The sequence below is a fragment of the Siphateles boraxobius genome, unplaced genomic scaffold, assembly GCF_051911475.1.
Source record: "Siphateles boraxobius isolate OS27281-9 unplaced genomic scaffold, OSU_SipBor_1 2, whole genome shotgun sequence".
Taxonomy (NCBI): Eukaryota; Metazoa; Chordata; class Actinopteri; order Cypriniformes; family Leuciscidae; genus Siphateles; species Siphateles boraxobius.
In genome coordinates this window covers 16,331,346-16,447,310 of record NW_027508810.1, presented here as the reverse complement: position 1 = coordinate 16,447,310, position 115,965 = coordinate 16,331,346, and the positions used below count along the sequence as shown (strand labels likewise).

The following is a 115,965-nucleotide window of genomic DNA, read 5'->3' as shown; positions in this document are numbered from 1 at the left end:
TTTTTTAAATTATCTGGTAAACTGTAAATTATCTGGTAATGCTGGTAAGATTTTTGTGATAAATGAAAGAATAGCAACATATTTGGTTGGATACTTGTAATAACTGGCATTGGGGAGTGCCCTTAATTTCTTAGTGTCCAGAACTTCAACATACGTAAATAGTTTGCATCAGTACCAAGCCTTGGGTAATAGCACATCCTATCACACTGGGCAAGAAGCACCTTGACTACATGTCGAGACATGTGGCAGAGAGTTGCAAAAGGGGTGTGTCATCGCAGCATTCCGTTCAGCTTATGTCATAATTCACTTAATGGAGACACTAACACTCTGGATACGACCAGATTTTGCCAGAACAAATCTGAAACATGTACCTAAAAAAAATACCATTTAAATAGTTTGGGTGGGGGGAGGGAGAAACAAGAGGAACAGTGACATCATACCAAGGGAAGTCAATTATTCCTCAAACACAGATAAAGCATATTTAGATACGATATCTCCTGCAGCCTTGTGGTTTCATTTTTACAAACATTTCCTTTGGCACAATCAGATCAGTTTACTGAGTATATTGTAATACTGAACAGTCCAAATGAGTCATAATGATGCTGAATATTTTGCTCATATGCTTTGGAAAGTGGTCATAAACAACAATGGCTGTATTTGAATGGTAAATAAAATAAAAGGTAAAATAAAAAAACATGTTTATTTTTTGTGTTTTCATGTTATGAATTCTATTTGACCTTCACACAAGAAAACATATTTACACATAGGAATTGGCACTGTAAATTCAGGAAGTAAGTATGACGTCAGAGGGACCAGGATAAGAACTTAACTAGGTCAAAATTGCCACCAAATGTATAAAAATGACCCAAGCAAATATTAAAATGCCCCTTGTAATATTTTTTTAAATAATTTTACATGGTGATGATAGTCTTAATTGTTTGGATTTAGAATTATTTCAGATTATTGACACGTTTTTATAGGGTGAGGAAAAGCTACTCGCATAAGATGCCAAAATATTTTTCTAACACTGATGTGAACACTGTGACAGAAATTTGGCTGAGAGCAACTTACATAAAAAGCACAGGCTTGGTTCAAGTATCTTCTATGATTGTATTTTTTATTTTATTTATTTATTGCGGTCAAAATACACCAGATTGCAGGTCTAAGGTGAACTGCCCAATTATTTGTGGTTTTCAAAAGAGAGAACTAAGGAAAGGTCATGAATCCAGATTTCACTCCCTGACACCATGAATCATTTTCCCATTCACTGCTGTAAGGATGATTCAGCTAAATGGTAAAAGCAGTGAAAATTGTTTCATGACCGTTCATTCATTCATAGCATCATTCAGTGTATAATGCTTTAAAGTGGTCTCTCCACAGGAACGTGCTGAAACCTCAATGTACACACACGATTTCCCTTGTGGAAGATCAAACCACTCTTTTAACATTTACTCATCGGAACTGCTACGTGAACTGCTTTGTGTGACCAATTAAATGTAGACCACACACTGCTTACTAAGTGTTAACATAAATCGGCATTCTCGTTCAGGAACACAAATCTGAATAGATGTATAAACTAAAAACTAAATTATTAATAACGAAAGTTGCTGTAAAAAGCTCAAGTTTCGATTTAGAGATGAGAGCAGCGATCACTAGCTCAAGCAGAAGGAGTTCCCGGAAAATCCAAATATGGTCATATACGTAATCTTCCATGTGACCATACGTCATTCAAAAGACCGGCAGCACCATTTCCCGTAAGTTGGGAGGGGCGAAAACTGTACGGCTCTTGATCACATATTTATTCTCGTGAACACTTGGAACCACCAGTCTGTTAGAAAAACAGAACTGTATTATATATATTCTAAAAACTTATTTTTTTTACATTTTATCCTATCGCTGTATGCAATATGAACATTTTGAACGTTGACAGAAACTTCTAGACTCCCCCAAGTGTATCGTGGTGGATTCTACCGCTTTCCCGCAATAAGGTGGATTTTTAACTTGCTTTTGAATTTCGCGTGAACTGTCAGTGATATAAGTAGGAGGAACCTTTTGGGGAAGCAGACCTAGAAAAGAAAGCAGCAACACAGAGTTTCACAGACTTAGACAACAGTTTTCCTTGGATTACTAAAAAATAAACGGCATACATGTACAACTACGGAAACTTGGGCAGAGGAATCGACCGGACCTTCCCAGATAGCAGCTCTGGATCAGGCTCGAGCTCTGCATCTCTCACTACAACCACTGTTACAACTCAACAACAACACCACCGCCACCATCAACAACAACAGCAACAACAGGTAAGCGTATTTTATATCATATCTAACAAGATAATATGTTATACCTTTTTCGGAATTTAAGATTTCAAAACAGTTTCAATTAACATTTCACCAAGTATAACTAATTGACAGTTACAGTGCCATTTTCATTGTTTATTAAAGCTATATTACCTCAGTGATATTTTAAAACTAACATATCATTATACTTAAAATGCTTAACATATTATTTATTTTAATTAGAAATTAAGTTAGTTGTAATTCATATTCATGAAGTAAGTTAGTCTGGCATGTTTGAATTGTCATGAAAAATTAAATTCCATACGTTTTAAATATCTTTGTGGACCGACTGGAGTACAATTTAGGAACCCCTGGTTTAAATTGTATTGACCAAATAAGAGCAGGCAGTAGTGAAGTAATGATATAATCAAAAATGTTATTATCTGTATAAGTGTGATTGCCTATTCAGGTTGGTGTTTATATCTGGGTGTTTCTTCAATTACAACAACAATGGGTTTTTGCGTCATAATGAGATATAATAAAGTCTCCTCCTTAAATCTCGGATGCCAATGCCTTCGTAACTGATAATATATTATCTGTGTCTCCTGTACTTTAAAGCAGAAGTATTCTGTGGCAGGATCCAGTCAGTTTGTGCCCAGTCTTAATGCTATAACTTCAAACCAGGACCTTCAATGGATGCTTCAGCCCTCGCTACTGGGCACCCCGGGGCCATCCAGGGCACTTCGACCATCTTACCCACTGCCACCAAGAGTCCCATCTATGAATCCTCAACTTACTATATCACATCTATCCCGGCCAGATGTTATTAGAGCAGCTACAGCTGTCGGCAGCTCAACAAGAAGCAGAAATAATGAACATGTAAGTTTAATTGTCAGTCTGTCTACAATGAGTCATGACGGGAGACTGTGACAGCATGGTTTGTCACCATGTTCACCTGTTATCCTCTCCATTTTTATCGGTGGTCTTGGTCAAAACCAAACCCAGTCATGCGTCTATCTAAATCAAAGCGTAGAAGACACATAATGTGTAATATCCTGTTGTGAGTCTGTAGTGTGTATGTGTGATCTGTGAACGTGTTTGTTGTTACATACAGGGTGTGAATCTCATTTGGACTTCTTGAAGAGTGTGAACTATGTATTGAGCTGTAAAAGTATGATTGAATAAGACTCTTATATACTTGTGATTTTATAATATGCTATATACAAGACAGAGTCTTCCGAGGATGAAGCGCAGAGATGCTTGTTCAATATTAACTCATGAAATCCTTCTTGACTCATGCATCCAAGTCTTGAGTATGGCTGGGTGAGACTGAAATATTGAGACAGGAAATGGGATGTCATGTGATTCACTAGAGTAAAGTAATATGACTCATTCCTGAGTCACTAGGGTGTTTGCAGGTGATTCATCAATTCATGGACAGGAAACTGCAATTGATGCTCACAACAGAAAGAGAGCGAGAAATTAATTAACGGAATATGAATAGATTCAAAATAGAGCATTTACAGAGATGAAAATTGACATATTGCTTCAGAATGAAAGGTAGTTGATGTTTTTTGATCTATAATTAAAAATCTCAACCCCTAGATGGCAGTATTTCCAACTATAAAAATTGAGTTGACCATGGTTCCAATTAGACAAAAAGTATTATAATTATATTTCTTTTTTTCATGGTTTATATATATATATATTTCTTTTCTATATATTACCATTATCAATTATGATTTGTTTTAAAAAAAATGTTTTTACATTTCCTATCTATGTACAATGTCAAACTACCTCATGAATATGAATTTATTTATATGTTTCTTACATTTGCGTTACTTTCATACTCCAGCTATCCGCAGAGGAACTTGAGCGGCGTAGAGTTAGAAGGGAACGTAACAAAATGGCTGCGGCTAAGTGCAGGAATCGTCGACGCGAACTGACTGACACATTGCAAAATGTAAGTTAATTTAGCTTCATTCGACATTTCCTTTCAATTGAAATGTCTTTGTATTTTCTTGGACCCAAACACTGAACGTTTAAACTTTTCACAGCAAACTGACCAGTTAGAGGGTGAAAAATCACGTCTGCAGAAGGAGATTGCAGAGCTTCAGAAGCAAAAAGAAAAGCTTGAGTTGGTCTTCGAGGCCCATAAACCCATCTGCAAAGTCCAGGACTCTGACTCGGACTCGGACTCTGACTCCAACAATGACCTCCCATCACTGAGTGGAATCAAGATTGAGCCTGTGGACCCTGATCTTCCTGGACCCTCTGGAGAATCAAAGAGTTACACCAAGCCTAATAAACCCAAACCCAAAATTACCATCCCACCTCCAGCTTCAGCCTCCACGGAGTCTCTTCATACTCCTGTCCTCATCTCCACTCCATCTCTGACTCCCTTTTCTGCCAGCCTGGTCTTCAGCTACCCCTCTTCCTCAATGGATACCAGCTCAGCGACTTCATCCCAAGCCCTCAGCCTCGCACACTCTCAATACGGTACCAGCCAGCCTTCTCGTAACCCTCAGCCGTGTGGTGTCGCTCATCGCCGCAGCAGCAGCAGCGGGGATCAGTCCGATCATTCTCTCAACTCGCCGACCATCCTCACCCTTTGATTTCTCAACGTGTTTATGACTTCCAAAAGTGTCCTTACTACTACACGCAAGCATGTGTAACTGCAAGTACTGCATGTGTTATGCTTTTACCAGTGTATTCTGTTTACCTTTATTAATGGCTATTATCAAGTCACTTAAATGCATTATAAGAATATAGAAGCACAAGTTAAAGGCGATGTGTGTAATGGTTTTGATGTTGGAACACTTTCCTCTGTCCCAGCTTAATAAGGAGACGCAACTATGCCATTCGTTGGCTGATCAGTAATACTGGCTAAACCAGGGGCATGAACTATGACCACCTGTTTGTCCAACCTATGACAGTGTGATTTGTTTCGGTAAACGGTTTGAAAATGGACTTTATTTTTGCCATTTCATTTGGTGACGCTAGTGGCACAGAAATGACACACTTCACCTTTATGCATGTGCAGTGCGAAATGAGAGGTAAAAGCATCTTTCATATGAAGTAGACTGAAATCATCACAGCACGTACTGTATTTATATATATATATATATATATATATAACACTGAAAAGAAAACTGACTGACATTAAAGCCCATAACGTTTGTAGTTTGTAGACTGTAGTGGCATTAATAATAATATTATTGATATATATTAATTTATTTTAACTACAGATTTAATATATCATTGACGGTACTGTCACAGTTAAATATCTGGCCTAGTAGCAAGTTTCTGTGAGAGTTAGAGTTAGTGAGAGCACAACCATTATGCCTTTCAGGAAGGGAAGTTTAAAGCAATTTTTAACGAGTGTCTATTAAGTTATTTATTAGCATGTTCATTTTAGAAATGTTATGGTATCAATTGATGGAATTTGAATTTGTTTTGCGTATACTGTCTACTGGATTTACACAGTTAGCGTAATGCTATTTCTTTGTCATGTCATTTTATGTTTTTAACCTTGGTTTTAAGAAACATATGTTATAATAACAGTGTGTGCTGAATAAGCTAGTTTTAAAGAAACTGAAGGGTTGCAGCCTACCTGGTTCTTTACATACAATGTCTGCAACACTGAGAATGTACACTTCAATGACCGGTTCACTGTTACACTGGTTAAATTCTATTTTAACTTCACTGAACACTTCAGTGGCTACACTACAGTGGGTTTTCCCTAAAAGTACAAAAATGAATGATTCACAGGCCAGTAAAAGTAAATTATTAAGATAGACTCTTTATACTGTATTGGATAAACTTGGTTAGATTCTACTATTGCTTGTCCACATATAGATATGTATTTATTTTTGAAAACAAGATATTTTTTTAAATACTTTTTACTGGAAACATGTTGCATCCTGTTTAAAATCAAATAAACAATTACTGAAAATATGTGCTGCTATTGGGAATACTACACAATATTATGACTTCTGACATGTTTTGTAAAATAATAATGCCTTGAAATTAGGAATTCCATTTATTTCTATTCTGTATGAAAAAAACAGTTTAAGTTCATATATGGACTATTTGTAGTTGTAATATTTCAGGGGGCACACGGATATAAGCAAATAAGTAAATGCTAGTAAGTTACATAATGGAATGTGAGCAGGGGTATGAGGAGGGCTAAGTGCGCAGTTTCCTCATAGGATGTCAAAAAAAGTTCAGTCACAAACACATTTGCGTCTGAACTGGAACCAATTGTTAAACACTCCTCTAACAGTGTTGACCTTAATGTGATTTCTGAAAAAATAAACAAAAATCAGATTTCTACTCAGGACAAACTTTCTGTGTTTTCTTTTTTCGTGTCATCATGCTTGTGGTTATGGGAAAAATTCATGTGCTCTTTATTACAAGTGTGCGAGGATATACAGTCATGCAAAAAAAGTATTATCACACTTAAAAAGGGGGTTTTCACATCCATAGAAGAATAATTTTTGTTCTCTCTTCTAAGCGTGAAAAATGTAAAAAGAAATCTGAGGAACCTTTTTCCACTATAAAACGACCTTTAGTGCAATGGAAAGATTCAATTTATGTTCAAGTTTCTTCATGGAACAATTAAGAATCTTTATTTTTAAGTCCAATTAATAGCCTATGGTGACAAAAAGATTTAAGGGCCCTTTCACACCTACCTTGTTTGGTCCGGACTTTCGGACTTTTCAGTTTGGTCCGAATCAAAATTACAGGTGTGAAACCTCCCACGGAACAAACAGATGAAATTTGGTCCGACGAAAAGAGGTAGTCTCGGTCCGGATCAAACTGAACAAAGGTTTGGTTCGTTTCTAGTGTGAAAGCATTTCTGTATGGTTCGGATTTTCAGACCTTTTACAGAAAGTTCCGGTGGTTCCCGCATAGCCGAAAAAACAAGGTGGCAGGAAAAATGAGCCGTACGCACATGGGGAGAGGAGGAGACGAGGTTTTTAATTGAAGTATGGTCTGATGACATAATTAGAAGTCAACTGGAAAACATGCACACAAAAAAAGAGCTCGCATGATTGCTTGCAGTCTTCTCCTCATTTCCTGCCGGTGACGATAAAATGTTCAAACGACGAGGAAGTTCATTTGGCGAATTTGAACTAGCCTTGTGTATAGTTGGTGCTGCAGGTAATAGTGCCATAAAAATAACGGTACAGTTGCAACGATATGCATCTGTTCATTCATGTTGTCAAAGTTTTTATTTATTTATTTTTTTTATTGAGAAAACGTTAAAGGGAAATACAGAGACATTTGAATCTTTGAATCAAACAAACAAACAACACACAAAAATAATAATAATAATTCTGCATCTTATTTCACATATCAATCATCTTTCTAACACATTGAGTATCCTTTTCAACAGTTTTGATGTCTTTAGAGCTTTGCGATTGTTTTGTATTGAAGTTAGAGAGTCATAAAACATCTTCAAATCAGTGGAAAATAGTCTAACATTTGGTATAGTGGATATACATTTTGCTTTATGTATATGATATTTTCCAAATAGAATGAGAAGTTTAATTATATTATTCATTTCCAATAAATCAGAGTTACAATCCATAAACAAGACCATTACCTCAGTTATTGTGACAAATTTATAAAATAACTCAAAAAGAAACCAAGAAACTTGGGACCAAAATAAATTAGTATAATTACAACTAAAAAATAAGTGTATTATAGTTTCATTTTCTTCATTACAGAAACTGCATAGCGGTGAAAACCCTTCTTTAAATTTACTAATAAAGTCATTACAAGGATAGTATCTGTTTATTATTTTAAAGTGAGTTTCTTTAACTTTATTAGGGAGTACATATTTATTTATATCAGACCACAAATTTTTAAAAACAAGAAAGTGGTAATCCTGCTTCCACTTCACCATTGCCTTAGGTGAAGAGCTTTTATCTTTGGTTAAAATTCTTCTGATATATATATTATTAAATGTTTTATCTCGAATAGAAAGGCCCCCAACAGTCAGTCAGACTAGGAAGAAAACTTGGAGTTACAGGATTATAGATCTTTTCTTTTTTTATAAGATAAAGTATTTGTCCCAATATAATTAATAAATTCATTATAATTAAGTAGGTCATGTTGTCAAAGTTACCCGCCGCATTGACAACACGCTGACGTCAGACGCACGTCCATTTACAAACCAATCAATGTCGAGATGCAGCCCAGATAGATGATGACGACAGGACGCAAGTATGTCACGTAAAGTTCTTTAGTGCGCTCGCATAATTGCAGTGTGAAACCAAACCAAAACTTTCTGAAAGTATAAAATGTATCAAAATGTGAACTTTGGTTCGGACCTTGGTGCGGACTTTCAGGTGTGAAAACGCCCTTAAGATACATTAAAACAATTAAAGATGAATAGTCTGGTAAACAAAAGTGACAAAGTAAAAGAGCGCGTATAGGGTAAAAGAGGCCACAACATCATAAATATACAGAGAGCATATTAAATAAACATGGCGACCCTATTTCCTCCGCACTGCGTCCTCTGTTATCGCTCTGATTTCAACTGAGTCACATAGAGGGGACATGAGAACTTATGATTGAGATAATGAAGAGTTTGTACTGAATGAACCCGGCGAGCACATGTTCTGCTGAAAGGACCTCTGTATGCCAGTCACAGTGAAAGTATTTCTGGCTCCGGTGCTGCTGTGCAAACAGCATGCCAAAAATAAAACAGTGAAACATCAATAAATTAAGGCCTGGGCTACAGCATGACTAAGGCCTCACTAAGCCATGACTGGAAAAATTGCATCCATGCTATTCAGAATTTCTTTGTGGGCTATAATACAATGTATATGTATATTTATTTTTTTATTTTTTTCATGGACAGTGAAAGTATGAGGGAAAAAAGACCAGAACAGAACATGGTGTGTCAGTCAAGTGTATTTAAAGCTATCTCAATCACTATGAGCATAGCCTGAAACAAAGCAAATGCTAATCAATCAGAGAGCTGGGTCTTCTTGTAGCTATAAAACCAAAGTCATTGAAATAATACTGATCATATATTTGGAATAAAAACGTGTACAACAGAACAATCCTATGTAGGAGGGGTATTGTAGAATGCAGCAAATACAACAAAAATGACTATAATAATAACAATATATAGTAACTACATTTCTGTCAATGTTTTCCCCTCCAAACATCAGTGTCAATTCAGCATGTATTAATTAAAGTCGTGTCAAAGCAACAAATGAACACAAAAAGCTTTGTACAGTACAGCTATGTAGTTAAAGTGGGGTTAATGCAAAAGAAAGTTCATTTTGGATTCAGTGCAGAGCACAGCAACACTGTTTAGTGGAGCACACATCATTACATCTAGTGAAATTATACTGTCCAGTTCAAAATAAACAAGAAATAACAATCTCATACTTGTAGAAAAGTGGTCTGGTAACATGTGCATTTCCAGTGAATCATTTTTGGGCCTCCGCAATAGCGATACAGCCATACTATTTCACAAAAAATCTGATCTGCTTACAATGGAGGCTTTGCTTTGCACAATCATTTTATACTACCAGTTCCTCTCCGTAGTTGAAAATGATTCAGTGCTTTTTGTAAATGATCTCAAACAGATCATTATAGTATATGGCTCTAATCAGTAAAAATGTGAATCTCTAAAGGATGAAGATTCATTGCAGCCCTGTCATAGTGCATCGTAGGAGAAACATCAGCCCGTAAACAGATCAGTGCACAGTAAAACCTGGTAAAAGTTAGCAGTTTCTCCCAATGTTGTTTAAAATGTCAACCCCAAAACTAAACCCTAATTTGCCCCTATCTACAACCCCTGTAAGAGATGAGAGGAAACATTCCAGCAACACTTGGAAAAACATACATTCAAATAATGCTACTAATATGATAAATAGGCCTGCAGGAAAATTTTAAGATTTTGAAACATGGTGGATGGTTTCTAGAAAGTTCAAGCCGGTAGGCCGTCGTAGGCCAGAATTAGACCAATTTGTAATATAATTTTAAGGTGGTCCAGATGGTTTTCGACTAGCTTAGACCAGCAAGAAACCGGCCACCATGTTCCAAAACACAGCTACCAGAGAAAGTGATGATTTACTCTCATTCATTCCATACCTGTATGACTTTCTTTCTTCTGCAGAAAACAAAAGAAGATATTATGAAAATGCTTATGCTTCTGTTCATACATAGGGATTCCCAAACATTTTTTTCAGCTGAAAAACTTTGCCCTAAAATATATATTTATTTTATTATTATTTATTTTAATTTCACATTTTTATAATTTAATCATTAGCTTTTCACCCACTCATGAACCCCTTGCAGTTCCCTCACAAACCCCCAGTTTGTGAAGCCTTTACAATAAAAGTCAATGGGGGCCAATTCTGTTTTGGAAACCTAGCTATGAGTTTTTTTTTATGGATAAAAACAGTTCTTCAAAAAAAAATTCTTCACAATATCTTCATTTGTTTTCTGCAGAAGAAAGAAAGTCTACAAGTTTGGAATAACATGAGATTGAGTTAATGAACATTTTGCATTTTTGTGTAAACTATTTCTTAAAGATGGATTTTCCAGCAGGACAGGTTTGGAAAGAAAAAGCTGTCACTTTAAAGCTTAAAAATAATTCTATTTTGACTGGCACCCAATAATTTCCCTCAAGTTTAAAGGTCTGCCAACTATAAAATGTTAATCAATGAAATATAGAGAAACTGTACTTATGGCATCAAAAGGCCATGAGTAAACTAGCCTACTGAAGTCCTGGTCTATTTTTCCCCACCGAAATCTGAGATGTCATTGTCAGAAAATGTAAACTACTTTTGTAGACAAAAAGTCTGTCTCAGCATCAAGAGAGAAGGTTAAGTAATATGGCTCTGCTCCTCTCCTTCAGTCATCTGGTGAACACACCAAGTGCAGCTGGTCTGGACTGCCAACACTCCCGGTGCTGGAGCTCCCGTCACCCACATCCCGGGCCACCATACACGGTATGTTGAGATCCGTGGAGCCACCCGGGCTGGAATCACTTCTGCTCACGCACTCTTCCTCAAGCACCAAACAAAGTTCCTTCAGATCCAGATTCTCCTTCACCAGACCGTCCTGCATCCGCTCCAGGTCGGCGAGTTTCTTGAGGTATCCGCCGAGGTCCTCGCGCATCACTTTGGCCGCGTGATTACCGAATAGTTGCCACTCACGCGCGAGCTTCTTCACTTTCAGACGGTCGTCGTCCAGAAAGCAGCATAAATCCCGAAGTTCCTGGTTCTCCTCTTGCAGCCGCTGGTTGATGACTTTGAGTTCCCTGATTTCAAGCAGATGTCCCTGCAGTTGTTTATTGACCTCCTTTATTAATCGACCGCGCTGAATGAGAGCGGTCATCTTATCCGATTCTTCTTTGCGGAGTCGATTCACCAGCTCTTCCTTAGAGCAAGTCAGCAAGTCTTCATCGGACATCTTTGACAGCTCTCTGTTCAATATTTCACTGTCGCTCCCCATATTGTACACAAATTCACCATCAATGGATATTACAGCGGTTAAACTATAAAATAGGTCTGACGAGGCACATGAGATGTCTGTCACTGTAAATGAATCGCAACATTCCTCACCCAGGCACGAAGAAAACGGCCATTTCCTTTTCTGTCCGATATTTATAACCTACAATAAGGGAAAATCACAATTCTTATATTATACAGTCTTATACAGGCTGGTTTTTGGTCATGTTTAACGATTAAAACAACAAGCTCATCCCGTAACACACTGAACAGGCCTAACGTTACCTCTCTCTCGGTGTTTTAAATCGTAATTGGCAGCATTAATTTCTCAGTATTTGGCTTCTGGGTAGCACTGAAGCACAATTCCGTTTGTTCCTGCTCCTCGGGATGGGATGAGAGGTCAACAGATAGGTTTAAAATAATCCCCGTGGAGCATCTCTTCTCTTCTGTATTATCAGGGATCACAATGTCCGTCCGCATCCGTCTCTCTCTCTCTCTTTCTCTCTCCGCCCTAAAGCTTCCACTCATGCAGTGCAATCCAGGGTAGGCTATAACCACGTTATTATTTACTGTCTAAATAGGCAAAAAATCCAATCGCTAGTGTTCCTAAAACGCGTTATAAATATAAAAAATAATTAAATAAATAAATCAGAGTAAAAAATGTAGGACAGGCTGCTGCATGCGAGTGGTCAGTTTTTTTGTTTGTTTTTTTTAACCTAAAAACTATGTCGGATAATCCGAATCAACGAGGTTGAAATGGATAGCGGCAGCCTGCGGGTTTACTTCGTGGTGATTCCTGAGGAATTCGCTGAGATGTTCCTTTAGATTACAGTGTTTCCTTTGGCGGTGGTGGTGGCTGGAGGCAGTGATGTCTTCCCCCATCTCCTCCTCCCCTCTTCTCTTCACTCCCTCCCCTCTTCCCTTACCGTAAAATCTGCACTGTATCCTGGCTAGTGTGAGTTTCCCTCTCACAGCTGTTTCTAATGTCTAAAGGTTCATGATACTACCACTGAAGATAGGCTATAGCCTACTGTATTTCAAAGGCTATACAAGTTTATGTGGAAATATCTCTGGATGAGGTCTTCCCACTGCTGCGATGAGACTGCATACACACGGGACACACACAAACCCAACGGAAAGGGTGACAAAAGCTTTTTCTCTACTTTAAGCCACGGTATTTAGCCACATCCTTCCTCCCTGCTTTCCAGCACAATTGCTCGCACGAGGACATAACAATGTGGGTGTTAACCAGGGACAGGGGTGAGAGGGGGGTTGCTGGAGTGAGAATGGAAACAGGCCACAGTTTAGAAATACACGAGCGGGAGGGGTGAAAGGCATGCAAGACAATAGGGGAGAGGTGCAGAATAATAAGGACATGTCAAAAACACACTTGCGCTCCTTTGGTGGATTCAGTTAATTAATTGCAGTTTGGGTGCAAGAAAAACATTTCTATTTTTGTTGCCTGAACTGCTTTACAGGGGATTAATAAGTATACTTATTTACTATTATTGTAAAGAAATATCCAATAATAAGCTGTCAATGATGGTATGCTTATGTAGCCTACTTGAAACATATTGAAAGCATAGGCTATGTCTTTGTCAGTCTAGTCTTCTTCTTGGAAATAAGAAACTATTTGAAACGTGTAAGTACTCCTGTTTTAAAAATTTGTGTTTTTACTATTTATTTTTCCAACCCCAACCATTCACGAAGTGTGTGCTCTTCGGTCTCCTCCACTCACCGGTTATAGTCTCCTCCCAAGCTAAAAGGAAATTACTTTGTTATTCACTGTTATCAATCATCAATAACTCTTTATTGGCTTTACTATTCACCTGCTTCATCTGTGCGTTCCATCTGTTCAATATACCTGTTTGGGTTTGATGACAATCCTGTCTCTGAGTCTGGTATTTCATAATAATAAATCAGATCAGATCATCATATAAAATCATCTTATAATGTTATTTCCCTGCACCGCATCAATTTACGATTCTAAAAATACATTTTAAAATGTTGAGGGATTTTGGTGAACTAGGGAATGTGAACGTTTTAATTTGGTTACTTTGTTTACCACACAGATGCTTTGCATCCTAATTGCCTACAGTAATGCTAGGACAGGGTCGTTTTCCCTTATAAATGGCTCAAGGGCATCATAGACCAGAATTGTGATGTCAGTAACTTTTTCTTGGTTATAGGTTACCTGAAATTAAAGCTCTTGTTATTAGCAGGCTACCTACCACTATCACCATGATGGATTCTTTTTTTTTAAAACCATGCATTCCATTTTAACAATCAAATTGTAGGATATTGAGTCCTTTAAAATAGTCTATTCAATGAAGCAAAATATTTTTACTTCTCCTGACATCTATATTTTTTTACTTCAAAGTTCAGTATTCCTATTCAAACCTATTAACGTCACAAATAGCACTATTAGACTATAAGACATGTTCAGTTGATGGTGGCTCATATTTTAATATAGCCTACAGTTGTGATACCGGAACACTAACTACCCGAAACTACGTCACGTGAATGTGACGTAAAATGAATGCGGCGCACACCCGGAAGTAATCATAACGGTGTTCTGTTGCTATGGATGAAGCGTAGTCGCTCGATTTGACAGTTTGTGTTTGGTAAACATAACTGTGATGGTTACCAATGCATAATCGACTCGAGATAATTATTTCTACGTACGCATCCGATAAGTTTTCGAGCGAGTAAATGTTGAAAGGAACTAAGTTAAGTTAGACATTCAAAAACAAAAGCTAATGTTGTGACATCTGAATGCGATTAAAAACCTGCCGTCGCGTTAATACGCTTGTGTCTCTGGTAAGTCCACTTAGGATATTTGGAAAATACGTCATGTAGCATGTCTGAGATGTGTGGTGTTTTTAAATTCTGTGAGGGATTCGTTTGATGGTTAATGCCTGGTTAGTTAACGACCGTAGCTTCAGTTACTACCAGATTAATTAATACCAGATTATCCTTGCAACTCAAAGTCATTGGATGTTAAAAAGAATCTGTTTGGTATTTACTCACCATGACCATGTGCCTCTGTAACAGCTTAAACATACATTGCCGATGTCAAGATGTCTGTGGAGCTGGATGTATTTGTTGGAAACACCACCATTATGGACAAAGAGGTGTATCAACTGTGGTTGAATGGATATACAGGTAAAGTATAGTGCATGAGACTATCAACTACTGTAATACCTGCTTTGAAATGCATGTTATATTTACAACAATGTGACTGCCTTCATAGTGAATGACGCAGTGACGGTGCGGATAGAAGGAGGTGTAATGGAGGAGTGTGAGGTGAGTGCAGAAGTGCTGCTCAGTGACACCATGGACCAGTACAGAACTTTCCAGATGTGTGAGAGACTTTTACACCACCCAGCTAAACTAGCCAATCAGCTTCTGTTTCAGATACCGCCAGACCGACAAGCCATGCTCATTGAACGGTATGCGCTGATTTGTGTCTTGCCAATTGAAATAGTTTATTTATTGAATAGTTTTGTATTATTGAGTATAAACTACATTTATTCACATTTTCTTCTAGGTATTATGCTTTTGATGATTTGTTTGTTCGAGAGGTCCTGGGAAAAAAACTCTCCAAAGGAACAAAAAAAGACCTTGATGATGTTAGCACAAAGACAGGCATTACGCTGAAGAGCTGCAGAAGACAGGTGGCCTGAACTACATTGATATGATAACTAAGATTTATGCTTGGATGCTTTTCCAAGACCCTTTTGGGAATTAAATGATTATATCTATCTCCTCAAATATAGTTTGACAACTTCAAGCGAGTGTTCAAAGTGGTGGAAGAACTCAAGGGCCCCCTTGTGGAAAACATACGGCAGCACTTTCTGTTACCTGATCAATTAGCGAGGTGAGAAAGAAATTAATATTTGCTTAAATTACTCTGCTTAGATCTATTCCTTGAAGTTTCAGTAATGCATTACAATAAGGTTTCATTTGTTAACATTAGTTAATGCATTAACTAACATGAACTGACAATGAGCAATATATTCTTAGAGCATTGATTAACCTTTGTTAATATTAGTGTTCATGTAAATAATGTTAACAGATACACTTGATCTTAAAAATGTATTGGTAAATGTCGAGTGATATAGTCATCCCATGAGCAGTTGCTTCAGTGCTGATTTGGTGCTTTTTCACCTTCTCTTGCTAAACGATCTTGCCAATTCCTCCTCCAGAGACTATGCTGCAATAGTGTTCTTTGCCAATAATCGTTTTGAGACGGGGAAGAAAAAGTTGCTGTATCTAACCTTTCAGGACTTTGCCTTCTGTGCTGGGCAGCTCATCAACAACTGGACTCTAGGAGCTGTTGGTAAGACCAGTTACACAGTTCTTACACAGGCAACTACAATACTTGAAATCAGTGGTGGAATATTCTTGTATAATGGCTATTAAACTAAATGGCTGACCGTTATCCTTGGCAGCCGATATCCTACACAGGTGTGCTAGATTATGTCTTTTGTACCACTCAGGTTATTTTTAAAGTATTTTATTATCACATGATGAAATACTTTTAAAACGCTATTTATAATATTTCTGTATTATTATAATAATATATAAAATGTATAATAGTCATAATTATATCATTGTAATAATAATTATATAACAGGTCTCAACGCTAAGGTTTTTTTCTACTTGCCTGGTCGGGTCAGTGGTTAAAATTTTTACTTGTCCTTCCAAAATTTCCACTGGTCCTGCCACAAAATAAATGAATTAATGAATGAATGAATGAATGAATAAGTTAGTTTTTGTTTTCAATCCATGTAACTTTTTATTCTACTAAATAAGCTTATTATGACAATTTCATTATGCATTTTCACAATCTCATTTCCAATTTCGATACCACTGCAAAAACTACTAGTGTAACTAATATAAAGTTCAAACATTTTTAAAAATCTTAAAACTCATCTTTGATCCCCAAAATTACATATTTAAAGGTTTTTTTTTGGTTACAAGGTAGTTTGTGACGTCATTAACGCCAGCGGTTTTGAGACTGTCTTTGGTTCACTGCAGTTTCAAAGAGAAAATACTCAGCGATGGTGTTGACTTATGAATTTGCACATGGTTTGTCTTAAAGCATATTAAAACACATCATAGACATATAAACAACATTAAAAGCTTGATTTTCACCACAGGGGGATTTTAAAGAAAAGTGACCAGTCAGTAATACAATAAGAACAAATAAACAAATTACAATAGGCTGACACAAATTAAATAAACAGTGCTTTAATTCTTTTCAAGTAGGTCTAACAGAAGTACTCTGGTACAGAAATAGAATAATCAAATGCAAAGCAACACTGCATAGTCTTCACTGTATGAATTGGATATAGATTAATATATGTTAAATAATTGAATATAGATGAATCTATGTTATAGCTACCAAAGTTATTCAGTCAAGAGAAGTGAGTAATTTTCTTTTTGTCTTTTGTTGTCTGATTAACATTAATGACACAGACGGCACTAGGTTGATTAGGCTGCTGTCACTTTAATAATAATAATGATACACATCCGATTTCTTTTTCAACTGTTTGCATTCACTTACGAGGACACTGACTTCTCTTTTACATCTTACACTTGAATGGTTTAAAATCACTTGAAAGTTTAAATTGGCAAGACTTAAAAACAATTTATAATCTTTTGTGACAACGCAGCACTGGCCTGAATGATCCATTGACAATTACATCAACTGTCCTGAGCATCTTTCACATCTTTCGTGCTGGTCAGTGTTGTAAAATAAACCCCATCAGGGTGGTACTAAACCCCTCCCGGTCACGTCAGGGTTCTGATCACCCTGTCAGGTTTTTTTTGCGATGAAGCCTGGCTGACTGCACATTTTCCCTTACATAAATGTCCTAATGTTCAATTTGACATCTGTATGTTCTTGAGCATCTAGTCTTGAGGTTATTAATGGACAACTTCAGTCTGACCACTTGTGTAGTTTGGAAAAAACACATCGATTAAAAGATCTCCTGTACTTTCAAAATCCACCATTTCTCTCCATTAGATAACATGATGGAGGACATGGATGTAGATCTGGATAAGGAATTCCTTCAAGACCTCAAAGACCTCAAAATTCTAATCACAGACAAGGATCTCTTAGACCAACACAAAAGGTGTGTTTTCAGCACTGTGTGTGATTGAGTGATTTGGATGGGGAGAATAGAGATTAGAATAGATTCTTGAGGAGGGCTGTTGTAAATGTCCAAATGGGTGCTACTCCCTCTGTCTCAGCCATCTGAATAATGAAACCTCTCATCCACTCAGTTTAGTGTGCACTGCTCTGCGGGGTAAAACTAATGTCTTCAACGAGATGGAAGCCAATTTTAAGGTAAGAGAAGTTGGTCATGTGTTTCTTGTGAAATAAATACTTTACTACATGATTTTTGATTTCAAAATGTCTTCTGTTGTAGAATCTCTCAAGAGGCCTTGTGAATATCGCTGCCAAATTAATCAACGCCAAAGATGTGCGCGATTTCTTCATTGACCTTGTTGAAAAGGTACTTTTTAAAATGTAATAAAAGCATCTATCAGGTCTGAAGCACTCCCATTTTTCACAAAGCATTTTTCTTTGTTCTCTTCAGTTTATTGAACCTTGCCGATCAGACAAATGGTCATCAATAGATGTGAACCTCTACCTTACTCATTATACTAACTCTGCACATATCCTTGACACCTTCAAGTAAGTGTCACTACGGCTTGTATATTTTCTTTTGGTATTTTTCTGGACAATGGCTTTATATGGAGGTCTTAGTTCAGGGTAAATTCTCTTTGCAACCAGTCGGGGTCACTGTCTCATATGCACATTGCTTTATCTGTAGTCACCTTTGTTTCCTGTCCAGTCATTTATGTGGTTTACCACTGTGGAATGTGTTTTTATGTTTATTCAAACCAAATCACGACCCCTCAAATCACTAGGAAAATATGTATTTATCCTGACCTACACTACCGTTCAAATGTTTTTTTATGCTCACCAAGGCCGCATTACAGTAATATTGTGAAATATTATTACAATTTAAAATAATTTTTTTCTTATGTTTTCATATATTTTAATATATCTTTTTCTTGTGATGGCAAATCTGAATTTTCAGCATCGTTACTCCAGTCTGCAGTGACGCACGATCCTTTAGAAATCATTCTATTATGATGATTTGCTGCTCAAGAAACATTTCTTATTATTATCAATGTTGAAAACAGTTGTGCTGCTTAATTTTTTTTATAGAAACTGTGATTAAAAAAGAAAAAGTGTATGTTGTGACACATTTTTAAATCTCTCCGATTTTTTTCTCAGGCATCATTCTGTCTGGACCAGGTACATGGGAGTTATCAAAAGTTGCATCCTTAAAATGTACCATGAGTAAAGAATCTTCATTTACACCTTCTCTCTCTCTTCATAATAACTCATCTGAAAGCAGTCTAGCATCTGACGAATTTATGGCCTGATGTTTAATATCTCCTGTCTATCATCATCTTTCTTTAATCTTATCCAAATATGCACCCCCCACCAACCATCTGTCCATGTCTTCACCTCCCTCTCCCTCTCCCTCTATCCCTGTTTCATTCTTTCACCCCTCGGCCTCCAGAACTGTATGACTTGTAAATAAACACACCATGATTTCCACAGACACTGTCTGCATTGTGTTTTCATTAACTCTGCTTTGTGGGTTTCCCTTTTAGCAAACCCCCTGAAATAAAATTGTGTATTTGGTAATGATGGATGGAACAAAATTATGCCCTGATCATACTTGATTTGACTGACATAATTTGGGGGTCCTAATGATAATTAACATGCAAATGGTCCAAAGGATGTTGTGGCTTGAGCCCTTATGGTCCTTAACCTCCCGACCCCTCTGGCTTGACCAGAATATGTGGGCGCATGGCGCACTGATGGGTGTGAATCTGTGTGTGGGCTCATTGGGGGCTGGGAAAGCAGTAGGGGGCCACAATTTGTCAGGTGGCACAGTGTACATGTGTGTTTTTACAATAATGGTATGTAATGACAGCTGTCAGCCCTACCACATTACTCTAGAGCTTTTTTTGGTACAAGAGTAATGGCAAACAGATTTGTTTGCCCTTTTGTCATTTGCAGAGCAAAACAATGTTTATTTCTTTGTATAATTTGATGAAGCTTGAATGTAATGCCTCCAGCATCAACTGATTTTGTGACTTGACAACTGAGTTTGGTCAATGCATAATCGTTTCTTTAATTACATGTATGTAAAGCCTCAACCAAACCAAATCATGTAATTCTACATGCTTGTATAAATACAAATATATTGTATATCTACTAACATACTATTCTTACTATTTCTGCCAAATTAAGTATGCTTTTCTGAATCCAGCCATATTTATTCTTATCGAAATGGGAATTATTAGTATTATAAATGGCTTATTCTGCCAATACATTTGTGAAGGCAACTAGGTTTATGTATTCACCTTATAAACCAAAGATATCTAAGTTTTAAAAGGTTGTATACTATATACAAAGACCTCAACACTTGACACATAAACCTAAAGAACGGTGACAATGAATAAATGTAAAAAGAGGAGCTCTTAACATCACAACCCAATTCATAATGACAAAACAACAAAATAGAAGTCGCCAAGCAGCAAATCAATAATCCTTTAACAGCAACAGCAATATTTCAAAGAAAAACATTACAATTCTTGGTTCAGGCAAGTGTGTTTGAATACATTTGGGAATTCTGTTTATGTAGTTACAAATAACTTAGATTTCTTTGGTATTTGTTACTTTGTTTTCAGTGAGCATTTGATTAAACAAAAATGTGTGTAGTGCAGGATGAATCATCAATATTTTTGTTGGTTTTCCCAGAAGAGAAATGATGTTGAAGTATGCAATAACATAGATCTGGTCTTCAAGCCACAATCTCGAATGTTTTAATCATGCTATGTTGTTTGAGTTTGTGAAGTAAAAGTAAAAGTCTTTCCATTGCCTCTCATTTCTAGTAATATCAGCCTGCGAGCACCTCCAGTTTCAATATTTAGACTGCAAAAAAATGAACCAACTTTTCCAAGTAAGACGTGCGTCCTATCCTCCCTTCTTTCACTCTACCCTTGCCTCCTCTGTCTCTCTCTCTTTCTAGTTTGCTCTCCAGTTTTTGTCTACATTCCACTAGCTTCTCCCAAGCTATAAATATTCAGCCGAATGAAAGGAATAGAGAGAGCGAGAGACCGAAAAAGATGGGAGAGATGAAGGGTGACTTGAGGTGGAGGGGAAAAGAGAGAAAGAAAGTTGTAGGCTGTGGGGGGCCAGTTTAAATGAAACCAGGTGGGGTCTTTGCCTTCGTGTGTGTGTGCGCGGCGGCTGGTTCATGTGTGTATGGAGGGGGGTTGTGAATCTGTATGCTGTTTTTTCTGTCGTTGAGCTGGACACATTTGGAATTTTGGAATTTGGGCCGCAGACCAGGAATTTTCCTCCTGGGGGGGCAGACGAGGGGGGGGGGGATGGGGGGGCAGACGAGGGGGGGGTGGGGAGGGATGGGGGGGGGTGGGGAGGGATGGGGGGGCAGAGGGTGGAGGATGGCCGTGCAGGGGGGCTGTATGGGGGTCGGAATGGGCTGTCCCTCTCTCCTCTCTTCCGTCTTTCCCTCCCTTGCATACATTCACAGTCCAGCTGTCCGTCTCCACACTCACTCTATCAGGCCGAGGAGTGAGGATAGAAGAGAAGACGTGCCACCACTGCACAGAGACAAGCAAGAGAGGGATCCACTGGAACAAAAGAAGATAAACCACTGAATACAAGAACATAGCAGAAAGAAAGAAAGAAAGAAAGCCCGGCCTGTGAGTATAGCATGTTTACGAAAGAAAATCTAATATTGCACTGCAATATAATGTCATCTTGTACTCCAATAGCTGTTGTTTGCATGGGGTCTTTGGGCATTGTGGATCTGCTCATCTAAAATCAGAAATGTCAGGCTGAATTGAAGTTATGCCACAGACAGTGGGGCACAGGGAGAAAGCGATTAAGGGCAGACTAAGGAAAACTTAACTAGCCGGGTTGCTCCAGGCTGTTTGAAGGGCTGCACACGTCACGCTCACTCTCCACGACTACAGACACCACACTGCGCTCTATAGAAAGAACAATCAATCAAATTATTCAGCAGATTCCTCATCTCCTACCATATTGTATCATCTCATATCTTCCAACTTTCCATGCTCATACATAGTGTAGTATTTTCCTCAGCATTTATAACTCAACCGTCATGAGGGTTTTACACATCTCTACATCATAGTCTGAAGTGTTGCAAAACTTTCCAATCTCTTTTCCAAGCACTGTTTCACAACCAGACTAATGTCATTGACTGTATGTTGTTACTTGAGCTCTGTGAACGTAAAATGGGGGACGTTGTTTAGATAATGTTTCTATTTTTAAAGACAAAAAGCTGATTCATACTAACTCCCGTCTGTTTATATGAGCTGGTTTGATGTGAAAGACACAGCAGAATGGGACTTTTACGCACAGACTCTCAAAGGTTTCTGAGGACACACAAAGGTTGGAGAATTTGTGGTAACACTTGTGTTTATCTGAAAGCGTTCTAAACTTCTCTGGAAGCACAGGTGTTGTTATAAGAAGGAAGGCTCAATAAAATGCCTATGTGAAATCAGAACAGGGAACACTGCTTTACTGTACTTACATAGGCCACTGCTGTTACATAATTTTTGTTTATGTGTTCTGCTAATTACTTATGTTAGATGTTTTATTTTATATGGCTGGATACTGACTTGAGCGTTCATTTAAAAGCAGAGAGTGTGACAGAGAGCCGGGATATGCCAGACTGGGGGCCTCTAGCCACATTAGTTCTCTATTTTTGGTAATATTCATTTGTCATCTCAGGGCAGAACTGCTAAAGTAAGCAACATGAAACTAGTGAGCATCACTGATGATGGTCAGAAAGAGTCTAGAAGTTGTATAATGTACACAATAACATTCAAAAGTTTGGGGTCAGTAAGATTTTTTTTTAAAGAAACTAATACTTTTATTCAACAAGGATGTATTAAATTGATCAAAAGGGACAGTAATACGATTTACAATGTTACAAAAGTCTAAAATTAATTAATCTTACTAATTAAAGAAAGTTTTCTATTTATCAAAATGTAAAAAAAAAATCATATATATATATATATAATATATAATATATATATATCATGGTTTCCACAAAAATATTAAGCAGCGCACCTGTTGAGAACATTGATAATAATTTTTTTCCCAGCATATCAGCATATTAGAATGATTTCCGAAGGATCTTAAAACAATTGTTTAAATTGTTATAATATTTCACAATATTACGGTTTTTACTGTATTTTGTTCTTCAAATAAATGCAGCCTTGGTAAGCATAACAAACTTTTTAAAAACAACAGTACTTGGCTGGTTTCAAGTTGTCGTAAAACCTAAGACAATCTTTGGTCTATCGTCTCCGTATAAAGTAACACTGTAGCAATAAACAAACTATTGAGTCACTTCAAAAAAATGATTGCAGTTTAATTATGTAAATTAATGAGATAAACTGCATATGGTTCCTCTGATAGAAGACCAGAATGACACCTGTGAGAACTGACCCTAAAGGACAATTAGCTAAGAAACAATTAATAAATGTGTCTCTGTCTTTGTTGACAGTCTGCATGTTGTTGGGGCCATGGGGGCCTGGCATAAAAAACCCACTTAAGTTTACACAGGTGGGAGGTAAGGAGTTAGTATTCATAAAATTATAAGTGCACCAACTAGCAAGGTTTCAAATAGGAGCCCCCTGCATGAGTGCTTTGGCCACCATGTCAGATTTTGAGTTTAATGCTCAGCTGAGCACACCGAGTTAACCGTAGACATGACACTGGACTAGTGTGAGCGTGTTTATAAGGTTGAGAGAGAGGTAGGAGGAGAGCGTTTGTCATTACATGTGTGTGGTCTGCCCATGAAGTCCGTTCTTTATTGCTTGTGTTATTGGCGGTCATTTAATCACTGCACACTTACAGAAGTCACGGCACTACCAGCCAAGCAAATGTTAAGCAAATAGACGAGCTGCTTCCCATCTAAAAGCACATGGTGCATCTGGAGTGCTCCACATTTAATTTGTAGCCATACAATGACCTACTGACTTGTCTGCCAAAGATAATGATTAAATACATTTAATAAAACAATAGAACAGAGACTGGGACTTATACAAGGGCATTCTGGGTAATCACTTGACCTTACCAGTGAACCTTGGGGGGTTCCCGGCAATGTGATACAGTGGGAAAAACAGCGAGTGTCCGGCTGACCGTTATTCAGAGTGGTGCCCACATCCTCTCCGCTGGCATTCCAGAAGGTCAAGTGCCACTCAGACAACATGGCAGACGATGTACCCACGCATCCACACTGCCCACACTCCGGCCAAGCGACTGAACCTGGCTCTCGCTGGCCTCAAGTTTGTTTATGATGGTTGATTTCAGGTTTTTCCCAGTCTGATGCAACACCACAGGGACAGCCTGCTTCCAGATTTTTGCAGGATGCCACTTAACTATAATAGCACATAGGTCAGTATAGGAGCGGGTAATTCACAGATGAGAGATTTGTGAGAGTGTTTGGATTTCAGTGTGTTTGCATGTGAAGTCGCAAGTGTTTCTTGTACGGTGACTACTGTAAATCGCTTGAATCCTTTCTTGTGGTTTGGGAGGAAAAGCACAACAATTCTATCTGGAGGCTGATTCAGCTGAGATAGAATGTGCAGATTTGCACGTCAACCAGTGGTTTGAGGTTTGTCACACTGAGTCAAAATGACAAATACTTTTTGATTGGATTCTCTGAAAAAAACCCGACAACACACACATCGACTCAAAGAGCTACTGTTGGGCTCTGTGTCATGTTGAAGCAGCTTTTGCGTTTCCATACAGCGCCTGCAAACAATGTCAATGTATATGCGTCTATAGAAAACAAGGCCATGAAAATAGTGCTGCATTTAATATGTATGTGTGATATTTTGCTCAGTGTAAACTGAATAACTTTTCACTCCCCTCAAATATTTTATAAGAATTACAGTAAATATTTTGATTTTTTCTTGTGCAGTGTGAATAACGAAATTTATTTGGTAACATTTTACAATAAGGGGTGAACATTAACATTATCAACATTCAGTGCATTGGTATAAATCATCTAATACAATCATTGTACCACAGTATTGCAACATTACTTATGTGAACAGGTAAAGAGTCTAGGTCTTAATCTTTCTGTCTACCTCACATTGTCCACAGCGAAACAGACTAGGAACAAGTCTGTTTGATTTTCGATCACAATGTTACCAAAATTGTTGCATTTTTAATACAACCACTAGGGGGAGTCTGGTAATCAAGCAATTTCAGCAGCACCACTTGGATAAATGAGAGGTCCTGACATTAGGCTACATTAGAGTCTGATATGCTAAATAAAGCCGAAATAAATCACATACATCCGTCTGACTTTTTGTTATGATTAATAAAGCGGTATCACTTACATGTTCAAACTTGAAAGTTTGTTTCTGAAGTTTTCTCAAGCTGTTGTTTCTCATCCACAGGTTCCTCAGTGAACTTTATCACAGCATCATCACTGTACCAGAGTGCGCGCGTGCACGTCTGTCAGATCCCAGCACTCTTGGGAAGGTGTTTTTGTGTCTGTGCTCATCAGAGCCCGTTGAAGGTGTGGTGTGCGAGGATGCGGCCCGGGTGTGTTTTGGTCTTTTGTATGTGCATCTCTGTGTTTCTCCGTCGCGCTATTTCACAGCCACCCACAGAAACTGACACCTACACGGTAAGGAGGAACGAACACTTCCCTGTCTCTCTCCCTTCTTTTTCTCCCTCTAAATAAATATTCATATCATAACCTATGTCACATCATTTAATATCATCTTCATATCTTATATTACTACGGACCCCCTAAAGGGATGTGGTGGTGGAAAAAAATTGTGATGGGTGAATTTATTTTTTCCCCCATCAAAATCTGTTGTGAGCTCGGACAGACACTTCCTGTTTAATGTCCCGCTGGTATAAAGTATTGCTTCAGAGAGCTGTAGCCTACGTTAATGGAGTGTACGTTTCATAGTGTTTGAACTTGGTTCGTCTCAAATATAAAGAAATGCGGTCAGTGCTTGACCTAAAGTGGAGTTATAGGCCTAACGTTATTCACAGATTCGAACTTCTCGGATCAATAACTCGTGAGCTAAACGTTGTTAAAACACGAATTGAGTCATTCCACGAAACCGGTACGATTTGGATTTACACATTTTTGGATTTTTTAACATGTATTTCTTTTCTGAACACCCCACAACATTGACATATTTAACTTCCAGAAAAACATATTTTCCCACCTCAGGCATTAAATACTTTTTATTATTGGTAATTATTTTAAGATACGGGCGCTATTAGTCTTCAACCCCGTTATGGACAATATGGGAGCTCTCTGAATATAATTATAAAATATATTTGTAATGAAATCAACATTTTCCTATTAGTCAGATGTCCCTCACACTAATTCAGTAATTACAAATGTAAAATGTACATATTATTTCACACTTATGCTATAGGCCTACTAAAGCCTGAAATGGACACTTTTTGTGACAGCAACCTCATCATTTTTGATCAAAGATGTGGCTTAACTTCAGAATTTGAATTAAAATCAGTATTCTTATGATTGCTCTGAACATTTTAGACTGAGTTCAACAAACAATAATTTACTTTTTCATAAACGTAAAAAAAAAATCATAAAAATGTAGGTGTGACGCGGTTGAGACCAGGTTGAGACTAGGGTAACAGGGTTGAAGATGGTAACGGGGTTGAAGAGACAAATACAGGTTAACATGAGTAGTTGTTTTTTTTACTCAAATTCACTGTAAGATTTTCTATAAGCACTTTATTTTATTATGTTACCTAGAAAAACAACAGATATAAATTGCAATTGCAACTCAGTTTTATTAACCCGACTGCAGGAAAAACAACAATAACGTAGTATACATTAGAACATCATAAAATGACTGAATAGGTCATCAAAATAAAACCTATAACTTGTTTGCTTTTTTGATGTATGTGTGGGTGTGTGAGTGTGAGTGAGCGTGTTTGTGTGTTTTTTTTTTACATGTGCGCATGGTTCGTGGCAAAGAAGTAATGGGTTGAGTGTGACGGGGTTGTGATTTTTTGCTAAAAATTGCCACTGCTCTGTATGTAGTGAATAACAGGAGAGCACATGGAATGCACGATATTAAGAAATCATGTATGCTTTTAAAATAACAAAGATCATTTTCACAAGTATTAGAATTCTATCTTTATTTGATGTAACAGGGTTGAGTCGTTGAGCTTGACAACCACAATATCACAATTCTAAATAAGTTATAGTTATAAAAGTAGTTGGTAACTTGCCTGTGTCTGCACACAATGTTGTTAAGAAGACTTCTATGATGTCACTTCCTGTTGTTGAGGTCACATAAGGATCTGTTCATTATTTTTATGGGGGGAGAATGATGTGTGTAACGGGGTTGAGGGATTACTGAGGTATGGAACTAAATAATGTGATTTTAATGATTAATCATGAATTTTTTTTTTGTAAAAACATTACCAGTAAAAAAGCACAGATAGATATTCATGGGAAGGGCAAAATGTATGGACTTTTTTTTCTAATTTTATTATTCATATTCCAAGTACACTTCCATAGAAGGCCATGAGGGACATGACAAAATAGGTGGTGTCAACTGAAAAAAACAAGATAATTTCTAATATAAAGATAAAATGTTTGTCATTATTTTTAAACTCTATTAAAGGAGACATTTCAATTGATACAAAAAGCTTTTAATAATAGATTTTGGTGACCCAATAGGTAAAATACACTTAAAAAGGTCAGAGGGACTCAAATCATACCGGTTTCGTGGAATGACTCAATTATACTTATTTACAATCACAGTAACGTAGAGCTACAACCAAATTTCCCTCAAAACGAGCTTTATAATAGGCTAAATGGATCTCTATGAGCAGGTGACTGACAGACAAGTCCGAAGGGACCGTCAGCAAAATGCAATATAACCCAAAAAAACGTGATTACAAAAATAGTCATTAACTTAAATGTTACAAACTGTAGTGTTGCCCAATTCAGTTTACACATCAATGGTGTCCCACTGGTCATACTAACCTGCTTTTGCACATTTTATATTATGATAAATATTCAATAACTTCAATGTAACACACCAAATTTAGTTCACACATCACTGCTCTAATGTTGGTTATACACTTAGTTTGGGAAGTAATTGCACATAAAAAAATAAGTAGACCTATTCTTTACGAATTATATTGGTACAGTACGCAGCTAATAGTTACAACCATAGCTTTTGCATTATATTTTCTTACTGAATTTGATGGCATTACACTGTATAATAGTGTAAAGTTATTGAATATAATAAATAATAGTAAAAATTATGCATTTTTATCAAACTAAGTATTGTAGTATAACCAGCAGGAGAGCAGTGATGCGTGAACCTAATTTGGTGACAGTACAGTGTGTCACAGTGAAGCTATTGAATATGTTTAATAATATTAAATGTGCAGAAGGCTTTTGGGATTTGCACTTTGCAGATGGACCCTTATTCGGACTTGTCTCTCAATCGGCTGTTTAGAGACACATTTATATTATAAAGCTTGTTTTGAGGAAAATTGGGTTGTAGCCAAGGGGGTAATCCATCAGCCGGAAACTGAAGCCTCCTGGGGGCCGCCATTGTAGCAGACCATCACCTGCTGTTAGCATTCCATTGACTCCCATTCATTTTGGCGTCACTTTGACAGCGAATAACTTTACATCTGAGGCATCCAAAGACTTCATTTGTCCATTATTTATTTCTAAAGAAACACAACAATGTATAAAAGGCTCCATTACTTTGTATCTTACGTGATGGCCCCGTTGAAGCCGTTTTTGTTAAAATAGGCTAACGATTGCGTCATAACCACGCGACTTTCTGTCGCACTGTAGAGAAATTACTGTATAGACAAGAGGAGAAGCTCGCAGGCAATCTTTTACTGTCTATGAGGCAATCGGGGGGACATAGAGGCATAAAGTCAAGGAGAAGCCCATAGATAGAGAGTCTATAAAAGCAACGGATCAAAATATTTCAACAACGTTTTTTGAGGAATTAGGTGATTCAGATTTGTCTTGGCACAGCAACTAGAAGATGTACAACTGTCAGACTGTCGTCAACATAGACATCATGGTTTTCAAGCTTAGTTTGAGCCTGCGCAGTATGCTCAGCCATCAGGAAGTGAGTGCTTCTAATGGGCTTCAGTTTTCTCTGTTGAAATCAAGGGGGTCGCTGTGTCCATTTCTTTTACTGTCTACGGTTGTAGCTCGTTAGTTACTGTGATTGTAAATAGGTGTCGTTTGTGTTTTAACAACGTTTTGCTCACGGATATCCGGGAACTTCGAATAGCCGATGTGAATATTGCTAACTTCACTGAACTCCTTGAGTTAAGCACTGACCGCATTTATTTATATTTGAGTCCAACCAAGTTCAAACACAATGAAACGCTCTATTAACGTACGGATCTCTGAAGCACTGCCAGCGGGACATTAAACAGGAAGTGTCTGTCCGAGCTCACAACATGTTTTGCGTGGGAACGCAAATATCTTTGCGAGGGAACGCAAAAGTTTTGCGAGGGAACGCAAAAGTTTTGCGAGGGAAAGCAAAGTTTCTCGAGGAAAAAAAAAATTTCTCCCATCCTAATTTTTTTCCACCATCACGTCCCTTTAGGGCTCTTTATATTACACATGGGCTACAGTATGGGGTGAGAATTGTTGCATTATTCCAAATAAATAGATTATGATCCACAAATAAATGTAAAGAGTTTCACAAAAAATTATAAAACTCAAATAAATAATATGAGATTTGCAAATAAAAAAATATATTAACAAATGTGTTTTATGCCACAAACACAACTCTGCTTGCCATTTATTTGTGAACTGCTTTCTGTGCATTTGTAAATCCCCTCATGCATTTGTGGATTTTCAAACACTTCCAGCGTCGACGTGCAGACAAATCCACAAATAAGTGGACTCCACCCACCGTTTACCTAAGCCAATCAGATAACGGCCACATTGAGCTGACCAATCGTAGCACGTTCTCGCTACAACCAATCACGTTAGGCTTTACAATCAGAGTGGTCTTGCCCTGAAATAACTTTGCTCATTCATCTGCATTGGCTCAAATAGGAAGGGTAAGGCTAAGGCCCATAATATTGCTTCAGTAAAATATGTTAGAGTAAGACCATTAGACTGTGTATCAAGCCAAGACACATTTGTATGAGCCTTTGAAAATGCCTGAGAAACAGCGCTTACGTTATGGGAACAACGCGTTATGGAAGCGTCACATTATTCATGATAAAACAGAAAAGTATCAATACGTTGCTGACTTATGAATAACTGGATTCAACCTTGTGATAAATACGGAAGTTTGTGTAATATAGGGGAAATTACTGTCACAACAGCTTTTCACACTTCTTCAGTCAAGTTTTAAAGGGCAGGTCCGTGGATCTAATGATTAAATATCATGCATTTAAAAGTGAAATGCCCAGCAGACAAGGGATTTGAATTTATCCGTTAAAACACTTGATCACACAAATAATATTTCATATGAATCAGACTAAATAATATTGTATTGTAAAAGTTACGTACAGCATCCAAAATAAATGCAAACATTTATTTTTTTCAGCATTGTATTATCCGATCGAAACCCCATTAGCCTACACGCTGTTACATCTTCAGTGATGGTCATTTGGGCTGATATTTTGTCTTCTACATATTTATGTCCTATAGCAAGCTATTTGTCACAACGATTGTGCTTTAAAAGACAAAATCATCCATTTTGTAATTTCTTACATTGTGTCTACCCTGTGCGAGGCTTTCTACATTGGACAAAGCAAATGTGCAAATGATGTGTCCTCCTTAGGCCTAGTTGCGTGTAGTAGCCGCTTCAGAAGAAGTACGGGCATTCGTTTACTATCAATGAATCATCGTATTGCATTATAGACATGTAATCTTCAGGTAAGAAAACAGACGTCATGGGCAAAATGTGTTAACATTGCAAACATGTTAGTTTTACATGATTTGAAACTGCTACGGCAGCAGGGAAGAATGGGCTATTTGCTTTTGACGCGCCGCTTAAGTCCGGTGTAGAAAGGGTGTTATATGATGCTCGGGATCTGTGACGATCATAATTTGTGTGTAATCCTGAGTTAATAATAAAGAATAATAAATATAAAGAAGCCTTAAACTCCAACAATCTTTTGGAAACGGGGTGTTTTAACTACACAAACAGCTCATTTGAATGAAGTGCCCATTACAGCTCCTTTCAGGGGTGCAAATATCTGCAAAATTAATCAGATCCAGATCTCACCCCGAGTGTAAAGCCTAACGTGATTGGTTGTAGCGAGAACGTGCTACAATTGGTCAGCTCAATGTGGCCATTATTTGATTGGCTTAGGTAAACGGTGGGTGGAGTCCACTTATTTGATTAGTCTGCATTTTGTGTTTCAAAATCCACAAATGCATGAGGGGATTTACAAATGCACAGAAAGCAGTTCACAAATAAATTCCAGGCAGAGTTGTGTTTTATGTGGCATAAAACACATTTGTAAATATATATTTTTATTTGCAAATCTCATTTTATTTATTTGTGAGTTTTATAATTTTTTGTGAAACTCTTTACATTTATTTGTGGATCTTAATCTATTTATTTGTGAAGTTGATATATTTTTGTGAATCTCTTTACATTTATTTGTGGATCTCAATCTATTTATTTGGAATAATGCAACAATCCACACCCCATACTACTGTAACTGTACTGTGTAATTATTCGATTTACAGATCACCTATATAACGTTTAATGAACTAATTCATGTGTTTTTCTATAGGAATGTACAGATGGATATCACTGGGATTCACAGACTCAGCACTGCAAAGGTAAAACATCTTCAATTTCACGCTGTGTTCAATGCTGATTACGGATATTTGTAGAAGTTCACTTCACTTTAATAAAAAAGCATTCATTTGGGACACCCTGGAAAATCATCAAACACAGACAACATTTAGCTAAATCACACAGATTAAGAGTTTGGATATGAAAAATACATGTAATATACCTCATATATAGGCCTACTTATTACACATATAATGTGTATTTATATAAAATATACTCTACCATTCAAAAGTTTGGGGTCAGTAATATATATATTTAAATAAATTATTACTTTTATTCAGCAAGAACACATTAAATGAATCACGTGTGACAGTAAAGACTTTTATAATGGTACAAAAGATTTATTTTTAACTTTCTATTCATCAAATATTATTAAGCCATATTAAGTTTCTTAAAAATAGAAAACATATTTTAAATTGCAATTATATTTCACAATATTACTGTTTTTACAGTATCAAATAAATGCAAAAACTTGATGATTATAAAAGACTTTTGAACTGTAGTGTATATTATTATATATCTTTAAATTAATATAATTTGACATTCTGAAAAATGACTGTTCCAATAGTAGTTTATGTCTTCTTAACAATTTTGTGACCCATGGTCATGGCATTCAAACAGACTGTATATCCTGCTTACCCTGTCTGCAGATATAAATGAATGTGAGACAATCCCAGAGGCCTGTAAGGGAGAGATGAAGTGCTTCAACCACTATGGCGGGTACCTGTGCCTGCCTCGCTCTGCCTCGTTCATCCCCGCCCCTGATCCGCCCAACCAGGTCCATCCCAGCCTAGAGAACATGGCCAGCGAGTCATTCAACCTGTGCCCTTCAGGTTTTGAGCCCCAGGGAGACAACTGCGTGGGTGAGTGTGTGAAAACGAGTGTGTGTTTTCAGAACAGATGTCAGACGGCCTGTGAGTGTGCGGGGATCAGCTCTTGTAATCAGTAGCATGCCTTTGTAGAGAGTCATGTGTGTCCAGATCAAAATCAGTTATATGAATGGGATGGTGGTGGTGGGGGTTATTGCATGCGGTGTTTTAGTTTTGACTGTTAGCGCTTGAATGACTCAGGCAGAAACAGGTGGCCAGGGGAAATGGTCAGCTAGTTGTCTTGGCTGAAGTCTTGGCAGGTGGCTGATCTGCAGGGGGCGAAGAATTTACTAAGACTGAGGCATCCCAGCTGTCGTCTATCGTCAAGAGGAAGCAAATACAGATAACGTTACTCAAGACTGCAATGTAGTTTTCACTTCCCATGAGCAATACATGCTGCAATAACTACATTCCGGAGTTATGCTAGCTCCAATGCCATAAACTGAGAGGACAAAGAAAAGATAAAAACTGAACCAGAGATCTGTTCACAATAAATTTCCATTATTGTCTCACAAAAACAGATGTGGATGAGTGTGAACGGGACAGTCACGACTGCCAGCCCAGTCAGCAGTGTTTCAATACAGAAGGCTCCTTCTCCTGCCAGTGTCCAGATGGGTATCGCAAAGTGGGGACAGAATGCATCGGTGAGAAATGAAACGCCAATACAACCAAAAAAAGCAAATCACAAAGATCTGTCTTTATTTATTCATACTCATGTCATTCCAAGCCTTCCATTCTGGAAAATAAGTTTGCTTCATTGTCCTGAATGTGCACTTGTATAGTACTTCAAATAAGTGTAATTAAAAAATAATTATTACTTTTTTGTTGTGTCGACTACCGTATTAAAGCAAACGTGAAGTACTTTATTAATTTTCTAATAATGCCTATAGTTAAAGTTATAGTTATTATACTTTAAATGTACTAAATTGTACCTTCATAATTCCAAATGTGTAATTATAAACATATGTAAATGCATTACATACAAGTTTCAATAAAAATTACATTTAATTATATTTTGGACATACATTCGACTGTACACAAGCATATTCTTTTAAAGTTCTGTTTCGAGAAGTATGCTAAGGTGTACTTTATCCACAAGGGTTTCTTTCAAAAACGCTTCAGAAATTACACAAATCACCATAAACATTTTTTTTAAGAGTATTACATATGGCCTGTGTAGATTGCAAGTCTTCTGAAGCTACACACAAATATTTATGTGAGGAACAGACCAAAATGTAAACCATTTGGTCTTCCCTTTAGGTTCCAGCACCTCAAAAGTTATGACTAGCTTGACAAGAGTTATTATGATCTTTTATCTCATTTTAATTTATATATGATCTTAATTTGGTATCTATTATTATCTTGATATTAAATATTTAAAAATATCTATAAATATTAACTTTAAAATACTTATCTGTAAAATTTTGTATCCACACATATTAATATAATTGGTTCAATTTACTAAGTTGTTCTCATGGTTAAGAGTGGATAACACTGTTTGAGTGAAGTGTGCCTTAACTCACATAAAATGGTGAGGTGATCTGTCATTGTCTGTCCAATCATACCAATGAGGAATATATAAAAAAAATATTTGTTATCTAATTGAATGTTTTCGTACTTTTCAGACATTGACGAGTGCCGGTACCGCTACTGTCAACATCGCTGTGTTAATGTCCCTGGCTCATTCTCCTGCCAGTGTGAGCCTGGTTTCCAGCTGGCTGGCAACAATCGCTCCTGTATTGGTAAGCCAACCCACACGCTTACTCCCACGCCCCGGTTTGCCATACCCTGAGTCATAGGCCAACCCACCCCACACACACACACACACACACACAATCCAAACCCACGTACTTACACAACTCCATCCTACACCTCATTTTCTTTAAGTAAGAGCCAAAATATAAACCAGTAAAAGAGCACTTTGTGCATGGAGGAAAACGAGGAATTGAGTCATTAAAGTCAGTGTGAACAGCTGTTTGCAGCACTTTTATAATTGGATGCATTTCCAAGTGAAACAAGATATTCAACATGAAAAAAAAAGAAAAAAAAAAGTAGAACGTTACTTGAGAATAGGGCGTGGAACAAAGCCTTTCACCTTTTTTTTCTCCTCCCGGGTGATGGGAATGTACAGTTTGCTAATAGCATGTGCCTCGAGCCTCACGTGTGTGCGGCAATCGGATGATATATTTTATTTTTGTTGCTAATGAATTACTTTTGTTTAAGTAACACTTGACAGCAGAACTCTTATAGAAGACAGTTTGTAGGAGTTTTCCTGGTGAATTAGTGAATAAAATACAAACGGTGAAATGCCAACCTCCTAAGTTTATACTATACTTTCTTCTGCTGCAACTCACGTTGGCAAACTATTTCCCTGTTACCAACGCAAGACGTGTTACACTGTGTTTTAAGCATCAGTAAATAGGGGCAATTTTGACTTAATAAAATCTCATTGCATGCATCAAAATTAAACAGAACATTTCCTTCCCTTAGGGTATCCCTAAAACAAACGATTATGAACTGAGATTTGATTTGCTTAGCCACTTAAAATGATTACACAAAAATGGCCAGTTCATCTCAGAAAGTATTTATTTTCTTTATTATCCGATTTCCTTTTTTAGTGACTGCAATCCTTCACTGCTTGCCTTGCCCCGAATGTTTTCATATATGATCCCGTCTGACTTGTCATTCTGTTGCACTCAGATGTTGATGAGTGTGGCATGGGGGCCCCCTGCAGTCAGAGGTGTTATAACACGTACGGGACGTTCCTGTGTCGATGTGAGCAGGGTTATGAGCTGGGGCCAGATGGCTTTGCCTGCAATGGTAAGCTGGGAGCAAACACAAACCAAAATAAATACACATATTTGTAAAAAATATTTATGCTTTAACTTACAATTGATCAAATTCCTTCTCGGTCTACAGACATAGACGAGTGCAGCTACTCCAGTTACCTGTGCCAGTATCAGTGTGTTAACGAGCACGGCAAATTCTCCTGTGTCTGTCCTGATGGCTATCAGCTCTTGGGCACACGCCTCTGCCAAGGTTTGCCTCAATCTCACGCTCTCTTGTTAAACATTTTGCTTCCCAATTCACTTTTAGGAGAAAAGAGACATTCTTTTCCCCCTCTTTTTCTTTCAATCTAGACATAAACGAATGTGAGACGGGAGCTCATCAGTGCTCTGATGGACAGACTTGTGTGAACATTCACGGAGGTCACAAATGTGTTGACACCAAAAGCTGTCAGGAACCCTATGTGCAAGTGTCTGAAAAGTAAGTTAACAATTTGGAAATACCACAATCACTTGCAGGCTGTTGAGTTCACGCATCGGAACTTTGGAGACATTTTCCTCTTCAGTAATTGTCTATTGTTCTTCATTACTGTCTATTTGAGACATACCTGACATGGTTTCTCAAATCGCCCGGTTTATTTTCCATATATCAGGCCAGTTCTTGGGTCTCAACGTAATCTGCAAAGTTCCACAAGCTTTTAATGAAAAACAGGTGGTCAGGCATTTCTGAAGAAATATCCGATTTGATGGATGGCTTTTAAAAAATGTTAAGCCAATTTACTGGACATATGGTACACATTCTTCTATAATTTGGTACAGTTGTGGCTAACACAGTCATGAGTCATACCAAACCCTGACCTAGTGAGTAAAAACAATACTATTTAGTATATTCAGTCTAAATCAGTCCAGTCCTGTACAATTTTGTTGATTCACTTGAGTGCAGATCAGTTCAAATCTATTCAATTCACTTTCGTTTAGTGCTGAAACCTTTTCTGACTGATATAATTGTCTCTCTTCATTGCAGTCGCTGTATGTGTCCTGTCACAAAGCCCAGCTGTCGAGACATGCCCTACTCCATTGTGCATCGCTACATGAGCATCACATCCGAGCGCTCCGTCCCGTCAGATATCTTTCAGATCCAGGCCACAAGCGTATATCCTGGAGCCTATAACACCTTCCGTGTCCGTTCTGGAGATGACAATGGAGATTTTTACATCAGGGTATGGTCAGATTTTAATTAATGCAAATTCTGAAAGAATACCTTAAATTGGTGGTGAGGTGTATAATATCATTGTTTTTTGGTTGTTTTTGCAATTAATTTGTCTTGTTTTCCAGTACAATGATCTAAACACCCTCAAAACAAGCTAGATTCATATCTTGAATAAAATAAAAGGATTTGGGACCTTTTGGAGTTTCAAAAAAAATGTTTTAGAAGTCTCTTATGCTCGCCAAGGCTGCATTTATTTAATACAAAAATACAGCAAAAACAGTAATATTGTAAAATATTATTACAATTTAAAGTAACTTTTCTACTTTGATGTATTTTAAAATGTAATTTATTCCTGTGGGGTTTAAGCTGGATTTTCAGCATCATTACTCGAGTCTTCAGTCTCACATGATCCTTCAGAAATCATTCTAATATGCTGATTTGGTGATCAAAAAAACATGTATTATCAGTGTTGAAAACACTTGTGCTGCTTAATATTCTTGTGGGAACTGAGGATTATTTGATGAAAAGAAAGTTCAAAAGAAAATTATCAAATTATTTAAAATAGAAATCTTTTGTAACATTATAAATGTATTTACTGTGACTTTTGATCAATTTAATGCATCCTTGCTGAATAAATTAAAAGGAAAACATTATATATAGTTAAATTATTTTAACAGCAGTATTTATATATAAAAATATTACAAGTCACAGTGTTCTGTCCATGAAAGAAAGAAGACCCCTTTGATTAGTGCCATCAAGACTAATACATATCTCACACTGCCAAGTTTTGGAATGATCTTGTGCCTGTCATGTGCCTTTCCTCAGCAAATCAACAACATCAGTGCCATGCTTGTTCTCGCCCGCGCCGTGAACGGCCCCAAAGAGTATGTGCTGGATTTGGAGATGGTTTCTGTCAACCCGCTCATGAGCTACCACACCAGTTCTGCCCTGCGCTTAACCATCTATGTTGGGCCTTATGCTTTTTAACTGAAAGAGATGCAGAGATGCCTAGAAAGGGAAACGGGGTGGAAGAGTGGAAGCACTGATTGATTCATCCAACAAGGAGGGCTTATGAGCTGGATATGTCTGCCAAATGACAGACATCATTTCCAAGATTGTACAGAAGTCATGTACCAACCTCTTCAACTTCTACATCGTAAATAATAAAAAAGGCTGGCACTATATTTTAAGGACAATATGTCTACAAGATAACAACTCACTATATTGTGTCATATGGACAATGGCGAAGTTACCAGCTGCACTATGATTCCAAACCTGCTGTACAACCTATGTAAACTGTCTTTTGTCATTTTTAAATGCCTGTTCAGAAGTCAGCAATAATATAGTCAGCAATAAATCCCTCCTATTCAAATAGATGTAGCAATAACAATATCAAGGCTGTAAAAAGTATCTCTGTATGTTCTTAGTGTCAAAAGCCTCTATTAATGTTCCACTATGTATAATCCATCTCTTGAGTTCAGAATTGTTTTTATTCATTGTTGTTATTCAGTAACCACTCAGTCATTCCAAACCTCTACTCCACCACCACCACCGTCAATAATGCTCACATTTCCTTGTGCTGTATTTTTTTATACCACATTGCCATTGTTGTATTTTCGATCCTGGATTTATTACTGTAATAAATTTGATGAGACCATAAAGATCTGGCTTCAGACCCACATATGTTTGCATTCCCGCTGGGATGTTTTCTTGGCATTTCTCAGCTATGCATCTTCTTCCGCCAAATGGAAAATGCTCACGTGCCCCGCTTAACCCTTCCACCCACCTTTCCGATCTCTTGAGTCATCTAACTACTGGATAGACTGGAACCCCATCGAGGAGCTGTCTGCCTCTCTGTAGCCTTATTAGCATAAGCCTGACAGAGAAAGAGATCTGATTTAGAGGTGAGAAACGTTTTCCCTATAGTTTAGGCAAGACGCTGTTGATTATACTGAATATATAAAAATGTTAAGGTGGAAAACAATGGCAATTTATTTAGTAAAGTCAAAGTCCATAACTCAAACTTTTATAATCAATACTACGTTGTTTCCTCAGTCACAGATCCAGGTTAATAGAACTTTCTGGATCAGATCCGGATCCAACACTAGCAGCAGGTGGGCTCTTTCTCAGAATGGCAATGAGAACTTCTCTGAATGGATTTACAGTGTCTTGAATCATAAATGGAGTTACTGTATTTGATGCTAATGGGTTAATGATGTCACAAGATTTAGATTTTGTGTAGGAGCTGTTCTTGTTAGGTTGTGCAAAATATTTAAATAGCAAAAAAATAATAATAATTAACAAGCTAAAATGCATACTTTTTGGAATAAATGTTAAGTACTAATATGTATATGAATATAATATAATTAATATAATATAATACAGAATTAAAATAGTCCCTTGACTGAAATTTCCATTTTATTTTAAAATGTAAACTATTATTATTATTTATAATAATAATAATAGCAACAGCAACAATAATATATGGTATATTACATATTGTACTTAAATATAAATATTCTGCACAACCTAATATGAACAAGAACTTCCATCCATTCTCCAAACTGCTTATCATCAAGAGTCTTAGGATACACTATATTGTTTCATGTTAACATTATGCTATATAATAATAATAATGTTAATAATTATTATTAGCCTATATATTGTATATTATAGTAAATCCGCATTTAAAATTGTCTTATTTTTACTGACATTGCCATTTTATTTCAAAAGTAGACAAATATATTGTTATATTATATTATTTTTTATTATTATCAATGGTCTAATTCGCTTATCCTCTGCAGGGCCATGACATTATTATGTCAATAATATACAACAGATTTTTCTTCTTTGGATTATGCCTTTATTTAAAAAAATGTACTTTAAATATGCATAATGTACGTTACACAAGTATAGACTGATCTGGACAGCACAATCAAGATCTTTCCAGCATCAAAGATACATTCAGACTATTTGCAGTAACACGAATGCAGTTCCAAAACCTTCCACCTGCCATCAACAGCATCACTGCTTATGTTTGTTCTTAAGGAGCTTTTCCGGAGTGACCACTTGCACTGATCAATCACAGCCGAAAAAAGCAATGGGAAAATACCCACTTTTGCGTTTCATCGTCCCTGGCGCTGCTCGCCCATCCCTCTACTGTCTTCAGTTATCTGTGCCAACAGACACACACACACACAGAGTTCTACTCTCTCTGATACAACCCAGTGATGACTCATTCCCTGCAAAGTCTTACATAATCGCAGGTCTGAAAACTAACTCTAGTCTGCCACTTGGGGGCAGTGCAGCACACAGAGTCCAAGGCCCAAAATAGACATAACTTGAAGTGATGGAATCTTGCAGCTGGTTTTGTAACCTAATTGTCCAGTGAACCAGATTCTTTACCTCCTTCCTGTAAACTGACTGGCTACATGTTCCCGAGCAAGACTGTTCAACTGTGAATTAATGGCACCTCTTACACGCATGTAGTCGGTCACACACAAACACACATACCTGAGAATCTAGGTGAGTAACAACAACAGGCACATTCATTCGTAAACCTAGATGGACACAGATGGCACCAGCAGGTTGCTTCAATCATTACCTCACAGCAGAGATCACAATATAGAGACGTGTTCTTTAGGAAGTGGTTGATGGGTATATATGTGGGTGAGAACATGGCATTCTCACGCCGTTTCCTGTTGGATGGCAGACAAACGGTAAACCCAACTGTGAGACAAACGGAGGAGCGAGATGTGCTGTACCCACCCAGCAGGCACAGAGAGCGAGGAGGGCTGATTAGCTCTGCCAATATGCCTCCGCATGTGGAGGTGTCCTTCAGAAAAGGTGTGTGTGTGTGTGTGTGTTTGCATGGGTGTGTGAAAATGTTACATGCAGACTTATGTGTCATGGTGTCCTATGGAGTGGAGGAACACACCACAGTTCATGCCAAATGTGACCTCATTTATGGGTCAGGAACAGGTGAGTGGGTGGAGTGGGAATGGACCAGATGTCCTGGGATTGAACTGTTCTCTTGCTCAAGTGCCCTTTTTATATTGAATCATGTAAACTTTGATTCTTTTCCGCTCTTTTGAAACGACTGCTGGCTATGAACGAAGGCCAAATGTGTTTGTTATTCGACTTTAATTAATACTGCCCGTTTTACCACTTTCTCGCTGTGAACGTGATTCCTAATGCGGTGTCTGCAATCTCTCATTTTGTCCTCACCATGGTGAAACTGTGTGGCAAAAAATGTAGGCAACTCCAAAAAACAAAAACTGCTGATCAGATTATTTGTTGCACAGCCAGAAACGAATACATTTTTATAGCCAGGAACGAGAGCGTTTTTCCTTCATGCTTGAGTGCGCACATTAATATTCCCCACAAACTATCCTGCTGTCAGTCATTGAGATAGAACCACTATATTTACCTGGATATCCATGGTTATTTTTGAATGAAAAGCGGAAACACTATTGCCCTCCACCAGCTTTTTCAAACACATTAAGCCATTACAAAACAAACCCTCACAGTTCGTGACATCCACTCCATTAATTGCATTACAAACAACAGATCAGTATTCTTGATATCTAAATTCGCTAAGCATGTGTGGGGAGGCAGTGGGCAAAGCAAACAGGAATTTTACATTTAGTCCTAAATATAAACTCCAAATAAACATGCCAACCTCCCGGATAACAATCCAGTTTAAACTAGTTCAAAGTGGTTTATATTATAGCTGGATTTTAATTTCTATGGAACATAAAATAAGATTTTTTGCCCAAACACGAACACAGGACCTCATTGACTTTCATTGTATGGACAAAAAAATATCAGGCATATTCAGAATATAATTTTATGACAGATTTTTCATTTTTGCCTGAACTACACCCTTGAAAATAAAGGTTCATTATTGACAACAATGTTCCATAAAGAACCTTTAACTTTATGGAACAATTACATTGTACAAAATGGCCTTTAGATTATATTATGTTTTATTAACAAAGTTCAGTTGGAACATGCTCAAATGATCTATCCAATCAGCACGAGAGGAGGCCTAATATATATATAATACATATGGCCGACTTACCTATGTTCCTAGTCCTAAGGCACATCAACACAGATTGAACTGGATTTCCCAGCAGAGTTGTCTAATAAAGCTAATATAAGATTAGAAATAGCCTTTATAGTCAAAGGTGTCAATTGTGATGTTTTGCGACCCTAGATGGACAGTTAGCAGGGTTGGCGTGGAGAACAACATGCTCAAATGGGTGATTGGGGTTTACACAGTAGCTCTATTAGCATGTCACATTAGCTTCAGTCCACTGCGTCCTGATTAAAGAAGGATCTCCATAAAAGAGCAGACAGGGAGCTCTTTCACAGATGGAGAGCAAAAAAGGACACATGTTGGGCACTGATAATTGGTCCATTTGTTTAAGGGAATTAAACTGACCTCTGAATATTACCAACACGCCTTGATTAGAGCCTCGTCTGAGCTGGGGTGACTTTCATAACAAGAGTCATCTACTCAACATCTCACTGATTGGCTATTCAGATGAGCCTAACGAGGATGGCTAATTACATTATATGGCTCACAACCTGGGAACCAGAATCAGGATTGAAAGGTCATTTCATAGAAGAAGTTATAGCGAATATCTGATTAAGCGTGCTAGACTTTTTCTTTATATGGTTTCATAATCTCACCCTTGAATACAAGGAGCCATCATCAAGCTTCAAGCTCATTGTGGTCAGTGAAAGTTACCTCTACAACCCACCCTCATTTTTTTTTCTCCCTGCGCAAATGTGGTTACTATGATACGACAACGTGTTGCTATGGGTGCGTGGGCGTGCAAGCAGAGGGGTTGGCAATAAAGAGACAGTTCCTTAAAAGAAGGGAGCATACGTTTTTAAATCAGTAAAAATATATGAAACGCTAAGCATCCAGAATCATCACTGCACTCTCATAATGAGCAAAACCCTTTATTGCTTAATGTATTACATGCACATATGGCCTAAGGATGCACATATAGCCTATTTTGATTTGAGGCCTATTGCTTCAAATTAAATGTCAAGAGAGGTGAACAACGTCTTTTCGGACTAACGCTGCTCATCTCTGTCAGAGATGGAGAGAGAGACAGTAAAGCGACTCTATCCTCATGATGAGTGAATGAGTAATGTGTGAGAGACTGTCACCATGAATGAGCCTGCGGGTGAGAGTCTGAATGCTGAGTGTTAACATAGGGTGTTAAAAAACAGCTTCTGTGGCAAAACTACATAACGCTCAGGCAGATTTAACACCATATTGCAAAAATGCAAATCACACTCACATTCCACTGATCCTCCAGATGACTTCATTCTGTTCATGGAGCATTAAGGCAAATATAAATGTACAACTCTATTCATGGTCCTGCTCTTCATCAAACCCCGTCAGAAAAAAAAATGCAAAAATTTGACATCAGCCTGTCACTGGGCAAGTACCCTCAATGGCACACCTTGGTACCTTATACCCACAAAGGGCACATATACCTTAAGGCACTAATGTGCCCCTTTGCAGAACCTGATTTCACCAAGTGCAACATGTTCCTGGATCAACACCTTTGTTGATCCTGCATCAGCATTCTAATCAACCAATCAGATTTGAGGGAAAAGTTTACTGATAATGTAAAGCTTTCAACCAAGCTTGTACATCATTGTTATTCACCCATCATTTCCCTCTGATTTTAAGGATGATTTATGGGTAGGGTTAGTGTTACTCATTTTGTGGATAATTAAGCCAGGTGCACACTGTGTGTCCTTTACGACTGTTGCTTGCTATAAACATGATCCCAGCTGTAAGCATTGTCATTAATCAGCTCTCGGTGAACGTCACAGACTAGGATGAGGATTGGTCTCAGATGGCCAAATCGTGGCCAAAATCATACAGTTTGAACTCGGCTTTATGTAGTTCCAGGATTAACAAAATATGTTGACCCAGCGAAGCAACTGGCTTTTAAACGAATTGGAATGGTAATGGATAACTCTCTCTGTATATAAAACATCCTGGGTTTGTCCAACACAATATAGCATGAATTACCCATAGCAGATATATACAGATGGAGCTACGGGAAGGGTTCCTGAAAGCGCGCTGCACTGCTGTAGCAAATGTTGATCAGCGAGCTGATTGACTACTGATCCAGCAGGAACCAATCAGCTGTGTCCTATAGATAATGATGTAATTGAAAGCAGATTGATTTAAGGACCTTTCCGCCTGCGCCTTCTAGAGTTTCATTACAGAACTGTGTATTTCAGTATTTCTACATCCAAATTTCACATTTAATTCAGTGAATTAGTTGCCTGTTCTTTGTAATTATTTGGGAAACTTACTAGCAATTTCTGAGTGAACATTTTTCAAAGTAAACCTTCAACCTTCAAAAACTTTTTTATTACAATAGTTTGGAACAATGTTGCAGCTTACTTTCAATAGATTGTCTTTGTTTTAGTATACTGTGGAGGAAATTTTGGGTTCTGAAAGTTTCTGTGCATTTCTTACAGACGCACTAACCTCTTTTATTTCAGAAGATGAAGGAAAATATGATTCCTTATCACATGACCCTTATAAGCAGCCTGTATTTGATGTTCATTCGGCACAAGTGACTCAGAGCGGGAGTTGAGAAATTGTCAGGTAATGGACTCCCCATTCATAAATTCATAGCAATGATTCAGTGATTCCAAAAAAAACCTTTCTATTGTTCAAATCCAGCCATGGTGAATGACACAGGTCATTCTGCTTCTCTACTGCCAACTGTGCGGAAGCATTCACGCTGCTGAGATGATCACTAATCATGGGGAAAATAGCGGTTCCTAGGGGGAAATACATATTTGCTTGCAAAGAGAGGGAGGCGAGGGGAAATTGAGGATGGATAAAAGCAATAATCGTAACTTTAGCCTGGAGCTTAAAAAAAGGCACTGAAGTGCCTTACTTTCTCCCTCCCTCCCTGCTTGCACCTCATTCTCTTCCTCTTTCTAACCATCTCTGCCCACTCTCGTCTCTTCTAATAGTTATGCAATGCTTTATCAAACTTCATGTTCTCTCGGTTTTCCATTGATTTGTTGACCTTGCATTTTTTTGTAATTAACACTTTAATAATTAATGTAATTCTTATTTAATAATATATTTAAATATATTCTTATGCATTTTTGTAACTTTTCTTTAACTTAAAAGGATTTTTAAATCCTAGAAACACACTAGGCAAACACACTACAATGAGAGGGAAGAAGAGCAACCCTGGGAACTACAAATATCGTTTTAAAGACAGCTGCACTACACATTGAGAACATTAGAGTCAGATCAAAATGCACAGAGATGGGCAAGGAGAAAGAAGAAGCAGACGGTGAATCATTGATCATTTTCTTGCTACTATCAAAGGCGGACCTGAATGGCGGAGAAAATGGATCTCTTATGGTCACTAAGAGCATTATTCTGAATCTTTCTTACTTTTGTGAGGTTTAGATCAGAAGCTCATGGAGGTGTTTTGTAATGCAATGCCTTTGGCTTAATATGAAATGGGAGAACAGAGAGCGAGCGACAGACTGAAAAGGGAAAAAAAATCTGCTGCTAGAGGTCTGTTTTGATGTCATATCTACATCACATCACCATGGCAACCTTGCATCAGCAAAGAGAGAGAGAGAGAGAGAGCGAGAGAGAGCACACAATGTGCTGGCATGTAGCGCTAGAACTGAGTAGTGAGCTTAAACAGTAAGAGGGAGAAAATAGACCTTATGGAATTAAAGAACGCTTTTTCTAGACTATTTATAGACTGGGGGAAATGATTCTTAAAAAAAAAAAAGGGAGAATGTGATTTAAAGGGAAAGATATGCAAAAACTAAAGCATGTACTGACGTTTGTCAATGAAAATGTACAAAAGAGTCCATTACCATTCACAGACACTAAAAAGCACAAGAGAGATAGAAATACTTCAACAAAAGTCTACATTTTCCCACTGTTCTGAACCCTGGGTCTAAAAATACACTGCACAAAAAAAAAAACCCCTCACCCGGCTGCAGGCTGGGGAAGTATCTCTGACAGAGATGGGGAAGGGAGGGAGGGAGTGTGTTGGTGTCTGAGTGTTACATCTGCTCACTCACAGTAGTTTATATGAATCAACCAGCGCTGAACCACGGCTGAACAATGCATTAGATCATTTATTATACTTAAATCTAGATTATTTAAATACCACGACAGGTGCAACCTTGCTGGCCTCTCAGTATGGCTACAAATATCGGAAACATACCGGCACATGATGTGCTGGACTCTCTCGCCTTTAAAGTCAACCCCACTCCCTACTCTTTACCTCTATCTCACTCCTCAGTTTCATACAGTTTCAATCCTTCCTCTTCCTCTCTTCTCTTACTCTGGCTTCAGCAGGAGTGGGAGTTGTTGCTAGGCGACAGGTTAGCTCCTTTCTTTCAAGAGGCAGAGTGAAGACCTTGATTCTCTCTGTGTAAAAATAAACAGCAGTGTAGAGAGAAAGAATCTTGACATAGAGGACAAACGTACTTCAACTGCACAAGAGGCCAATGACATTTTGTTTCTCATTAAAGCATTTTTTCCCTCAACTCTGTTCTTTAGCGCAGTTTGATTGAACTCACAAAACTCTTTGACGGAAAAGCAGGATTAAACTTGCACAGGTGACTTTAGAATTATCTCAGCTGGGTCCAAACATAATGCATATGTATTTTAATGCATGACAAGATGGGTAATATAAATTTGCAATAAAATCGCATTATTTTTTTACCCTAATTTTTCATCTTTAACGTGCCTGCACACAAGTCTTGAAATTAATTCAAAAGTAACCATTCATATGTTTGGTTGAAAAGACTAGAATACTTCATTGTTATTTTTGTCCACTGTGTAAAATCATAGGAGGCTTCAAGTAGGCTTCTTCCTGTTCCCTGGGATTTACTGCTAACAGTGGGATACTGTATCATGCTGGCCATTATCCATTTACTCACATCCCGCAGTCAAACATTTACTGAACATTTACCTTCTGCCTTCAAAGGTTCACAAAACCCAGATTGCAACATAACGGCTTTACAAAAAAATGAACACTTTGAAAAGGCCTCACCTTTAACTTCCCTTAATTTTGTGTGAATGATTCTGAATTATGAAGAAAATGCATTATATTGGTATTCTTTTGAGCAAATCTTCTCAGTAAGGTCCGTAAAGAAAGCAGAAGGATTATTAAACTTTATGCACTGGAACCTCACAATAGGTAACCACCCATCTTCCTTATAAGAATTTGCACTCAGTGGTGTTCTTGGACTGCATTCAGTTGAACATAAATTGGTGATGAAGGATGGACACTGGTGTTCCATATTGTACTCACTGTCCCTCTTTTGAAGATGCCAAAGAGCATAGGCTATTCATACAAGCTATACCTTGAGAAAGTCACACAGAAAGCCAAGCACGCTTCAGTGTTTCTGAATCACTCTGTGGGCCGGCTGAACAGAAGAACCTGCCAACTATTTTAAGAGGTGAAATTTGTTAAAGGGTGACAACGGCCAGGGTTTTATCATGGATGGTTCAATTAAGGATGGATCATTAGGATATTGGGTTGATTTATCTTCAGCATTAGCTAATGCATGATTCTACCACTGAATTTGAGAGCATCTTAATTAGTCTTAGCAAGTACAAGATGCATTAGGAACTAAATCAAAACTAAGTCAATAGACTATAGGGCGTACAAACAAGACATTAAGTTTGATAATGAGATCCTAAAGGCAAATTAGGAGTCCTGTATAGCAACACTCTCTGGATTATTTTGCTTTTCATGTATCCTCCTGTGCACATTTGCACAAGTGATTGTTTTTCATGCTGTAGCTATACAATTTCTGTATTAAACGTGATTCGAGCTTGTTGAAAACTTCTCTTATGCTGAAAATAATTTCTTAAACCAATGTAAACCGGTTAGCTGATCTCCCATCCTGCTCAAGCTGGTCTGTTTAAAATGTGTTTAAAATGGAATTTGGTCTGGGAGAATTTCTAGCCGAAACCAACAAAAACAGAAATCCGATTCTCGCATATATCACAAATAAAACACAAATGTATTAAAAAGACTAAATCTGTCGCCGAGTACGGTGATTCTCTTTGACTGCGTTTGTCAGGCACTATCCAAAGGCTATTTTTAGAAAAAGCGAAACGGTCAGCTCACGCGCGCAACAGGTTTCAGAGATGTGCGCGTGCCTCTGAGAAGGACTGTTCTAAAATAGCTTTGTATTGATAAATGATATAGATAATATTCCTATCCAGATGTAGGCTATCTTTTTTAATGATTGCGATTGGTTATTTATCATGAATGAAAATGAAACTAATGATTTATTTCATCGTTGAACCTCGCCAAGCCACATGGATAACACTGTAACTTTCCTGAAAGCACAGGAGTTTCTGCATGTTGCTAAAAATAGCTCACCTCTTCAGTGAACAGGCTACCTCGCTTCCTCTTCTGAAAACGAATCGACTCGAATTGCAGAACCGCAGCGAGCGCACGAGACTTTTGTTTACGACACTCGTCTTTTCCACATTGCGGATGGAACAAACTGTCCAAAGAGGATGCAAATAGGCGTCGAGCTTGTGATATAAACGAGCCATTGTTTGACTGGTGTTTTAAGTTAATTAGTGGAGACCGGGGAGTGGTGCAATATAGAGTGTGCAACCAATTAAAATGAGCCACAAAGGTGAAATCATACATGACCACCACACTGAGGTGCAGTAGTACTTAAAAAATGAATTAAAAACGTATTATAATAGGCCTATGATTTGTGACCATAATGGTTATTAGATGACAGAAAATATGAAAGTGTAGCCTATATATAGAGCACATATGAGCGATTAAGAGTCGTTAATCTGTTTTCTATTTGCTTCTAAAATTAGAAGCCTGTACTTTAGCCTAATACGACAAATATGGGCATATATTTAGTCAGTTATGATGGATAAACCTGATGTCCATTTAATTCTTTAAACTTACTGTCTCACTCAGAATGCGCTCGTCGGGAGCATCTCAAGTTCATAATGAAGCAAACAATTTTGTGTCCCATATTACTTAGTCTGTGACTATTTTGCGTTGATAGATTCTGAGTGAGCCATTGGCTCTTCCCCACAATGTTGCCTTACGCACACAAACTCATAAGACATAACTCAATACAGCTGCTGTCCTTGTCTATGATTGCCCCATGTCTCTCTTATAAGGACAGAGAGAAAGCATTTATGTAACAATAAAGTAGATATTTCAGTGTTCTCGTTTACACCGTCTGGTTCACTAGGCAAATGCATTGCTGAATTTAAAGCCATCACAAGCACTGCAGTGTGCTTGTACATGCTGCCAGAGCTATAATCTGCCTTTTTTAAATGGAAATCGGTTTAAGGCTTCATTCTGTGGTCACAGAGCTTGCAAAATGTGGAAAAAGATTCAAATAACGCATTGAGGCATGAGTTAGCAGCAAAAATGTCAGAGATTGCATCCGTGCTTCAATGTAAACCCTTTCTGCATCCATGAACATGCAGTGCAAGACATTGTAATACAATGTAGGAATCAGTTTCTGAATCATATCTGAATTCGGTCAGTTGGAGGCAATCAGCAAGAGAATTCGGGCAGAGTGGTCTCGTTCGTATGCAGCTCAGAAACAGCCCCACCCACCTCCACACACGTCTATACACTGGAGTGCGGTGACTCCGTCTACGTTTCACTCTCTGTCCCCGCCCATTGCTCGGTTTTGTCCAAATCGGGCTTTTTGCGTCGCCGGAGCTCCCGATTTCAAGCCAACGTCATCAATAGAGAGAGGGGATGCTGACGTCGGAGCAGAGTCAGAGCGCAACGTTTGGGAGGGGTGAGATGAGTGAGTTTCAGCATTGCTTACACTGATATGAGACCTATAAATCCCTGTCCCCCCCCCACCCTCCCCGTTTACTCCACCCCCCTCCCCTCGCTCTCTTTTATTTTACGTCGGTGTTGGCGCGTTGGGAGCCCCCCTACACCGGTGGAGTCCCAGCCTATATAAGTTACTGGCTTGCAATGTTACTCCACCAGATTTACGGACTCCTGATATCTGGGCGAGATACGGCTTCAGCAGCAGCCGACTGACTCAATCTCCGACCCGGAGGAAAGATCCATCCATCCTCCGGTCCGCAACCTGAGCCAGGCGCTGTGGCGGAACCGCAGGGGGAAACCCGGGAGAGGCAGGTGAAAGGAGAAGAGAAGTACTCTGGACATGTGCTGAGATGACACACCTGTGAACACGGCTGAACTCTTTTGGAAAGGAGCATCACACTTTTCTCAACTTGCACCATAGTAAACACGTTCAGCGAACCTCAGAAATAGTCCTCTTCCGTTAGTAACCACAATGTATCGGTCCACTAAAGGAGCTTCTAAAGCCCGAAGGGACCAAATAAACGCGGAGATTAGGAACCTGAAGGACTTGTTGCCCATCTCCGATGCGGACAAGTCTCGGCTGTCCTATCTTCACATCATGTCGCTGGCTTGCATGTACACGAGGAAGTCCGTCTTCTTCAGCCAAGGTAAATATCGTTTGTTTTGCAAATATATTCGAATAAAAGACTGCAATGAAATTAGAATAAAAAAAATAAAAATAAAATTTTAAATTTGAGTTTGTGTTGAGACATTACTGTATATTACTCTTTTATTGCCGCGAGTTGATGCAACAGGTGCATCTTATTTTTTTTTTTATATCTAAGCTGCTATCTTAAAAAGATACAAAATAACATGTAGTGAAAACAGCGCTTTAGAACGCAATTTCTCTCCATGGTACTGAAACATAAACACTGTCCATGGTACTGAAATGAAAATAGTGCTAACTAACTTTTCTTTCGTACTAGATGTTTTATATATGGATGAAGTTTGATAGTTTATTCAGACTTGAAATTACTTCTTTCAGATACAGCTGGCAGTGCTGAAGCAACCACGGGATTCCTCTCATTTAATGAACTGAACGAGTTGGTTCAATTTATGCCAGGTTTTCTCATGCTATTGACTGGTGAAGGGAAGTTACTGTACCTGTCAGACAGCGTCTCAGAGCACCTCGGACACTCAATGGTAAGTAAAGCAGACATAACAGTTATACTCATTAAATCTTTATAGCCTTCCTCTCTCTTTCATCTCATGTTATTTCAGTCTATTTATAAGCAAAATTAATTAAAGAGGACATTCACCTACAGTATATTCTCTTTTGAATATTTAGGTAGATTTGGTCGCTCAAGGGGACAGTGTGTACGACATAATAGACACTGCAGACCACTTTATTATGAGGAGTAACCTGGTGCCTCCAACTTCACCTGACACAGGTAAGATCTTTAACATTTGACACACATATAGATAGCACATGTCAGATATTCAAGTAGTCTTTATCTTGTGCCTTTCCCCCGTAGATCGTCTGTTCCGCTGCAGATTCAACACCTCCAAATCAGTGCGTAGGCAGAGTGCAGGCAATAAGCTTGTTTTAATCCGAGCCCACTGCCTGTCAGAAGCTACCGATGAGTCTTCCCCAGGATCTTATTGGACTTCCAACCCAGTGTGGGTATGTTTCTGTGCTCCTCTGGAGCCTCACACTTCCCAAGGGGTAATTGCCCCGGACAGAGAACAATCTTCAGCTCCAACACTAGAGAGCAACTTCTTCCTGCCATGTTTCCGTTCTCAGCATAGCCGTGACATGAGACTTCAGGAAGCTCAAGACAGGTAAGGTTAAATGACTGGTAATTTTATATAAGTTTTATAAAAAAAATTATAAATGAAAAGTAATTTTATAATAATGTGTTTTTAAAAGATAACATTTTCCTTACCATTTATCTTTTTCCAACTTTCAGTGTGAATGTTTATTTGGGACTAAACATGGAGATTCTGCGGTCCCAATCTTGGTACAGATTCCTGCATCCTCAGGATCTTTCACACGCCTCAGCTCAGCACTGCAGCCTATGTGAGTCTCACTCCTGAATGAATAAACAAAAAAATATTCTCAGCTTCATTTGCTTGGTTAGGCCTATCATGAGCACTCTCATACCTCACAGTTCCCTATCAACATTTGACACTCACGGCGAGCAATACAGAGCAATACGCATCTACAGTGAAAAAGCATTTCTGACCACCCACCAAGACATGACATTATATCTCACAAGGAGTTGAATATGTTTTGACTTACCCATCTTTTCTTTTCACTACACAGTGAGAGAGGGAGGAGAGGGCAGAGCTGAGATGGTGGTTCGTGTGGAGACTGCAGATCACTCATGGGTCTGGCTTTATATGGTCTTGCAGCTGGAAACTGGGGAAAACCCCATTGTCAGTAACAATTACATCATCAGGTAAGGCTCAGTCTACATCTATCAAGTCAAGTATATAACCCAAGTTGAAGTAGCAATATCACTAATATCACTCTTTTTCTTTGCCACAGTGAGACAGAGGCTTGGTCAATCAGGCAACAGCTGAGCTCTGAACAGACACAGCTCTCTTTGGTGCTGGGTTCAAGTACTTCCCAACAAGAAAGCCTGAGCTTACAGAGTCCAGAAACACTCTCAAGCCCTGACCAAGTGTTCACGCCAGGAAGTAGTGGCCTTTCTGGGCAGTCATTTGACTTCAGCACGGCCGCATGCAGTGCAGGATCTACCGAGGAACAAGGTGGCAGCTCCTCAATGGAGCCTATACAACTGGAGAGTGGCCCACGTTCCAGTCTCTCCTCTATGGAAGAAGAGAGTTTCTTCCAGCATGAGCCAAGTGAACCTGTGGCCAGTCCATCTTCTGCGTCATCTCCCATTCCAGTCACAGTTGCAACAGTGTCTGACTTGGACTTCCTCACTCAGAATATTCTGCTGCCACCGGCATTCCAGATAGATCCTCCTCTACCAGCCTTGCCCCTTCCTCTTCCACCTGTACCTACCTCCCAGACCCAACAGACCAAGGAGTTTGTGTGCACACCCCCATACACACCTCAACTAGGTGGAAGCAATTTTCCCTTCGGGGAGCCTCATTTCAGCTTCGATCCTACCGGTGCCACCTCACCATCTCCTCTTGCTCCAACTGCAACAGTAACAACAACGACAGCTCCATCTCTTTCTCCATCTGAGCCATCAAATCCACAAGGCAGCACACCACCTCCAACGACAACACTCTCGACTCTTTTGCCACTCACTATAACATCTCCAACCACAGATATCCTCTTCCCAGTGGAGCCTTGCAGTGGGTCCCTCTATGAAAAACTCCCTCCTACACCAGACAGTCCAGGTGATGGCGACTGCACGGTCATGACTTTACCAGAAGTCCGTGGTCCACTGTATGTTGACGTACCCCATGGGCCACTCACTTACCCACCAGAAGGTCTCCTCACACCTGAAGCCTCACCTGGAAAACAGCCCAGCCTGCCCTTCTTCTCCTCACTGCGTGAGAGAGAAAAAGAGAGAACTGAGATCTCGCTTTTAGCCCAGCACATCAGCACACTAGCAGAGGGCTTCTACTTAGATCCATTCTTGGCCAAGTTGGTTCCTTCCACCATTTCTGAACACTCTCAGTCTCAGTCTCTGAATTCTGCAGGACTTGATACAGTCCCACTGTTGGGTGAATTCTACACACTCAAGTCCTGGAAAGGCCTGGACCTGCCCATCTTCTCTGATGACGAGTCTCTGTTTGAAGAGAGTATATTAGAGACCCTTCTCCAGGACCTCACATCCTCCCCTCCCCTCTCACCGACTCACTCTTACTCCTCTCAATCCAGCCCCCCCTCCTCTCCTGAGTGTTGGTGCCCACCCTTGCACTTTGACGGGATCTCTGCTGTGAGTGCCGGTCACTTCTGTAGCGTCCAATCGGCGCACTGTAACAATGAGGCCGGGCGAGGGGCTATGATGTCGCCAGTCAACGCAGACAACATGGCAGATGGGAAGGCGGCAGGCGAAGTTGCGATGGAGACAGAGGTAGCATCATCGCCACTATTCATGGGCATACCGACATCTCCACCACTGCAGCTGACCGCCTCCCCCGCTTCGGTGCCTGTCTCGTCACCTGTCAGCCCTGCGCCGCCCGGCCTGCCCTGCGCCCAGTCCCTCCTCGAGGAACTGGCCGCCCTGGAACCCATATTTGGGGCAGGTGCCTCGATCGCCCCCGGCCTGGGGCAACAACCTGAGTTGTATCAACTCCAATGTCATGCACCGCAACAGTGCTTCCACAAAGGTGAGAGTTGGTCTTTTTGCTGATCACTCTGATGTGTTGCCACTTTTGCCAAACCAACATTATTATTATTGTTAATAACATTATGTCCCCTGTTTCTTCTTTTTGTCTTACAGATGGGAGTGGAAGTGATCCTCCGTTCTAAAATAAGTCTGTGACTTACTTCATTAAGTATGGCATATTGTCATATTTCATGGAGCTACTTTTGCTGAAAAGTGAATATTAATTAATTGTATAAATATATACATAATGTATATAATGCCAAAAAAGACTTGAACTTCCTGAAATCCAATGAGAGTAAACAGACATGTTCACAATTGTTCATCTAATTATCCATTAATTTATGTTAATGATAGTGCAACCCTTTGGTAGCAATGCAATATACTAGTCTGTGACAAGTCCTAAGAGGACTAAGAAATCAATTTATGTCTTTCTGCTATAATGTAACATGAGCTTATATGAGTGAGAGTTACAGCTCTGACTATGTAAGTGTAAACCAACTTACAGACTTGCATTTGTATTCACTTGTAGTGAAAACTCAGTTGTGAACTTTGAGGACATGAAAAAAAGATGATTTAACATTCCATTGAGAAACAACATATAGCTTATATGGCTCAGTGCTTGTCATCCAGCATCACACATACACAAAGTCCAATGTGTGGAAAGTATTCACATTATAGATCAATATTTGGTCATTTCAAAAAGTGAACAGTTTGTAAAAGTAATATCAGCATGTTTACCACAGCTGATTGACTTTCCAGTCTAATCTTTCAGCTCAGTAACTAATGCTAATATAAATGACAGAATTCAGACTACATTGGGCTTCGAGTTTGTGAATGCAATTCTTGGACATATAATTTCAGATGTGTTTCAATGTGATGTACAAATGTGAACAAATTCCACTTTGTGTGCAAGACAAGTCAAGTTTTCACATTGTTCTCCTACTGGCTGGTGGACAAAAGCTGCAGCGGAAGCCGCCAGGGAGAGGGAGAAAATATTGTGCATGGCTTTGCATGCACGGACATTACTGGACTTATTTCTAGCTACAACTGAGTGAAGGAGTAACGAATCCATTCAGCCAGCTACTCTGATGGGCATGGCTAGAAGGAATTGCACTGGACTTTTGCAGCATCAATATTTGTAATGCTTGCAATTTGCAGAAGCTCTTGTGTGCCTGGCACATCAAGAGGTTGCAGACCTAAGAGAAACAGCACCTTTATTTAATGAATACCACAGTGACATCGTAACTTTGCTGTCTGCGGTGTGGAGTGGTGACAAGACTGTGTGAATGATTGATTCTTCTTTTTTGAGAGGGGTTATAAAAACGAAGCAAAGTTTTGTTTTAAAAAATGAGCAGGAAAATAGGGATGAAGTTCTATTTCTATTCAATTACTAATCGACCCGGGTTGAGAATGGTTCTATTCCCATGGTGTCGACATGCTAACGTAGAGTTGTCTACGGTCAAGTAAAGGATTGATTCCTATGTTCTAGCTATTTACATGCTACGTTTAAAAATAAAAAGTATTTTATTGTATATATGCTGATTTACTGAGTGCTTGGTGCACATGCCTCTAGCTAGGCATGATGCGGAACGGTTAAAGATTGTAATCATTTGTACATTTGTACAAACAACAGAGACATTTCAGAGACATTTGTATCATAGGATATGAAAAGATACTTGACATATGCTATTTATGAAGAATGGACATTGTGGATCAGTGTTCTTTTGTGTCGCTGATAAGTGTATTTGGTTGTCAAAACAGAGGCATTTATATTAAAGTGCACTTAAAAGTACTCGTGTGTCAGTTTCTAGTTCCTCCTTTCCTTCCCTTTTGCTAACCACTGTCGTTTCCTCGTTCCCATTCCTCCATCATCCTTTTCCCCATATCCCTTCTTTTCAGAGCGATCTCGTCACTCTTTCCCTGGAGTGCAGACTGCTCAGCAACACCACTGACGCACGCTTGCGATGAGACGCTATCTGACTCAGACTGACGTACGCACTTGACACAGAGGCGCTCGCACAGACCGCCAGCTTCCCACTTTGACGCATTCACGCACTGAATCCCACACGCACGTAGCCCCCCCCCCCCCCCTCTCCTCTCGTTCTCTAAGCCCACACTCAATGTACCTGCTATTTTGACGTCGCATGACAGCGTTATCAGACTCCATATATGGGCTTTCCTGCTCAGGGGCACCAATTTTAGTCCCCTCCTCCCTTTCCTCACAGCATCCCTCCCAATAAGGAGAGAGAGAGAGAGAGAGAGAGAGAGAGAGAGAGAGAGAGAGGAGAGCTGTGTTGCTATGCTAATGAATTTAACGTACAAGAGCCAGTCAGCCAATTAAAGCAACCCATGTTAAGTCACCAAAAGCTGTGATTCAAAGCCTCCTCCCAATTCTGGATCTTTTATGTAAAGCACAATCTCCTCTAACCCTTTTATTTCTATCCCTCTTACCTTCTATTTTTAGGCACAATGCACCTTGGGGAGCTTAGAAATAATCAAGCATCATAAGTATAGTAACCATTTGCCATAAAAGAGTAGAACCAAGCTGTGCGTCAGCATGGGGACATTTTGTTCCAGCCTCTCTTCGCTTCTCCATTGCAGCTTATTGAGACAAAACAGTGTCACAGAAACCCTGATTGGCTCTCTTACACCATCTGGTGTCAAATAAAATGCATCTCTGTAGTAATCCTAAAAATGTATCATTGAAAACTACAGTTTGTATGCATGGATTAATCTTGACCACTGATACATAGTTTGTTGGTGGTCCAAGAAGGTTTACCAGCTTGCACCAGCTGAGAAACAGCAATGAATTTTATTAATAAAAATTATAATATGTTACCTAGAAAATTTTACTTCTTCATTCTGGGGTTTCTGGGTCGGCGGTCCCTGGGTCCATAGCACTCCTGTAGAAAAATGATGGAATAGAAAGCATTCAGGAGTCTGAGTGTTTATACATATATCACACAGACAAAATCAAGTTTTTAGTCTCTAAACATATATTGTTATCAGTGCTGTTAAGAGATTAGTAAGGATACTTATAATAAATTGTGAAAGATATAAAATATAATATAAAACAAATTAAAAAGGATTCCCCCTTGTGGAAACATACAAATACACATACATTAGGAAGTGGAAGCCTGGGGCCTATACAATTGGTGCTCCTCATTCTCCTTCTTTCGCTTCCTTTCCTTGCGTCTCAGCTCCACCCCCATAGGATGCGAGGGAAGGAAACACCTGTGTATCCTCGCTCATGACTCCTCAGGAAGATTCCTCGCCTCCTCACGGTGCAATTAGAGAATTGAGATGTCCTTCAAGACGGCGGAGTTTGATCGGTTTCCGGGTCACTGGCTTAAGGATGTAGGAGTGAAAAAACAAGGAAACATCAATTTGAGTATTGAGAAGCACCCATGAAGCCGGTTAAGGTGGATAAACATAGCCAGGTATGTTTCAGTTTAGTTTGTGCCAATCCTGTGTTTTAGGCACAATGAAAGTGGCTTGGCTTTTCATCGCCATAATATCTTGCCACTCCATGGCAAACCTGTTCCAGGGCAGGTTATGTTCTAGGTAAGAGATCTCAAACTGAAAATAGACCTGGGCCCAGTTTTTCAAAAGTAATCCAGTGGGATTTCGGATCACGGATTGGATCAAATCTTGGAAATGGGGTTTTCAAAGGCAAAAGAGGGATCTTACATTTGATCTGGATCAAACCTGCCCTTTGGGGTTTTTTGGGAAAAAACTCATTTTGGGATCTATCTGATCAAAAAAAAAAAAAAAAAGGATTATCCTGATCCCATCAGAAGGGTGGATTCAGTAGTGATTTTTTTTGTGACCAAATAAAACCAGAGTTTTTTTTTTAAGTGAATGATCACAAATTCAATGTTTACTGATGATATATACATTTATTCATATTTGAAGCATAAGCATGTCACATCTAATGAGATATGGTAAACAAACAAAAAAATCTATCAGCTGTCAAATAAACATTGTTGCTCACAGCTCTATAATTTCAAACTATATTAATGGCAATGACAACAACAAATATACTCAGTCATTCAGTAGCCTAGTTAAAAGTAATTTCTCACAATTGCCTCTCTAATTGCATGTCCAGTGTGTCCTTCATTAGGTAAGAACATTGGCTGCTGTTCTGGTTCTACATCAGGCTCAGGTCCATCAAAATGGTCATCAAGAGGGACATGACGCCTGGTGGCGATGTTATACAAAACAATACAAGCAAGGATTATGTTGCATGCCACCTTGGGTTGTACCCGCAAGTAATTAAGACACGCAAACCATCTCTTCAGGACTCCATTTAAGCACTCAATGGCACATCTTGTTTTGCAATGTGAGGAGTTGAAGCATGCCTGCTCAGGTGTGTTTGCAACTGGAAAAGGGGTCATTAGCCATGGTAGGAGTGGATACGCGCTGTCTCCCAATACTATGCCTTTTGGTCGGTGGGATTGAAGCTCTCTGTATAGTGCACTCTCTCTTAGAATATGTGCATCATGAACAGACCCTGGCCATTTCACAACACAGTTGGTTATTATGAGATTGCCGTTAGTTGGATGTTGATACTCCCTTTCACAAAGTGCTTGAATATGCACATGAGTACAATTAATAGCACCAATAGTGCTAGGCATGTTCCCCATTTGAAAAAACTTGTGCTTAGTCTGAGCTGTCTGGCCATCCTTGAGAAAGGAAACAAATTTATTGATCAGACTGCCCAGTGCTACTGACAAAGCCTTCACCACATTACTCACGGTTGCTTTTCTCACTCCCATATTGTCACCAATTACTTGGTAGAAAGTCCCATATGCGTAAAAGCACAGAGCGATTAAGCACTGTTCCTCCACAGATAAAGCATGACTCCTTTGGGTTTGGTGTTGGAGTGTTGGCCTGACAAGATCTGCAATGTACTTAATGTCATCTCTCCCAAAGCGAAAACGTGCATACAGTTCTTCTGATGTGTATTGCTCGAGTGATTTGGCACACTCAGCGTGCACCCTTTGTCGGTACCTTCTCCTACGGTAACGATGAATAATACCTGCCATGTGGATGCCTCTGTAGGTTAAGAGAAATTGGTGCAAAGTAGAGATGCGTGGTTGGCGGTTATAGCCGCGGACTCCGCGGATAAACCGCGCATCTGGCGGAACACGTGACGAGATTTTTTTTTTTAAATTCAATTCGGGCGGGTGGCGGGCGGTTTCTAGTCTCGCGGCTGTCATCAGCAGCGCCTTGTATCGCCCAATCAGCGGATGCTGGGCGGGTGCGGTTTTGAAAATTGGTCGTTGGAGATTTCAAAAACGTTGGTGCGGATGGATGGCGGACAGATGATGAGTTTTGTGATGCAGTTGCGGATGAAATAATAGCCCATCCGCGCATCCCTAGTGCAAAGACATGATGTGTTTAAATGGTGTCACCCATTAACCAGCAATGAGCTGATTGGTGTAAGCCTAATTGAGCACAAGCTAAAGCAATCATGCTCAAGGCTTTTAAGATCAGTGTTGGCGACACCACAGAGTTGGAACCATGGAATCAAAAGGGCCTATCACTGTGGCAGAAACCTGTGCAATGCTGGAGGGTGTTCGGGCCAATTTTACCTCGATAGTAGGAGGTTTCAGCTCTGCAAAGGGTGGAGAACTGACCAAAAAAGGAAAACACAACATTTGAGAGGACATAACTAATCATGTCAATTGCATGGGGTCTGGCTAAAAGAGGACCATAAAACAGGTTATGTTGCGATGGAAGAACCTCAGGGCTAAGGCAACGAAAGACCTTACTGAAGCCAAGAACCCCCAAACAGGTAAGCTATAAAAGGGGTGATTTCACTGATATGGTCCTTGATATCATAGGAGGAGAAAATCAGAGGCTCTGCATGGCATTGAAGGCATAGAAGCAGATGGAGAGGCCACAATTACAGAGATTAGGACTTCAGAAGAATGTGAGCAAAATTATCCTGCAGAGGAAATGTTTGTCCTGGACTTGACTTCAGTGAATGAGGAGGAAGATAAATCCCCAGTGGAAGTAACGAAGACAGTCCAAGACGTTCCTTCAAGAAAACGCAAACATTCCTCAGCTACAAACCAGGATGGTGACAGCTATGAGTTGCTTCTGAAACGGGAAACCGAAAGAGCAGAAATACAAATTGAACTGTGTAAAGAACAAATCTTGCTTGCCCAACTGCAGCAGAAAAAAAGTGCAGATGGAGATACATCTCCTAAAGGCAGAGATGGAAACAGCTGCTATCTGTCCTGTAAATGATGTTTGACTATTGATAGTATTGTTTTTGTTTTGTTATTTAACATTATAACAAAATAAGCAAAGAAAAATGTTTCTGTTCCTTAAAATTAAAATAAACATTGTCTATTTGTGGCCACCGGTATTTTGCCTACCTGTAGTTCTTTGCTAAGCCAGTAAGCTACACTGTTGGTTCGATTTAAGGCTCTGATGAACAGGATTTGGTAATCCTGAAATTTGGTATTTGGATCACAATGATCCAATCCAATGCTCCTTTAAAAAACTAGCATAAAAATAAAATGGATCAGGTGATCCTGGATAGCAAAACATGGGATTTCCAAATCCGGATCAATTTGATCCAGATTACATTTTTTGAAAAACTGGGCCCTGGTGTGAGCAAAGATACATATTTCTGATTCAATAAGCCACTCCCCCAGTTTCTACTCTAAATTAAAGTTACTACACAAAAAGAGATTTTTAAAGACAAAATTGTCTTTTAGCGATGACTATTCATAATTTTTTGAGTGATTTGGATATTAATGTAATTATTACCCTTAATCCATTACACATGGATCATATATTTTCCATTATCTATGTCATGGTACCAACAATTCTGATTGGATTGGTTTGGTCAACTTGAAACTAATCCTGTAACACTTGAGTTAATTCTACTACCTCATGGTACAGACCTTTGGACTTGGATAGTTCATCCAAAAATTTAAATTCAGTAATAATTTACTCACCTCATGTCGTTCCAAACCTGTATGCGTTTCTTTCTTCTGTTAAACAAAATAGAATATATTTTGAAGAATGTTGGTAATCAAACCGTTTTTGGGCACCATTGACTACCATAGTATTTTCCCCCACCACTATGGAAGTCAATGGGTGCCATCTTTTGTGTTCAACAGAGCAAAGCAACTCATACAGGTTTGAAACAACGCGAGGTGAGTAAATGATTACAGCATTTTTTTTTAACAGACCAGACAGATTAGTATTCTACCTGCTTTCTTTCAAAATTAGACCATTCTAAACGTATTGGCGAGTGGATTTGGACTTTGACATCGACGTCACATGAAAACATGAATTAGCCAGTCGCGGGGTGATTTCATTTATTAAACAGATATGTAGCATGAAACTCCATTTTGTCTCTTTAAAAGCAAAATAACGTTTGCATTCGTTATGCAGAAAGAGACTTTAGAAGTTGGTAGAGGCAGCTGACAAAGGTTAGTTCAAAGTAAAATCACTCACTGGGGCTCGAAGACGATCAGTCAGAAGCCAAGATCAGAAGAGAAGCGTCTGAGAAACTTCAGACTTTAGACAAAAGCATCTAGTTACGCATGGCGTGATTATAAATTATATGCACAAAGGGACACAGATCTGACTGGTTTCTCGGGCTTTACAGTAATATGTGGATCGTACTCTCCAGGATGTAGAAGTGTAGGGAAACTCACCAAAGGATGATCGAGTCTGAGGAACCCGCAACAGTCTTTAAACATGCAGTGCCATCGTGTGGACATTCAAAGAGCCGTGTGAACCCGCAATTTTAGAAAAAAATTAGACTTTTCAATAAAATTGGCGTTCAGAAGCATGTAACATTGATTTTACAATAAAGATCCATTTATTAATACACATTAACTAACAGTTAAACATTCATATAAAGAATGTATTAATAGTTTATATTAATTTCAACATTTGCTAATAGTCTACATCATTAAATTAAACTGTTATATCTGTAAATAATTTAATGGACCTGAGCTAACATGAACAAACAATGAACAACTGTATTTTTTTATTACTAACGACGCTAATTAAAGGAATCTTCTTGTAAAGTGTTACCAGAAAGCATAATTTATTCTCCAGTGAGAACTCAGTGGAACACTGTACTTGATGTTATATTTGTTCAATAAAAAAAAAAAAAGAGAACTCAGTGGAAAGCATAGGCTAACTAAAATGAGAAACAATGTGGAAATACAGGAAAGGAAACCGTTTCCAAGATTCATATTCATGCAGAGATTACAAAGGGGACTAATGAAAAATGCTGAGAGAAATGCAATACAGTAGCTGCAGTAGGGATGAGGTAACACATTATTTAAGCGTTTCTAGCATGACTGTTCTGCCATATCAACACTCCCGTTTATTTAACCATACTCTAGCAAAAGTACATTTTTGACTTAGGTTAGTTTGTTTTCAATTATTAAAACACCATTATTTTAAATGGAAAAGTTAATTTGTATTTTATTGACAGAATATTTTAGTTTGCATATTTTTTTATTAAACCAGATAACATTTTAAAATATGGTATTGAATTTGTCACATTACACTTCCATTTAAGGTAAATAAACAAAAAAATATACACTGTAATAATTAAACAAGACCATATATTTGTACTAGATAAAAGTAAAAATGTGTTAGGTTGTGGCCTGCTCTCCTCTACACAAAATAGGTATCAGAACAGATTCGGATGAGGAAACTTAATCAAATTACTAATTAAAACTATTTAATTAAAGAAGCAGATAATTTTATTGTCTCCTGTTTGTTTGTTGTTGTTGTATTGGAACAAGCCAAATTAATTATGTATGAGTGATGTACATAGATTGACATATTGACAAAATCTTTTTTGTCGTTTTTATTTAAAAAAAAATATTTTTTTTTCTCTAATTTTTATTTTTTAGATTCTTTCCTCAAAACAGACTGACAGACAGACAGATATATATATAAACAGACAGATAGACAGATATATAGATATATAGATCAAGAAAGAATGTAATGCATTAAGAATAATCACAAGATACTTATTCCAAATTTTGCCTCGGTCTTTGTCAGAAGGATGTTTGTTAATTGAGGTTTCATTTTAGCATTCAGCTAACCTGAAAAGCTTTTTCTATGAAGTCTCCACTGCACTGATGTGTATATATCTTCAAATTGCTGCCTATTTGGAAACACTCCCCCTCTTCTGTAGTTCTTTGAAGTGGAGGAGACATTATCTTTTAGCCCAAATGGGATATCAGCTGATGTTGAGAGAGTTTTTCTGATGTTTGGTATTTCTATGAAAATTGCTGAATTCAGATTCAACAGGCAAATATTTTTATAGGAGCATGTACTCTCACTTTTGTACTTGCTGTGGCATTCACTGTCACTTTTGCATGGACACGGCTACTGTTAATATGCACAAGAGTTTCTCTTTTTTTTAGCTTTGTATTAATGTACAAAATGATGAGGGCAAAATTTTAATTTTTGATTCGTAAGTGGGGTTCTTCGGTCTACTTTCTGCATTATTCAGGAGGTAGTGTAAGTGTGGGGTTCACTACAGGTGTATAATAATGAAGAAGGGTTGGATTACGTAACAGCAAATCTCATTTGTAAAGCAAAAACGCACTGCGGATCTCATATGACCACAAGACCGTGTCTGAGAAAGACTTTTGCCTCTAAATCCCTTCAGGGCTCTTTTGAGATTCTGCACTTTGACAAGCTTCATCTAATGCATAAGATATAGATTTTGATCCCTTCTGCCCTTTATAAACACCAAATATAACAGCCATCATTCTAAATGAATCTCAATGAGGGTGACCATGATGGCATGTGAAATCACATCATCTTCATGTTATTGTCTCTTGTGCTTCCGTCTTGTGAAATTGCAGTCAGCGATATGGAGAGCACTCTGTCACTGAAGCCTAGATAGAGTGCAGACACCGCAATCTCGTTCAAATCAAAGAGAGAGCCAAATGGTCTATTGTGATATTCGCAAGGGGGGGGATATCTGCCCTTCACTCACTTTAGACAAACGTTTTGGAAAACAATCACAAATGCGCTTGACTTTGAGGAAAGTGATTTGACGGTGCTTGTTAAGTCTTTCACTGTTCAATGGGTCAGTGCTGGGATAGGCCATTATGGACCAAATTACCATCCATCACACATTTTCTATTTGCCTGCACAGTCTGGCACATGAAGATTTCTTTCCCAAGCTCTATCCCAATAGTCAAATTGAATTATATAATGCTTTTTTTCTTATGATCAATGTTAATAACAGTAGTGCTGGTTAATATTTTTGTGGAATGATTTCTGAAGGATCATGTGACACTGAAGACTGGAGTAATGATGCTGAAAAATCAGTTTTGCCATCACAGGAATAAATTACATTTTAATATTTATTAATAATATATTAATATTAATGGAAAACATGCATTTTTTATAATATTTTACAATATTACTGTCTTTCCTGTATTAAAACAGATTTTTTAAATTTTAATTTGTACTAATATTTCACAATATTGCTGTTTTTACTGTTTTTTGATGACATAAATGCAGCCTTGGTGAGCCATAAGACAATTCTTTCAAAATCATTAAGCATTTTTAATGTTTCCAAACTTTTCACAGGTGCTGTATAAGTATTAGGCTTTTAAAAAATGAAAAATAATAAGAGAATCAATTAATCATAAATTGTTTGCTGCCATTTTGTGAATATATTAAGTAAAAAAAGTAACAGTAGTCTGAGAATTTTGAAACGTAATATAATCTAAATTACAAGTATTTAATTTTTGGAATCTGATTACATAACCCAGGTAAAATATGATCAGTTATACAAGATAAACATAAGAAACTATAGCAAAGGCATTGAGACAAACTTTTCTACCAGTTTGGGTGCATACAATTGCTTAAAATAAGTATTAAACATGTCCTGCTTTGACATTTGCATATCAACCCACATTTTTTTGTCGTTTGTTTGTCACCGTGTTGCCAAAGAGCAATCTACTTCAACATAGGCGTCAAAGACACAGCAGTTATAATAAACCCTGAATTATTACCCAGAGATGGCTAAAAGAGATGGATGCGAGAGAAAGAGTAGGTGAAAGTGGCTCAGAGGCCTAAAAAAAGGTTGTAGGAGGCAGAGAAAAGTGCGAGTGGGGGAGGCAGAGAAAAGACAGGAGACCGAAGAGTCGACAACAAGAGATACTGAGAAAAAAAAAATACACTTCAATATATTTGGATGCGAAACAGCAGCATTTTATTAGAAAAACATCCGGAACAGTGAGACGAATCCGTGTGAATTGGGGTTTCGTAATGATAACTAGCACACAGCAGCTCTTCATTTCTTCTTTACTGCTGCAGCCTCAGCAGCGGCTGCCTCCGCTTCTGCCTTCAGTCTCTCCTCACGCTCTCGGAGGAACTCCCCGTACTCCAGCGGTGACAGGCTGACGGAGGGATGACAGGAGAGGAGGACAGAGAAGATGCAGATTAGAGGCATAAACAGATACATTACATTAGGATTTCAAACATTTCTAGCGATCGATTGAAATGCAAGGCGAGCTTTGCTCTTCCTTCAAGTATAATGATGGGCCTGAGCATTTGCACCTAGGTGACATGGCTCATTTATTAAAGAGCTTTGGTTTAAGAAAAAGACCAGACTCTGCTAACAGAACAGGCTGTCAAAATGTTGCCAGATTTCAATGGTGCGATCACTTTTGACGTCGCAGAGACTCAGGATAGAAAAAGCTCTGGTAGGTGTCAAGCAAACACATCTCAAATGAATAGTGTCAATAATTAAGCTAACAGCATCCCTCACAATTTCTCAGTGTTATTAAAGCATGAATTATACATAACATGAATTTTATAATTCATTTTTAAAAGCCTGCAAATCAAGCTCAATTCTCAACCATGAGGCATGGCATAAATGAGCACAAGAACTGAAGTCATTGGCGAGAGTGTGAAGAAAGACTTGATTTATTCAGCCATTATTTATTCACATCTCTTATTAAGGTCTTTACTAGGTGGTGGGATGTCTGAAATATTTATACAAGGAAAAGATGGATGTTTAAACCTCACAGTAGAGACCAGACATGAAGAAAACATTGCTTTGAATATAAATTATATAGGTTACTAAATATAAATGTATTCATAAAACTAAAATTTTAATTAGATTTTTTTAAGAGATACACTACCATTCAATAGTCTGGGTATTGGTGAGATTTGCAGAAAGTCTCTTATGCTTAGCAAGGCTTGCAATTATTTGATCAAAATACAGTAAAGACAGTAATATTGTAAAATATTATTAAAATGTTAAATACATGTTTAAAATGTAATTTATTCCCGTGATCAAAGCTGAATTTTCAGTATCATCACTCCAGTCTTCAGTGTCACATGATCTTTCAGAAATCTGATTTGCTGCTCAAGAAACATTTCTCATTATCATCTACGTTAAAAACAGTTGTGCTGCTTAATATTCTTGAGGAAACTATAATAATAAAACGATTCGAAATTCTTTTTCTTTTAGTCAATTTAATGCATAATTGATGAATAAAAGTATTAATTAAAAAAACAAAACATTACCGTCCCCAAACATTTGAATAGTAGTATATAGAGTATTTGTTTTAATGTCTTTGGTCATTACATAACGTCCACTTCTGCTATTCTCTGGCTTTGAAGACATTACTTTTGTTATAAAATGTGGAAAATGGCAAGAATGAGTTAGTGTATTCAAACATTTCACTGGTATTGTATGTTTTGAATAATGTGGTAGAATGAAGTTTGAAGGACTCTCACTCATTGACGATTTTGATGCCGAGGGATCTGGCGGAACCGATGATGCTCTTGACAACGTTCTGCATGGAGGTGTCCTGCAGCTTAAAACTGTCATCCTGCGATTTGACCTGTGCAATCTCATATACGGCCCTCACAGTCACCATACCTGCGATCTCATGCCCTGATAGATATGGGAAAGTGAAGGGACAAGGCGGGAGGAGAAAGAGAGAGGTGATGAAACACAGCAGCACAGAAAGAGAAATCAGCAGGAGGTTTGGTTGGTCATGATTGAGCAAAATCGGAAGTGGTAAAGCCAGAGGTAACAGAGAGAGGGGGAGGGAAAGAGCGGGTGCATAAGAAAGAATAATTGAGGTGGAGTGGAATGTATGAAAATGAAGCAAATCCATAATTCTCCTTTTTTTAAATGCCACCTTCACCACAGTGTTCCCCTTAGTAATTGCAAGGCTCCCTACCAGTGCTGCTCATCATCAATATATCATCAGTCAAAAAATTCAATCTGAACCAAAACACCCCGCAGGGGGGAGTCTGTCCATTACTGAAACATAAGGCAGTGGCAAGATATACAAATAGACTGCTGAGAGATGGAAGGATGGATGTATGACCACAGCTGCCCTGCTCATAATAGGGTTCGCTTACCAGTCTTTCCGGCTCCTTTTTCAATACCGGCGGCATGTTTCAAGAAGTAAGATACAGTGGGCTGCCCAATTTTCAGGTCATACGTCCTATCCGACTGAGGGGAAAAAAAAGAGGGGTAAGCTCAGAAATTTCAAGCCCATTCAAATTGACCCAATTTCCTCAATTTCAGAGCCAGGTGAAAAGTTAAAAAAAAATTTAAAAAGTTAAAAATAAACATAAAAAAATAAATAAAATATAAATATAAAGTATAAATAAAATAATTAATTACTCCAGTGTCACATCATCCTTCAGAAATCATTAATCTATAACGATTTGATAACATTTAAACAGTTGAAAAGAGTTTTGCTGTTTAATGTTTTTGTGGAAATCACAATAGTTTTTTTTGATTTTTTGAGGAATAGGAAGTTAAAAAGAACAGCAGTTAAAATAGAAATAGAAATATTTTCTAATATGAATATCTTTATTGTCACTATTTGATCAGTTTAATGTGCTTTTGCTAAATAAAAGCAAATAAATCTTACTGACCCCAAACTATTGAAGGGATGTGTGTGTATATATATATATATATATGTATATGTATATATATATATATATATATATATATATATATATATATATATATTTGTATCTTTGCTAATTAAGTTTGTCTAAAACGTTGTGACCGAAATTTCTCATTCTATTCCAAAACAGTCAGTCCTATTGAGTTGTATCATTAAACTTTGCTTAAATTCCCTACCTTCACTCATGTCACTTGTACAAAAATGTACACGCATATATGCAAGGAGATACAATAAAATTCACAGAGCAGGAAGAAAATAAGACAATACATACAAATAAATTAAAATAAATAAGGAACAATATGATAATGAAAAAATTATCTGATGTCTGTAAATAATATAAATAAGGCAAACCAATCAATTTAATTGCCTGAGAAAAAAAGTGTCCTCACTGCAAGTGCATACATTTTAAAAGAAAAATAATCCTTGATTTCCATCAAAAGACGAAAATGTGAATTAAACCCATGTTGTCTGAATAGAATCGAAATGAAGTAAAATGTCAGTATCATAAAATCACATTAAAACACCCTTAACTACTGCAGTTATTCTGAAACATTATGGATTGTGTGTTGAGTTGATGTTTTTTGACGATTATCTGTTGAGACCATGGGAACGAAATGTTCTGTTTGTTTTTGGGTTTGTGGGCGTCAAGCTATCGGTCTCAGTCTCATCGCACATAGCAGGTGGTATCACAAACACCATTCTCTTCGAGTGTGAGAAGAGCTAAAATCCTATAGCATCCAATAGAGTCTCTGGAGCCTGACAGAATCTCATTGTCATCCATAGACTCTGACAGCCTCTCATAAACTCAAAGTCGAGTCGAGTGAAGCCAGGCGCATGCATCCACACCCTCCATTCCCCCGGCACACACCCTCGACTGTCAGGCCTGCCGAAACCAAAGCTTTAAGGCAGGGATTAGTCTGCATAGAGAGGCTCAAAAACAATGAGTGTGCAGCAGACAGCTTAATGGGACAACTGGGACTTCACAGGCAGTCTGACTTGGGGAGACAGCCTGGCTAAAATGCATTGCAGCCATCCGGCTCAAGCCTAAAGCAAGCATTGTGCTGCAAACTCATCCAGAATTTCCCCCACACCCCCTGCAGCTAAAGATCACGTAGCTCAGGCTAATCTTCAATCCCTGTCGAATGCTCATCAGTAGAGTGAGAGGACACAAGCTTTAGGGCCTAATCTGGGACTCGAAGAATGAATCATAAAAATAAATGTTCCCTTTGTTTGCCAATGGAGTTAAAGAGATGTCTTAAAGGGATAGGTCACCCAATATAAAAGCAATCAAACATTGTCATCATTTACTCAACCTCATGTCTTTAGAAACCAGAATTTGAATTTTGCTTTTGTGGCATACCAAAGATGTTATTTTTAGTAATATGTCCAAACTACTCTTTTCTATACAATGGAAGCTGTTGGCTTGCAATATAGCACATGAGTCATATTGACTAATCTTGGATTTCTTTCTTCCTTTTTGGAGCTTGCCAGACCTTGGTCATTATTTATTTACACTGTACGAAAAACAAAAACAAAACAAAAAACAGATGAACTTATCAAAAGGCCTCAAAAGAAGAAAGAGTCAAACACGTTTGGAACCACACGAGGGGGAGTAAATTATGACAATTTTATAAATACTGCAATTAAAAGAGTATATGAAGTTTTTCATTTGTGCAATTTTTTCTTTATGTTTGACTTTTTTCTTGATTACTATTGTATTTCTTTATGCACATTTTCTATTTGTTAGAGTCTAAGAGTTGGGTAAAGGCACCAAAAAGAGAGAGAGAGAGAGAGAGAGAGATATTCAACACCGGCTCAGGTGTTTGAATAAATCACTCACCCTAAAAGTTTTACAATTGGGTTTGTATCTCATCCAGTATAAATGTAACGATACAACTGGTTAAGTAGTATTACATTTCTAAGCAATCGGACTTAAAAATCGCCCGATTTGGATTGAAAGAGCTGCTTTGAACCAGCAGTGTTGGTAATTTTAATTAAAACTATTAAAATGCATTTTCATTAACTGAAATAAAGCAGAACTAAACTAAAATATGAATATTAGATCAAAAACTTACAGTAAATGAAAATGGGAAATCTTCCCATAGCAACTAACTGAAAAAAGAAGAAAAAAAAAGGTCATTCAAAATATTAATAAATGCTATAATAGAAAATAAATAATACTAAAAAGGATTTTTTTTGTTGCATTTTGGCCATTCATTTACACGACAAGTGTTTTGGGGGCCTGACGATGCAAATAGTTGAAAACGGGTTTCGAAGTGTAAGTTTTTGAAAACAATGCCATTATTGTCTCAGTGTAAACTACAAAAATGTGAATTTCTGCAAATGGTGACGTCATGTGCATGCATATTAAGTGTTTAGTCATAGGCGCATCGTTTTTTTTTTTTACAAAGTAACATCGCCAACTACTGGCCTGGCATGAATATTAAGGCGTTTTTAGATTTTAGATGTCAAGGAGACTGGGGACGGCCTCTTATGACTTAGTAAGCAACCCCCTAGAAACCACCCTGAACACCCAAGTGTCACACCTGGCTCAGAGATGCGACATTAGGAGAGATGACAGTAAAATTAACACCAAAAGGAATTTATTACATCAAAAACGAACAGAAACAGCAATCAAAATATCAGTAATCAATAATGTTGGTCAGTCGTGACTGCAAGTGAATGAGTGAATAACTGTGAGTGTTGTCAGAACGAATGCATGGATGTGAAACAAAACAAATATTCTCACAACTGGAGCGCAGGTCTGGCAAACTGCCTAAGCAGCGGCTTAGGAGCAGCCCCGACTAACAACTGCATGTTATTTAAATAAGGTGCCATGACAAGATTCAGGTGTGCTCAAGTCATGCCCCAGTCACCAATCAGACCTTCAAAAATGAAACAAAAACAAACCACCAGAACCGCAACACACCTAAACGGGTCCTAACACGAGCAACCACCTAACAATGTGCTAAATCTGCTGAGAGCACCTTAGCAACCACACACCACACCCAATAGTAGTTAAGTTTAGGTTTTAGGTAGGATTAAGGGATGTAGAATATGGTCATGCAGAATTAGGCATTAATATGAGCTTTATAGGTACTAATAAACAGCAATATCCTAGTAATATGCATGCTAATAAGCAATTACTTAATAGTAAGAATTGGACCCAAAACAAAAGTGTGTTACCTTATTTATTATTACTGCAAAAAAGATGAGAAACGATCATGTCAGCAAGTCAAATCATAGTGAGCTGTTGCATGTATATTCAAAGAACGAATGATGAATGGCAACAGCACTGAGGTGCACATTTTCCTCTCTCTCCCTCTGAAAATGTCTTGCAGCTGGTCCTGGAACAAGAGCTGATGTACCTGCAGAGGAGCGCCAACAACAAAGCCTGACAATTCCCACCCTCGGGCAAGCACAACTGACAGGACAACACAAAGGGATGAGCTAGATGAAGGTGACATTGTTGCCGAAGATGTCTAGTTCTACTTTATGCAACAGAAGCCTCTAGATTCAAACTGTGGCAGAACTGGACCACGGACACACACTTAATCATCTCAGAAGAAAAGATTATGTGTTTGGATTCTGACTGAGACAGCGCATTAGACATGAGACATTAAAACACCCCAGACTGGATTGGGTGGCAGTGCCGGAGCATAATGTGGTCATATAATTCTCACAATGTCTGCACCCCCATCTGGACTGCAACAGCATCTCCCATTTCGCTTCGACACAGAGGGTTATCGAGACTGGGACTTCCAATTGAAAACCACACAAGAGCTTTTCAACAGTTCTTTAATGTAAAAGAGATAGAAACCTGTAATGAGAACTCATTTCACGCAGTCGTGCCACTTTAAAAGTTATGATCAATGACCCCTCCATAATAAAAAGCCATTTCTCACAACCTTTATAATGGCCCTTTGCTCAAATGCCCCTGCGCCCTGTTGCCGACTCGGCAAGCATTACTAACAGCCTTCAATCCATCTTTATTTAAGAGACTGAGAATATGAGGAGAAAGTGCTAGACCTCTCATTTTGTTACAGAGGGCGGGTGAAAAACAGGAGAGAATAGATTAGAAGAGACAGAACGAGAGAAACAAAGACTAAAATGTGTCAGGGAAAAAAAGCTGCTAACGCACACAAGTGAGGGATCCATCACACAGCCCTATTTCTCCAAGAAACTTTGAGTTGGAGTACATTTACGGTTTTGACTTCAATGATGGAAAGTGTGTCCTTGACAAAACATTATAATAAACGTGCTGAAGCTCCCTGAGAAGGTGAGAGGGGAGATAAACCTAGGCCAGACCAACATTGCATACGCCGCATCAGTGACTATTCCTCGTTTACGAGTCACGCTCAGATTGGGAAAGCTCTGTTCATCTGTTTAATCCACTTCGCTCAATACCTTCATTTGATCATAATGTCAGTAGAAGGCTTAATCCGTGCTTTGGCATTCGAGAAGCATCTAATGCTGTTTGCTAATGCGTCTGAGATGCGAATGTAAACGAGCACCCTCTGGGACTCATAAACTGAGAAAACAAGCGGCAAAACAAACGAGAGCAAGATTGATCGAAAGCAATAAGGTGTATTATGAGGCCCCCAAGACGACACATCTGTGACTGATTGGTAAAGTGGTGTTGACATTGAGAAAACGACAACAGTATTCCTAATTAGTGGTTACATTACCTTCACATTGATCTTGATGGGAAGAGGGATGCCTTCTTTGAGGTCTTTGGTTTTCTCATTGAAGTCTTTGCAGAAGGCCCCTATAGGAATCCCTTTCTGGAAAAGGAAGCATAGGAAAAACATTGAGAAAGGTTTAGACCAACACGCATTTTAGCCTGTTATTCATTGTGGCAGTCTTTTGATGAATACCAATATCCATTTAGAGTGGCTGCATGGTGTCAATCATTCGATAACTCATTGGTGCACTGTGAATGCCTCGGCATGCTTGGATGCCTGCGTGAGTGAATGAGAAAGCGAACGAGAGAGGCTGGTGGAAGCCTATTTACCCAAGGGTGTGAGTATGTGTGTGTGTGTGTGTGTGTGTGTGTGTGTGTGTGTGTGTGTGTGTAATGTCAGAGTATGGCAGTCATCATGCCTCTGAGACTCCAGATAAATTAGATTCTCTTTTCTGGCCCTTGCCAGGCAGAAAGCTAAATGTATAGCTGACATTAAGTCAACACTGGCTGCCATTTCTCCTGAGCGGCTTCACCAGAGCATGAGTGTTTTCTGTGGGTTGACTGCAGAGGCGGCTGCTAATCTGTAATCTTATTACAGTTGTGAAAGTTTTCCTAGCACTTGAACTTTTCAAAGGATCCAAAGTGACTGGCACACTTGTTTCATCTTTAGGTAGATGTTACAGAGCTTTATTTAACGGTCCGACTCTGATCTATTAGGAAAGGGCTGCTATTGCAGTTAGCAGTCTGGTTAGAGACACAAAACCCATGGATCACCCTCAGTTCATCCACGGACCGTTTGATGCATATTGCCCAAAAAATGGCAAGAACTGGTAAGTTAGTCGCATCAGTTCTTTTGTTTGAAGCACCTACTACCAAGTAAAAAATATATATTAATGAGCAGAATTGTATTATTGGATGTTTTAGATGTCTGTGAAAAAATCTGTACCTATTATTTTTGGATAGACATAAATTATGTCATATTAACATACAGTACACAATTCCAGTGTTTGTGGTTAAGATTTTTGAAAAGTTTTTTTTAATGTCCCTTATGCTCTCCATTGCTGCATTTATATGATCAAAAATATAGAAGAAAAAAATAATAGTGAAACATTACAATTCAAAATAACTAACTATTTTCAAAATGTAATTTATTCCTGTGATCAAAGCTGAATTTTCAGCATCATTACTCGAGTCTTGCAACCATTCTAATATGCTGATTTGCTGCTCAAACATTTGTTATTAGCATCACTGCTGGATAATAATTTTGTGGTGACCTTTTCTTTTAGGATTCTTTGATGAATAGAAAGTAAATTTAAATCTTTTGTAACTTTATAAATGCCTTTACTGTCAAGTATAAATTAACTTACTGACCTCAAACATTTTCTGTATATTTTTTGCAGTGTTCTACTGGGGTGTCAACCAGGGCTGTGTGGCATTCAGAATTAAAATGAATTGAAATTCAAATACATTCATATAACTGGAATTTTTAACTTTAGAAAAGTTTGTATAAATAGATCAAGTAAAATGGACTTCTAAATTTTGCACAACCATGGCAATAATTTCATTTAAACAAAACTGCCTCAAACAGCATGTTAAAAGAAATTTGAGTTTAGTGACATTAAATGTCAGTCAGACCTTTCCTGTTTAAGTAGGTCGTTCTTGGCCAAAATGACCTGCAAGACATAACAGACTTTTTAGACAAAGTCAAAGTTACCTCCCATATGTGATATACGGGGCAAGATAAACAGCACTTTTTGGCATAAAGTATATTTGCAAAGAACTTCCTTTAGTAGCCATTGGTGTTCGATCCTAACTTATAAATACTAATGCAATCTTTTCAGATTAGTTAAAGCAAACACTGCCATTTCCCCACCAATTCCAGAGGTATTACTGTTCAGCAATTTCATTTTTAACACGAATGAAATGAAAAACAAACGCCCTGGATGGCAGGCAGCCTATCTCCCTCCTGACTTGCTTATTAATAGTAATCCAATGTCAACCCCACTAGCATCTCCTCAAGCCCCCCCGACTTCAGCGAGAACAACACATCTAAGTAAACAAGAAAGGCGGTGGGTGACTCCTAATTAAATATGGATTAATATTAAACCGAGGTTGTTAGGATAGCCTCAAAAACCCTTGGGCGAACACACTGAGATTCTACACCACTTCCACTTCGATTTTTGCACCCGCTGCTTTATAACTCCCTTTAAAGTTGTTTTTTTTCTGAAAAGGAGTTCAAATTAGCAGAGACATGCAGAGGATAGCAGACAGTTCTCAGAGGAAGAGGTCGTCCGACAATGGGTGGGGTGGGTGGTGGGGAGATAGCAGGCAGGCAACAAGGGTGAAATGTGATGGAAGTGTACTGACAGTGTACTGATCAGACACACAAGACATTCAAACTGTGCCAAACAAAGACTGTACAATGGAAGAAACCATAGCAATTGCATTTTACGTAACGCTTTTAATATCATAAGTGAGGCCATTATAAAAATGGAAATCTGTTGTTGGTTGAAAGGACAAGGCTCGAAGATGAAGATTGCTCTGGCAATCTTTACGGAATAAAGCTCCGGATGACCAAGACACTTCACGTTTAATGGCAGATACATTCACTTTTAAGTGCTGGCCAAATTGCAAGTCTAGCTCTCTAAAATCCAAGATCTAATCATCCAGAAGTGAAGCGGTCCAATTAAACCTCCTCTTTCTTCAACAGTGTCTGAAAAAAAGCAGGACTGCGAAGAACAAAATGGCTGCAGTACATCACCTTGATGGAGGCGTGCAACCAACCTTGGACACTGCACTATATTTATTATATCAGATGAATATTAAAAGTGTTTATCATATCAATATTATCTAGGATAAAGCAGCCATTCACAGTGATGGAATACCTGCCTGAAATTGTGTAAGAAGGGAACTCTAAAAGACTGAATAACTAAACCAGACTAAAAACCCCATCTAATATGTTGTGCATGGTATCTGCATCCGGACTGTAATATGATTCACATTTTCAAAACCATTCTTTTCATCAGCTATCCCACTTTGCATTTGTTTCATTATTATAAAGTAAGCTTTCAGCTTCAGCAATTCTTTTTAACGAGATGGATGAATGACAAAAAGAGTGAGAACAGACCGGGAAAGTACCCGTTGTTTCAGAAAGCTGAAGTAAGAGGCCACATATATAAGTGCTTCTAATAATACAGCACACATATGTGTATATTTCTAGTGCAGGACAGAGAAGAACAGTGTTATGTTCAAGTCTGTTCCCTTTGAGAACAATAATGAAGATCAATACTAACATTCAGGAGGTCCATTTCACAAAAGAGGGTGAAAGGCTTCAGAGCGCTGATGTATGGAGAAGCCATAGGGGACCGGCATGAATAAAGAATGTATGTGTGAGGGCTGTGAGCTCATTCCATTAAAAAAAATGGAAAAGAAGCACAGTGGTGGGTTCAAGTGGTTCAATCACTTTACAGCAAAGCCTCTGAGGAGAAGGAATTAGAGGACAGTGTGACTTCCAACTAAGTGAAAACCTGTGTAATTAAATGCATGAATAAGAAATTAAGCAAATTAAAATAGTTAACACTTCATATAAGGAACAAAACATTGTATGGGTCAGTTAAGAGGATAGAAGCTGTTGGATAAAAGACCTAATCAGTGTTGGGGACCGATATATAAAAAATAAATTACAACAAAATGAGGCACTTAATAGAGCACCAATGTTTAATTGTGTCATAATTTATTATGTATTCACTCTTATGTCATTCTAAATGGCATTGTGTGACTTTGGTGAAATCTGTAAAACACCTAATAAGTTTTCCATGTTTTTTTCCATAGAATTAAAAGGAGCTGGAAGTTTCAAGCTTCAAAAATCAAACAAAAGCACCATAAAAGTTTCATTAAAGCAGTGTTATTTTTGTATTATTTATTAATATTATTAATATTATTATTTATTATTTATACCGACTGCCATTGTAGTATTTATTGATATTCTGAATTAGCTTTTATTTGTATATTTGCAGTTTATTAGTTTTAAATAAATATATATTTTCATTTGGCTTTACAAGCCAAATTTATCTCAATTTTAGTTTGAGTAAATTTAGAAAACTTCAACTTATTTTATTTCAGTTAATTGCCAAAGAAACATCTCGAATTATCATTTAAGTTTAAGTTTTTCATAATTTTTATTTGTCTAGTTTCACAGACAAGGCTTAATCCTAGTCCTGGACTAAAATGTATGTTTGAGCTGTTTTAACTTGCTCTGACATTATCTAAAAATATCTCAGTGCCATTCCAATCCTGGCTTAATCTTAGCCCTGTCTGTGAAACCAGACCATATTTTATTGTATTTAAGCTTTTAAACTTATATAAACATTTTTAATAGTTTCCTTTTAGTTCACAATAACAACACTGCATTAGTGTCTGTACGACTTGTGCGTTATATTCTACGTCTCGGTCTCATGCAGTCTTCCGATAGCTCTGTGTGACTAACAGAACAAAAAACTCAGAATTTCTCCTTTTGTGCTCGATAAAACGAAAGTCATACAGGTTCAGATTCAGAACATGATAGTGTGCAGATGATGACAGAATGATGAGTGAATTATTATTGTAGGTTGGACCATCCTTCTACATAACAGACAATACAACTTCTACATAACAGACAATACAAAACAAAAGGATATAAAGAGTAAAAACGGAGAAAGAACGAGATGAATAATTAAAGCGAGCGAGAGAGCGTAACAGTTTCTTTCAGACGGCTCTCTCAGTGTAAGATTTAGAGGACACGGCACTGCATGTTCCTTCCTTGTGTGAACTGATATGTAACAGTGAGTGAAACAGAAGTGCAAAAAAGGGCGTGTGTACACAAGCACGACAGGGGACGTGGCCTCGGGGCAGCAGGCAGGATTAATTGCCCCTGGCACCCAAGGACGGGCAATTCATTGCCCACGCCAGCGTCATGAAGGATGGGGGTGAGGTGGGAGGTGTAGACAAGGGGTTAATTAAACTCTGCAGTGTGAGACACTCTAATTAATTACTCCAGTTCCCCTTCCCTAATTTAATGTGCTGAACTCTTCCCATTTTATTACGTTCTTCCCCATAAGGGCGTCATACAGCTGATTAGCCTCATACCCTCCAAACACTCTGGCCCGTCTGGTAGTTGGAGACTTCAGGAGAGGAATGGACAAGGCATAGTACAGGGAAGGGTCCTATTTGTGGGTGCATAGAGAATTAATAGCCATTTGCTTGAGCCACGAGCGATCACAGAATGTTTGCATCAGACATTGTGGAACGCCAACATAAAAGTTTGTCAGAATGGCTAATGGCTTTATCTTTGATCATCCCAAATTCCCCTGTAACATCACTCACATTTAAAAACACATCACTCTCTTTTTTAAGTATATTGCGTGATGATTAATGCATTCAATGCGAATGCTACAGGGCGAGACGTGCTACTGGGGACACATTATTTTCGGGTCAATTTTACGGTGCAGTTTTAAAGCCAATATTGATAGCTATACCTACTTCAGTTGGAAGCAAAAATAACATGTTGCGCCTCTAAATGAGTTTGCAGCCTCACTGCAGAACCACTCCGTCCTTGATTATGGCGGATTGTTGCCTTGAAATCAGTTTATTAAAGCAGAACAGATTTATTCATTTACAGATAATAAAATGCAGGGTGAAGGTCTGAGACACAGCATGAGGCTATATGGTATAGAAAAAGTTAAAAAGGATTATAAATGCTTTGAGGGAACCGTATCTGTTCCAATGTCCAAAGTCTGATGGAAATCAGCAAATGTGAAACGATTTCATTAAACGCATGTTATTGAAGGAAAGAGCTCGATTCCTCAGACCCACTCTTCAGACAATTACATCGCATCAGAGGATGTCTTATCTTATCAGAGCACTGCAACATCCCAGTCGGTTAATAAGGAAGACTGATAATTAACCGAGTATCATTATCAGTTCGCCAGGGTTTCTTTTGATAGTAAGATTTATAGCTATTTTAAGTTCCAGACAAAAGCAGGAAGTTAAGGTGCGGATTTATGATCAAAAACAGCACGGAGCGCTCATTGCAAGAATCTTCCAGTCAGTAAGACGGATTGTTTTGCTGTGGCTGGAGCATGTGTGGTGTCAGCTAAGTGCTCTAATGCGTAGCAGATGGATGCAGTGAGAAATGTCTTGGGAGAAGCTTCTGCCAGTGCACACCTGGGGCACCAATCAGGCCCGCAGCATTTCCAAAAGGCATTTTTTGAAGTCTTTACCAACTTTATGGGGGCGAAAGTGTTGACTGTGCACTGCTGGACTTTTGTTGTCTCGTTTTCTCCGCCTCTCTCACTTCCTCCGAGCTGAAATCTAGCCAGATCAGAGTGACCTTCAACCACTTCAACGAGAGAGGAGGCAATAGAGATGGAGAGATAGAGTGGAGTAGTGGGTGGAGTTAACAAAGGCGAAAAAATGTTGAAGGCAAGGAATGAAAATGTCTGGAAACCAATGGTGCGTATAGCGGACTGTGACAAGAAAGATGACTTTGCCATCCATGCCTTTCTTTCCCATCTGGCTGATTAAAACTCAGAGATGACCCCCTCACCATAAATAGATGAGGTGCACATTGTGAAGAAAAGATACAACCTTTGATTTCAATAAAGAGAGTGGAAACTGTCCTGTCAGAGCAGTTGAGGGAGAAATTTAACAGATAATGAGATTCAGCTCAATCTCCAGTCATACTGGTGCTCATGCAAGAGCAGATACCTCAAACTTATTAATATGTTTCCTCCTACATCATTGGAAAAAATACACAGTCTATTTTAATTGAGTCAGTGCATGTCAAATCAGATAGCACTGTTGTTATAGCAAACATTATATGTTCACAGCTTGTTTCATTTTTAAGCTTTTCATATTTTTTCAGCCCCCCCTGAAGAAATCATTATTTCTAACAAATGTCTTATTTAGAAAGACATGTTTAGGGTGTGATATGTCAAGAATTATGATTGTTTGGCTCACAGGAATTGGCAGACTACATCGAAAAACTTGTTCCATTCAGGACCAAACAGATCAATGTCTCTTCAGGGAACAAATACTCTCATAATTGGCCCCTAAAGTTGCAAAAAAGTTAAAACATTTCTAGGCGTGGGTGGTATTTGGGACTTAACTGCACCCATAAAAACACACAGGATACTGACAAAATGTTTTTTTTTATCTTAAAACATAAGCATGAGAAATGTTAATATCTCGGGCAGGTACAGTATAACATTTGCTCATTTTAAAGGGACTCAATTGACAATGCTAACCACCTAGCATGGGAGTATAGGTCTTTGTGACCAAAAAATAAATCCGCTTTTATTTATTTTTTAAATCAGCTTTTACGCGGACATTTTTTTTTTCATTTTCAAATGTAGGCCTATTCATCCCTCAAAAAAACTTAGATTAAAAAAAATACTGGGTCCACCTTTAAAGATCAATGCTTACAATACAAAGACTGCAGCTCATTTGCAATCTATGCAATGCATGAACAGTCACCCGTCTTCAGCCAGGCATTTAACCCAGGGGACTGTCCTTGCAATTAGTTATTCTAGATTTTTTTTTTTTTAAGTATTTGTTAAAATGACATATAACCAATCTGAAAGCACCATCTAGTTCATCTCACACCACACATTCATTCGTCGCTAACAGCAGGGACATCGGGGGTGTTGTTTTCTCCTCCAGGCTAGAACAATGTAATTATCATAGCAATGATTGCACTAGCATCAGTAATTGACAGCACGGACCCATCCGGATGGTGACTCGCAATATGCACGAGGCCATTCAAATATCCCCGCCTGCTATCTGAAGTGAAATCCAAGAGGCTCAGAGATAAGCAACTAAGCAGCGTAGAGTTGGAGAGCGATCGGAGGGAGGGGTGCAAGTGCACGTAAGATGCCTACAAATGACACACTGCAATCATAAACTGTCTCGCGACGCGTTCTTTCGCGCCCTTTCGTTTGTGAAGTATGAAGACGACGTCGAGGTACTCGTAAAAACGGCTTCAGTTACAGAGTCAGCAGTTAGTAACGCACTTCTGACCGACTTCTACTGCTCAGCCCGCAAAAAGCTTCATCGCAGCCGCCTGAGAGTCTTTATGGACCGGGAAGGAGCCTGCTCGAGTCGAGATAACGGAATAGACCCCATGCCGATTATATAAGGGTTTTGCGACAAAGAAAGTCAGGAGACAGAAAGGCTTGCTTTCCTCATCACTTCGCCCGAATAAACTACACGTCGATTATGGACAATGTAGCCTTTGAGCGTGACGTGGTTGACTTCTCTGGATTATTTTCCACGTTTAGTTTGGTTGAGAAGCAGTACAGTGTTATTACTGGAGGAACGGCGCGATTTCGGACACTGGATTCAGATAATATCGTCTTGACGCCTGCAGGGTTGCGCTGGTCATTAGATTGAGACTGCTCTGTGAAGTCTTCATGCTGTGGGGTAAATACACTCTCTACTTCATCCATTCCTGCTTAACATGAAGTTGAGCTGTCTTGCAACTTGATGTTCAATTATTCATGCAGCCGTCCAAAAAGTTCAAATATTTTAGATGTCATCGTTTCGCTGCTGACCGAGCTCACTGGTGAGACTGACACCTTGCCAATTCGGATGTGTATCCTAATTCAATGACACCTGTCGCAATATGGTGAAATATTGAAGTGGCACAGGTCTGATGATCACACGTGTACTGCAGTAGCAGCAGCAGCACGACACTTACAAGCATCAAGACAGATGATGCCATTTATTTCGCGAACACTGATGCTCTCACTGTGATAATATTCTCTGTGTGGGAATGATTCAATGGCACATTACCGACGAACATTTTCAGTCGTTTACTCGTAAATGAGGGTATGTGGCATGAGTCCAGAAGAGAGCATCTCCAAGAATGAGAGCTAGACGAGATTATGGGCACTTGCACACAGCAATTCAACATTTATAATATTCATCACACTATATTTAACCTACACCATTAATAATGACCATCACTTTAGAGTGTTAATTATGAGAAGCTTTTACATTTCTCCTTACATTGTCGTACATTACATTACTTCATTACATTCCTTATTATACTCTATAAAACATTACAGACATAGTTCAAAATTCTGTCATCATTTATTCACCCTATTTCATTCCAAACGTAGGCCAATGACGTTTTTTCGTCTAGAACATAAAATATATTTTGAGAAACGTCTGTTTTTTTAAAACTGTTTGCTTAATATTATTTTTAAAATTATTATTATTGGTCACATCACTTTAAAACAACTGTGATTCAAATAATTACACTTGAAAACATTAATGATCGATAGGTTATTTTTGTGTAAACGATAACAAATATGGAGAAATTATTCTGTTGTTTTTCTGTATTTCTGCTTTTAGACAATTCCATGATCATTCGATTACAACAATATAATACATTAAATATTAACAACTGACCTATATTGCTTTTTAACAAAAAAATAAATAAAAATAAAATCGCTTAGTTAAGACGCAAGAATTTAGTGTTTGTACATCGCACATCTTTTGTTGACGTAGTAAATAAAAGCGAAGATCAAAGCACACATTTTTACAAAGCAAAACTGCATGAAATTATGCACTGTAACCTGTGGCCTTAAGCAATTAGGCTACTTATAGTTAAGGATGCACTGGTTGTCAGTACTGAAGTCTAGTCTTTATTGATGTGCTTGAAAAAAAAAAAACTGTATCATCCAAGTGACTTGATAACCTAATGAATTATGTGCTGACAGTGGAGTCAAAAGATAAGCTCTGCACCTGCAGGCAAGCCTTCTGGGTTTCAATTCCTTTTACGTCCTAAAATAACTGTCTTCTATCATTTTTCTGATTGAAAAAGAAAGATGTGTCCTGTGCTGAAGCATTTTTCTTCAGGAGCATGTGGCTTCTCCTAAATTCAACACTCAGTCTGAGATTATTGGATTCAATTGAATTCCAAAGCAGAAAATCAGTAACAGAGATACAAAATAAGATCTGCAGTCAAAATCAGATATTAGTGACGCACACTCCATTTTCATTCCACAGAGCTCACAGAAGATTAATCATTCTAGGTCATTTACCAACATACTCCCTTAATTTCCTGCACACTTAATGTGTTTAATTTCTACAGGTCCCAAGCTATGAATATATTTCCATTCACATTCTCATCAACACTTCAACAAAACATCTATTTTTTTCCCAGAGCAGGTCGCCTGCTTTCTGTGTTATACTCGTCACTCTTTTCTTCTTCATTTCCCTCAGCTTATTTATGAACCATTACCATCATGCCGTAACACTTTATTAGGTCTGTAAAAAGCCAAGGGAATGAATCACCATCTTGCTCTCTCTGTCCCTCTCTCACCCCATTCAATTTCCATTTCACTACACGATTTAGACCCCCACATGTATCCACATGTATACCTAATGGGTCTTTAAAAGTTGCAAGAGTTGTGATGGGATAATTCACCCAAAACAATTATGTCATCATTTACTCTCCCTCTTGCCATTCCAAACCATTTTTGTGTAAACTATTATTTTATGTAGTTATAACATTTAAGAAAAATCCAATAAAACAAAATGTTGAAACCCTGTATTTTAATAATCCTGTTGACACCCCTGTATGTCCTCAACAGTAATGACTTTCTTATTAAAAAGAGTCAATCTATCTGAGGTGTTGACATTCCACACCAGACACAAATGGTTAGTAGATGGCTATAGTGCATAGGAGTTCATTCGGCTGAGAAGGCCTGGTTTCGATTTCACCATAAAGCCCACAATCATTTCTCTACATTAATCAATACCACAGTTTTACACTGTCTGTTGCTGAAATATGGCTTGAGGAAACATGAATAAAATCAACATCAGTATGCAGTGTTATGACAACACCTTTCAGACAGTATTAAGATTAAGTGTCGCCATTTTGCAGGTGGCCAATGCACTTGAAAGGCCAAAGAAAACGAGCCAGAGAATCAGACTTGATCATGTCATGCTTCATACTGAAACCAAAGACCATTAAATACTGCAATATGTGACAAAACCAGCATGGAAAGCAACCCACGAGGAAAAGAGGCTTTGAAAGTGTGCCTTGGTTCCCTTCAATATAATTAATAAGGGAACAAAAGTTGACATGAATGCTATATACTATGCAAATAACACTTCCAAAGTTGAAAGGACTTAAAATTTCATGAGTTAAGAAATCAGATTTAGAAAGTTATAAAAAAAAGAGATTCTGGCATATTCTATTATATTCAAGGCAACAATTGGGAAACGTAAATTAGATTGAAAGCAGAAAGATGTGCTTGTTTTGGAAGAAATGAAAAAAGACCCTGGCCACCATAAAGCCCTGTCTCAAACAAGCAAAATCTTATACTCAGCACTGCCAGAAACCTCATCTTACTAATCCTGTCAATGTCACCAGCTTTGTAAACTAAACAAGCCTTTGAAATGCCATGAGTCGTAAAATCTCCAAGGATTGCAAACTAGATTTATCAAGAAAGACCTTCGGTACACACATTCAGCAACCTTCGATATAAAAGTGGAAAACTCTCCCATTTAAAAATTGCTAAACAATGAGGTATCGAGGGAGAGTATGAATAGTCTATTGTTGACCTGCACATTGTAGAAAAAAATCATGCAATTTGCTCAGTCTATAAATATGGACTGTTCTGCCTTAAAGTATTATGGACATGTACATCAAAGGCTTTGAAGATTTATGGCTATATAATTCACTCAGAAATGGCACATTTCTCTGTATACTCCAGTCTTGTAATAGAACATAATCATGCAGCTCATGTCCTTATCAGGAAATGAAGAATATAACCTCTAAAACCATCCTCATCTCTTTCCTTAATGAGCCATCAGAGTCTGACTATGTCCTTGTTTCTCCTTCTACTTCAAGCATGTTGCCCTCGCCCCAGGTGTGCGTGTCTACTCTGGTGACAGTGAGCACGATGGCCGTGGTCGACCTCTACCTGCTGGAGCAGAGCATGCTGGGACCTCGAAGTGGAGCCCGTCCTGCAGTATGGCCCTGTGTTGCCGTCGCACTCGGTGACCTGTGTTTCCTGCTGGCGCTCCGCTTTGTTTCTGCTGGTGTGGTTTCGGAGGCTCGCTCTCCCCGTCGGGGTTTCGCCAATGCTCTCTGGTTCCTTTTCCTCTCGCTGCTGCAACTTAAGCTTTTCTTTGTGTGTCAGAATTACAGACAGGAGAGACGACCCCCGGATCCTCTCGCCCGTAAGACTCTGACTCTCTTACTTTCGGTGTGCCTGCCCTCGCTTTTCCTCATCCTGACAGGAGCTGATTACATGACTCCCCTCCGTAGGAAGCAGGAGGTGCGCAGCCGACTTCTGTGGGTGGTGGTCGACTTGCTTGATGTGTTGGATCTGCAAGCTGGGCTGTGGGAGGTACAGGGCAGCGTAGGGGTTCCTCTTTGGGTTGAGGGTATAGTGTTCTTTTACTGTTACGTGCTGTTGCTGTTACTGCCGTGCGTGTCGCTCACAGAGCTGGGTGCCACTGCGCTGCCTGGGCTGCAGATGGCACGAAAGGAGGCTATCTATCCATGGCTCAGTCTGGTGACCATTAATGTGTTCACGCTCGTGCCCAGAGGGGTGGGGATGCTGTGGTACAGGGACCCACGGGTGTCCACGGTGTTCCTGGGGAAAAACCTGCTGGCTCTTGCAGTAAAGCTGAGCTCCGCCTGGGAGAGGCACAGAAAGGGCTGCAGAGGGATGCAGGGAACAGGGGCCGCCACAGGAACTGGAAACCAGACTCGAGGTGCGGTTTCGGAACAAGCTACGGAGCAGGAGCAAGAGCGCACATCTCCAGTGCCGTCCTCCACGCGCTATCACACGCTTTCACGCACTCACGGACACAGCCACTCACTCTCTCACGTCAGCCTGGACCCCACCGAGACCTCTCTGGGACCGGCTTACATTTCCCACGAGCTCTAGAGGTCACGGAAAAGCCCTGAATATGCCAGCAACTGGAATTTATGGGCACATAACCATCCCTGGAGTCTCTGTGCTTTTCACAAGATTAGCAGAGATAACTTATCGTATTAGCACACTTTGTAGTTTGAACAACTGATGATTTGTAAAGCCAAACACGAGTAGCCTACTGTGGTGTGAAGCTCCCAGACAAAATGATGAGGCTGAAGCTGTTTTATCTAAGTGCCTTCTTTAAAGAGCTACAATTAATATTGTAAATCTTGTTTATTTTTCATCAAAGACTTGAATTAAACCATGTACTGTGAAGCATGACCACTGTTAATATTACACTCTGTAATAAAAATGTTTAATATACACCTGCCTCTACCATTCAGACGCAGCTAGACCTATAATCTGTTGGTCTGACATGCGAGACAGAAGCCGCTCCACAGTAAATTTGTGGAGACCTGTCAAACAATTACAACATTTAAAAAATGATGTGGGACAGAACTTCATTTAAATCACAAATTTTATGGTTGATCTTCACAAACAAATGAATCCATTCCTCCATCAACTAATAATGAAAGTATCTGCCAATCTCCACTTAAAACAGTAAAACTTTCCACACAATTACATACAGTGGAGTCCAAATGTCTGAGACCACTAGTGAAAATGCTTCTATTTTGCATTTTTATACTAAAAAAATTGTCATTACAAATTATATTATCATCATAGCAAGTTCAGGCCAAAAGTTGACTTAAAAACAATCACATTAATTTTCAAGTATTTGTTGTATCCTTCTTTTGCTTTAGTGACTGCATGAAAAGCAATCTTTCAAAATCCTAAAACTTTGTTTATATTCAGATTATTGAATCCCAGTTTCTCAATGTTGTCTCAGACTTAGACCCTTCTGTGTGCAGCACCAGACATGTGTACACAGAATGGACAGTGAGAGCTCACCAATCTCCACCTTTAAATGCATCATATTATTTACCACAGCATGAACTGAAGCATCTTTCCCATTGTGGTTACCAATGACAGAGCTGTACATAGGAGTATGATGTTAGGGAAAGACATTCTGATGTGGTGATAGATAATTAATCCTGGTGCGGATTATGATTATGGGGGGTTGGGCATTATTCCCTCTCCATCAGCAGCCTCTAAAGCCCTCTACAATCCCCCCACCCTTGCTCTAATAAACCGTTATTACTCATATTAATTGAAATGGGACTAATTTTTCAAACCGCTAAGAGCTTATACCGCACTTCATTCATGATTTACAAGGAATATTTACAGAACGTAAAAGGGGACAAACTTGGATGACAAATGCTGAAAATAAGACTAGCTAAATTAATTGAATTACAGAGAGCAGTTCAACTTGAAGCAGATTTAGCTTCAGAGGTATATCAGACATATGAACCAGACCAGAATGCCATTCCTCAGCCTTTCATCTCTCTCACTCTCTTCATTTTAAATGCACACCCTCCATGTTATGTTCACTGTAACTGTTCAGCTTGCCAGTAATGAAGAGAAATCAGTGAAAAGAACAGAACTAGCAGGTCAGACACATGCACATGTTTATTATTCGAGTAAAATGTCATATTTCACCCCAAAATCAAAAGAAACAAATAAGTAGTTTGCTTAATGAAATAACACTTTTGCATTTGGAATTGACATTATTTTAAGCACATTACAACATTCTCTAAATTCTGCATCGCAAAATACAATACAATACTACAGCTAAAAGCAATGAAACCATTCTAAAATCTGTTGTCTAAACCAGTAATATTGTGAAATATTATTACAATGTAAAATAACTTTTCTGTTTTAATATATTTGAAAATGTATTACGGTGATGGCAAAGCTGAATTTTCAGTGTCACGTGATCTTTTCGAAATCATTCTAATATTCTGATTTGGTGCTCAAGAAACATTTATTTTTTATTAGCGTGGAAAACAGTTTTTGTGGAAACTGATACTTTTTCAGGATTCTCTGATGAATAGAAGTTCAAAAGAACAGCATTTATTTAAAATGTAAATCGGATGGATGGATGGACGGGAATAAAGAGTTAATAATTTTCAGGTGAACTATTCCTCTAATTGTAATGAACAATGTTGTAATGCAAAATATTGCATGGTCCATAAATATAACGATTTACTTTTGATTATGGAGTGAAATGTGATAAGGACGTGTTTCACAAATTCACCCATTTCCCTCCCTTGATCTCGACGTAAACACTAGAACTATTGTCTTGCACGTCCCTCTTTTATTCCGTGCCTGTTTCTTTCCTCCATCCGGCTGAGTTAATTTCTCCCTGGACTGTAATTACTCTCCTCCACAGAAGCTGTCAGTTTCCCCCCTCTCCTCCAGAACTCCCTCTTTTATTTCTCTCGTTTGTTTAAATTTGCCCCCTGGCCGACAGCCTACCTCTATGCGCTTACCCTGTCAGGGATGGTTAGGCAGACGAGAGAAAAAACGAAGAAGGGAGAAAGCGGGAAGATTAAAGGGCCAGAGCTGTAAGCTGAAGGCCTGCTGGCTGCAATTTATTTACAGTTTAATACACATAAAAGTAGAGCCAAAGATGGCAGAGCTCAAACAGAGCTGACAAGAGCACGTGTAGACACATGCACAAACACACGACTATGCGTGTTTCACGGACATATGGTGCTGCTTTGCTTGACTGATGCTCATTACACCTCATATTTAGTTCATAACAGCTTTCTTCAGAAGGCAAGATCACTCTGGAGGCCAGGTTGACTTGCACTGGCTCATTGCAATGCGTCTCATTTATTATCATCATGATGGGCAAGGGACTGTAATGACATCATTACAGCTGTAATTAGCTTGTTAGTTATGAATGTGCTTTACATATGAGAGCAGAGGTAAGCCTGTGTGAACTTCTGACTAAATGACAGTCCCTATGTGGTGGAGAAAAACCTTTAGAGAAACATCAGATCTCTGTGAACAAGAGATAAAAAAAGATGTAGTAAAATATATAAAATCAGATTTTCATTCTAAGCATTCAACTACTGCAGAAGACGACAGAACTTGAAATGGTCAAAGCTGTGTTTTTTTTATAGGCCATCCCGGAAGTTGGCATTACCCTTGTTCCCTCAACGAAAAAATAAGATTTTTCCATTGGCTTTTGGATTATTGCAGAAAATAACCTCTGTAACCAGCAACAGTTTGATTCATACATGATTTTTTCATCATGATAATTTTCACAAATGAACACAACTTTTATAAATTTCAAAGCTTAAATACATTTGCCAGAAGTAAAAAGCTAAACAAAGGTTATAACTGAACTATACCACAGTCACACGACTTCAGTATCACTACCATTAAGCTTCGACAACTTTTTCAGTAACCACATTTTTTGAGACAGTAAATGCTTTAAAAACATCACAAGGGTATTTATGATCTATTTTACGATGTAGAATGTGTAGAGTTGACACACGTGAATGAAACGATCTTGAGCTTGTTTTAACCACTTACCTTATTTCAGACATTTAACCAAAGAAACATGGACTTCAAGACAATGTAACCGGATGTGCTAAAAAATGCAAACTGGTTCCTGGTTTTGGTCTACAAAAACCATCCCTGCAGCACTCTGTGTTATTCAGGGTTCCCACTCTTTTTAGCCATTAATGTCACATGGCTTTGTCCAATTTTTCATGATTTACTAGATAAAGATTAAAGGAATAGTTCACACAAAATCTAAACTTCTGTCATCATTTACCCTTTAGGTGTTGCAAACCCGTAGGAGTTTCTTTCATCTGTTTAACACAGAAGAAGAATGTTGGTAACCAAACAATTGATGGTATATCAATTGACGCTTTACAACTATAGGACAGGAAGAGCTAAATAAACTTATCATTGCATCTAAACCAACAACATGTTTATTAGATCCAATACCCACTAAACTACTGAAAGAAGTGTTACCTGTAGTGGAAGAGCCTCTTCTTGATATTATTAACTCATCTTTATTTTTAGGTCATGTTCCAAAAATATTCAAGCTGGCAGTAATAAAACCTCCCATTAAGAAACCGCAATTAGATCTAAATAACTTAGCAAATTACAGACCCATCTCAAATCTTCCATTTATGTCTAAAATACTAGAAAAAGTTGTCTCCGCTCAATTGTGCTCTTTCTTGCAAGAAAATGATATCTATGAAAAATTCCAGTCGGGATTCAGACCGCATCATAGCACAGAAACTGCGCTAGTTAAAATTACAAATGATTTACTTTTAGCTTCTGACCAAGTCTGTATCTCAATACTAGTTCTACTCGATCTTAGCGCTGCGTTCGACACTATAGATCATAAAATACTCTTGGATCGACTACAAAACTACACTGGTGTTCAGGGACAGGCATTAAGCTGGTTTAGATCGTACTTATCAGACCGTTACCATTTTGTCTGTTTAAATGGGGAAAAATCAAAGATAACGTCAGTTGACTATGGAGTGCCGCAGGGATCGGTGTTAGGCCCTCTGCTATTTCCAATATACATTGTGCCACTTGGTAATATTATAAGAAAACATGGAATTAATTTCCACTGTTATGCTGATGACACTCAATTATATATCTCATCACGACCAGATGAAAACACTAACTTATCTAAATTGACAGAGTGTCTAAATTATATAAAATGCTGGATGACATGTAATTTCCTGCTATTAAATTCAGATAAAACGGAGGTACTACTTATTGGTCCAAAAAACTACCCACAAAATCCCTTACAATACAACTTTAATTTAGAAGGATGTCCGGTTACTTTATCCACTACAGTAAAAGACCTGGGTGTTATACTAGACCGCAACTTGACTTTCGAAAATCATATTTCATATATTACAAGAACAGCCTTTTTCCACCTTAGAAACATTGCTAAGCTACGTAACATGCTATCTGTTTCTGATGCAGAAAAGTTAGTTCATGCATTCATGACCTCGAGACTAGATTACTGTAATGCTTTATTAGCTGGCTGTCCTGCATCCTCAATAAACAAGCTACAGTTAGTGCAAAATGCAGCCGCTAGAGTTCTTACTAGATCAAGAAAATATGATCATATTACACCTATTTTATCATCTCTACACTGGTTACCTATTAAGTTACGTATCAATTACAAAGTATTCCTACTGACCTATAAAGCCCTAAATGGTTTAACTCCTGTGTATTTAACAGACCTTCTATCGCCATACAATCCATCGCGTTTTTTAAGATCACTAAATTCGAGGCTTCTGGTCATTCCTAGGATATCTAAGTCCACTAAAGGAGGGAGGGCGTTCTCACATTTAGCTCATAAACTCTGGAATAGCCTTCCTGATATTGTTCGAGACTCAGACTCGCTGTCCCAGTTTAAAACTAGATTAAAGACGCATCTCTTTAACCAAGCATTCACTTAATGCTTAACCTTTAATACTACTGCTGAATCAGTTCGAATGCATTAACATTATGAACATCAGCTATGCTAATTATTTCCCATCTGCCTTTCTGCTGATATCTCGGGACGCTAGTCCCGAGGTAAATAGCGTTCGTCAGCTCCAGTTTGTATCCAGCCTCTCACGGAGACTTCAGATGCCCCAACGCCTGTGAAGAGACGACTCGACGCCTTTTGAAGAGACGACTCAAAGCCGGCGATATGTTATGCCATAAATTAATACATGATTAACTAACTGTATTTTTCTATGTACATTTCCGAAATGCACTTTCTGTAAAGCTGCTTTGAGACAATGTGTATTGTGAAAAGCACTATACAAATAAATTTGAATTGAATGGTAGCCATTGACTGCCATACTATGGAAATCATTGGCTACCGTCAACTGTTTGATTACCAGCATTCTTCAAAATATCATTTTCTGTGTTAAACAGATGAAAAAACCTCATACAACTTGAGGTAGAGTAAATGATAAAATATATTAAAGATTGGCATAACTAAAAAAATTATATTCATTATAAAAATGACAATGGAGTTTTAAGATAGATTTAAAAAAGAAAAATGTCTTTTCCAGGTAACTTTAACCATTGGAAGGATACTATGACAATATCGCTTTCATGATTCAAACCAAAATGGCTCTCTATCTATATCAGATGGGCTGCAGCTTAATTTTGTGTGAAAAGATTGTTTTATGGATAAAATTAAACACTAAATTTCACATATATTGCCTTTCAATAGTTCAAGTTCTTTTCAAGTACCTTTTCATAAATATGGCTGTTTTAAAGGGTTTTCCAGGACTTAAATTTCAAAAAGTAAAATTCAAGTACTTAAAGGATTAGTTCACCTCAAAATGAAAATCTCCCCGATCCTCCTTCTTTTAGAAAATTACAGATCGTTTCGCTAGATAAGAATCTATTCCTCAGGTGGGATCGTGCAGAGACCTTTGAAGCACTTTAAAGCCCTATGAAACTGCATTGATTTGGACTTCAACATGATGGTGACCAGTAAAGTCCATTGTGTGGAGAAAAATCCTGAAATGTTTTCCTCAAAAAACTCCACTGAAGTAAGAAAGACATGAACATCTTGGATGGCATTGGGGTGAGTAAATTATCAGGAAATTTTCATTTTGAGGTGAACTAATCCATTAAAGCATGTTAAGCACCTTGTACGAACCCTGAATTAGGCTACCTCGTATAGTCCAGTTTTTCCAGTGAGAACCATGGTTGCTCAAAAAACAAACAAAAAAAACTGTTTTTGAGGGGGTGAATTAAAAAATAAATAGTCTTTATTTTTATTTGCTTTAACGGATTTTAATGCTCGTTTTGTCTTTTTGTAAAAATTTCCCACCCTTGGAACCTTGCTGAGGGGCTCTATAGTGAGTCTCATCCCCCGGTTGAAAATCACTGCATTACAGTCATAACAAAGGCCATAAACACAATAAAGAATAAAATAATGAAGTGAAAATGAAATTGATGCTGAAACCGAGAGGTCTAAAAGCTTACCTGTCCCAGAATGGGGCCCAGGGGAGGCCCAGGAGCCGCCTGTCCAGACCTTACAATCGCTCTGATGACGCCTCCAGTATCCAACTTTTTCACTGCCTTGGCCGCTTTAGAGATCTTAGACATATTGTCTATGTGTCTGACCTGCCACTCGTCTGTCCGTCCCCTTTGCCTGTTGGGAAAGGTAATTATTGAAGTCTCCTTAATTCATTAAAAATTCAAGACAAAAAAATCAATACATGTCCAGAGGTTGAAAAGTGAGTTACACAAAAGCTCTATGATCCATAAAAGCTCTCCCAGGAGTGCACAGTGGCCTTATCTCGAGATGCTGTATGTGAAGACAGTCGCGAGACGAAGTGCTATGAAACCTCAGGACCTTCAAAGATAAGGGATAAAAGCACATGTGCGTCGTGCACTCGAGGAGCTTCTGTGCTTGGCTGCCTTCAACAATTCCCTGCACTCTGCTGATCCATTACAGTTAGCTAGCGCTCTACGGGTCTACATCAGGAAGGGTCGATGGAGAAGATTGGACGGCAGCCACCAAGAACCAAAACGCACAGATTTAGTGTCTCACGCAAAGGGCGAAAGGGTAATACCTGTTTTTTCCATTCAAGACTAAATTCAATTACATGATTCAATCAATTAGTTGAGTGGTTGAAATGGCCTGAAATGTATGTGCATGGGGAAGCATGACTCATAAAAACCACACCCTATAATCTGATACAAACCAAATGGAATAAAACGCCATTCGCCAGACAACAGCACAGCCAATTACAAATATGACGGTAGAACTTTACCCATTTTGTGACTGTTCAACCCAGGTGAAAACAAGATTCTCTGAATTATTCACAGCGCTCTGTTCCCAGGTTAACCTCACTATTTATATATATTCATAAATGCAAGGGAGATGAGGACAGAGGTGAAATAAACACCTCGCTAGCCACACGTTGTAACGCGCCATTGGTTTTAATGCCAAGTTAATCCTTGCATCTGTGCGCGCAAGGAGACAAGCAAAGAGAGGATTTCACAAGCACTGAAATGTCTTGGATCTCAGAATACACAGGATATCTAAGGAGAACAGAACCACCAGATATAGGCTCGGCAATCACCAGTTGTGTGAATGCATTGCGTTAAAAATTACTTTCTGGGTTTTCTTTAAAATGCCAATCACATACTGCCCTTCATTTCGCCGTTCTATTTCATGCTGTTCTCCAAACATATTTTTGCTGTTTTAAAAAGCATGTTGAATCAATTTAAGAGGCAGTCAGGGACTGTTGGGCTGCTGGTAAACCTCTACTTTTTGGCAGGAGGTCCAAGTATCTTAACATATTCAGAAGCAAAAGAGGACAATCAACAATCCTCAGTTGAATTGAAGCAATTTATTTGGAACAATGAGTTTGGCACCAATTTACTGTTTTGGGGGATGGGGGGGGGGGGGTTACTTGGTGCCGAAAATAACAGTGTCTGACTGTTTTGAAGAAACATGCATGAAATTTCTTTTCCCTTTTAAAGCAACTCTGTTGACGTGATGGGGATGTGAAATACATGAAATAAAAGAAATTCAGTGCATATGGACTGCAGGCATTTTCTGTCAAAGTTCACTGTGCTTCCTGTGTTTACTGCTTTGAAGCACTCATCAGCTTTCCAAATTAGATTAAATGGCTTGAGAATAATATTTGATGTTTTCGGGGGGTTGGGGGAGAAAAACGTTTTGTTTGAATCATTACAATTTGTAAATAAGAAATGCCAGAAATTTGGGGTTGGTAAGATTTCAATATTTTGTAATTTATTCCCTTTATGACAAAGCTGAATTTTCAGCATCATTACTCCTGTCTTCAGTTTCACATGATCCTCCAGAAATCATATGATGATTTCTTATTGTTATATCAATGTTGAAAACAGTTTTGCTTAATATTAATATTTTTGCAGAGACTGCTTTTTTCTTTCTATTTTGTTTCCTTTAATGCATCCTTCTTGAATGAAAATATGAATTCCTTGAAAGCAAAAAACATTTAAAATTGTGTTTTTAAATAATATAAACATGAATTGATTTTCCCTATTTACATTTGACTGATATTTTAATAACAGATTTTCATGTATATATATTAAAAAAATCAAACATCTTAAAAATATATTTATTTATACACATGATTGAGTCATAAAAATGTACAGACTCAGCTGCTATTTCTTAATCTGTGAAAATAAAGCTTTGTTTGCCTTTTAGGATAAAATGATTAAAGATTTTAGGCTAATATAATTTCCTGAAAACACTGAAACATTATTGCATAGTACATTCACATTTGTTTGTTTACTATCCTACTCATTAATCTATAGCCAAAGTGCTATTTGATTTTTTTTCTGCATTGTTTTAACAGAATAATTAAGGTATACAAACAATTGGCACCTGAAAATGAATAGTTGCAGTGTTTTACACTGAAGTATCTTGGCCATAACACTGATAAAAAGTAATGCCAACTTCTGGGATTTTAAATTGCACTGGAAAATAGCACAATATATCATTAGCAATAGACGAATGTGGCCCAGGTTTGTTTATTTATTTTTGGAGCATTTTGTCCATTAGCCAAAAAAACAAATCCCTAGACTCAGTAAAGAGAATTAATATCTTAATGGAAATTCAGAGAAAGCCATAGTACAAGAAAAACCTCATACCTACAGCTGTTCTGTTCAAACATCAGATCAAAGAGATAAAACCCAGTTTATGGAAAATGAAACTCAAGGGACTCAATGGCATTAGCAGGGCTACATCGTTCCTGATTTAAGATCACAAAGAGAGACAGGACTCTCTTTATGAAGTGATTTAAGAACCTCAAAATCATTCCCTCTGCAGTTTCACATTTACATATATAGATTTACAGGCCGGCTTTTGAAAGCCAGCCAGTTCATTTGGATTCTAACTCTCTTGATATATCTGCTTTTGGTTTGAGACAAATTGAAGTTGCAGACATGGGAAAACATGTTTGTTGAGGCAAGAATAGCCATTTAGAATACTGCTGAACAAGCAATTGTCGTTTTCGCAAAGTAGACAAAAGCTGGAAAATAAATGAGGAGGAAAGTATATAAAACATTTATGCATAACAGAAATGAGTGGTAAACTGATTTAGTTTATTCGACCAGCTTGCGTTTTGCACAAAATGGGAAGATTGACTTTTGGAAAAAGGTTACAACAGTGAAGGAAAACATGTGCTCTGCACTCTATAAGCAATTAAATGATTTGAGAACAAGATGCATAACTGAGATTCTGTTATTCTCCTCTCAATAACAAACAATGGTGCAACAGACGTCGCAATTAGTGAGCAGGCTGGTGTTTCAGAACTCTGCTCAATTCCTCTGATACCCTCCAGGTGCATATTGATTCTTGACAACACCGCAGAGTGCAATTTGTGATAACCTCAGCAAAAAGCTAAATACCTTCTAATTTACAACAGCAAACTAGAAAAAAGTGGGAACACTCAAATATAATGCCGTTATTGCACTCATCAGCACTTGATTCAATGAACAAATATAAAAACAAAATAATCATCATGTGGGAATGTTATGGTTCAAATTAGCACTAATTTCAGAGAATTTAGTTTAGTTATAGTTCACAATTTTTCCTTTTTTTACCCAGAGGTAAACTGTAGAATGTTAGTGTTCTAAAAATAGTTCCATTTTAGTTTTGAATGATCACGTTCCATTCTCTCTCTGACCATCAGAATGTCTTTAAGAAAAGCCTCTCTTGGCATGTAAAATGAGCAACAGCACTGAGCACTTTCTCAGGTCCTTTCACAAAACAGGTTTGCATGTTTCCTATACTGTGGCAAAATCTAGTCTTTTACAGCAACCAGCTCTAAAATGCGGCACACAAACTGTTAAGATCGAATTTAAATGATCCTAAATAGACTTCAGTCACTTTTTTTCCTAACAGATCCCTCAGAAGAATATCCAGAACGACAGGTACAATATCATTTAGTCATTGGTGGCAGAAATAGTATCTAATCTGGGGACAAGGGCTTATAATGACCCAGTCAGAAGCTGTTCAGTTGTGTTCTGTGTGATGTCAGGCATGCTATCTATGAACTAAACCTACAGCAAAGACCCTTAAAGTCATCATGAAATCAAAATTGACAATTGTTATTATTTTATGGAATATTGTAGTATGTATTAAATTATTTATCCATGCACATTTTTATTAACCCCTTAACCCCCCCCCCCCTCCCTTTTTTGATAATGGACATTAAAATGCACTATAAAAACTAAAATCGTTGTAATTCAAGAATGCTTTGGAATATAGACCTAAGTGACCTAAGTTTAGTCTTGTTTTAAAGAAAACAATCAGCAGATTATTACTGAAGTGAAAGCACTTCAAAAAATTAAAGTATGAAAAAGTTATGGAAGTTTAAATTTACAGTAAATCAAATATACTTTATTAATATATTTTTTTAATATAAAATAAATATTTTACAAAATATTTTTTACTATAAAATTACTATCAAATGAAAGCTATGTATCTAACCAAGTTGTGTTCCAAATTTCAAGTTGATATCACAAAAATTGAAGTTCCCATGAGATTTTGTTTAGGCGTAATACCAGAAATAGCCACCGGGTGCCATTGAATTCCATTTAATTTAATTGTATGCATTTTGCTGTAACAAATGTATAAATTTCTATCCAAATATCACTTCTGCCACTAAATATGGAACCTTGAGACTCAGACCTTTCTGACTATGTGTTTTGTCAAGATTAGAAAAGGTTTTGATAATAAATTATGAAAGATGATGCCCAAAAGGGGAGGAGCCTAATAAAAAATACCTTTTCTATGGTAACGCAACGTCCAATTTCAAAACGGTTTTCACAGGATGAATTCTGAGTTTGTAAGCTTTCAATTGATACCTAATTTATGATAACTACTAAAATATGTGATGTAATAATAATTAAAAAAAGAATTATATATATATATAATATATATTATACTTTTTAGAGGACTTTTTACTTTACTTTTTTAAATATAATTTTATCTTTTTTTAATTTACAAATACTAGATTGTTTTATTATGAACTTTTATGAACTTTTAGCATTAAAAACCAAAGTTTCAATTATTAAAAGTGTGTGCGTCAACTTTTTGTGACAAAGGTCAGAAACTCCTGTAATGATGTGGATTTTTTTGAGGTGCACTCTCGTCATAAATTCATATATTACTGTTCCTACATCATTTGTAATAAAAAAACAGCGCTAAAATATCTATTTAGGAGTCTTAGACCTTTCCAACAATATATAGTTTGTCATGATTAAATTAGGATTTAATAGTAATATATTGAAGTAAATGTATTTGTCCCGCTAGCGGGACAGTGACAGTTATTAATGTGCCCTCGTAATCTTTAACCGACCTGTTTTCTCTGATGATGCGTTTACTGGTGTGAAGGCGGGACAACCTGTCAATCATCATGACATCACAGCAATAGCAAGACAACAACAATCCAATCAATTCCTAATGGACAAAATCAAGACCTGCCCAACATTTGTTCTTGTTTTAAAAGCTGTTCCACATCACAATAAGAAAGAAGACTATCGCAACTTACACTTAATGATGACTATTATGCTACCACTCCTGCACAAATCAATCTGTCACTCTGACTCACCTCAGAAAATGTTATCTACATAAGAATCTGACTTTTCAGATGTATGTATTCTTGATTAACATTACATTACTACGACACAGAAGTACCCTATCATAAACACTAACATATAAAAAACACTTTGACTAGAGTAAAACTATATGGGTCATTCCGTGTCAAATCAACCAAATTTGGGAAACTTCACCGGCTCTAATTCTTGATTTTGTTCATATTTTTTTATGTAGAAAAACAAACATAAATAGTGATGAAAGCCAAAATATTAATTGTCACAGGTCTATATTTACTGTCAAATTTTGTTATTTTGTCAAAATGAACATTTTCACCTGAGATTATGAAACAAATTACAGGGGGTAAAAATTACTTAAAGATGGCAGCATCATTATTTTATTTATGCGCAGAGATTGGTAGGTCTATTAGTTACATCATTAGCCAATAGAAATCTTTGTTTCATTATATGCCAAAGTTGACAGTTCTAAAAAATGGCAAAAAGCACTTCTTGTGTTTTTTTGCTTAAAGTTTGCATGCCTGTCTAACTCAAGAAGTATATAAGATATCTTAAAGTCCTTTAAGATTCTGGTTCTTAAACTTTTTTTTGGTATCTTCATTCTAAAGGCCCTCAATGGTTCAATCCCAGAGATATGGAGATCTTAATGTGGCTCCATGAGTAAAGTCTACACATTTTCAGTGGTCAAAAACCAAATGTGGGTCCCTTTGCATACAGCTGATAATACTTTTCTTTTAAAGAGGAATATCTGAAGAACAAATAATGTTGAAACTAGAAATGTATCTCGTGTTTTTCAATCAACAAAATTGCATAGAACACCTGTCTGAGTGCCATAATTATATTCATTTTCCAAAGCTTGCATGCCTGTTACTCTATAACTATTCAAGATATCTTAATATCCTTTTAGATTCTTATTCCTAAAAAAACCTTTCTTTTGAAATCTTCATTTTAGTTTTCTCAAAGCAGTTCCATATTCAAATTGTTGAATTTTCAGTGATTGAAAACAAAATGTGGTTCACTTTGCACACACAGCTGATATTTATTGCATGTAAAGTGGAATGTCTGAAAATGGTTGATTAACTCTCAAAAGTTGATTTATAATAAAATATATATATATGAATCAGTTTTAGGGATATTTGGAAGATGGGATTTTTGTTCATTTTAACAGCTTCTGAAGCTACCAAGAGTTCAAATACGCAGTATCGTAACTGCACGTTACCGCATTGACATCCCTATATATATGAGAATGAACCATATAGGGCTTTAAAAATTAAAATTCCAAAAGAAAAGTTTCATAAGAAAAAAGGTTCTAAAATGGCAATAAGATATCTTTAACACTTCTTGAATTAAAGACATGTAAACTTCTGATTTTTATTTTTGGCACTCAGAGAGGTATTTTGCACTCAATTGTTTTGATAGAGGGAAACAAGATTTCTAGTTTCAGTATTTGTTTGTCAGACATTTTTCTTTAAACATAATAAATATTAGCTGTTTAAAAAGTTCTATCTACATCTACATTTATTTCTTGACCATTGAAAAGACCCCCATATCTTCAATTCAATTCAATTCAAGCTTTATTTGTCATTGCATAAGTCTATGGGACTGAACTACATAAGGCCCTAAAATTGAAGATTTTAAAAGAAAAGTTTATTAAGAATGATAATCTAGAAGGGTATAATATATCTTGAATATACTTTTATCTTGGGATAAAGATATCTTGAGTTACAGGCATGCAAACTTTAGAAAAAGTATATTTATGGCACTCAGACAGGTATGTTATATGCAAATGAGCTTCTAGAAAAACACAAGATTTAAAGGCATTACAGACATGCAAACTTGAGCCAGAAAAACACAAGCAGTGCTTTTTGCCATTTTTTAGAACGGTCACTATTGGAATATAAAGAAACAAAGATGGCAAAAGTCAATAGATTTTTTATCTAATATACTTACCAATCTCTGAGCAAAAATAAAATAATGATGCTGCCATCTTTCTAAAGTCATTTTAACCCTCCTGTAATTTGTTTCCAAATCTCAGGTGAAAATTGTCATTTTGACCACCCCTCTACAAAATAGTGGATTACTCAGTAAATATACTACACCTGTGACATTTAATATGTTGGCTTACATCACTATTTATGTTTGTCTACAGGAAAAATATTACCAAAATCAAAGATTTGAGCCAGGGACCTCCTGTTGAATTGACACGGAATGACCCATATGGTGTTACCTCTGGCGTTACTGGTTAATGGAAATATTCCAGTTAATATAATAAAAATAATACATTTAAAGGGATAGTTCACCCAAAAATGAAAGTTGACAGTAGCCATTGACTTATATAGCAGGAAAAAAAATACTATGGAAGTCAATGGGTGCAGTCAACCGTCTGGTTACCAACATTCTTCCAAATATCTTCTTTTGTGTTCAACAGAAGAAAGGAAACTCATACAGGTTTGGAACAACTTGAGGGTGACTAAATTATTATTATTATTTTTTTGGTGAATTATCCCTTTAATCCCACCCCCAGTAACATTTGAGACCAAAAAGTACTTTTGAGTCTGAAAGGACAAAAAAAAGAAGAAGAAGAGTTTCTAAATGAAAGTGCAGACTGACATGTTAACGTTTTTACATGACAGGTGTAGGGCTACATAGTCAAATGACCAGAGCTGTTTTAATTCCAGTTTATCTTTGAAGAATGCTGGCTGTAAAAACTTTTTTTTAAAAGAAGAAGAAGAAAAAAAGGATGTATCACATAATACACATTACACATATTTAGTACATGCAAATATAAATATAAGTGCAGATATCAGTGGTCACGTTAGTAAATAGTGGGAAAACTAGGCTAATTAAATTTTTGAATAAGTGACTGACATTATGAAACAGTAGAACTCAAGTATTGAGTAGTAACGTTAGTTTACAACGGTTACAGTTGTTAAAAGAATTGAACTATTTAAAGAAAAGGTAGTTATAATTATAATAATAATAATAATAATACATCGTAGCATGCATATAGCACATTAATATAACGATGGTTAATAAGCAGCTTCAGGTACATATTTAAAACAAACGATACATTTGATTGTGATAAAATAAAATTAAAAATAAAATTCACATTACCAGCAAGTGGGATAATATGCGTTCACGTACAAGCGAAAAAGACCTTCACGTTTGTATTTGAACCATGCGCGCTGCCATATTGGCTCTACTGTCACTTCTGGTGGTTTGATGAAAGCAGAAAGACTGCCCCTAAATGGACAGGAGGGGGACTACGCCTATAAATATTGGTGGTATCTAGTGTTTATTATGAAAATTATTTATATTGACCACTACATAACACATTGTAATATATTGGTAAGTAAATTACGAAAAACTATAATTTCCTGATTAATGGCCATTTCAAGAGGTTTATTTGAAGGGGCGAAAATGAAAAATCGAACAGTATAATTGCGCTTCATTTCAACACTAGATGGCGAAGTGACACTGTCAAAACATGAAGAACATTGCGTCATTTCCTCTGCGCCCCAGACGGACTGCATGATCCTTGTGCTGCTGACTGCTTTTGTTGTAAGATATATATTTTTCTTTTTAGATATCCAGATAAAAAGTGATCCGAAATCAGAATAACTGGTGTGATGGCTGAAGTGATTCAGAAGAAATTACAGTCTGAGTTGGAGAAATATCAACTACTGCAAAAAGGTAACGTTATACATCACAACGCTAGCTATCCATGTTAGCATCCTTTCAACACTCTGCATGTGCATATTAACATCTATTTTCATAAAATTGTATATATTCGATTTTTTTTTTTTTACCACGCACTGAGAACTGTCTGTATGCAACTGTTCAGCACCTGTTCAGAGCTGTCAGTGATCTGCTTACTCAGTAAAGAAGCGTTTTTCATTTAGTGTGTGTGTGTGTGTGTGTGTTTATATAAAAGTGTTTCGTGTTAGATTCAAGTAGTGCACATTTTAAATGGGTTTATTCCATTTTTGCACACACAAAAATGTCCTTTCTCTCATTTCTTTATTGTGAATATAGAGACTATTAACTCTATTTTCGCAGATGTCAGTAAAAGTATGTCAGCACGACAGAAACTGGAGGCACAGTTGACTGAAAATAATATTGTTAAGGAGGTAAGAATACAATTACAATACAAATATCTCCTACATTTGCATGTTAATTTATTTATGTTTGTCATGGTTTACCACATATGTCATCCCTCTGTAGGAGCTTGCCTTTTTGGATTGCCAAAATACAGTTTACAAACTAATTGGACCAGTTCTGGTCAAACAAGATCTAGATGAAGCCAAAGCAACAGTGGGCAAGAGATTGGAATACATCAATGGTGAAATGTATGTATGAATAGTGACCACTCATATTGCATTTGATTCTGTTGTCAATGAGTGAGTAGTTCACATAGGCCAACCACTAACTGATCTCCTCTTCATCTCAGTCAGCGCTATGAAACTTTACTGAAGGAGATGGAGAAGAAGTCGGATCAGCATCGGGAAGTTCTGTCCAGCTTACAGCAGGAGTACCAGCGGGCTCAGGGTCAAGCTGTTGGGAAGGCCTAAATGGATTATAACTCAGTTGGGACACTAGTATTATCCAGTGAAACTCAGAGACTGAATGTACCTACTAATAACCCATGCTTGTTCACATGTCTATTAACATGATTCTGTAGTTTTTTGTTTTGTTTGATGCTATTAGGCTATCAATAAATTTTGTTTATCTAGGTTCAGACTCTTTTTTTTTTACATCATTGTTTTTATTACAAACAGTGAACAACTTTGAGATAATTTGCTCTGGTGATATGAGATTTGATCAGTCTGCTGTCCATTGACCGTTTTAAAAGTTGGACATTTTGGGGTTGGGGTGATGCGGGGCTGAACTGAATAGAAGAAATCATTTGTTTAGCTTTTGATTAAGCTTTCAATTCACATTATATTCAAGAATGAAAACAAGAAAAACAAGAGTGCACAAACTAAAGACAGCACTACAAACTCGATAATTCATACTACAAATTTATGATAAAGTAAAAAGCACTACTCAAATACATGATCTTTATGACATTTTATACATTAAACACAAATACATGTTCAACAACACATTAAAAAACAAAATTACGTTTTAGAAATGTGGAATACAACAAGTGATTCATTTTAAGGAGGTAAAGAATGAAAAGTGCTAACAATACGAAGTTTCAAGCATTGTTCGGAATAGTACAAGCTTGAACAGGGAGGGATTAAGAAATAGTGAAAGCATAGAATAATGTTTTTTTATCCCAGCAGGATGCAGTTAAGTGTTCACACAAGAAATGAGTTTTGATGCTTTTGGGGAAAATGGCAATATTACATGTAAATAAACACAATTTAACGTCTCCTGGATGTACAGTTTAACCAAGTTGAGTGAAAATGTAACAAAAAATAAAGTTGAGTAGAAATTGTTCCTGGGTTGTAACTGTAAAATGATGCGGAAAACAGTTTTTTTTTTGTCAAACAGTCAATAAAAATAAAAATTCCAGCCCCATTTCCAGCTCAGTCGCCACCGTCACCATGTTGTTCTTGGCCTGCCGCGTTTGCGCTGGTGCATGAAGGTGGTGTCCAACGCAATGTCACTTTAGGTATCCTTTCCTGGGACATCCTAATGTCCGAGCCATCTTAATCGCTGTATCTTGATCTCCTGATTATGCTCTTAGATCTTGTCTTTTTGTATATGTTGATATTAGAGATAGTGTTGGGCCAGCAGATGTTGCAGATCTTCCTAAAGCAACTGTTATCGAAGACATCTACCTTGCTCATACCTACTTTCACTATTCTCCAACATTCAGAGCCATACAGAAGCACTGATTTAACATTGCTGTTGTAAAGCTTAAGACTTAGTTGTTAAGACTTCCAGATACTTCTGAGTCTGCTAAAAGCTCATCTTGCTTTATTTATTCAAGCCTTGATGTCTTTTTGGGCTCTGTTATCAGTAATCAAAAGTGCTGGATTTGTATTTAGAATTTTCAGCTTGAATGAAACATGAATAGTAGGCTATTTGTAGTTCTTTTAGAAAATGAATGGTGGAAAAATAGAAAGAATAGAAAAGAACCACCGCTCATTCGTCAAAAAATTCTTGTAGAGAGGTGCTGCTACATTAAATCATTATGGAAAATTATTTATTTTTTTAATTATTTAATTTATTTTTTAAATAATTATTTAACTATTATTATTTATTAAAACTTATAAATGTATAGCCTATATATAGAAAGTAAAATCCTCCTGAGACACAGAAAAAAAAGTTTTTTGAAAATAGTATTTTTTCATGTCATTGTGATATATTGTTTAGAGCATAAAAAACACTTTTTTTTTCTCTGTAGTGGACACCAGGACTAAAAAAATAAAAACACATGAAATGACATGTATTGGCAAAAACATTGGGATTTTTTTTCTTCTATTCACCGATCAATTTGAATGTTTCAGGAATCTTTTTTTAGCCAAACTTGGTATAAATATGATTGTTGACTATGGATATGAATATGGATATACCGTTTTACTTATGCAATATGTGCCTCAAATGGCTATATATGGTATCTAATTTGCATTTATGTGTTCTTCGAATAATAGTTGGCAACATTTTCATAGTAATATTAAATATTTCATAGGAATATTTCTTTATTTCCTATTTCATAGGAATTAATTCTTTCACTTGTTGTGATAAACATGCTTTAAGTCCTGGTGTCCTCTACAGAGGACATGTATGAAATCAATGCATTTTGTAACAGAAAGTAATATTTTTATTAGAAACCCCATAACATTTTCCTCAGATGTTGATTTATGACAAACAATTTTAAAATGTGTACATTTAAATCATAATTACAAATTATCATATTTACATAAGAGTGCTAAATTTTATCACTAAATGAATGTCAGTAATTTTAAAGACCAAGCAGAAGAAGTTGTTGTCATGGTGAAACCTCCAAACATTTGGTATCTCTGAAAAGCCCTGAATGGGCTCTTTACAGGACATCTTAAAACTGTGAGTTGTGGTGTGTAAGAAATTCACTGAAATATAATGTCCACCACTACAGTGGACAGAAGTCTATTCCTGGGTCCCACATGGCTTTGTATGCATAAAAACTTCCACATTCCTAAAAGCACAAGACCTTGGTCAGGTAATACCTCACAGTGGCTGAGCATCACCAGGCGTTGAGAGTTGAGCAGTGAGGCGACTCGTTTTCTAATTAAAGGGGCAGGCGAGTGGTGCATACGGCCAGATGTTGCTCAGGGTAATGTCATTGAAGCGCTCGGTCAACAGGGTGTGTATCCGCCCCAGCGCAACAGGCCATCAGACGCGCAATGGAAAAGCACTGAAGCACAGACGTCCGCATTGTGGATGCTTACCTCCAATTAATATCCCGTAGAGGGGGACCTGTCCCCCTTCATTTCCCACCCGCCGGGGATTAACTCAAATGAATAAAAGGCATTAAAAGAACGGCGCTACTTGTAAGGGACCTGTACGCTTTAAAAGCAGGTTGCCAACACACCCGCATTAAGTCCAAATCCTAAACTCTGGCGAAAAGCTTCTAAAGGGATTAGCTATTTATTGAAGCAATAATATGCAAAGCTAATTAAACAGACAGACGTTGAGGTATTGTTCGCCCTTTTGAAGTAGACTTTTCTGGGCTGAGTAGGGTAAATTATGCAAAAGTTGGTAAATTATGCAAAAGTTTTTGAGTAGATTCACGTTGCAATTCTGATATATTTTAGATTTTTAAATGCCATACACAAGCCTCCAAAATGTAAATATACGAAACAGTAATCTAATTGTGCGATAATTATAGACCATTGAAAGCAGTTATACACTGATTTTCACTTGAACTGTTGTTTGAAGTAAGAGTGACAGTATTTCACTTTTACGCCAAAAATGCGTGCGCGCCTCTATCGTCACCCGAACACGCTCCAGGCTGCGTGTGCTTTCTTTGTTTTTAAAACCAGGTCAGGGCACGCGTCGGCTTTTGACGATTTACAGTTTTTGACAAATGGCCTGAAAGACCACATATTGAACTAGCGAAGTGGGTTGGTGGCGTTGCTATAAACGTTGGTTGTTCGTTCCCATGAGGTGTAAAATGTTAGCACCTCGCGCTTGTGCGTAATTTGGCAACAGCTGACAGTATGTCGACAGCCAGACCCGACCCGCAAAAAGTAACCACATAGGCCAACAACTTGTTTATTTGAATAGAGCATTTGATTGACCACATTTAGAGACACGTCTCATAAGAGTGAGGTAGATTTTTAACACGCCACCACGAGCGGGTTAGGCCTAAATAGTGGAAAAATTCAGGCTATGGTGTACCCTAAGTTTGGCGAAGTTTGCGCTTATGAAAGCAAGATGCTAAAACCCGTGTCTGATACACACCTCATGAGAAAACAATAATATGACACATCCAAAAGTAAGAAGTTGTATTCATTTTCAAATGAGATATACAAATAACATATATTAAATTGAAAGTAGCCTAAGTTTCGACATTTACGCCTATTAATTTAAATAATTGTAGGCCTAATTGAAAAGTAGAAGTTCTTTAGACTTGTGATGAAATCAGTAAGTGCCAAAACAGATGCACAAACTATTTAAACAGCCAACTTTTTTATTTTTATTTTTTATAAAGTCCTGGCTATGTAAATTCTAGGAAATAGTTTAATGGTTGTTAAACAACTACATGTATGGAGCTGAGGGGAAATTGATGAAAACAAGAGAGAGGAAAATATTGAAGTATTTAAATAGAATTAATAATTAATAAAATTGTACTTCGAAGGTCTAAATTACTGGATTTTCTTAAAAAATTCCCTGGAAGATAAAATTAAATAAGAGAATAATTAAATATTAAATAAGCCTATTTAGTTTCAATAGATTTATAGCTATATACTCACGTAAAGTGAAAAATAATGTTCAAGTATGAAGTATAATTACTGAAGTATTATGTTTAAATGTCTTTGGACTATTATTACAACGAGTAACAATCCTGTAGTATCAATAGAACCTAAGAATACATCAGAACATTTAATAATCATAATCAAAAATGTATAGAAAACACTTTACTTCACATCTGCATTTTGTATATAGGCTATTTATATATTTGGCTGCATGCATTGCTCTTTGTTGATCAGAACAGACAAAAGCAAGCATCCGGTCAGGATAATCTATTTACACCTTTTGTGTTGAATGGCATTTGGGAGACTTATCTGTCTGTAATAACCGGTTCAGGCATCAGTCGATGCATGGCATCTCTCAAAGGTCTAATCTCATTTCAGCTCAAACTCGTTTATCTAAGAGCTTATCCGGAGCGACAAAGCGAAACAAAGCTGCATGAAGGTTGATTTAAGGGAAAGTATGAGCGTTAAGTAGAACTAAGCCATTCTATCTAGTGGTAAATCTACTTTCCACAGGTCGTATTGTTTAATGATACATTTAGCCTCTAAATATTTGTTGGGTTTCCATTTGATTTGATACATAGAGATGAGGTATTAGTTATGACAACATATGTTTTTACATTGCTTTTACTCCTCAAAATAAGTTAAGCAATTTTCAATTTTTTTTATAAATTAGCCTATATCAAGTCTTTTTTTAGTCGGTTTAATGTAATTTAAGTTGAAATGACAAACTACAAGGCTACTTATAAATGTAGTTTTTACAGTGTAGATGTACTTCAACTTTTGCTATATCAAAGTTGCTTATAGGCTGTGAACATAGCCTATCGAAAATTGATCTCATGACGCAGTCCAAGTTTAAAAAATATTAGCGCGCAAATATTAATTTTAACATTTTGACAATAGTACTACACCCAAACAACTGTTGATAGGATAAAAACATCGTTTATTCAGAAAAAAATGTATTCCAAAGTGACGTAGGCCTATTTAAATTAATTTATAACAACATAAATTACACAACAAATGTAGTTTAAATGGATACTGGGCGTATGTTTTATGTTAGACCCTTACAGTTGGGGTTATTTATTTCTTATAGTCTATTGTAATTAGAATTAACTAAATAAGCAAAAATTACTTGAAGTAAATTTTTCAATCTCTGAACTTTTTTTTTTTAAATACGCATGCGAGGCAATTGGCTAAAACTTGAACTTTTTGTTGTCATAATATATCTACCATCTTCGATCAAGTCTAAATTGCTACAGATTTTTTTACGGGGTGACTCATTAGACAGAGCAGCCTACTATCAAATTTCAACAACATAAACATCTGAAATCAAACCATTTAACGTGTGATATGACAAAAGCCATTAAAGACCCTATAGTTTAAGTGCAACATCATCGAGATGGCCAAATAATTGCCCAATGAAAATCTGCAAATGCCAGGTCTGTTATCAAGTTTTCAACTGCTATCACACTGGAACGCTGAACATTCACACTGAAGAACAATGCTGTTTAATGCTGAATAAGGAAATGAATTAAAGACTTGCAAATATTAGGAACGGGAGCAGATCAAAGATAAGAATATATCCTCAGAGAGGTTTAATTCTTTGTTCAAAGTAAAATACTTCTCATTCTGTTGACAAGAAAATAACAGCAAACAAAAAGTTTGCTATATTGTTTTTTTAATTAAAAAAAACTGAATCTCTCACCTACTCAAAGTAATGAAATTAACATTTTCAACGGTTCATAGAAGGTCACAAATGTATGGCAATTACAACAATTACCAAAAAATAAAAAAATAAAAACGACTTTAACTTGTGCTAGAGTTTCCACAAGTTTCTTGGCACTAAGTTCACAAAAGAACAAAAACTCTTGAAACATTCACCTCATTAAGTACAATTCCTCAGTCAAAAAATGATTTCATAAAAGTTTTGAAATAAATTTCAGTTGATATAAAAGTATTAAAAGGCATCAACGTTTCAACTAAGAAATATATACATCTCAAAACAAGTGTGTGTATCTTCTTTGTTTGGCTGTAAGATCACCAAACTACTATACAGGCACAGATTTGTCAATGCCTTTTTATAACAAAATAAATCTTTGGCATCTACTGTACAAAATCCACATATTTACACATGCTGAAAATTTACACAATTCACATATTGTCCCAGAGTTGTTCCCACTCTGCTGAATCATCAGAGATGAATCGTTCTAGGCCTTTCCAGTCTTTGGAGAGCTATGCAGGAACTTAGGACATGATCTTCTACCAAGGTCTCCAGATGGAGTCACAGAGCATAACAGGTTGCTTAGGACTTGAAGTCATGGTGGGAGCAGGCAGGACAGTTCTTTGCGCAAGCTTTGCACAGCCAGATGGTGTGCAAGAACTGCTCAGTTGGGCATGAGTGAGATGTTGCTGTGCTGGCAGTGATGGATCTTCATGGAGATGCACCTGAGTCTCTCGGTGGGGTGGTGCAGAAAGTAGCATTGCATGTGATTTGTGAAGGTTTCCACATGTTTTTTCCACTTCCTGCCCATACTCATGGCTCTTGCTAGCAATAAAATGGCTGACTCGTAAGAGACATGTCCTCATTCCATCACTGTAGCTCTGACGTTTGCAAGGTGAGCTCGGGTCCTCATCATAATCCTCTGTGCGTGCCCTTTTTCCTCTAGTGATTTGAAAAGGGTCATTCCCTGATCCTTGTTCAGCTCTTAGGAAGTGCACAACACTTTCCAGGATTTCAGCCTTTTCCACTTTAGGGTTTTTTAGCTTCTATTAAAAGTTGGACAAAACGGTCAGATAAAGACATAAGGGCAGGATACAATAAATAGAGTCTTTAAAAAATACAATAACTTACCTCATTGTGTGTATTCTCGAATAATAACATTCTCAAAGTTTCTAGGCTTTGATTAATGCGATCTCTCCTCCTTTTCTCCATGAGAGGTTTTGGGACCTGCAACAATCATAGTAGTTTGAATATTATGGTAAAATATAATTCTTGGCAGCCGTAACATGAACAAGTCTCCATATCAAACGATCTACAGTATTTTGCCACACACAAAAGAAAAACACAGAATGTCCCAATACCGAATGTAAGACATAGTCCCTATGTGAATTAGAATTACTTTTCAGAGGTCTGAAAATAGGCCTAAGCTATATTAAAATAGGTTTTTACCCGTCTCGAGTCTTTTTGTTCCGATATGTCAACAGCTTGTTCGCTCATTCTGGCGATTCACCAAATTCCGTCTAAACTGAGATTATGAGCATCATTTTGGAGTTCACATAATTTATGGTACAGTCCGGCTACTACGCCTACTCTCCTCATAAATGAATAACAAAAGAAGACGGACCAATCGCGTGCGTCCCCCAGCAAGCCCCCTCAATAATATTCACATGCGCACTGGATGAAAGAGACAATGCCTATAATGTCGATTGTGAAGTAAGAGCCAATAATGACCCATTTAGACCCCCACTGGGATGTTTAAACGATGGCTATTCAGTTAAGGTATTGCCAAAGATATTCAAAGAAGGGTTGAGCCATTCATATGCGTTATATTTAAAAGAACCACTAAAAGGCGACTATACCTGTTGGAATTTCAAATAGTTTGATTATAGATAGATAATCAAAAAAGTGCACAGTGTAGCCATTTGGAAAAGTATATATAACACTGCACATTTTACTGTTTCTATGGCTTGTAGCCTACTTAATAATGTGTTTAAGAACCAATAAATGTGTGAACGTAGATAGACTAAATCTAAACAAACTAGGCTACTCTACCTCACATAGCTTTTCTACCCTTATGAATGTTGAATAGGCATATTGCCTTGCAAAATCCAATCATTTTATACGTTTAATCTCACAATGAAAATGAAGTAACGCATTTCTGTTGGTTTACTAGGCGTGTATCACAATTCATCCATACACCGATGCGCAACAAAGGAAGACTTTGGTTTGGTTGAGGCGCTCGAATGTGGCTTCAATTGAAAGTGGTGTTTTTGCTGTTCTTTTGATGTGTGTGAGGTCTTCTTGTGTGTGCTCAAATAATTCTCCTGCCTGATGAATGAAAGCTAATTGGAAGTGACTGTATTATGAAATAAATTCTATAGGGTAACTATTGTGGACGTGCCGATTACCAAGCTAAAAAACAACTAAAAACAAATAGACAGACAAACAAAACAACAAAAAGTAAAATTACAATTAAATATGCATTGTATTCTCTGACATTAGGGCCGTTACATAAATCTCAGACAGTTTCAAAACCAACCACGCCATTAGGGCTACCAATCCAAAGTAGGGCTAAGCGTGGGACAATAATGGTTTGGCCTAATCGCTCACACTTCTATCAAAACACTCCCATACAACACACTTAACAGATTTGCTCTAAAAGCCCGGGAATCACACCTCCTCACATCCCCCACTTCAACATAAAGCAGGATGCGCGTGTACTTTTCACTGATGGCCACGAGCTAAACTCGGTTTGGCGCGCGACTCCAAAATGCATCGTTTTCTTATTTTTGAGTATTTCCTTAAATAAAACAATTTGACATCCACATTAAACGGAATTTTTTAGATGTCGAAACACGATTAAAATGTTTCAATAAGGATATGCCTGCTTTGTTTCCAGCCAATTTGTCAACACTTATGTAGGCTAATTTCTGTAAGATTCAACTCAATTGTCTTTATCAGTAGGCTAGTTCAATTCAAAACGGTTTTAAAAAAGTGAAGGTGCTCTTACCACTGCAGGTTTTCATTTTGGCATAATTTTGTAATTTCAATTTTAGTATGCCTACTGACAAAAATGTTGTTATGTAGCTTAGTTTAATCAACAAAATCTCAGGACAGATGTCATTTGTCCATATGTGTTAGCCTCTAGCACTTTACCTTAGGCATTGTGCAGCTGCTTATTCAAAACCATTTGCTGATATTTGCATATTGCAGCAGACAATCAAATGGCAAACCTTATTTTTCTTACCAGAAAAATTAAGCCATCAACATGTGGATAGTTATACTGCGTCAATATAAAACTCGAATATCAATGACTGTTTTATATATACTATTAGGCCTTTATATTTAGATATACTATTGAATGCAGTTTTACGTAGCCATACCTCTATTTAGCCTACTGATTGTTTAGCAAAAGTCAGATTGAAAGAATGGGGTGGAAAGCTCACGCGGCCTACGTCACGACCACCTCTCCGCCAATCAAATGCCATTCCATAGGCTTGAAATTCCTGTTTGGTAGATTTCAGCAGTTTGTTTGTTTCCCACAACCTCGAATTAGCGTGAACAGCAGACTGTTTAACTCTCAACATGGAGAAAACAGAAGGCATCAAAAGAGTAAGATCTTTAAAAGCAACAATTTCTTTCATAATATAATATGCATAGTTTTGTTTGATTCCACAAATCTTAAAAGTTGTTTAATGATAGCATTGGGAAATTGAAAACATTCTAACAATTTTATTTTTTATTTAACTTTTAAGAAGTTAAAACCTGTGATAGAGAAGAAGAGAAGAGATCGAATCAACCATAATCTGGACGCGTTAAGAGATCTGCTTTTCAAGAACACCGCAGATTCGGTGAGTAACGTTAACGTTAGACTAACGTTACCTCGGTTCAGCTCAGTTTATGATCAATTCCTTCAATTTATTTCTTTGACAAAACCCTAAAATGACCATGACAAAACCCTCTCCCTCTATTCCATCCCTGTACAGCGTTTACAGAATCCTAAAGTGGAAAAAGCAGAGATTTTAGACCTTGCAGTTCAATACATCAAGAAGACCACAAGAAAGACTGAGACAAAAGGTAGGCTAAGTTTTTACTATTTTTACCTTTTACTTCACCCCTCTGAATTTAGTATTAAAGGTGCACTATGTAACTTTTTTGTTCAAAATTTACAATTTAAATAATGAGTCAATACACTATCAATCCTTCCAAACATGTTTTTGCCTTACACTGATTCACTGTGTTATGTTGAACTTAGTGAATGTTTTATGAGCAGTAGGATAATCTCTCTTCAAGATATGAGAAAGAACCATGTTCATATGCACAGTCACACAGAACCGAAGCACAACAATGTTCTTCCGCAAAATGCATGCAGATTTGTTTTTTAAACCGATAGAGGGGCAAAGGTATCTAGTGTACCTTTTAATAGCTATTACTTATTGTAGAAATATTTGGGCTTATTGGTGTCTAATTCTCTTCTCTCTCTCTACAGTGACGTCTAATCAAATGGATTCTATGACCACTCCGAATCAGTCTGATAGGCCTATATCTGTTTCTGCAGGCCCCATCCATGCAAGTGACTTTTATTGGAAGCAGAAGCAGGTTCTTCTGAAAGTAGGAATCAATCTTGATGATAACCTTACTGATGCTTCCAAAGCAGGAAATCAACCAGTGGTCCAGACAGGCTTTCTTCTATCACCATCAACCCAGAACTATCACCAGGAACTTGTTTTACACCCTGAATCGTCTGTGTATGACTCTAAACTTTTGTGTCAGTCGACTTCTCCCTCCAGTTCTTCATCACAATATAGTTCCCCGCCATCATCTCCCACTTTAACCAGCGTATCCTCCTCCTCTCCCAATAATTCGCCTGCACATCCTTTCACATCTTGTTCTCAACTACCTCCTCCTTCTGACCCATTGTCTCCTCTCATAACACCACTTTCACTCCATAGACCTGTCATTGTGTCTCTGCCCATTCTGGCCCACATGGCTAGAGATTTTACCCCACCTCAGTCACCTGTCCTGGCTCTTAGACAGGAACCGTTTCCTCTTCCAACCCAGTCCACATGGAGACCATGGAGCTGAACTCTTACCATTTGGGGGTTTTCCCTTTATGTAGGCACTGCTCCAATGAAAGGATCATGGTCTCTCAGTGGGACTAACTGGACATATGGTGTGGCTTGTGCACAGGTTTGTCACTTGTGACAAGGTTGTTTGCTGCCAGATACTTTTTTCATGTTTTCAATGACATGTGTACTTTAACTTATTGTTTTATCGAATGTTTGCCTTCATTGGTACATGTAATTCTAGCAGTGAAATAAATCAATTCATCAGTTCTTGTTGTATTATGTTTGTTTATTTAAATATATAAAAATAGTTTTATAGCAGCTAAAGTACAGTCCTTTTACACTATAAGGTCAAATCCATGATACTATCAGTTTTTGGACCATATGGTTTAGGAGGAGCTATTGCAGCCAAACCATTTGGATCCTAAATGAAGATATATCGTCAGTACTTTAATAACGACCCATGAATTAGAAAGTAATAAAATAACTACATAAATAAACACATTACATTAATTTAACCCATAAAAAGGCAATGTGCATTGAGAATGCACATCCTCCAAAAAAAAAATGTTCCACCTAAAACTGTTATTATAGTTGAGTACGTGGGTCACATTACTTGGTTCAAATTTTCTGTGCTCTTTTTGTCAGCCCTAACCTAAAACTTACCAAAAGAGTAGCACTTGATGATGTAGGAGTGACAAGCTTTAAGCTTCTTGCGGTTCAAACAAACAGGGCTAGGCAACCACGTTCGTCAAGTTCAAGGGTTACTCTTTTGGCATAAATCGTGAACTATCCCACTATTTAAGTCTTGGTTATTTAAAAAGTGACATGACATGATTTTTGCTAATCGTTTTCCACTCTTGCTTTAAAATAAAATCTTTTTGTGCTGTTGTACCAGATTATAACAAAACACATTGTTACAAAATTTTATCTAAATGAAATAGAAAAAATATAAATTGACACCACATATTTCCAGAGGTCATGCTGCCTCCTACCGACCATCTGGGGTAATAGGTAATAGTTTCCCGACTTCACCGGCATAGTTAAACAGTATGTTGATATATGAGCTGCTGGATAGCCTACACTGGCTATCGTGGCTGGTACCATCATCAACCATATTAGCTAACCGTGCCAAAATTGAATGGAACCTTTCGCCCCGATGGTGGAAAACCACATATTGTCTTGGCTCAGTTAAACTTTTAAACTTTACATCAGTCAATATGCACACAGCTCTAAAAGGGATATATTATTAGACAGTTATATCATAACAATAGAAAATAAAAACAAAAGCGTCGTTATTATTGAACAATATGTAATTTTTCTGCAAGGCTTACTCTTTTAAAGCAGTACTCTGCTGCCATCTTGTGGTGTCGTCAATGACTGCAAGAAAAAAAAAATTTTTTCTTAAAAAAAATAAAACATTAATATCCATTATTAGATGGTTCTGCTGTAGCCAATCCACAAACAACATATTTTATTCATGTCAGTGTCTTTCCAAACATTAATTGTGTTGATTTTCCATTATAACAGTGTATATGACATGTGACAAAGAATCTGCCATGTTCAACCCAATACTGACAAAAATATGAGGTGGTTTTACTTGGGCAAGAGTGAATTATTCTCTCCAAAGATTTGCAGAGGGTTGCACTGTTTCAGCCTTATGGTCAGTAGAGGGCAACATAAGATAGTACTAACAGATTCAGTCCATTACTGAGCTGTGGCTTGTAGACACAGAGAGCCTGGAGTTGTTACTAGTGTTCCTGGGCGGTAAGCCAAATCGTGCATGACTTCTTTCATATGCATATACATGACTTCTTTCTCTCATAAATGTCAGAATTTTTCTCTCACTCCTTCAGTCTTGGATAAATCCGTAACCTCTTCCCTATCTGCCATTCACATCTCTATTACGAAGCCTGAATATTTTCTGAGCAAGGCACCAAGGGATTTGGCTGGAGAAAACAGAGTTTCTGACATGATCGAACATGCCTTTGGATAATGGTTATTTTCTTTCTCTCTCTCTCTCTCTCTCTCTCTCTCTCTCTCTCTCTCTCTCTCTCTCTCTCTCTCTCTCTCTCTCTCTCTCTCTCTCTCTCTCTATCTGGCTCTCCATCACTCTCTCTCTCTCTCTCTCTCTCTCTCTCTCTCTCTCTATCTGGCTCTCCATCACTCTCTCTCTCTCTCTCTCTCTCTCTCTCTCTCTCTCTCTCTCTCTCTCTCTCTCTCTCTCTCTCTCTCTCTCCCTCTCCCTCTCTCTCTCTCTATCTGGCTCTCCATCACTCTCTCTCTCTCTCTCTCTCTCTCTCTCTCTCTC

The 115,965-nt window shown here is 37.7% G+C and overlaps 10 protein-coding genes and 1 long non-coding RNA gene across 15 annotated transcripts; 7 read left to right on the top strand and 4 right to left on the bottom strand.

Moving 5' to 3' along the window:
- Nucleotides 1-1,520: 1,520 nt before the first annotated feature.
- Nucleotides 1,521-5,400, top strand: fosl1a (FOS like 1, AP-1 transcription factor subunit a). Of its 2 annotated transcripts, none has more exons than XM_077236108.1 (4): nt 1,521-2,300; nt 2,898-3,155; nt 4,132-4,239; nt 4,334-5,400. In XM_077236108.1, the coding sequence occupies exons 1-4, from the start codon at nt 2,148-2,150 to the stop codon at nt 4,889-4,891; spliced, it is 1,077 nt and encodes a 358-aa protein (XP_077092223.1). In that variant the 5' UTR covers nt 1,521-2,147; the 3' UTR covers nt 4,892-5,400. The 2 variants fall into 2 exon arrangements, with proteins under 2 accessions (XP_077092223.1, XP_077092222.1); XM_077236107.1 differs by having other exon boundaries at nt 1,522-2,300; nt 2,895-3,155.
- Nucleotides 5,401-10,815: 5,415 nt separating this feature from the next.
- On the bottom strand, nt 10,816-12,795 carry ccdc85b (coiled-coil domain containing 85B). Its single transcript, XM_077236106.1, has one exon. The coding sequence runs from the start codon at nt 11,763-11,765 to the stop codon at nt 11,163-11,165; it is 603 nt and encodes a 200-aa protein (XP_077092221.1). The 5' UTR covers nt 11,766-12,795; the 3' UTR covers nt 10,816-11,162.
- Nucleotides 12,796-14,307: 1,512 nt separating this feature from the next.
- fibpa (fibroblast growth factor (acidic) intracellular binding protein a) lies at nt 14,308-19,413 on the top strand. The gene is made up of 11 exons (XM_077236105.1): nt 14,308-14,581; nt 14,816-14,926; nt 15,015-15,213; nt 15,312-15,438; nt 15,541-15,641; nt 15,970-16,103; nt 17,796-17,904; nt 18,056-18,119; nt 18,202-18,288; nt 18,373-18,470; nt 19,080-19,413. The coding sequence occupies exons 2-11, from the start codon at nt 14,842-14,844 to the stop codon at nt 19,147-19,149; spliced, it is 1,074 nt and encodes a 357-aa protein (XP_077092220.1). The 5' UTR covers nt 14,308-14,581; nt 14,816-14,841; the 3' UTR covers nt 19,150-19,413.
- A 1,965-nt stretch (nt 19,414-21,378) lies between these two features.
- efemp2a (EGF containing fibulin extracellular matrix protein 2a) lies at nt 21,379-38,282 on the top strand. Its single transcript, XM_077236104.1, has 11 exons — nt 21,379-21,589; nt 25,331-25,563; nt 31,692-31,740; nt 32,407-32,619; nt 33,147-33,269; nt 34,251-34,367; nt 35,326-35,445; nt 35,545-35,664; nt 35,766-35,892; nt 36,436-36,631; nt 37,447-38,282. The coding sequence occupies exons 2-11, from the start codon at nt 25,468-25,470 to the stop codon at nt 37,606-37,608; spliced, it is 1,323 nt and encodes a 440-aa protein (XP_077092219.1). The 5' UTR covers nt 21,379-21,589; nt 25,331-25,467; the 3' UTR covers nt 37,609-38,282.
- An 11,210-nt stretch (nt 38,283-49,492) lies between these two features.
- npas4a (neuronal PAS domain protein 4a) lies at nt 49,493-55,602 on the top strand. The gene is made up of 8 exons (XM_077236103.1): nt 49,493-50,164; nt 50,542-50,699; nt 50,845-50,947; nt 51,032-51,338; nt 51,467-51,576; nt 51,823-51,958; nt 52,048-53,813; nt 53,927-55,602. Exons 1-8 carry the CDS (start codon nt 49,990-49,992, stop codon nt 53,953-53,955), a joined length of 2,784 nt encoding a protein of 927 aa, XP_077092218.1. The 5' UTR covers nt 49,493-49,989; the 3' UTR covers nt 53,956-55,602.
- Nucleotides 51,192-61,428, bottom strand: LOC143744534 (uncharacterized). 3 transcript variants are annotated; one of them, XR_013205852.1, is made up of 6 exons: nt 61,295-61,428; nt 56,934-57,160; nt 56,652-56,715; nt 51,799-51,918; nt 51,443-51,589; nt 51,192-51,328 (listed from the first exon to the last, which is right to left on the bottom strand). It is a non-coding gene; the product is annotated as an uncharacterized LOC143744534 (long non-coding RNA). The 3 variants fall into 3 exon arrangements; XR_013205851.1 differs by lacking the exon at nt 61,295-61,428 and having other exon boundaries at nt 56,934-57,188; XR_013205853.1 differs by lacking the exon at nt 61,295-61,428 and having other exon boundaries at nt 56,963-57,188.
- A 3,597-nt stretch (nt 61,429-65,025) lies between these two features.
- mrpl11 (mitochondrial ribosomal protein L11) lies at nt 65,026-101,192 on the bottom strand. Its single transcript, XM_077236102.1, has 6 exons — nt 101,074-101,192; nt 92,326-92,494; nt 72,468-72,563; nt 67,220-67,313; nt 66,584-66,743; nt 65,026-65,235 (listed from the first exon to the last, which is right to left on the bottom strand). Exons 2-6 carry the CDS (start codon nt 92,446-92,448, stop codon nt 65,130-65,132), a joined length of 579 nt encoding a protein of 192 aa, XP_077092217.1. The 5' UTR covers nt 92,449-92,494; nt 101,074-101,192; the 3' UTR covers nt 65,026-65,129.
- tmem265 (transmembrane protein 265) lies at nt 80,041-90,401 on the top strand. Of its 2 annotated transcripts, none has more exons than XM_077236101.1 (2): nt 80,041-80,366; nt 84,366-90,401. In XM_077236101.1, exon 2 carries the CDS (start codon nt 84,367-84,369, stop codon nt 85,411-85,413), a length of 1,047 nt encoding a protein of 348 aa, XP_077092216.1. In that variant the 5' UTR covers nt 80,041-80,366; nt 84,366; the 3' UTR covers nt 85,414-90,401. The 2 variants fall into 2 exon arrangements, with proteins under 2 accessions (XP_077092216.1, XP_077092215.1); XM_077236100.1 differs by having other exon boundaries at nt 80,041-80,920.
- A 277-nt stretch (nt 101,193-101,469) lies between the features above and the next one.
- Nucleotides 101,470-102,691, top strand: pfdn6 (prefoldin subunit 6). The gene is made up of 4 exons (XM_077235601.1): nt 101,470-101,652; nt 102,019-102,089; nt 102,184-102,308; nt 102,410-102,691. Exons 1-4 carry the CDS (start codon nt 101,589-101,591, stop codon nt 102,528-102,530), a joined length of 381 nt encoding a protein of 126 aa, XP_077091716.1. The 5' UTR covers nt 101,470-101,588; the 3' UTR covers nt 102,531-102,691.
- A 5,840-nt stretch (nt 102,692-108,531) lies between these two features.
- On the bottom strand, nt 108,532-110,145 carry her5 (hairy-related 5). The gene is made up of 3 exons (XM_077236099.1): nt 110,038-110,145; nt 109,720-109,815; nt 108,532-109,634 (listed from the first exon to the last, which is right to left on the bottom strand). The coding sequence occupies exons 1-3, from the start codon at nt 110,083-110,085 to the stop codon at nt 109,128-109,130; spliced, it is 651 nt and encodes a 216-aa protein (XP_077092214.1). The 5' UTR covers nt 110,086-110,145; the 3' UTR covers nt 108,532-109,127.
- Nucleotides 110,146-112,051: 1,906 nt separating this feature from the next.
- her11 (hairy-related 11) lies at nt 112,052-113,923 on the top strand. Its single transcript, XM_077236098.1, has 4 exons — nt 112,052-112,200; nt 112,344-112,439; nt 112,575-112,665; nt 113,078-113,923. Exons 1-4 carry the CDS (start codon nt 112,174-112,176, stop codon nt 113,671-113,673), a joined length of 810 nt encoding a protein of 269 aa, XP_077092213.1. The 5' UTR covers nt 112,052-112,173; the 3' UTR covers nt 113,674-113,923.
- The last annotated feature ends 2,042 nt before the right edge of the window (nt 113,924-115,965 follow it).

What these genes read in the sequence shown, in the direction of transcription:
- fosl1a (XM_077236107.1), top strand. Translation starts at nt 2,148, where the DNA reads ATGTACAACTACGGAAACTTGGGCAGAGGAATCGACCGGACCTTCCCA. An exon ending in AACAACAACAGCAACAACAG is followed by an intron (nt 2,301 to 2,894) that starts GTAAGCGTATTT and finishes TGTACTTTAAAG; the next exon opens with CAGAAGTATTCTGTGGCAGG. An exon ending in GAAGCAGAAATAATGAACAT is followed by an intron (nt 3,156 to 4,131) that starts GTAAGTTTAATT and finishes TTCATACTCCAG; the next exon opens with CTATCCGCAGAGGAACTTGA.
- ccdc85b (XM_077236106.1), bottom strand. Translation starts at nt 11,765, where the DNA reads ATGGGGAGCGACAGTGAAATATTGAACAGAGAGCTGTCAAAGATGTCC.
- fibpa (XM_077236105.1), top strand. Translation starts at nt 14,842, where the DNA reads ATGTCTGTGGAGCTGGATGTATTTGTTGGAAACACCACCATTATGGAC. An exon ending in TGAAGAGCTGCAGAAGACAG is followed by an intron (nt 15,439 to 15,540) that starts GTGGCCTGAACT and finishes CCTCAAATATAG; the next exon opens with TTTGACAACTTCAAGCGAGT. An exon ending in CTGGACTCTAGGAGCTGTTG is followed by an intron (nt 16,104 to 17,795) that starts GTAAGACCAGTT and finishes TCTCTCCATTAG; the next exon opens with ATAACATGATGGAGGACATG.
- efemp2a (XM_077236104.1), top strand. Translation starts at nt 25,468, where the DNA reads ATGCGGCCCGGGTGTGTTTTGGTCTTTTGTATGTGCATCTCTGTGTTT. An exon ending in ACAGACTCAGCACTGCAAAG is followed by an intron (nt 31,741 to 32,406) that starts GTAAAACATCTT and finishes CCCTGTCTGCAG; the next exon opens with ATATAAATGAATGTGAGACA. An exon ending in CCAGGGAGACAACTGCGTGG is followed by an intron (nt 32,620 to 33,146) that starts GTGAGTGTGTGA and finishes TCACAAAAACAG; the next exon opens with ATGTGGATGAGTGTGAACGG.
- npas4a (XM_077236103.1), top strand. Translation starts at nt 49,990, where the DNA reads ATGTATCGGTCCACTAAAGGAGCTTCTAAAGCCCGAAGGGACCAAATA. An exon ending in TCCAACTTCACCTGACACAG is followed by an intron (nt 50,948 to 51,031) that starts GTAAGATCTTTA and finishes TTTCCCCCGTAG; the next exon opens with ATCGTCTGTTCCGCTGCAGA. An exon ending in AGTAACAATTACATCATCAG is followed by an intron (nt 51,959 to 52,047) that starts GTAAGGCTCAGT and finishes TCTTTGCCACAG; the next exon opens with TGAGACAGAGGCTTGGTCAA.
- tmem265 (XM_077236101.1), top strand. Translation starts at nt 84,367, where the DNA reads ATGTTGCCCTCGCCCCAGGTGTGCGTGTCTACTCTGGTGACAGTGAGC.
- mrpl11 (XM_077236102.1), bottom strand. Translation starts at nt 92,448, where the DNA reads ATGTCTAAGATCTCTAAAGCGGCCAAGGCAGTGAAAAAGTTGGATACT. An exon ending in TGGGCCCCATTCTGGGACAG is followed by an intron (nt 72,564 to 92,325) that starts GTAAGCTTTTAG and finishes TTCCTTTTCCAG; the next exon opens with AAAGGGATTCCTATAGGGGC. An exon ending in GGCATCAAAATCGTCAATGA is followed by an intron (nt 65,236 to 66,583) that starts GTGAGAGTCCTT and finishes TCCCTCCGTCAG; the next exon opens with CCTGTCACCGCTGGAGTACG.
- pfdn6 (XM_077235601.1), top strand. Translation starts at nt 101,589, where the DNA reads ATGGCTGAAGTGATTCAGAAGAAATTACAGTCTGAGTTGGAGAAATAT. An exon ending in AAAATAATATTGTTAAGGAG is followed by an intron (nt 102,090 to 102,183) that starts GTAAGAATACAA and finishes ATCCCTCTGTAG; the next exon opens with GAGCTTGCCTTTTTGGATTG. An exon ending in GAATACATCAATGGTGAAAT is followed by an intron (nt 102,309 to 102,409) that starts GTATGTATGAAT and finishes TCTTCATCTCAG; the next exon opens with TCAGCGCTATGAAACTTTAC.
- her5 (XM_077236099.1), bottom strand. Translation starts at nt 110,085, where the DNA reads ATGAGCGAACAAGCTGTTGACATATCGGAACAAAAAGACTCGAGACGG. An exon ending in AACAAAAAGACTCGAGACGG is followed by an intron (nt 109,816 to 110,037) that starts GTAAAAACCTAT and finishes TGATTGTTGCAG; the next exon opens with GTCCCAAAACCTCTCATGGA. An exon ending in TCGAGAATACACACAATGAG is followed by an intron (nt 109,635 to 109,719) that starts GTAAGTTATTGT and finishes AACTTTTAATAG; the next exon opens with AAGCTAAAAAACCCTAAAGT.
- her11 (XM_077236098.1), top strand. Translation starts at nt 112,174, where the DNA reads ATGGAGAAAACAGAAGGCATCAAAAGA. An exon ending in AAACAGAAGGCATCAAAAGA is followed by an intron (nt 112,201 to 112,343) that starts GTAAGATCTTTA and finishes TTAACTTTTAAG; the next exon opens with AAGTTAAAACCTGTGATAGA. An exon ending in TCAAGAACACCGCAGATTCG is followed by an intron (nt 112,440 to 112,574) that starts GTGAGTAACGTT and finishes ATCCCTGTACAG; the next exon opens with CGTTTACAGAATCCTAAAGT.